Below are 144,179 nucleotides of genomic sequence, written 5' to 3' on the forward strand. Positions count from 1 at the left end.
GGGTTTTGTGATTTACACATGAAAGAAGTGAAACTATCACTGTATTCTAACAGATGAAAGGCTTAACAGACAATCAATTCTTAAATGAATAATTTCAGTTACATCACACTGCAAATTTTTGCTATAAATTCTGTGTTACGATCAAGCCCTCCACAATCACCTGATGAAGGAGCGTCGCTCCGAAAGCTAGTGTGCTTCCAATTAAACCTGTTGGACTATAACCTGGTGTTGTGTGATTTTTAACTTTGTACACCCCAGTCCAACACCGGCATTTCCGAATCAATTTTAACCCTATATTCTACATTCAAATTCACCCTTCCAAAATGAATGACTTCACACTTTTCCAGGTTGAACTCCATCTACCACTTCTCAGCCCAGCACTGCATCCTGCCAACATCCTGCTGCAAGCTACAACAGCCCTCCACACTATCCACAACTCCAACAAGCTTTGTGTTATCGGCAAACTTAGGAACCCACTCTTACACTTTCTCATTGAAGTCGTTTATAAAAAATCACAAAGAGCAAAGGTCCCAGATCCCTGCGGCACACCACTGATCACTGAGCTCCAGGCTGAATACTTTCCATCTACTACCACTCTCTGTCTTTAATGGCCAGTCAATTGTGTATCCACACAGCTAAATTTCTCTGTATCCCATACCTCCTTAATTTCTGAATAAGTCTACCATGGGGAATCTTATCAAATGTCTTGCTAAAATCTATTTACACCATATTCACTGTTCAACCTTCATCAATGTGTTTTGTCACATCCTCAAAGAGTTCAATAAGGCTTGTGAGGCATGACTTGCCCCTACTTATTGCTATTCATCTGCCCCAGTGACATTTGCCTGAAAAAAATAACATTCTTTCCACATACTGAGCTCAGTCTGAGACGGAAGAATTGAACAAGTCAAGCTTTCCCATGATGCCGAAAATTCTTACCCCAACTCATCTACTATTAGAATAGAGAATATTACAGAACAGTACAGGCCCTTCAGCCCTCGATGTTGCTCCAGCCTGTGGAACCAATCTGAAGCCTATCTATCCTATATTCCATTTCATCCATATGTTTATCCAATGACTATTTAAACGCCCAAAAAGGTTGGCGAGTCTACTATTATTGCGGGCAGAGTGTTCCACTCTCCTACTTCTCTCTGAGTAAAGAAACTACCTCTGACACCTGTCCTATATCTATCACGCCTTAATCTAAACCTATGTCTCCTCATGCTAGCCATCACGATCCAAGGAAAAAGGCTCTCCCTGTCCACTCTATCTAACCTTCTGTTTATCTTATATGTCTCTATTAAGTCACCTCTCAACCTTCTTCTCTCTAACGAAAACAGCCTAAAGCCCCTCAGTCTTTCCTCATAAGACTTTCCCTCCATACCAGGCAACATCCTAGTAAATCTCCTCTGAACCCTTTCCAAAGCTTCCACATCCTTCTTATAATGCAGTGACCAGAACTGTACACAGTACTGCAAGTGCGGCTGCACCAGAGTTTTGTACAGCTGTAGCATAACTTCATGGTTCTGGAACTCAATCCCTCTATTAATAAAAGCTAAGTTGTGAGTCTTTGGAATTCCTTGCAAGAGAAAATGGGCAGAGTCGTTGCATATATTTAAGTTAAAAAAATCACACCCGACCAGGTTATAAAGTTAAAAATCACACAACACCAGGTTATAGTCCAACAGGTTTAATTGGAAGCACTAGCTTTCGGAGTGACGCTCCTTCATCAGGTGATCACCTGATGAAGGAGAGTCACTCCGAAAGTTAGAATGTGCTTCCAATTAAACCTGTTGGACTATAACCTGGTGTTGTGTGATTTTTAACTTTGTACACTCCAGTCCAACACCGGCATCTCCGAATCATGACCAGGTTGTAGTCCAACAGGTTTATTTGGAAACATTAGCTTTCAGACCATCGCTCCTTCATCAGGCCGCACGTGATGAAGGAGTGGTGCTCCAAAAGCTAGTGCTTCCAAACAAACCTGGTGGACTATAACCTAGTGTTTTGTGATTTTTAACTTTGTCCACCCCCGTGCAACACCGGCACCTCCAAGTCATGGCATATATATTTAAGGCTGAGATTGATAGATTCTTAATCAGTAGGGGAAATCAATGTTATGGGGAAATGGCAGGAAAGTGGATGGGAGGAATGTCAGATCGACCATGATCCTATCAAATGATGGAGCAGTCTCAAGGTGCCAAACAGCCTACTCCTTGTTCCTCTTTTATGATGTTATGAGAGATTAATGAGGGAAAGGGGTGGGTAACAAGGGATAGGGGGAGGGTTTCGGGGAAAAGGATGGTAATGATAGGGGAGTGTTATGAAGGTAGAGGTGTGTACTGTACCTTTAAGAGAGAGAGTAATAGCTGGCAAGGACTGATTGGAGGCACAGAATGTGCTGAACAATTTAAAAATGTAACACTTGGCTGTGAAACAAATAGCTGGAAGTGAGTTGCCATGGTACACAACAAATTCAAATCCAGCCAATCAGTTTAAATTATGCCCCAAGGACAGGAATGGTTGCTAGATGTTCCAGGGTTTAGAATGTTTAAAAAGAACAGGGAGGGTGGAAAAAGAGGAGGGGGTGTAGCATTGCTAATCAGAGAGTGCATCACAGCTACAGAAACAAAGGTTGTTGAGGAAGGTTTGTCTACTGAGTCAATATGAGTGGATGTTAGGAACAGTAAGGGAATAGCCACCTCATTGGGGGTTTTCTACAGACCTCATAATAGCAGTAGAGAGACTGAAGAAATGATAGGCTGGTAGATGTAGCAGGGTTGTTTTTATGGGTGATTTCAACTTTCCCAATATTGACTGGAAACTCCTTAATGCAGACGGTTTGGATGGAGCCATTTTTGTCAGGTGTGTTCAGGAAAGTTTCCTTACTCAGTATGTAGACAGATGGCGAGGGACAGGTCATTTTGGATTTGGTGCTCGGCAATGAGCCAGGACAGGAGTCAGATCACGTGGTGGAAGAACACTTTGGTGACATTGACCACAATTGCCTTACATTCACCATAGCCTTGGAGAGGGAAAGGAACAGTTACCGATGGAAGATATTTAATTGGGGAAAAGGAAATTATGACACTAACAGACAGGAGTTGGGAAGTACAGATTGGGAGCAATTGTTCCACAGAAAGGGCACAGCAGACATGTGGAGACTGTTTAAGGAGCAGTTGTTGCGAGTGATGCACAAATTTGTTCCTCTGAGACAGGTAAGAAGGGGTAAGAGTAAGGAGCCTTGGATGACAAGAACAGAGGAGCTTCTCATCAAAAGGAAGAAGGCAGCTTACGTAAGGTGGAGGAAGCAAGGATCTAGCACAGCTCTAGAGGATTATAGGCTTGCTAGAAAGGAGCTCAGAAATGGACTGAGGAGAGCCAGGACCGGGCACGAAAAAGGCTAGGCAGAAGGATTAGGGAGAACCCAAAAGCATTTTACTCATACGTGAGGAATAAGAGAATGACCAGGGAGAAGGTAGGGATGATCAGGGATAGAGAAAGGAACTTGTGCGTGGAGTCTGAGCAGATAGGGGAGACCTAAATGAGTTTTTTGCTTCGGTTTTCACTAAGGAAAGGGACCTTGTTGTGAATGAGAACTTTGAGGAGCTAGGAAATAGGCTTGAACAGATTAAGTTTGATGAAGTTGATGTGCTGGAAATTTTGGAAAGTCCCTCGGGCCAGACCAGATTTATCCTAGGCTGCTCCTTGAAGCGAGAAAGGAGTTTTACTAAGTTGCTGGTGAAGATCTTTGCTTCCTCACTCTCCACAGGAGTTATACTGGAGGATTGGAAGCGGGTGAATGTTGTTCCTCTTTTCAAGAAAGGTAATAGGGAAATCCCTGGCAATTACAGACCAGTTAGTCTTATGTCTGTGGTCAGCAAGGTTTTGGAAAGAATTCTAAAGGGTATGATTTATATTGGAAAAGCTGCAGCATGATTAAAGGCAGTCAGCATGGCTTTGTGAGGGGCAGGTCGTGCCTCAAAAAATTTAATGAGTTCTTTGAGGAAGTGACAAGACGGGTCGACGAAGATCATGGTGTATATGGATTTCAGCAAGACGTTTGATAAGGTTCCCCATGGCAGGCTCATTCATAAAGTCAGGAAGTATGGGATACAGGGAGATTTGGCTATCTGGATTCAGAATTGTTTGGCTGACAGAAGGCAGAGACTGGTTGTAGATGGAAAGTATTCTGCCTGGAGGTCAGTGTTGCGTGGGGTCCCACAGGGCTCTGTTCTTGGGCCTCTGCTCTTTGTACTTTTTATAAATGACATGGAGGAGGAGTTTGAGGGGTGGGTTAGTAAATTTGCAGATGACACAAAGGTTGGAGGTGCCATTGATAGAATCGAGGGCTATTGCAGGCTGCAGCGCGACATAGACAGGATGCAGAGCTAGGCTGAGAAATGGCAGATGGAATTCAGCCTGGATAAATGCGGAGTGATGCATTCTGGAAGGTCGAACTTGAATGCTAAATATAGGGTTAAAGACAGGATTCTTGGCAATGTGGAGGAACAGGGGATCTTGGTGTTCAAGTACATAGATCCCTCAAAGTTGCCACCCCAAGTGGATAGGGTTGTTAAGAAAGCATATGGTGTTTTGGCTTTCATTAACAGGGATATCGAGTTTAAGAGCTGTGAAGTTTTGCTACAGCTCTACAAATCCCTCATGAGACCACACTTGGAATATTGTGTCCAGTTCTGGTCGCTCCTACGATAGGCAAGATACAGAGGCTTTGGAGAGGGTGCAAAGAAGGTTTACCAGGATGCTGCCTGGATTGGAGGGCTTGTCTTATGAAGAGCAGTTGACTAAGCTCAGACTTTTCTCTCTGGAGAGAAGGAGGATGAGTGGTGACCAGATCGAGGTATACAAGGTAATGAGAGACATGGATAGAGTCAATAGCCAGAGACATTTCCCCAGGGCAGGTCTGACCGGAATGAGATGTAATAGTTTTTAGCTATTAGGAGGAAGGTATAGATGAGACGTCAGAGGAAGGTTCTTTATGCAGAGAGTTGTGAATGCATGGAATGCCAGCTGAGGTGTTGAAAGCAGAGTCATTGGGGACATTTAAGCGACTGCTGGACATGCACATGGACAGCAGTGAATTGAGGGGTGTGTAGATTAGGTTATTTCATTTTACATTAGGATTAATCCTTGGCACAACATCGTGGGCAAAGGGCCTGTTCTGTGCTGTATTTTTCTATGTTCTATACCAAAATCCAATCAAATTTGAGTTTTAATGTTTTGATGACATTAAACCAATGAGACGATCCAATGTTTTGGGGTATATAAAATCAGGTATTTTGAACAGTTAGCCAGAGTGGCAAAGAGCACCAACACACTATGCCTGTAAAACCACTCTCAGAAAGGTACCTGTTCATATGAAATGCGAGAATCTCACAACTGAAGTATAGAAGACAGGAAAATACAGAGGAAAATCGACACTGCTGACTGGTTTTGAAATTTGAATTTTTTCTTCAACTTAATCGGGGGGTTTATCGGATCAGTATGGAGAGTGGGAGGTTGATAAATTTCAACACTTGCCAGTTAGTGTCCTAGATCTGTTTCAAATGGTGAGACAATTTTAAAAAAAGTTTGGTTACTTGTGGTTGGTCAATTACAAGTAAGAGAAATGGCTCTTAAAATTGCTAAAGAAGCTCTGCGGTTTCTCAAATTGCCAAGAAAGTTGAGAAGGAAAGAAAAATACCTTACTTGAAGAATTCGCAAAGTGGTTAGAATGGCTTTAACCAAGAACAAAGGTAAAGCTGAAATTGTAAGGGAATTACTAAAACACTTAGGTGTGCCAGACAAGTTAGAAAACTTAAGTTACAATTCAGGAAAATTGAGTTAGAAGATAGGGAAAGAGAGAGAGAAGATTTTTAGCTGAGCAAAGAGAGAGAGAAAGAGAAAAAGGAGAAAAAGAGAGAGAAAAAGACAGAATTTGAACTTGAGAAATTGTGATTTAGTCAGCAAAGTTAACAGGATGGAGATTAAAAGAGAAGGTACTGATGTATACAAATCTGTCAAAACCCTTCCACATCTTGATGAGAAAGATGTTGAAGCCTTCTTTATTTCATTTGAAAAATTAGCTAGGCAGATGGCGTGTTCCAAGAATTTATTGATAATGCTTGTTCAGACTAAACTGGTAGGCAGAGCTAATGAGATATTTGCAGCGCTGTCAAATGAGGGGTCAAGAGATTATGAAGAGGTCAAACAGGCTATTTTAAGTGTTTATGAATTAGAAACAGAAACATATAGACAGCGGTTCAGAATCATTAAGGAGGAACCAGGTCAGACTTATGTTGAGTTTGAAAGAATATAGTCATTTTGATCGATGGGGCCAGGCCTTTAAAATAGATGAGACCTATGAGGCTCAAAGAGAGATTATTCTGCTGGAGGAGTTTAAAAACTCACTTCCAGAGATGGTAAGAATTCACATGGATGAACATAAAATTCAGAAAGTGAGAAGAGCAGCAGAATTAGCAGATGAATACACGTTAGTGCATATGGCAAGCTTCCGGCAAGAATTTGATCCTATGAGGAATAGAAGTTGGAGAAGGGAGGTCCTACACTATGAAACAAAGAGTAGAGAACATTGTTAAGTATTTACCACAGGTTTAAAAAAAGTCCAAGAGGGTGAAAAAGAGGTGAAAGGCCTCAGGTGTTTCCACTGTGGGACATGTAAAGGCACAGTGCTGATCATTAAAGAAAGGCACTGTAGGAAAAGATGTGGTAAAAGAAGCTAAGCCAGTGACATTAGTGAAAGTAGTAAAGGAAACCCCAAGAAAAGTTGAGGAGGTGCAGGAGAGTGCACAGCCAAGGCAGGGGCTGAGGATGGAGTTAATGTCTGATCTCTACAAAGAATTGGCCTCTATGGGTAAAGTTTACTCAGAAAGAACAGGGGGAGAAGGGCAAGAAGTTATAAATTTGAGAGATCCAGGATCTAATCATTTCCTAATAGTAAGAGATGAATGAATTTGTACTGTTTCTGACCTGTTACCCGAGAGTGGTACTTAATGGGATAGATGGACAGAAATTTAGCGTTCCTCTATGTAAGATCAGGTTGGAGTGCCAACTCAAGACTGGGGAAGTTACTGTGAGAGTGATTGACAGAGTGTCAGTTCTAGGAATCCAGTTTGTTCTTGGGAATGATTTAGCAAGGTCCAAGATGGGAGTGACACCCCTTGTTGTGGAGAAGCCCAAGGAAGATCAGGAAACTGAGGAATTAAAAGAAACATATCCTGGTATTTTCCCAGATTGTGTAGTAACAAGATCCACAGCATGAAGTAAAAACTGAAGAGAAAGATGAAGGAGTTGAGGTTCATTTAGCGGACACCCTGTTTGACGTAATGGTGCAGGAAAAACCTGAACAGGCAAAGGTGTAGTCCTGAAAGGCTAATGGATTTGCAACAGAAAGACAAGTCAATAAAAGATGCACATGTTGATGCATACTCCAAAAAGGAGGCAGAGAATATTCCTGAGGGTTATTATCTGAACAAACTGGAGAAACAGGTATGAGTTACTGCCCCGCAGAGTGAGGAATAAAATTCAGATGTTATGGAATTTGATGTGCCTCAAAATATACTAAACAATGAGGAAGTCCTTGAGGAGTGGGAGAGGGTAGTAAATTATCTATCTCAGGAGCAAAGAAAGGTTTGTTACAGCAGTATGAGGACATATGTAGGAATAAGATGGGGAGGACTAATGCTATTGTACATGAAGTAGATGTAGGGAATGCTGTTCTGATAAAACAATACCCCCTTCGGTTTAATCCTTTCAAAGTCAGACAGGTCCAGAAGGAAGTGGAGGCCATGCTCAATGAAGATTTCATTGAACTGAGTCGAGCGAATGGAGTTCACTGATCGTCTTAGTTCCCAAACCTGATGGGACTCAAACAATTTTGTGTGGATTATCTGAAGTTCAATGCCGTAACGAAATCGGACTCATACCCAATACCGAGATTGGAGGACTGTATCGAGAAAGTTGGACAAGCCAGTTAAATCACAAAGTCGGACTTACTGTATGGTTATTGACGAGTACCTTTATCAGAGAAGAAGAAAGGAATTTCTGTGTTTGTAACCCCAAATGGACTATATCAATTCAAAGTGATGCTCTTTGAAATGAAAAACTCACCAGCCACATTCCAAAGAATCATGAACAGAGTTGTGGCTGGATTAACAAACTGTGCAGTGTCAAGAGCATCGTGCTGGAAAAGCACAGCAGGTCAGGCAGGTTCTGAGGGGCAGGGGAATCAAAGTTTTGGGCAAAAGTCCTTCATCAGGAATGAGGCTTGTGAACCAGGGGCTGAGAGATAAATGTGTAGGGGTGGGGTCGTGGTGCTTGAGCAAGGGAAAAGGTAACTGAGAATACAATAAGTAGATGGAGGTGGGGGAGATCGTGATAGGTTGGAAAGGAGGGTGGAGTGGATAGATGGGAAAGACGATGGACAGGTCAAGAGGGCAGTGCCGAGTTGGAGGTTTGGGACTGGGATAAGGTGGGGTGAAAGGAAATGAGGACATTCGTGAAATTCACATTAATCCCCTGTGGTTGCAGTGTCCCAAGGCAGAAGATGAGGCGTTCCTCTTCCAGGTGGTGACATCGCTGACATCATGCCTTACATCACTTCCGCCTCCACAGGCACCGCTGGAGGCCCCTCTTCTGCCCCCATGGTGAGCGTCACTTCCATTAGTGACATCACTCCTGAACCCATAACCACCTACTCAAGTGGCAATCTCTACCTCCACACTCAGCTCCAGCCCACCTCAGGTACTAGCTCCCAACCCGGCCGTGTTCTTACTATTCCCCCAGACTTTTCCCTTACTGAGGATGAACATTCAGTCCTCAGCAAAGGCCTCACCTTCATCCCTTTATGCTCCCAGATTAATGAGATGGGCACACGTTACGATGTTGAATATTTATTCCGCTGCCTCCAGCTCCGGGCCCACTTTTTCAATCAAGACTGAGGACCCCTTCTCTCACCTCCAACATACCCCATCCATCTATACACCCTGTGCTGGCCTGTTGCCCACTTTTGAGCTCTTCATTTATAACTGCTGCCGTGACACAGACAGCCTCAACCTGTCCACCCTCCTCACCCACTCCAACCTCGCAACGTGCAGCCCTCCACTCCCTTTCTTCCAACCCCAACATCAACATCAAAAGAGTAGACAAGGGGGTTGCTGTGGTAGTTTGGCGCACCAACCTCTACACCACCAAGCCAGGCGTCAACTCGCAGACACCTCCTCCTGCTGCTCCCTCGACCACAACCCATCACCAAACCATCATCTCCCAGACTATCCACAACCTCATCACCTCTGGGGGCTTCCCATCCACAGCCTCCAACCTCATCGTCCGTGAACCCCGCACCGACCGATACTATCTCTTAAAAAAGATTCACAAACCTAGTTTCCCTGGTCGACCCATTGTCTCAGCCTGCTCCTGTCTCACTGAACTCATCTCTGCATACCTTGACAACGTCTTGTCCCTCTTAGTCCAGGAACTGCCCACCTACATTCAGGACACCATCTATGCCCTTCACCTCCTCCAAGACTTTTGTTTCCGTGGACCACAATGCCTTATCTGCACCATGGTCATCCAGTCACTTTTGCCCAGTCCCTCTACACATCTGGATTAGAGGGGTGCTGGAAGAGCACAGCAGTTCAGGCAGCATCCGAGGAGCAGTAAAATCGACGTTTCGGGCAAAAGCCCTTCATCAGGAATAAAGGCAGAGAGCTTGAAGCGTGGAGAGATAAGCTAGAGGAGGGTGGGGGTGGGGAGAAAGTAGCATAGAGTACAATGGGTGAGTGGGGGAGGGGATGAAGGTGACAGGTCGGGGGGAGGAGGGTGAAGTGGACAGGTGGAAAAGGAGATAGGCAGGTAGGACAGGTCATGGAGACAGTGCTGAGCTGGAAGATTGGAACTAGGATGAGGTGGGGGAAGGGGAAATGAGGAAACTGTTGAAGTCCACATTGATGCCCTGGGGTTGAAGTGTTCCGAGGCGGAAGATGAGGCGTTCTTCCTCCAGGCGTCTGGTGGTGAGGGAGCGGCGGTGAAGGAGGCCCAGGACCTCCATATCCTTGGCAGAGTGGGAGGGGGAGTTGAAATGTTGGGCCACGGGGCGGTGTGGTTAATTGGTGCAGGTGTCCCAGAGATGTTCCCTAAAGCGCTCTGCTAGGAGGCGTCCAGTCTCCCCAATGTAGAGGAGACCGCATCGGGAGCAACGGATACAATAAATGATATTAGTGGATGTGCAGGTAAAACTTTGATGGATGTGGAAGGCTCCTTTAGGGCCTTGGATGGAGGTGAAGGAGGAGGTGTGGGCGCAGGTTTTACAGTTCCTGCGGTTAGGGGAAGGTGCCAGGATGGGAGGGTGGATTGTAGGGGGCGTGGTCCTGACCAGGTAGTCACAGAGGGAACGGTCTTTGCGGAAGGCGGAAAGGGGTGGGGAGGGAAATATATCCTTCATGGTGGGGTCTTCTTGGAGGTGGCGGAAATGTCGGTGGATGATTTGGTTTATGTGAAGGTTGGTAGGGTGGAAGGTGAGCACCAGGGACGTACACATCTGTCTGCCATGACGAAGGCCTCCAAGGCCTCTGTTCCTTCCTCTCATGCAGTCCCAACCAGTACCCTTCCACCGAACTGGTCCCTTAACAACTTCTCCTTCCAATCCTCCCACTTCCTCCAAACCAAAGGGGGTAGCCATGGGCACCCGCATGGGCCCCAGCTATGCCTGCCTCTTTGTCAGGTATGTGGAACAGTCCATCTTTTGCAGCTACACCAGCACTAATCCCCACCTTTTCCTCCGCTACATTGATGACTGGATCGGCGCAACCTCATGCTCCCACGAGGACGCTGAACAGTTCATCCATTTCACTAACACCTTTCACCCCGACCCAAAACTCACCAGCACAATTTTGGATACCTGCCTTCCCTTCCTGGACCTCTCTACTTCCACCTCCGGTGACTGACTTACCATGGACATCTACTATAAACCCACGGACCCCACAGCCACCTGGACTATAGCATCTCCCAACCTGCGTCCTGTAAAAATACCATTACTTATTCCCAATTACTCCACCTCCACAGCATCTGTTCCCAGGATGACCAATTCCATCACAGACAATCCCAGATAGTCTCCTTCTTCAAAGACCGCAATTTCACCTCCCATGTGGTCGACAATGCCCTCCAGACCTCAATTTCTGCACCTCTGCCCTTGAACCCCATCCCTCCCAACACAACAACGACAGAACCTCCCGGTCCTCACCTTCCACCCCACCAACCTCCGGAAACATTGCATCATCCTCTGCCACTTATGTCACCTACAAACAGACCCCATCACGAGGGATATACTTCCCTCCTCACCTCTATCAGTGTTCTCGAGAGACCATTCCCTCTGCGACTCCCTTATCAGATCCATGCCCTCCCCACAGCCCTCAACCCACTCCTGGCACCTTCCCCTGCCAGCGCAGGAAGTGCAAAACTCTTCCACAAATGTCATCTACTATATTTGTTGCACCCGATGTGGTCTCCTCTAAATCAGGGAGACAGGACGCCAACTTGCAATTGTTTCAGGGAATATCACCAACCAACCCCACTGCCCCGTGGCTGAGCACTTCAACTCCCCCTCCCACTCCACCAAGAACATGCAGGTCCTGGGCCGCCTCCACCACCAAATCCTAACCAGGCAGCACCTGGAGAAAGAATGTCTCATCTTCTGCTTTGGGACCCTGCAACCATATTGAATTAATGTGGATCACATCAGTTTGCTCTTTTCCCCTCCCCCCACCTTACCTCATTCCCAAGCCTCCAGCTTGTCACCGCCCTCTTGACCTGTCCATCGTCTTTCCCATCTATCCAATCTACCCTCTTCTCTAATCTATCATCTTCTCCCCCAATTCATCTACCTATTACATTCCCAGCAACTTGCCCCCATTCATCTCTCAACCCCCCGGCCCACAAGACTCATTCCTGATGAAGGGCTGATGCCTGAAACATCGATTCTCCTGCTCCTTGGATGCTGCCTGACATGCTGTGCCTTTCCAGCACCTCACTCTCGACTCTGATCTCCAGCATCTGCAGTCCTCACTTTCTCCCTTAACAAACTGTGCAGTCTATTTGGACGATGTAGTGATCTGTAGTGAGTCCTGAAAAGATCACATGGTACAGTTGGCAGAGCTGTTTGACCGATTAAGAGAAGCAAAACTGGTGATAAACTCAAACAAACCTGGATTTGCGAAAGCAGAGATTACATCAGTTATGGAAGGTTGACCCCAAGGAATCAAAGACAGAGGTGCTTCAATTCTTGGGACTAAGTGGATTCTGTCAGAAGTTTGTTCCAAACATCAGCAGCATAGCGGCACCGTTAACAGATATGCTGAAGAAGGACAGAACAATGCCAGGAGGCATTTGACAATTTAAACCACCACACCAGTTTTAGCTATGCCAAACATTTTGAAACCCTTCAAAATTGCCATTGATGCTAGTGACATAGAAGTTGTAGCTGTAATGCTACAGAACATGATGATTGAATTGAACTGCCAGTTGGTTACTTTTCAAAGAAACTCAACACCGACCAGAGGAAATACTCTATGATCGAAAAAGAACTATTGAGTTAGGTGCTGGCTTTACAACATTTTAATGTTTATGTCACGAACAATGTGTCGGAGACTGTTGTGCACACAGCTCACAATCCTCTTACATTCTTGGAACGCTTTAAAGACAAGAATATGAGACCATTTTGCTTGAGTCTTATGTTACAGACTTTTAATTTACAAATCATACAATGTTGCAGGTTGTAAAATGTAATAGCAGATGCGTTATTGCGGATTTAACTGATAAAGCATAGAGGAGATTGATATCTATTCAATGTTATATGTGTGGGAAGACGTTCATATGAACTTAGATTAAAGTCATATGTATGACATGGTAATGTGGTTAAGGAATGGTAAAAAATGAAGCCATCTTTTCATTATGATGGTTCATTTTTTCTGAAGGGAAAGGTGTTATGAAGTTGTAGGTGTACTGTAACTTTAAGAAAGAGTGAAAACTGGCAAGGACTGACTGCAAGCACAGAATGTGCTGAACAATTTAAAAATGTAACATTTGGCTGTGAAACAAATAGCTGGAGGTGAGTTGCCATGGTATACAACAAATTCAAATCTGGCCAATCAGTTTATGCCCCAAGATACAAAAATCCAATCGAATTTGAATTTTAATGTTTTTACGACATCAAACTAATGAGACAATCTGACGTTTTGGGGTATAAATATCAGGTATTTTGAAAAGTTAGCCAGAGCGGCAAAGAGCAGTGACAGACTGTGCCCACAGAACCCCTTTCTGAAAGATACCTGTTCATATGAAATCTGTGAAGCACAAGACCGAAGAAAAGAAGACAGGAAAATCTACAGAATAAAATCGACACATCTGACTGGATTTGAAACTTGAATTTTTTGTTAAAATTCGTTGGGAGGTTTCATCAAATCAGTATATTGTTGTAGAGTGGGATGTGGATACATCGATCAGACAAAAGGAGTTTACAGTGTTGTTTAATTTTATTTTACTTGGAGTCAAAGAATAATTTTTTTTTTCTTCATTTAGAGATTGGGATTTGGGTAGTTCTTTGTTACTCAGACTTCAACAAACTATGAGACGAGGTGAGCCATTCTGTGTGTCTGGTTTAAATTAGGAGAAGGCTTTACCCTGTGTCGTAACAGTAGTCTAAACTGGAAGATAGAGTCATAGAGTCCTACAGCATGGAGACAGGCCAATTGGCCCTAACTGGTCCTTGCTGGTCAAAATGTCTGTCCACACTAACGCCATTTCTTTGCACTTGGCCCATATCCTCCTCAGAGGTAAAAACAATGACTGCAGATGCTGGAAACCAGATTCTGGATCAGTGGTGCTGGAAGAGCACAGCTGTGCTCTCCAGCACCACTGATCCAGAATCCATATCCTCCTCATCCTTTCCAATCCATCTATTTATCCAAATGCCTTTTAAATGTTGTTAACAGATCCACCTTAACCACTTTTTCTGGCAGCTCATTTCAGATGCATACCACCCTCTGTGTAAAAACATTGCCCCTCAGCTTCCCTTTTATTCTTCCCCCAAACTTAAACTGATGCCCTTGATTCCCAAACCCTTGGAAAAATACTGAGCGCATTCACCGTATCCATGCTTCTCAAGATCTTATACACCTCTATCAGGTCCCCCACCCTCAGTCTTCTATCTTCTACAGAAACAAGTCTGAGCTTTTTTATTGTTTCAGCAGCAAGAAGAGCGGGAGTGTCGACAAGGGGGCTGACGGGCAGGTGAATCACTGATTTAAAAACTTACCTCGTGAATAGGTGGAGCACTGCTGAGCAGGAGTGAACACGGGACTGCTGGGTAAGTGAAGTAATATATTTGGGTAGTTGCGTTACCAAAACACTAATTAGGTAGTGTCTCTCTCCCATCTCCTCCTCTAACCAAAAAAAAAGGTTCTGTGAGCCAGATTGGTAAGGTAACTAGCTTTTTAAAAACTCTCTTATTTTTCTAGTCTCTTTGGGAATTTAGAGTAGTGGGAATGGTGGTTATGGCAGTTGAATGTTCCTTCTGCAGAATGTGGGAGGTAAGGTCACTACTAGTGTCCCTGCTGACTTCATTTGCATGAAGTGCATGCAACTCAGCTCCTCAAACTGGAGATGGAGCTGGATGAACTTTGGATCATTTGGGAAGCGGAGGGGGTTATTGAGAGGAGTTACAGGGAGGTAGTCACTCCTCAGGTAAAAGAAAAACGCAGATGGGTTACAGTCAAGGGGCGGAAAGGGAACCCGCAGGCAGTGCAGGGATCCCCTGTGACCGTTCCCTTCAATAATAAGTATATAGTTTTGAATACTGTTGGGGGAATGACTTACCAGGGGTGAACTATGGGGTACAGGTCTCTGGCAAAGAGGCTGTCCCTGTTACTCAGAAGGGATGTGCGGGAGGGGAGGAACAGAGCGTTAGTCATTGGGAACTCCATAGTTAGGGGGACAGATAGGAGATTCTGTGGGAACGAGAGAGATGCACGGTTGGTTTGTTGCCTCCCAGGTGCCAGGGTTTGTGATGTTTTGGATCGTGTTTTCGTGATCCTTGAGGGGGAGGGGGCGCAGCCCCAAGTCAAATACATTAAGGACAAAGGGTAACTAGGGAGAGAATAGGGCCCCTCAAAGATCAGCAAGGCGCCCTTTGTGTGGAGCCGCAGAAAATGGGGGAGATACTAAATGAGTATTTTGCATCGGTATTTACCGTGGAAAAGGATATGGAAGATATAGACTGTAGGGAAATAGATGGTGACATCTTGCAAAATGTCCATATTACAGAGGAGGAAGTGCTGGATATCTTGAAACGCATAAAAGTGGATAAATCCCCAGGACCTGATCAGGTGTACCCGAGAACTCTGTGGGAAGCAAAGAAGTGATTGCTGGGCCTCTTGCTGAGATATTTGTATCATCGATAGTCACAAGTGAGGTGCCGGAAGACTGGAGGTTGGCAAACGTGGTGCCACTGTTTAAGAAGGGTGGTAAGGACAAGCCAGGGAACTATAGACCGGTGAGCCTGACCTCGGTGGTGGGCAAGTTGTTGGAGTGAATCCTGAGGGACAGGATGTACATATATTTGGAAAGGCAAGGACTGATTAGGGATAGTCAACATGGCTGTGTGCGTGGGAAATCATGTCTCACAAACTTGATGGATTTTTTTGAAGAAGTAACAAAGAGGATTGATGAGGGCAGAGCAGTAGATGTGATCTATATGGATTTCAATAAGGCGTTCGACAAGGTTCCCCATGGGCGACTGATTAGCAAGGTTAGATCTCACTGAATACAGGGAGAACTAGCCATTTGGATACAGAACTGGCTCAAAGGTAGAAGACAGAGAGTGGTGGTGGGTTGTTTTTCAGACTGGAGGCCTGTGACCAGTGGAGTGCCACAAGGATCGGTGCTGGGTCCTTTACTTTTTGTCATTTACATAAATGATTTGGATGCGAGCATAAGAGGTACAGTTCGTAAGTTTGCAGATAATACCAAAATTGGAGATGTAGTGGACAGCAAAGAAGGTTACCTCAGATTACAACAGGATCTTGACCAGATGGACCAATGGGCTGAGAAGTGGCAGATGGAATTTAATTCAGATAAATGCGAGGTGCTGAATTTTGGGAAAGCAAATCTTAGCAGGACTTATACACTCAATGGTAAGGTCCTAGGGAGTGTTGCTGAACAAAGAGACTTTGGCATGCAGGTTTATAGCTCCTTGAAAGTGGAGTCGCAGGTAGATAGGATAGTGAAGAAGGCGTTTGGTATGCTTTCCTTTATTGGTCAGAATATTGAGTCCAGGAGTTGGGAGGTCATTGTTGTACAGGACATTGGTTAGGCCACTGTTGGAATATTACGTGCAAGTCTGGTCTCCTTCCTATCGGAAAGATGTTGTGAAACTTGAAAGGGTTCAGAAAAGATTTACAAAGATATTGCCAGAGTTGGAGGATTTGAGCTATGGGGAGAGGCTGAACAGGCTGGAACTGTTTTCCCTGGAGCGTGACAGTCTGAGGGGTGACCTTATAGAGGTTTACAAAATTATGAGGGGCATGGATAGGGTAAATAGGCAAAGTTTTTTCTCTAGGGTCGGGGAGTCCAGAACTAGAGGGCATAGGTTTAGGGTGAGAGGGGAAAGATATAAAAGAGGCCTATGGGGCAACTTTTTCATGGAGTGGGTGGTACGTGTATGGAATGAGCTGCCAGAGGAAGTGGTGGAAGCCGGTACAATTGTGACATTTAAGAGGACTTTGGATTGATTTATGAATAGGAAGGGTTTGGTGGGATATGGGCCAGGTGCTGGCAGGTGGGACTAGATTGGATTGGGATATCTGGTCTGCATGGACGGGCTGGACCAAAGGATCTGTTTCCATGCTGTATACCTCTATGACTTTAAGTCATGGTCCACATAGACACCAACAACATAGGTAGGAAGAGAGATGAGGATTTAAAGCAGAAATTCAGGGAGATAGGTTGGAAGCATAGTGCAAGAACGACAGAGTTGTTTTCTCTGGTTTGTTGCCCATGCCACATGCTAGCGAGGCAAGGAATAAGGAGAGAGAGGAGTTGAACACATGGCTACAAGGATGGTGCAGGAGGGAAGGTTTCGGATTCCTGGATAATCGGGCTCCCTCTGGGGTAGGTGAGATCTCTACAAACAGGATGGTCTACATCTGAACCAGAGGGGTACCAATATCCTGGGGAGGAATATTGCTAATGCTCTTCGGGAGGGTGTAAACTAATTCAGCAGGGGGATGGGAACCTCAATTGTAGTTCCAGTGTCTCAGAGGTTGAGAGCAGTGAGCTCAGAAATTAGGTTTCAAGGTTGCAAGAGTTCACTGGCAAGCAGGAAGGTGGTTTGAAGTGTGTCTACCTCAACGCCAGGAGCATCTGGAATAAGGTGTGTGAACTTGCAGCATGGGTTGTTACCTGGGATTTTGTTGTTGTGGCCATTTAGTAGACATGGTATAGCAGGGACAGGAATGGTTTTTGCAGGTTCCGGGGTTTAGATGTTTCAGTAAGAACAGAGAAGATGGCAAGAGAGGGGGAGGTGTGGCATTGTTAGGTCAGTGTGGACATTAGAACATAGAACAATACAGCGCAGGCAGGCCCTTTAGCCCTCGATGTTGCACCCACCTGTGAACTATTCTCAGCTCATCCCCCTACACTATCCCAAAATCATCCATGTGCTTATCTAAGGATTGTTTAAATCCCTCTAATGTGGCTGAGTTATTATGGTGGCAGAAAGGATGTTTTCAGGACTTGTCTACTGAGGTAGTATGAACTGAGGTTAGAAACAGGAAAGGAGAGGTCACCCTGTTGGGAGTTTTTTTTGGGTCTCAGAATAGTTCTAGAAATGTAGAGGAAAGGATAGTAAGGATAATTCTGGATAGGAGCGTGAGTAACAGGGTATTTATTATGGGGTCTTTAACTTTCCAAATATTGACTGGAAATACTATAGTTCGAGTACTTTAGATGGGTCAGTTTTTGTCCAATGTATGCAGGAGAGTTTACTGACACAGTATATCAACAAGCCAACAAGGGGTGAGGCCATATTGGATTTGGTACTGGGTAATGAATCAGGCTAGGTGTTAGATTTGGAGGTAGGTGAGGACTTTGGTGATAGTGACCACAATTCTTACTTTGGTTTTGAGTATGCTTCTTACCTTCAAGCCAATTAGGTATCCAATTTGGCAGCTTGACCTGGATTCCATGCAATCTAACCTTTCAGAGCACCCTACCATTTGGAATCTTAACAAAGCTGAAAATGTGTTGCTGGAAAAGCGCAGCAGGTCAGGCAGCATCCAGGGAACAGGAGAATCGACGTTTCGGGCATAAGCCCTTCTTCAGGAATGAGGAAAGTTTGTCCAGCAGGCTAAGATAAAAGGTAGGGAGGAGGGACTTGGTGGAGGGGCGTCCGACACCCCTCCCCCAAGTCTCTCCTCCCTACCTTTTATCTTAGCCTGCTGGACAAACTTTCCTCATTCCTGAAGAAGGGCTTATGCCCGAAACGTCGATTCTCCTGTTCCCTGGATGCTGCCTGACCTGCTGCGCTTTTCCAGCAACACATTTTCAGTCTGATCTCCAGCATCTGCTGACCTCACTTTCTCCTCAAAAATCTTAACAAAGGCCTTACTGAAATCCATATAAGACTATGTCTACCGCCCTACCCTCATCAACCTTCCTGGTCACTTAGAGTCACTGAGTCATAGGGATATACAGCACAGAAACAGGCCCTTCAGTGCACCTTCTCCATGCCGACCAGATATCCTAACCTAATCTATTCCCATTTGCCAGCACTTGGCCCATATCCCTCTAAACCCTTCCTATTCATATACCCATTTAAATGCCAAAATGGTACCAACCTCCACCCCTTCCTCTGGCAGCTCATTCTTACCTGCACCACTCGCTGCGAGAAAACATTGCCCCTTAGGTCCTTTTTATATCTTTCCTCTCTCACCCTGAACCTATGCTCTTTAGTTCTGGACTCCCCCACCCCAAGGAAAAGGCTTTGTCTGTTTATCCTATCCATGATTTTATAAATCTCTATAAGGTCACCCCACAGCCTCTGACGTTCGAGGGAAAACAGCCCCAGCCTCTCCCGCTAGCTCAAATCCTTCAACCCTGGCAAAATCCTTGTCAATCATTTCTGAACCCTTTCAAGTTTCACAACATCCTTCTGATAGGAAGGATTGGCCTAACCAATGTCCTGTACAACTGCAATGTGACCTACCAACTCCTGTACTCAATACGCTGACCGATAAAGGAAAGCTTACCAAACGCCTTCTTCACTATCCTATCCATCTGCAACTCTACTTTCAAGGAGCTATGAACTCCAAGGTCTCTTTGTTCAGAAACACTCCCTAGGACCTTACCATTAAGTATATAAGTCCTGCTAAGATTTGCTTTCCCAAAATTCAGCACCTCGCATTTATCTGAATTAAACTCCATCTGCCACTTCTCAGCCCATTGGTCCATCTGGTCAAGATCCTGTTGTAATCTGAAGTAACCCTCTTTGCTGTCCACTACACCTCCAATTTTGGTGTCATCTGCAACTTACTAACTATACCTCCTATGTTCACATCCAAATCATTTATATAAATGACAAAAAATAGTGGACCCAGAGAGGATGTGGGCATCTGGGAGGTAGGACAAATGCTGAAGGAGCTGCACAAAATGGCTTCTGTATTGCTAAATTAGATTGCACTGAGGATTTTAAAAAAGAAGGGAATCAGGGACTCTCCTTACATGTCCAAAAGAGATGGTCAAGTATGTCACTTGGAAAAAGGAAGTTGTAGTTAAAGAGAAAATGACATGTTCATGTATGAGACAGAAGTTTGGTTTAAAGACCTTGGGATCTATATAAAATAGATGAGTGGGGTTCTGAAATGGAAGAACAATGGGACACCGGTCGGATGTTTGGGTTCCTAAACAGAATACTGATGGGACACTGACTCTGTGATAAATTGAGACGAGAGAAAATAGGTGGTTTGGGTTCTGAAATGGAAGTCTGATGGGAACCGGTCGGTGGTTTAGGTTCTGAAGTAGAATACTGATGGGACAATGACTCTGTGATCAATTGGTCAAAATGGAAATGGTAGAGAAGTTGTGAATTTTGTTTATTAAAGGCAGATTGCCGAGAGAAACACTTGTAGGGATTGAGATACTTGGACTAATAGAAATATAAGGTAAAAGTTATAGGACCTGAGGATATACATACGTAATTGAAGAAAAAGTGAATCAATATAAATTTGGGAAGAAAATCTTGTGTTTGAGGATAAAGTTAAAATAAATTCCAATTGTATATTTTCCTGTGTTGCAAACTAATGAAATGGCATAAAAAGGTTGTCCTGAATTAAATAGTAAAAAAGGAAAAATTTAGAAAATGTGTGTGTGTGTGTGAGAGAGAGAGAGAGCAGTTTGTTTCCTTTCAGCCTGTACAAACTTTAACGCACTGTTGTCTGGTTTGAATGCAGATTTGTTTATTTGTGTTTGAATGTTTGTGTCTTGTTTTCTGAAGCTCCAAATGTAAAATAATTGTCTTGATTAAAGAAATTGTGATTTAGACATTTAAATTTGATTTGAAAATTTTATTTTAAATTCACTTTAAAGAGTTTTAATATTGTTTTGTCATATATGTTGAAATATTCATCTATTTGAAATTGTTTTGAAATAAGAACTTATGGAAATAATAGATTCAACCATTGAGAAAGATTGTCCTTTGATAAATATCTGGAAAAAGCCCAAAGTCTTAGACACTTGTCTGGTGACCCAACCAAAAATAGGGCAATGACAATGGCAATTGGGAGGTCTGAAGAATTTAGACATGGTAAAGTCAGCCCAACAGCAAATTTGGCGAACAAAATATGGTCTCAAAAAATAAAAAATTAATTGGACTTTGGCATCAATATTGTCAGGAACTTAAAGATAATTCTTTACTAGCCTCTTGGTTTGAAAATGCTATTAAATTTGGTATCAAACCGTGTTCTTAAACCTGTTGAAGCTCTTAAAAAGGAATGTGCACATGAGAAAAGGTTACAATCTGAGAGATCTCTCTGTAAATGTAATGACAATACTAAAGGACTGCGCAGTTCAATGATTGGCCTTAAATTAATGAGGGAGACTTTGATTACGTGGATCTTAATTATTGGACATCAATACTTCTGGCTGGCTGACAGAAGGCAGAGAGTAGTTGTAGATGGAAAGTATTCTGCCTGGAGGTCAGTGTTGAGTGGGGTCCTGCAGGGCTCTGTTCTTGGGCCTCTGCTCTTTGTAGTTTTTATAAATGACTTGGATGAGGAGGTTGAGGGGTGGGTTAGTAAATTAGCAGATGACACAAAGGTTGGAGGTGTCGTCAATAGTATAGAGGGCTACTGCAGGCTGCAGCGCGACATAGACAGGATGCAGAGCTGGGCTGAGAAATGGCAGATGGAGTTCAACCTAGATGAATGCGAAGTGATGCATTTTGGAAGGTCGTACTCGAATGCTGAATATTGGATTAAATACAGGATTCTTTGCAGAGTGGAGGAACAGAGGGATCTGGGTGTGCAAATACATAGATCCCTCAAAGTTGTCACCCAAGTGGATAGGGTTGTTCAGAAAGCATATGGTGCTTTGGCTTTCATTAACAGGGGTATCGAGTTTAAGAGCCGCGAGGTTTTGCTACAGCTCTACAAGTCCCTGGTGAGACCACACTTGGAATATTGTGTCCAGTTCTGGTCACCCTACTATAGGAAAGATACAGAGGCTTTGGAGAGGGTGCAAAGAAGGTTTACCAGGATTCTGCCTGGACTGGAGGGCTTGCCTAATGAAGAGAGGTTGAATAAGCTCAGACTTTTCTCTCTGGAGAGAAGGAGGACGAGAGGAGACCTGATCGAGGTACAAAATAATGAGAGGAATAGATAGAGTCTATCGCCAGAGATCTTTCCCCAGGGCAGGATTGACTGGTACGACGAGCCATAGTTTGAAGATATTAGGAGGAAAGAATAAAACAAACATCAGAGGTAGGTTCTTTACGCAGAGAGTTGTGAGTGCATGGAATGCGTTGCCAGCTGAGGTGGTGGAAGCAGAGTCTTTGGGGACATTTAAGCGACTGCTGGACATGCACATGGAGAGCAGTGAGTTGAGGTGTGCTTGGGTTAAGTTACTATATTTTACATTAGATTTAAGTCTTGACACAACATCATGGGCCTAAAGGCCTGTTCTGTGCTGTACTTTGCTATGTTCTATAATTCGAAAAGGGGAAAGTGAATCTCCCTGGAAGGTCCCATCAAATTCCATTTAAGTTAAAAGACAACGTTCCTCAGTGGGGATACTGTTGACAGTCAACTAGGACTCACTGCTGAGGTGACCCCATATCTGGAAAAGCATCAAAACAGTCAAGTCTGCAAGTGACAAAGGTGTAATGTACAGTAGTTTCAGTGACAAATTATTGAGAAAGAGGTAGAGGTGCAACAACCTCTGATAGAAAGAATGTGAAGTTGGGACTTCAGTTCAAAATCCAACAAGTACCAAGATAAAAACTGCAGCCTGACAGTGGATGATGGCTTAAAATTTCCCAAGTTTGATTTGAAGAAATTCTGGGTCACTCAACACTGAATTTTGGAATAGTAATCTTGCAATGGAGTGGATGAGTTAGGAGGCTTTGGGAGGAGACAGAATTGGACATCAGTTGACATGGGAGACATTAGAGAATTGTCTGTGAAGTTAGAATGGGGTTCAAGGAGCAGAGGGTGAATCCAATGGATGAATAAAGTGAGGATAATAGTAATAGATTTGATGACATTACAGATCAAATAAGTAAACACATGGCAAAGAATATTCAATGGCAGAAGTGTGAAAGGATGCAAATTGGAATTCAGATTGAGGAGGAGCAAAATAGAATGTTACAAAATAAAAAGGGAAAAGCAAGGCAGATCAAGAGGTTCTCATAAACAAATTTCACAGCTGATAAATTTATCAAATGTACTGCCCATAGTAATGGCAAAGGTTCTGTTGACATTGGCAACCGTTTTGCAGATGCAGCAACAAAAGCAGCCTCTAAAGGCGATCTTATGTTCTGTCTAGAATGATGAGGCAGCCAACAAATTCTAACAAGAACCAGTCTACTTCAGATGAATTAATGCCAACCATCCATGATGTTGTTAAACTTCAGGGGGTGGGCCCTGACACTGATAAGTTGTTATGGTCTGAGTTGGGCTGTTTGTATGACCCTGACGCTCAACTCTGGACAACTCCCGTGGGTCAAACTTGCATGGCTGATGATCTTGATCTATGTGTTATTGAATGTGCTCATTGTGCAACTCATTATGGTGCCACAGCGGTTAGTGACTTACTTCTGAGCACCTGGTGGCATCCCCGCCTGCAGTTTGTTAGCTCAGAGGGTTAGTGACCGTTGCTTCATCTATCTGGAGCATAACCCTGGCAAGGCTGTTCCCTGTGATCAGGGGAAGATACCCTTTGCCTGGCAGCCCTTTTGAGGTACTCCAACTGGATTACATTGAGTTGAGGAAATGCTAATGTTATAAATATGTTTGGTTATTGTTGATGTCTTTTCTATTACTAACACGACTGCTGAGACTGTGGTGAAGATTTTGCTTAAGGAAATTATTCCCCACTTCAGTATACCTGCATGCATTAGCTCGGACAATGGACCGCACTTTGTTGGTAATATTAATGAAGAACTGTGTTCCCAGCTTTCTATTCATCGGCAACTGCATTGCGCTTATAGTCCTCAGGCTGCCAGCCTTGTTGAACGCTTTAACCAGACTCTTAAGACTAAACTTGCCAAAGTATGGCTGATACTGTCCTCTACTGAAAATGTGTTGCTGGAAAAGCGCAGCAGGTCAGGCAGCATCCAGGGAACAGGAGAATCGATGTTTCGGGCATAAGCCCTTCTTCAGGAATGAGGAAAGTTTGTCCAGCAGGCTAAGATAAAAGGTAGGGAGGAGGGACTTGGGGGAGGGGCATCGGAAATGTGATAGGTGGAAAGAGGTCAAGGTGAGGGTGATAGGTCAGACTGGGGTGGGGGCGGAGAGGTCAGGAAGAAGATTGAAGGTTAGGAAGGCGGCGCTGAATTCGATGGATTTGAGTGAGACAAGGTGGGGGTAGGGGGAATGAGGAAACTGGTGAAATCTGAGTTCATCCCTTGTGGTTGGAGGGTTCCTAGGCAGAAGATGAGGCGTTCTTCCTCCAGCCGTCGTTTTGTTGTGGTCTGGCGATGGAGGAGTCCAAAGACCTGCATATCCTTGGAGGAGTGGGAGGGGGAGTTGAAGTGTTGAGCCACAGGGTGGTTGGGTTGGTTGGTCCGGGTGTCCCAGAGGTGTTCTCTGAAACGCTCCGCAAGTAGCTGGCCTGTCTCCCCAATACAGAGGAGGCCACATCGGGTGCAGAGGATGCAATAGATGATGTGTGTGGAGGTGTAGGTGAATCTGTGGTGGATATGGAAGTTTCCTTTGGGGCCTTGGAGGGAGGTGAGGGGGGAGGTGTGGGCGCAAGTCTTGCACCTCCTGCGGTTGCAGGGGAAGGTGCTGGGAGTGGAGGTTGGGTTGGTGGGGGGTGTGGATCTGACGAGGGAGTCACGGAGGGAGTGGTCTTTACGGAATGCTGATAGGGGAGGGGAGGGAAATATATCCTTGGTGGTGGGGTCCGTTTGGAGGTGGCGGAAATGACGGCGGATGATGCGCTGTACATGGAGATTGGTGGGGTGGTAGGTGAGGACCAGTGTGGTTCTGTCCTGGTGGCGGTTGAAGGGGCGGGGCTCAAGGGTGGAGGAGCGGGAAGTGGAAGAGATGCAGTGGAGGGGATCGTCGACCACGTCGGGGGGGAAATTGCGGTCCTTGAAGAAGGAGGCCATCTGGGTTGTACGTTTTTGGAAATGGTCCTCCTGGGAGCAGATGCGGCGGAGTCGAAGGAATTGGGAGAATGGGATGGCGTTTTTACAGGGGGCAGGGATATTGTCCTCTCCTGGGTTATGCTACTCCCTGCAGCCTTATTCCAGGTGTGGTCCACACCTGCGGGCAAGACACGACTGTCTTCAACTGAGATTTTCTACGGTTACTCACTCCGTACTCCTTGGAATGATTCGGCTCCCACCTCAGTCCATTTCCACCACATGACCGAAGAAATGATTGGTTATGTTCTTCCTCTGACTAACGTTATGTGTGCCTTTCACTCCCAAGTGTGTGCGGCCTACGCCAATGTTTCCTCTCTTTCAGCTTCGCCACGGGTGGAGCCTGGTTTGTTTGCGCTTGTCAAGAACTGAACTCACAAGGGTCTCCAACCTCGTTGGGATGGGCCCTTCCAGGTTTTACTTCCTACCCCTATGGTGGTCAACATTGCTGGTCGCTTGGCTTGGGTCCACCTGCACCATTGTGAATTGGTTGGACGCGCCAATCAAAAGGAGGGAGAGGAGGAGAGAATACTGGAATCCTCGGAAACCGTGATCCTGTCCATTTGTGTTTTTGATTTTTGCTGTTGTTTTAGTGCTATTCTTATTAAAGATACTTGAACTAAGAGGAGAGAGATGTGGGGGGGGATTGCTTACTTACTGATTTGTTTGATCACATGCGACATCCTGATGGGGAAAGCCGCTGAACATCGATGCGATCCGGAATGATCTGAGATTATTTACCATCTGTGCTGAGGAGATGTCGTCAGTGCACCGGACCAGATGCCTTCAACATGTGGAGCATGTCTAAGATTAATTATCCAATGGGCCTTTACATCAGAAACACCATATGGTCCGTCTGGACAGTAGAAATCAGTGGAAATTACCATGTCGGGACCAAACCTGTATTTTTGATTTTACCTGCCGACGTAAGTCTAGTGAGGATAGAAATTGTCAACCCTGTTACTATGGTAAATGTTTTAGGGAGGACCGGGAGCACAATCTCTTTTTGCAGGACAAGCCGACTCGAGAAAAGAGAAGCCTGATAGGGGAAACTCCTCAATCCACAAGCAACTTATTTATACTGGCCCACAAGACACTCTTCACCCCAGAGTCAGCAGTATGTTATTCCCTTCTATTGTCCCCAGTCCCCTATTCCAATCTGTTCGTCAGGCTCCCTACTGCCGAGAAATATCACTTTCCAATTCTGAATTAGCCCTCTTGCCTCCTGTTTGCTGACATTTTTTAACTCTACTGCAGGGTCGTATGAGAATTAATGAAACCAGTTATGGGTGTGGAGTAACATCTCCTGTCTATTTGAGACTTGTCTCACCCACTTGTGAGACAAAGGAGCCTTATACCTCCTGCCTGTGTATACAAACAGCTTGCATTCAACTGGCTGTGCGACAACAGGCTTTATGCAGCACAAATCAAGATTAGAGTGGTGCTGGAAAAGCACAGCATGTCAGGCAGCATCCAAGGAGCAGGAAAATCAACATTTCGGGCAAAAGGCCTTCATCAGGAATAGAGGCAGAGTGCCTGCAGGGTGAAGAGGTAAATGAAGGGGGGTCTCTGTCCACTCTGCAGGCACCCTGCCTCTATTCCTGATGAAGGGCTTTTGCCCGAAATGTCGATTTTCCTGCTCCTCGGATGCTGCCTGACCTGCTGTGCTTTTCCAGCACCACTCTAATCCAGACTCTGGTTTCCAGCATCTGCAGTCCTTGTTTTTACCTTTATGCGGCAATTATACCCATCTCCATGTATGGACCCTGAATGGAACGCTTCCCTTGCGCATTTCTGGGTCTTTTCTCAGAATCTAATACTGTTGCCTGGACCATGTGCAATAGAGCCAAGGGAGAGTCTAATGGGAGCAGCATTCTGCACACCATTGTCCTGTGTGAGCACTCAACAGTCACTTTGCCCACCTCTTATGGTGATCAAATGACGCCTCTTGCAAAATGTCAGCCCTTTACTCCGATAGACCCGACCAGAACTCCTGCTGTAACACTTCAGTAAGCTGTTTTAACAAGCCCTCCCTCATATACAACGACCCAGGCTATTATTTCTTCAGCCAAGGTAAAGCTACCAATTTCCTTGTCCTTGATGGCAAAGATGTTCCTCATAAGGTCACTATTGGATCCCTTGTTCCCACAACAGTACCTTGTCCTGGCCAGTGAACAAGTCGATGGAACCTTCCTCTGAAGAGGATGCAGTGGTTGGTGTCAGCCGACTTGTGCTCCAAGTGGAAGGATCCCAAGGAACTAGGGGACAATTCAGGACACTCGATAGGCTGGGGAATGCTGAGTACCCTGAGTTTGGGAGGATCGACAGGGATAATAAGTCCAGGAAATAAGACCAGAGAGGCTCTGGAACAGATTAAACTGGGATTCTCAGATCTGCATCTTTACTCTATGCAGAATCGGTATGCCTTAGACTATATACTAGCCTGGGAAGGTGGGGTCTGTACAATTGGCCAAGATAAATGCATTATGGGCAATCCTAATCGCACTAGCAATATTACTAAGATACAGTACGAGATCCAGGTGTTCCTTGATGGGATAACTGAAGGGACCAGTTGGGGAAACTGAGGATTGGGCTCTTGATACAATTGGCTTATCAATTTAGCTATGTATATCAGAATCATTCTCCTCTGTCTGTTTGTCGGTATTGCTATTGTTAAGTGTTTAATTGCTAAACTTATGAACTCCCTTAGTGATATAGATTTTCCACAGAAGATGCTCCTTTTGCGATCTGATGCATCACCCGCATGTGTTGATGGCAATGATAAATGTGACCAGGTGAGTGGCGAAGGTGGTGATGCTGCTCTAGAGGATGTTGATGGCTAGAATGCCTTGAAGGGCATTCATTTGGATGAGCCTTCCCTTTTAGTGATTGCAGTGCGATCAAAGTGGGGGAATGAGGTTGTGGGCATCTGAAGGTAGGACAAAATGGCAGAAGGAGCTGCACAAAATGGCATCTGCATTGCATCTGCATTAGATTGCACTGAACCAGACAGAAACAAGAAACCGCAGACTGATGTAGATTTGATAAAATACAGAAGTAATGGTTTAACCCTAACCACAAGGCAGGACAAAGATGATTCTTAGAACAATGAAACAACAGTCTTCCAGGACCTCACCCATGGCTAACGATGATGCAAAATATCAGCTGGGGCCCCCACAATTTCTTCTCTAGCCTCTTACAGTGTTCTTGGATATATTTTGTATATTCCCGATGAAGGGCCACTGCCCAAAAGGCTGATTCTCCTGCTTCTTGGATGCTGCTTGACCTGCTGTCCTTTTCCAGTACCACCCTTTTTGACTCTGATCTCCAGAGTCATGTTCTCCTATACCTGGTAAGGACCAGGAAACTTATCCACATTCTCGTACAACCAACACCTCCTCTACTCTAATATGAACTGTCCCCAAGGCATCACCACTAACTTCCCCAAGTTTCCAAGTCTTCATGTCTTTCTTCATGAGGAACACAGTGAAGAAATATTCATGGAGAACCTCACACATTTCCTGCAGTTCTGCACATACATGTCCACTTTGGTCCTTGAGGGGCCCTATTCTCTCTCGAGTTATTCTTTTTCCTTTAATATACTTTAAGAACCTCTTCTCAGCCAAGGCTATCTTGTGGCCCTTTTTTCCCTCCTGATTTCCTTCTTCAGTAAACTCCTTTATTCCCTGTATACCTCCAGGGATTCCCTTGATCCCAGCTGCCTATACCAGAGCCACATCTCCTTTCTTCTGGTTAAAACCTCAATATGTCTTGTCATGCAGGGTTCCCTATTCCTGCCAACCTTGCCCTTCACCCTCACATCGTATCATCCGTCGTCATTTCCGCCAAACGGACCCCACCACCAGGGATATATTTCCCTCCCCTCCCCTGTCAGCCTTCCGAAAAGACCACTCCCTCCGTGACTCCCTCGTCAGGTCCACACCCCCCACCAACCCAACCTCCACTCCCGGCACCTTCCCCTGCAACCGCAAGAAATGCAAAACTTGCGCCCACACCTCCCCCCTCACTTCCCTTCATGGCCCCAAGGGATCCTTCCATATCTGCCACAAATTCACCTGCACCTCCACACACATCATTTATTGCATCCGCTGCACCCGATGTGGCCTCCTCTATATTGGAGAGACAGGCCGCCTACTTACGGAACGTTTCAGAGAACACCTCTGGGACATCCGGACCAACCAACCCAACCACCCCTTGGCTCAACACTTCAACTCCCCCTCCCACTCCACCAAGGACATGCAGGTCCTTGGACTCCTCCATCGGCAGACCATAGCAACACGACGGCTGGAGGAAGAGCGCCTCATCTTCCGCCTAGGAACCCTCCAATAACAAGAGATGAACGTAGATTTCTCCAGTTTCCTCATTTCCCCTCCCCCCACCTTGTCTCAGTCCCAACCCTCAAACTCAGCACCGCCTTCCTAACCTGCAATCTTCTTCCTGACCTCTCCGCCCCCACCCCCACCCCCACTCCGGCCTATCACCCTCACCTTGACCTCCTTCCACCTATCGCATTTCCAACGCCCCTCCCCCAAGTCCCTCCTCCCTACCTTTTACCTTAGCCTGCTGGACACACTTTCCTCATTCCTGAAGAAGGGCTCATGCCCGAAACGTTGATTCTCCTTGGATGCTGCCTAACCTGCTGCACTTTTCGAGCAACACATTTTCAGCTCTTCACCCTCACAGGAACCTATACACCTTGAATTCTCGGTATCTGACTTTTAAAGGCCTCCCACTTGCCAGGTGTTCCCTTTACCTGCAAACAAACTACTCCAGTCAACCCCTGCAAGCTCCTGTCGACTTCCGACAAAAATCACCTTGCACCAGTTGAGAACTTGAACCTGTGGACCAGTTTTGTCCCTCTCAATAACAATTTTAAAATTAATAGAATTATGGCCACTAGTCCCAAAGTACTCATGCAATGTCCCACAGCCAAGGGGATGTCAAGACAAAGTGTAGTGAATTGAGGGAGAGGGGAGGGTCATGTTGAAGAGGAGATTCCAAAGGGAGAAGAGAGTGTAGCGATGGAGAGAGGAGAGAAATGAGGAAGAGGGGAGGCAAATAAGGGGGAAGTGAAATGAGGAGGAGGGTAATGATGAAGCGGAGAAGCTAATGAAGGAGAGAGGGGTGTAATGCAGGAGAGGTTAATGAGGAACAGGGAGAGATAGAGGGAAATGGGAGAGAAATGAAGGAGCAAGGAGCATAATAAGAGAGACAAGAGGCTAATGAGGGAGAGAGTAATGAAAAAAGGGGCTAATGAGGGAACGGGAGAAAGTAATGAGCAATAAGGAGTTAAAAATATCACACAACACCAGGTTATAGACCAACAGGTTTATTTGTAAGCAGTAGCTTTTGAAGCGCTGCTTCTTCATCAGGTGGTTGTGAAGCAGGGCCATGAGACACAGAATTTATAGCAAAAGATTACAATGATATATTGGACAAACCTAGATTAAGTCTTTCATCTTTTAGAATGGGTTGCAGCTTTCGGTCATTAGTACGTAAATCCCAGAACTTCTTTTAAGTCACATTGTCAAGATAACTTAAGGTTTGTAACAAAAGGTGCCATCTCAGCTCAGACAATGCATTTAAAGGTGTGAGGTTAAAGTCTGTCTGTATCCCAATTTTGAGTCAGACTGGTTCTATTTAGATTACTTTAGATTACTTTACAGTGTGGAAACAGGCCCTTCGGCCCAACAAGTCCACACCGACCCGCCGAAGTGGGAGGAAACCGGAGCACCCAGAGGAAACCCACGCAGACACGGGGAGAATGTGCAAACTCCACACAGTCAGTCGCCTGAGGCGGGAATTGAACCCGGGTCTCTGGCGCTGTGAGGCAGCAGTGCTAACCACTGTGCCACCGTGCCGCCCACATAAAATGGAATTCATAAAATGTTACAGTCGAACCTTGGTTATCCGAACGAGACGGGCAGGGAGTATTTTGTTTGGATAATTGATCTGATCGTAAACAAACAGTAATTTATTAGTCGAGAGTGTTTTGCTGGGAAAGCACAGCAGATCAGGCAGCATCCGAGGAGCAGGAGAATCGACATTTTGGGTATAAGCCCTTCATCAGGAATGAGGCTTGTGGGTAGGGCTGAGAGATAAATTGGTCATCCTGGGAACAGATGCCGAGGAGGCGCAGGAGTTGGGAATAAGGGACGGTGTTTTTACAGGAGGTAGAGTGGGAGGAGGTTTAGTCTAGGTAGCTGTGGGAGTTGATGGGCTTGTAGTAGATGTCCCAGGATGATTAATTCCACCTCAGAAAGTCCCAGATGGCCTCTTCCATCTTCCTTGATCGCAACTTGCCTTCCCACGTGGTTGACGATGCCCTCCAGCACATCTCCTCCACTTCACACACCTCCACCCTTGAACCTCATCCCTCCCAACGCAACAAGGACAGAACCCCCCGGTCCTCACCTTCCATCCCACCAACCTCCGCATACATCGCATCATCCTCCACCACTTCCGCCTCCTCCAAATGGACCTCACTACTTCCCTCCCTACCCCTATCAGCATTCCAAAAAGACCATTCCCTCCATCGTCACGTCCACGCACCCCCCACCAGCCCACACCCCACTCCTGGCATCTTTCCCTGCCACCACAGGAAGTGTAAAACCTGTGCCCACATCACTTCCCGCACCTCTGTCCAAGGCCCAAAGGGATTGCTCCACATCTGTCAGAAATTTACCTGTACCTCTTCCAATGTCATCTGCTGCATCCCTTGCACCCGGTGTAGTCTCCTCTACATCGGGGAGACAGGACACCTTCTTGCAGATTGTTTCAGAGAACATCTCTTGGATACCTGCACCCACTAACCCCACCGCCCTGTGGTTGAACACTTCAATTCCCCCTCCCACTCTGTCAAGGACATGCAGGTCCTGGACCTCCTCCACTGCCAAATCATTACGACCTGCCACCTTGAGGAAGAACGCCTCATATTCCACCTTGGGACCCTGCAACCACACGGGATAAATGTGGATTTCACTAGCTTCCTCATTTCCCCTCCCCCACATTATCCCAGTCCCAAGCCTCCAACTTGGCACTGCTCTCTGGACCTGTCCATTACTGCACCCTCTGCCCTATCACCTTTATCCACCTATCGCTTCTCAGCTACCTTACCCCCAACCACACCCCCCTCCCATTTATCTCTCAGCTGCAGTCCACTAGCCTCATTCCTGATGAAGGGCTTATGCCTAAATTGTCGATTCTCCTGCTCCTCAGATGCTGCTTGACCTACTGTGCTTTACCAGCACCATAGTCTGACCTCCAGCATCTGCAGTCCTCACTTTCTCCTAGGTAAACATTTCTCGGTTATCCAGCAATTCATGCCATAATGCCATTTAACTAATAACTGAATGCTGAGTTGCCTAATGCTGTTTTTATGGGACCTTGAAATCTTATTAGGATAATCCAAAATTTGAATAATTGATGTTTGATAATCGAGGTTGTACTGTACATGGATTGACTGCCTGTAGGTTATGCATTTTTTGAGCAAAATAGAATGATCTGTAAATATAATTCCGCAAATACATGTTCACCCCATAAACGTACGTGTGTGTGTGCATGAGAGAGAGACAGAGTGAGTGTGCATGTGTGTGTATGTGAGAGAGTGTGTGTTTATGTGTGTGCAAGCTTGGTAAAGTTTGTGTGTGAGTGTGATGGGGTATAAACCTGTGAGAGGGTGTGTGCATGGGTGTGGGAGGTGTATATGTGTGCATATGAGAGAGGGTTTGCGTGAGTGTGTGAGTATGTAAGAGTGTGTGTAGTGCAGTGGGGTCACCTGTAGTGTGACATGAACCCAAGGTCCCAGTTGAGGCCACCCTCATGGGTACCGAACTTGGCTATCAGCCTCTGCTCAGCCACTTTGCGTTGTTGCCTGTCCCGCAGTCCGCCTTAGAGGATGGTCACCTGAAGGTCCGAGGCTAAATGCCCCTGACCGCTGAAGTGTTCCCCAACTGGGAATGAACACCCCTGTCTGGTGATTGTTGTGCAGTGACCATTCATCTGTTGTAACGTCTGCTTGGTCTCTCCAATGTACCATGCCTTGGGGCATCCTTGCCTGCAGCATATGAGATAGTCAACGTTGGCTGAGTCACATGAGTACCTGCGGCATACATGGCCTCCAAGGTGGACTTCGGGACAGGCAACAACACAAAGGCACCAAGCAGAGCCGATAGCTAAGTCTGGTACACATGAAGATGGCCTTAACTGGGTCCTTGGGTTCATATCACAGTGTAGGTGACCCCACTGCAATATATACACACAAACTTTACCAAGCTTGTACACATGCAACACACACTCTCTCACATGCCCTCACACACACACACTCACTCTGTCTCTCTCTCTCCTGCATGCACACAAACCTGTGCCACGTGATAGAGATTCGAGGAATAGGGAGAGAGAACAATTAAATGCGTGGCTTCAGGGATGGTGCAGGAGGGAGGGGTTCCAGTTTTTGGATAACTGGGGTTCTTTCTGGGGACGGTGGGACCTCTATAAACAGGATGGTCTACACCTGAACCTGAGGGGAACCAGTATCCTTGGGGGGAGGTTTGCTAGTGCTCTTGGGGGGGGTTTAAACTAACTCGGCAGGGGCATGGGAACCCAGATTGTAGCTTCAGGGTGCAGGGCCTGGAGTGTAGGGAGGTGAGGAACATGGCATCAATTTCCAAGGAGGGTGCCTGTAAACAGGGAAGTGGCTTGAAGTGTGTACACTTCAATGCAAGAAGTATACGAAATAAGGTAGGTGAACTTGCAGCGTTGGTTGGTACCTGGGACTTCGATGTTGTGGCTATTACGGAGACATGGCTAGAACAGGGACAGGATTGGCTGTTGCAGGTTCCGGGATTTAAATGTTTTAGTAGGGTCAGAGGTGGGGGTAAAAGAGGGGGAGGTGTGGCATTGCTTGTCAAAGATAGTATTACAGCGGTGGAAAGGACAATGGATGAGGACTTGCCATCTGAGGTAGTCTGGGCTGAGGTTAGGAATAGGAAAGGTGAGGTCACCCTGTTAGGAGTCTTTTACAGGCCTCCTAATAGTCCTAGAATCATTGAAGAAAGGATTGGGAAGGTGATTCAGGAGATGAGTGACAGTAATAGGGTGGTTGTTATGGGGGACTTTAACTTTCCTGATATTGATTGGGAAAGCTATAGCTCAAGTTCGTTAGATGGGTCAGTGTTTGTTCAATGTGTGCAGGAGAGTTTCCTGACACAATATGTAGACAGGCCAACAAGAGGTGAGGCCATACTGGATTTGGTTCTGGGTAACGAACCAGGCCAGGTGTTAGAATTAGAGGTAGGTGAGCACTTTGGGGATAGTGACCATAATTCGGTGATTTTTACACTCGTGATGGAGAGGGATAAGTGTGTACTACAGGGCAAGAATTATAGCTGGGGTAAGGGAAATTATGATGCGGTGAGGCATGACTTAGGATGTGTGGCTTGGAAAAGTAGACTCCAAGGCAAGAGTGTAAATGATATGTGGAACTTGTTCAAGGGGCAACTATTGAGTGTCCTTGATAATTATGTACCTGTCAGGCAGGAAGGAAAGGGTCGTGCGAGGGAGCCGTGGTTTAATAAGGAATTGGAATCCCTTGTTAAATGGAAGAGGGCGGCCTATCTCAAGATGAGATGTGAAGGTTCAATTGGGGCGATTGAGAGTTATAGGGTAGCCAGGAAGGACCTGAAGAGAGAGCTAAAAGCAGCAAGGAGGGGACATGAAAGGTCCTTAGTCGATAGGATTAGGGAAAACCCTAAGGCTTTCTATAGGTATGTTAGGAATAAAAGAATGACTAGGGTAGGAATAGGTCCAGTCAAGGATAGTAGGGGGAAGTTGCGTGTGGAGGCGGAAGAGATTGGGGAGACACTGAATGAATACTTTTCTTCAGTATTTACTCAGGAACAGGGCATTGTTGTCGATGAGAATACTGAGTCACAAATAAGTAGAATGGATGGCTTTGAGGTATGTAGAGAAGAGGTGTTGGAAATCCTGGAAAAGGTGAAAATAGATAAGTCCCCTGGGCCTGATGGCATTTATCCTAGGATTCTCTGGGAAGCAAGGGAGGAGATTGCAGAGCCATTGGCCTTGATTTTTATGTCCTCTTTGTCTACAGGAGTAGTCCCAGAAGACTGGAGGATAGCAAATGTGGTTCCCTTGTTCAAAAAGGGGAGTAGGGATAGCCCTAGTAACTATAGGCCGGTGAGTCTCACTTCTGTTGTGGGCAAAGTCTTAGAGAGAATTGTAAGGGATAGGATTTATGCACATCTGGATAGGAATAATGTGATCAAGGATAGTCAGCATGGTTTTGTGAAGGGCAAGTCGTGCCTCACAAACCTTATTGAATTCTTTGAAAAGGTGACGAAGGAGGTTGATGAGGGGAAAGCGGTAGATGTGGTATATATGGATTTTAGTAAGGCGTTTGATAAGGTTCCCCATGGTAGGCTACTGCAGAAAATACGGAGATATGGCATTGAGGGTGAGTTGGAGGTTTGGATTAGGAATTGGCTGGATGGAAGAAGACAGAGGGTAGTAGTTGATGGCAAAGTTTCTTCATGGAGTGCCGTCACTAGCGGTGTTCCGCAAGGATCTGTTTTGGGACCATTGCTGTTTGTCATTTTTATAAATGACCTGGAAGAGGGGTTAGAAGGTTGGGTGAGCAAGTTTGCGGATGATACGAAAGTCGGAGGAGTTGTTGACAGTGAGGAAGCATGTGGCAGGTTACAGCAGGATATAGAGAAGCTGCAGAGCTGGGCAGAAAGGTGGCAGATGGAATTCAATGTAGCTAAGTGCGAGGTGATTCACTTTGGGAAGAATAACAAAAAGATGGGGTACTGGGCTAATGGTCGGATACTTGGTAGTGTGGATGAGCAGAGGGATCTTGGTGTCCATGTACACAGATCTCTGAAAGTTGCCACCCAGGTAAATAGTGCGGTGAGGAAGGCATATGGCGTACTGGCTTTTATTGGTAGAGGAATTGAGTTCCGGAGTCCTGAGGTCATGATGCAGTTGTATAGGACTCTGGTACGGCCGCATCTGGAATATTGTGTGCAGTTTTGGTCGCCATACTATAGGAAGGATGTGGAGGCATTGGAACGGGTGCAGAGGAGGTTTACCAGGATGTTGCCTGGTATGGAAGGAAAATCGTATGAGGAAAGACTGAGGCACTTGGGGCTGTTTTCACTAGAGAAAAGAAGGTTTAGGGGTGACTTGATTGAGGTGTACAAGATGATTAGGGGGTTAGATAGGGTCGACAGTATGAACCTTTTCCCGCGTATTGAGTCGGGTATTACAAGGGGGCATAGCTTTAAATTAAGGGGGGGTAGATATAGGACTGATGTTAGGGGTAGGTTCTTCACTCAGCGAGTCGTTAGTTCATGGAATGCCCTGCCAGTAACAGTGGTGGACTCTCCCTCTTTATGGGCATTTAAGAGGGCATTGGATAGGTATATGGAGGATAGTGGGTTAGTGTAGTTTAGGTGGGCTTGGATCGGCGCAACATCGAGGGCCCAAGGGCCTGTACTGCGCTGTATTCTTCTATGTTCTATGTTCTATGTTCTATGTAGATCAGTTTATGGATGTCTGAGTTGAGATGGCATCTTTTGTTATTGATCTTAAGTTATCTTAAGAACGTGACTGAAAAGAAGTTCTGGGATTTACATATTAAAGAACCAAAACCAGCAAACCCATTCTAAAAGGTGAAAGACTTAATCAAGGTTTCATTATTTCATTTCACCTGCATGGCACTGTGATCTTTTGCTCTAAATTCTGTGTGTCGTGGTGCAGCTTCCTAACCACGTGATGAAGGAGCAGCACTTTGAAAGGTAGTGTTTCCAAATAAACCTGTTGGACTATAAACTAGTGTTGTGTGATTTTAAACTTCGTCCACCCCAGTCCAATACCGGCTCTTCAAAATCAGAGCAATAAAGAGAGGGGAGAGAGTGCAATAAATGATCAGGTGAAGATAATGAGAAAGAAGGGATGGTAATATGGGAAATGGAAGGCAAATGGCGATAGATTAACAAGGGAGAGGGGAGGATAATGAGAGTAAAGGAAAAGGGAAAGTAATGAGGGAACAAGGAAAGAAATGAGAGAGAGGTGGAAGGTAATGAAACCACAGTGAAAGGATAATAAAGGAGAGGGGAGGCTAATGTGGGAAAGGAGAAGATTATGAGAGGGAGGAAGAGGCTGATGAAGGAGGGGAGGATGTAATGAGGATTGTTTTGAAGGAAGTAAGGGAGATGGGAAGGTAATGAGGGAGAGGAAAAGGTAAGTTGAAGGAGGGAAAGGGTAAATGAGGGAGTGAGGAGTGTAATGAAGGCCAGGAATGAAAGTAAAACAATTATTTAGAAATACAATTAGAGTATTACATAGCAAGTTTTGAGAAGATTTGTAGCTCAGGTTGAGGTTCTGGAAGCTCAGCGAGCAAATCGACATCTAGAGCATTAGATCTTCGGGAGAGCCATACAAATAGGACAGAGAGACAACAGACCTGAGGAGTAGAAGAAGTTTAGATGTCAACAATGAAGGACAACAGGATTTATTAAGGAAAGGAAAGTAAAGAACGAGAATAAGCTTGCAGGGAACGTGAAATCTGACAGACACTAAAAGTTTCTATTGCTATGTGAAGAGAAAAAAGATTGATGAAGACAAATAGTCAAAACAAATGGTGTTGGGGAATTGATGTGGTTAAAGGTCAACAACTCTCCAGACGTGATTATCGATATCCAAGAGTACTTAAGGAAGTGGCCCTATAAATATGAGGAGAGTTTGAATTGGTTACAATTATATTTGCTGAAGTTCCAAAGAATGAGGGGGAATATCATAGAAGCCTATAAAATTCTAACAGGTCTATACAGGTAGCTGTAAGAAGGACATTCGAGATGAAGGGGGAGTTTAGATCCAGGGTCACAGTCTAAGGTCTATATGAGGTGAACCATATAGAACTGAGATGAGGAAAACATTTCTTCACCCAGAGAACGGCAACCTTGTGGAACTGGCGACAACAGAAAGCAGTTAAGGCCAAAATATTGTATTATTTCTAAAAGGATTTGGATATAGCACTTAGGGCTAAAGGGATAAAAGGATATGGGGGAATGCAAGCTGAATATTATTTAAATAGATAAGCACTACAGTAAATCACCTCTATGATTCTAAGCATTAAAACCAAGGGATATGGGAGTCAACATGCATGAACTGCAAAAAAGCTAGCATCCAGAATCAGCAAATTAAATTATATAATCACAATTATTATGGTGCAGAAGGAGGCTATTTGGCATGTGACACTTGTTCCCTAGTGCCAATCTCCTGCTTTTTTCCATCACCCTTCATACCATTTCTATCCAAATAATCATCCAATTCCCTCTTGAATGGCTCAGTTCAACCTGCCTCCACCAGATTTTGAGGATGTGTATTAATATTATAACTTTTTTCTCACATCATATTAAATTTATGCCTCCTCATTCTTTTTTCTTGACAAACAGAAATAGCTTCTCCCCACCTACTCTGTCAAGCCCACTCCTAACTTTGATCTTATCAGCCAAATTTCCTGTCAGCCTACTTCTCTCCAATGAGAACTGTCCAAACTTCTTCAATCTAACTTCATAATTGAAATTTCTCAGTCTGGAACCATTCTCATAAATTGCTTCCACACTCTCTCCAACACATTTGCATCTTTCCCCTAATGAACACAATACACTTGGCTGAGGTCAAAATAGTGTCTTGTACCAGTTCACATCACTTCTTTGCTCTTATACTCTGCCTCGATTAGTAAAGCTGAGAACATTGTATACTGCAAAGGACCTACCTGAGCCCTTACAACATTCCAGCAATAGTACTGAGGACTTGTGCTCTAGAACTTGCTGCACCCCTGGCCAAGCTGTTCCAGAACAGATAGAATACTGGCATCTACCAAAAGTGTGGAAATTGCCCAGGTATGCCCTGTTCACAAAAAGCAGGAGAAATCTAATCTGACCAATTATTGCCCCGACAATCTACTGTTGATCATCAGTAAAGTTATGGAATGTGTCATGAACAGTGCTATTAAGTAGGACCTGCTCAGCAATAATCTGCTCAGTGAGCCCAGTTTGGGTTCTGCCAGGGCCACTCAGCTCCCGACCTCATTACAGTCTTGGTTCAAACATGGACAAAAGAGTTGAATTCCAGTGGAGAAGGGAGAGCGACAGTCCTTGACATCAGGCTGCAGTTGACCACGTGTGGCATTAAGGAGCCCTTGCAAAACTGGAATCAACAGGTATCCGGGGGCGAATTCTCCAATAGATGGAGTCATACTTGGCACACAGGAAGATGGATGTGGTTGTTGGAGGTCAGTCATCTCAGCTCCAGGACATCACTGCAGGGGTTTCCTCAGGATAATATTCTAGGCCCAACCATCTTCAGCTGCTTCATCAATGACCTTCCCTTCATGATAAATAGGTAAAAACAATGACTGCAGATGCTGGAAACCAGATTCTGGATTAGTGGTGCTGGAAGAGCACAGTAGTTCAGGCAGCATCCAAGGAGCTTAGAAATCGACGTTTCGAGCAAAAGCCCTTCATCAGGAATAAATGATGAAGGGCTTTTGCCCGAAACGTCGATTTCGAAGCTCCTTGGATGCTGCCTGAACTGCTGTGCTCTTCCAGCACCACTAATCCAGAATTCCCTTCATGATAAGGTCAGAGTGGCAATTTCCCTCCCACCCACCTCCTCTGACCTTACTAAGAGTTTGTAAACTAGGTATGTTTTTGGTTTCTCTTTTTTTTTCCTTCTCTTCCCTTATTTAGTTCTGTGCAGGCTTTCAGAGTAGCAGGATATGGATGTTAGGGCAGTTGCATGTTCCTCCTGCAGAATGTGGCAGGCGAGAGACACTTCACATTCTTCTGTGGGAAGTGCATCCAACTCCAGCTCCTCGAAAACCGAGTTAGGGAAATGGAGCTGGAGCTGGATGAACTACGGATCATTTGGGAGGCTGAGGGGGAAATTGAGAGGATGTACAAGGAGATGGTCACTCCCCAGACACAGGATAAGGACAGCTGGGCTACAATTGGGGAGGAAAGGGAAACGACCAGAGCAGGGATCCCCTGTAGCCGTTCCCCTCAGCAATAAGTATAACATTTTGGATACTGCTGGTAGGGATGGCCTACCAGAGGAAAGCCATAGTTGTCAGGTCTCTGGCACTGAGCCTGGCACTGAGGCTCAGAAAGGAAGCAGGGAGAATAGAAAAGCGCTAGTGGTAGGGGACTCAATAGTTATAAAGTCTGACAGGAGATTTTGTGGTCAGGAATGGGACTCCTGGAAGGTACGTTGCCTCCCTGGTGCCAGGGTCCAGGATGTCGCCGATTGGGTTTACATGATTCTGAAGGGGGAAGGTGAGCAGCCAGAAATCGTGGTAGATATTGGCACCAATGATACAGCCGGGAAAGGGATTGAGGATCTGAAAAGTGACTACAGTGAGTTAAGTTGGAAGCTGAAGAGCAGGACAAGTAGAGTAGTGATCTCTGGTTTGCTACCGGTGTCACGAGATAGTGAGGTGAGGAACAGTCAGCGAAGGCAGCTTAACATGTGGCTGCGAGGCTGGTGCAGGAGGGAGGGCTTCAGATACCTAGACCATTGGGATACCCTCTGGGGAAGGTGGGACCTACACAAGAAGGATGGATTGCACCTGAACTGGAAAAGCACAAATGTCCTGGGTGGGAGATTTTCTCGTGTGATTCGGGAGGGCTTAAACTAGTTGGGCAGGGATGTGGGAATCAGAGCCACATGTCTGAGAAGGGATCATTTGCAGACGGGACAGTGACAGGTTATATTGAATCTATCAGGAAGGTTTCTCATGTGATGAAACAAAGGGATCGCTTAAAGTGTATCTGCTTTAATGCAAGGAGTGTCCGAAATAAGAGTGACAAACTTAGGATCAATACTTGGGGTGGGTTCCACAGGGGCAGGAATGGTTGCTAGATGTTCCAGGGTTTAGAATGTTTAAAAAGAACAGGGAGGGTGGAAAAAGAGGAGGGGATACAGTCAGTATGGGTGGAAGTTAGGAACAGCAAGAGAGCAGCCACCGCATTGAGGGTTTTCTATAGACACCACCTAATAGCAGTAGGGAGATGGAAGATCACATGGGTGGGCAGATTCGGAAAAATGCAAAAGTGGCAGGGTCGTTGTTATGGGTGATTTCAACTTTCCCAATATCGACTGGAACCTCCTAAGTGCAGATGGTTTGGATGGAGCTGTTTTTGTCAGGTGTGTTCAGGAGGGTTTCCTTACTCAGTATGTAGACAGACCGGCGAGGGGAGAGGCCATTTTGGATTTGGTGCTCCGCAATGAGCCAGGACAGGTGTCAGATCTCGCAGTGGGAGAACACTTTGGTGACAGTAACCACAGCTGCCTTACATTTACCATAGCCTTGGAGAGTGAAAGGAGCAGGTACCAAGGGAAGATATTTAATTGTGGAAAAGGAAATTATGACACTATCAGACAGGAGTTGGGAAGTACAGCCTGGGAGCAATTGTTCCACAGAAAGGGCACAGCAGACACGTGGAGACTGTTTAAGGAGCAGTTGTTGCAAGTGATGCACGAATTTGTTCCTCTGAGACAGGTAAGAAGGGATAAGATTAAGGAACCTTGGATGATGAGAACAGAGGAACTTCTCGTCAAAAGGAAGAAGGCAGCTTACGTAACATGGAGGAAGCAAGGATCTAGCACAGCTTTAGAGGATTACAGGCTTGCTGGAAAGGAGCTCAGAAATGGACTGAAGAGTGTCAGGAGGGGACACGCAAAAGGCTTGGCAAGAAGGATTAAGGAGAACCCAAAGGCATTTTACTCATATGTGAGGAATAAGAGAATGATCAGGGAGAAAGTAGGGCCAATCATAGATAGCGGAGGGAACTTGTGCATGGAGTCTGATCAGATGGGGAAGCCCGAAATGAGTTTTTTATTTTGGTTTTCACCAAGGACAGGGAACATGTTGTAAATGAAAACTTTGAGGAGCTGGGATACAATCTTGACCAGATCAAGATGGATGAAGTTGATGTGCTGGAAATTTTGGAAAACATTGAGATTAATAAGTGTCCAGGGCCAGACCAGATTTATCCTAGGCTGCTCCGGAAAGCGAGAAAGGAAGTTGCTAAGCCACTGGCGAGGATATTTACCTCCTCATTCTCCACGGGAGTTGTACTGGAGGACTGGAAGGAGGCGAATGTTGTTCCACTTTTCAAGAAGGGGAATAGGGAATTCCTTGGCAATTACAGACCAGTCACTCTTATATCTGTGGTCAGCAAAGTTTTGGAAAGAATTCTGAGGGATAGGATTTGTGACTATTTGGCAAAGTATAGTGGGATTAAAGGCAGTCAGCATGTCTTTGTGAGGGCCAGGTCATGCCTCACAATCTTATTCAGTTCTTTGAGGAGGTGTCAAGACAGGTTGACGAAGGTTGAGCAGAGGATGTGGTGTAAATGGACTTCAGCAATGCATATGATAAGGTTCCCCATGGTAGGTTCATTCATAAAGTCAGGAAGTATGGGATACAGGGAGATTTGGCTATCTGGATTCAGAATTTGCTGGCTGACAGAAGGCAGAGAGTGGCAGTAGATGGAAAGTATTCTGCCTGGAGGTCAGTGTTGAGTGGGGTCCTGCAGGGCATCTGCTCTTTATAGTTTTTATCAATGACTTAGATGAAGAGGTTGAGGGGTGGGTTAGTAAATTTGCAGATGACACAAAGGTTGGAGGTGTTGTCGATAGAATCGAGGGCTACTGCAGGCTGCAGCATGACATAGACAGGATGCAGAGCTGGAGAAAGTGAGGTCTGCAGATGCTGGAGATCAGAGCTGAAAATGTGTTGCTGGTAAAGCACAGCAGGTCAGGCAGCATCCAAGGAACAGGAGAATCGACGTTTCGGGCATAAGCCCTTCATCAGGATGCAGAGCTGGGCTGAGAAATGGCAGATGGAGTTCAACCTGGATAAATGCGAAGTGATGCATTTTGGAAGATCGAACTCAAATGATGAATATAGGATTAAAGACAGGATTCTTGGCAGTGTGGAGGAACAGAGGGATCTGGGTGTGCAAGTACATAGATCCCTCAAAGTTGCCACCCAAGTGGACAGGGTTGTTAAGAAAGCATATGGTGTTTTGGCTTTCATTAACCAGGGGATCGGGTTTAAGAGCCGCGAGATTTTGCTGCAGCTCTACAAGTCCCTGGTAAGACCACACATGGAATATTGTGTCCAGTTCTGGTCGCCCTACTATAGGAAAGATACAGAGGGAGCAAAGAAGGTTTACCAGGATGCTGCCTGGACTGGAGGGCTTGCCTTATGAAGAAAGGTTGAATAAACTTGGACTTTTCTCTCTGGAGAGAAGGAGGAAGAGAGGAGACCTGATCGAGGTGTACAAAATAATGAGAGGAATAGATAGAGTCAATCACCAGAGACTTTTCCCCAGGGCAGGGCTGACTGGTATGAGAAGTCATAGTTTGAAGATATTAGGAGGAAGGTATAAAGGAGATGTCAGAGGTAGGTTCTTTACACAGTGAGTTGTGAATACATGGAATGCGTTGTGGTGGTGGAAGCAGAGTCATGAAGGACATTTCAGCGACTGCTGGACATGCACATGGATAGCAGTGAGTTGTCTATGTTCTATGTTCGAATTCAAAATTCATCATCTTCTATTGTGGGATTTGAAGCTGGGTCCCCGGAACATTAGCCGAGTTTCTCAATTAATAGTCTAGTGATAATACTGCTGACATACTCCATATCCAATTGCGACAAAGTCTGGATAATATCCAGTCTTGGGATACAAGTGGCAAGTAATATTTGCACCACAGAAATGCCAGGCAATGACCATATCCAATAAGAGACAATCTAACCACCACCCCTTGATATTCTGAACAAGAGTCATTGGACACAAAACGTTAACCCTGCTTTCTCTCCACAGATGCCACCAGACCTGCTGAATTGTTCCAGCAAATTTCTAATTTTCTTTCTGATTTCCAGTATCTGCATTTTTTTGCCCTTTGACATTCATGGTGTTACCATCACTGAATCCCCCACTATCAACATTCTGAGAGTTACCATTGGCTAAAAACTCAACTAATCTCACCACATAAACACAGTGACTACAAAAGCATGCCAGAACACTGCAGCAAATAACTCAGCCCTTACCTGAAAAGTCTGTCCATCATCTACAAGGCACAAGTCAGGAGTGTAAAGGAATACTCCCCACTTCTTGGATGGGTACAACAACATAAGCATGATGCCATCCAGAACAAAGCAGCCAGCTTGATTGGCACCGTATCCAATAATATCCCCTCCCTTCCCCACTAATGCTCAGTAGCAGCAATATGTACTAGCCAGAAGATGCATTGCAGAAGTTCACCAAAGATCTTTAGATAGCAGCTTCTAAATGCATAACCACTTGCGCCTAGAAGGACAAAGTCAGCAAATGCATGGGGGGAACACTACCTCCAAGTTCGCTTCTAAGTCATTCACCATCCTGACTTGGAAATATTTCGTTGTTCCTTCACTGTCATTGGGTCAAAATTCTGGTATTCCCTCCCGAAGGTCATTGTGGGTCACATGGACTGCAGCTATTCAAACGAGCAGCTCACCACCTTCTCAAGGGCAAACACAGATGGGTATTAAATGTTGGCCAGCCAGTGATGCCCTCAACCCATGAGTGAATAGACAAGGGGTCTTGAGGCCTCTGCTAATAACTCCTCTGTTCGGCCTGTTCAGAAACTGAACAGTTCCTGGGGCCTATCATTGGTCGTTGAGAACTGAACAAGGTTACCCCATTCACTGCACCCATGGTGAAACTAGTTACAAGACGATGATGAAATAAGAGCTAGAAGTGAGGTGTTTCTCAATCACTAATACTAGTAATGGATTCTGTTTGTACCGTTGGCTCATCATTGCCAATATAAATTTGTGTTTACCTTCTAGGGGCAGTAGTACACATGGACTTGTTTGCCCCGGGGTTCCATGGTTCCCCATTTATCTTCCATCGCAGGTTATTGAAGGAATTGAAACCATTCTTGTGCCCCAAGTGCCTGGTACATTATGTTGACGACCTGCTGTTGCAGATGGTGACAAGGAATGATTACTTAGCCCTTCTGGAGAAACTGTTCACCATTTTGTCAAAACCAAGTCTGAACATAAATCCAAAGGAAGTCTTAATGAGGCCAAGGATCTCATCCATGTGTTACGATCACCCAAAGAAGAGAGATCAACAGTTTAATGTGGCTATCTCTTCCTTGAGAAGTCAAAGCTTTAAGATCATTTTTGGGATTGGTTGAGTTCTTATGCTGAATTATACTGATGGTTTTGCTACAAAGACATGCTCTTTTAAACAAAAAAGAACCATTGGAAAGAATGGAACAACAAATGTAAATAGTTGCAGTTCCAAAAAAAAAATTCATGGTAGTGGCTGCTTTGCGAGTGTCTGATGCTAGCTTTTGCTCTGGAAGTAGAAGCCACAGGAAGCACAGGCATGGTTGTGCTGTTACAAACAAAATGGTACACTTGATTCTGTGACATACACATCTGGCTCCTTACACCAGTGGAACAGAGATTTTCAGTGTAGGAAAGGTATCTCCGAGCAGTCTTTTGGGTATACAACACGACTTGTATAAATCGGACTCAATCTTCTCAAAAGTGTGACTGAACATACCCCTATCCAATTGCTGTTGGATGCCATATCAAGGAACTCACAGTCAGTCAAACCGCATTGTGTGATATTACAGGGAGGGGATATAGTGGAGAAGCTACTAAAGTCCCCAAGTTCCAGCAGATTAATCCACATTTAGTGGAGAATCCCATGAATGCTAGGTCGCTAATATGAATGTACTAAAACAATACAAATTGTTTGACAAGAAGACTGAGCGAGTGTTAAAATATTTTTAGATGGCTCTTTCGTGGTGGAAGTTGGGAAACAGGGTGTGGCATTTATATGGAAGACCAGCAAGAAAAGCCTGTAATAGAACTAGCATTAAAATTCCCAAGTAACATGAGCACATGGGTTGCAGAACTAGCAGATATGGTGTGTGTAGTAAGTCACCCTGAGGCGTTCCCTATTCTAGTGGATGTATATTCAGATAGCATGTATATGCGTAATAGCCTGATATATTTCCCACAATGGGAGGAAATCTAAGGATTAGTCTGCTGACGGGAAACCATTGCTGTCTGCCCTGCCTCATGGGGTTCTTCACTAAAAGTAAGACTATCACTTAGGAATGTGGGGACTTCAATACACTTCACCATTACCAAAAAGTATGGAGTTTGAACAGGGTACATGTTTTACTGGCCAGATGAGGCAGATGTAATGATGGTGTTGGAGATAAATCAAAAGTTCCATATAGTTATTGATCCCAATCTGATGGGATAGTGGGACAAATGATCATGAAATGGGATGATCATGAAAATGATCCAGACCACAACAGAAGCTGAGATGTAGTTCTACAATTTGCCCTAATGGTCATGTGGAACACCATTTTGAGTTCCACAGGATTTACCCACATGTCCTTTATGATAGGGCATCTCATGAGGGGAACTAAAATCTTTTTGGGTTAGACCTCACAAAGCTAAATGTACTGGCCCTAACATATGAACAACTGCACAGACGAACCTATAAAATATCCAGGTGGCTGAGAGAGCTGCCACTGGTTGGGGAAAGGAAAACCCGGAGTAAGGCTTATTTTGGTGGAAAGGTGGAATTGACAGAATATGAGATAGGGCAACGAATGATGCTTCAACACTTCCAGCCTGGGAGCTCCTGGCCTCAAGGAATGCAGGACCCTATTCAGTTACAGATAAAGCCAGTCCCTCAGTATACAAACCCTATTTGATATGGGAAGAATGGAATGGTATAATGTAAACCAACTAAGGTCCTATGGGGCACAGAATAATTGTCACCAATACCACATGCCAGAAGATAAGAAGCCTGTCCAAACTCTGGCCTTGGTTGAACCTAAACAGGACAAGATGCTTCTTCAGGACATGTGCCTTCAAGTGAACAAACCACACCAGAAGGGAGGTCACTAAGGAAAAGGAGAAAGTGGGCGAGAAACAACAATCCCTATGGTGGGAAAGGAGAGACACTCCTTGTTGAGAAGAAGCTGCTCACTCAGTCAAAAGGCAGAGGAATTGGAAAATCGGAATATTTTCAATTACTAACACACATCAAATTTGTAAATTATACAGGAGAAATTACATTGAAATTATCTTTGTTGTAGATTTTATAAAATGGGAAAGTTGATCATTTGGATTGTTATGGGGAGGCAATGGCTTAGTAGTATTATTGCTGGTTCTGTTAATCCAGAAGCGAGACTGTGGTGCTGGTTCTGTTAATCCAGAAGCGAGAGTGTGGTGCTGGTTCTGTTAATCCAGAAGCGAGACTGTGGTGCTGGTTCTGTTAATCCAGAAGCGAGACTGTGGTGCTGGTTCTGTTAATCCAGAAGCGAGAGTGTGGTGCTGGTTCTGTTAATCCAGAAGCGAGACTGTGGTGCTGGTTCTGTTAATCCAGAAGCGAGAGTGTGGTGCTGGTTCTGTTAATCCAGAAGCCTAAGTAATGTTCTGGATACTCGGGTTTGAATTCTGTCATGGCAGGTGGTGGAATTTGGCTTCAATTAAAATCTGGAATTAGGAGTCTAATGATAACCGTGAATTCATTGTCGATTGTTGTAAAAACCTATCTGGTTCACTAATATTCTTGAAGGAAGGAAACCTGCCAACCTTTACTTGGTCTTAGCCTACATGTGACTCCAGACCCACAGCAATGTTGTTGATTCTTAACTGTCTTCTGGAAATTAGGGGTGTGAAACAACTACTAACTCATCCAAATTATGTTGGCTCTCATGAATGAAGTATGCAGCATGGTGATACAGATACAATGAACAAAAGCAAATGGTCAAGGGTCCAACTATAACCGCGAGCCATTGTATGATGAGTACAATAATTATGGGGTGCTGAGACTGGACTGGACCTGAAGTAACTCCAGAGGCTGGTATCCCATCACCACATCACCCTTTATTTACACGTGGAAAGTCCTTGACATTGATGCAGCTCCCTCAGAGGCACTTCTGACATTCTTTTTCAATCTGTCAGCAATGGCTTCATGACTGAACCAGATTAACAGCCCAGATTAGGAACGCATATACCATGAGGTCCACCTGGCTGTCCTCATTACAATCACTACATCCCTCCCACTCTGAGTCCGAGGATATAGGCTGGTTTGTTTGGAGATCCTCAGGGGTGTATTAGCACTGGGTCAGGTTCTTCCAATAAGTTTCTGATATGGGTGGCGTGTATGGTACATTAGCTTGCCTCTTGCACCTGAAATGTTTTGAAAAAAATTCATTCTCTTCTTCAAGTGGCAAAGGCTTTTATGTCTGTCAGATTCCAAGGTGTCTTTAATGCCTCTTGGACATAGAGAAACCATGAATTCCGGAGCAGTCAGAAAGGTTGTGGGGGAACCAGGCACATTTTGCTCCAGCACTGTTTGTGAGTTTGCAGATTTCATATGATCCACTTGCTTGTTCAGAACCATCGCACCTGTCCAAACTTTATTCATCATTAGACCTGACAATGCGTCTTACCCATGCAGAGCCATTCCCGTAGTTCCTTTACCAAACTTCATCCCCTAAAGTAAACTGTCTCTCTCACTTATAAGAGTCTTGAGTCCAGCACAAGATGCCATTTCACCCTCCCTCCCAGATCTGGCAATATCAGATTTAACCTGGTGCAGAGCCTTCTACTCATTAGCAATTCTGCTGGAGCTATCCTTGTAGTTTCATGAGAGTGGATCAAATAGGAACAAGGACGGTTCAGCATCTATCAAGGCGTGAAGAATGTGGTGCTGGAAAAGCACAGCCCGTCAGGCAGCATCTGGGGCACAGGAGTGTTGACGTTTTTGAGCATAAACTCTTCATCGCCTCCCCTGCTCCTCAGATGCTGCCTAACCAGCCGTGCTTTTCCAACACCATACACTTCGACTCTGATCTCCAGCATCTGCAGTCTTCCAAAGCTGTGGGCTATTTCTTTAAGCCAGTCTTCAAAGTTTGGACGACTCTTCCTGCCATTGGATGAGGGGTGCTGTGGAGTTGTCCTTATATGTCGAATAATATTCAAAATTTGGGTGAAGATTTGTAGCTCGGGTGCTCGTTGTTGGACTTTATTGGAATAATATTGGACTTTAGGAAATACTGAAATTCCCTGGATAGGTAAACAATGGCCTTTTATCTGTGACCAACACTTCTGGGAGTCCACGTATTGCAAAAAATCGCATGCAGTTCTTCTATCGTTGATTCCTATGTTTGATGAATGAACTCTATGCATGCCCAGTCCCTTTGAGTTGGTGTCTACAATGGTTAAGAACATTGACTATTCAGGTCCTTTCATGGGCTCAATGTGTAACCACGTCTAGGGTTTATCCGACATTCCCAAGAATGTGGGGGAGCTGCTAGTGATAATTTTTATTTTTCTTGGCACTCTGGGCACTGCCTCACCAATGCAGCGATGTCTGCATCCAGGCCTGGCCACCAGATATAACTTCTTATCAACATATTCATTTTGGAAACCCCTGGATGACCTTGTTGGAGTTGAGCTAGTATTTGATGGCAACTTTTGCTCAGAACAATCACTCTTGCTCCCCATAATAGTATGTAGACAGGCAGGAGGCTGGAAGAACACAGCAAGCCAGGCAGCATCAGAAGGTGGAGAAGTCACCTTCAGGGTGGCATGGTGGCTCAACAGTTAGCACTGCTGTCTTACAGCGCCAGGGACCCAGGTTTGATTCTAGCCTCGGGCGACTGTCTGTGTGGAATTTGCACATTCCCTCATGTTTTGTGGGTTTTCTCTGGGTGCTCCGCTTTCCTCCCACAATCCAGAGATACGCAGGTTAGGTGAATTGGCCATGCTTAATTGTCCATAGTGTTCATGGATGTGTAGATTAGGTGCATTAGTCAGGGGTAAATGTAGAGAGTACTAAGGCAGGAGAATGAGTCTGGGTGGGTCACTCTTTGGAGGGTAGGTGTGGACTTGTTGGGCCAAAATGGTCTGTTTCCACATTATAGGGATTGTAAGTCGACGTTTCAGATGTAACCCTTCTTCAGGAGTGGGGTGCTCAGTCAGGCCGTAATTGTGTGCAAACTTGAGTGTTGGAGTTCAGAACGAATCTTGTTGAAGACTGGTTCTGCAATCACTGAAATGGCCGCGCTGCTATCGGCCTCTATTGGAACAAGTGACTTTTTAATCAGACATTTATTTTGACTGGTTCTGATTTGGATGTTGATTAGCAAGTTAACTGTTCCAAACCAAATGCAAAATACACAAACAGGATGCTGGAAGAACATTGAAAGCCAGGCAGCATCAGGAGGTGGAGAAGTTGATGTTTCGGGTGTAACCTTTCTTCAGGACTGGGGGTGGGAGTGGGTGGAACTGCAGAGAAAGGGGGTGGCTGGGGCAGGGTGGTGAAGTGAGGATAGGTGATGACAGCTAGAGGGTACAACTTGGTTGGTCAATTGGGAGGAATGAATCCGGTTGGTGGCAGGGAAGAGTGAAAGGGAGGGGGAGGGGCTGAGAAGGGACTTGGGGGATGGGAATGGAAACTGTTTGAAATTGGAGAACTCAATGTTGTATCCTCCGGGCTGAAGATGAGGTTGTTCCTCCAATTTGCACTGTGGTTCATTGTGACAATGGAGGAGGCCCAGGATGTTCATGTCAGAAAGGGAGTGGAAAGGGGAATTGAAATCGTCGGTGACTGGGAGTTCCGGTTGGCCCCGCAGACCCGGTTGTGATACTCGAACCATTCCCTAAGTTTACGTTCAGTCTCCCCGATGTAGAGAAGACCACACCGGGAGCACCCGATGCAGTAAACTAGGTTGGAAGAGTTGAGAGTGTGTTGTTACCCCTATCTACTTGCGACTCCACTTTCAAGGAGCTATGAACCTGCACTCCAAAGTCTCTTTGTTCAGCAACACTCCCTAGGACCTTATCATTAAGTGTATAAGTCCTGCTAAGATTTACTTTCCCAAAATGCAGCTCCTCACATTTATCTGAAAAAAACTCCATCTGCCACTTCTCAGCCCATTGGCCCATCTGACCAAGATCCTGTTGTAATCTGAGGTAACCTTCTTCGCTGTCCACTGCACCTCCAATTTTGGTGTCATCTGCAAACTTTATTACTGTATTTCTTATGCTCGTATCCAAATCATTTATGTAAATGACAAAAAGTAGAGGACCCAGCACAATCCTTGTGGCACTCCGTTGGTCACAGGCCTCCAGTCTGAAAAACAACCCTCCACCACCACCCTCTGTCTTCTACCTTTGAGCCAGTTCTGTATCCAAATGGCGAGTTCTCCCTGTATTCCATGAGATATAACCTTGCTAATCAGTCTCCCATGGGGAACTTTGTCGAATGCCTTACTGAAATCCATACTGATCACACCTACCACTCTGCCCTCATCAATCCTCTTTGTTACTTCCTCAAAAAACTCAAATCAAGTTTGTGAGACATGATTTCCCACGCATAAAGCCATGTTGACTATCCCTAATCAGTCCTTGCTTTTCCAAATACATGTACATCCTGTCCCTCAGGATTCCCTCCAACAACTTGCCTAACACCGACGTCAGGCTCACTGGTCTATAGTTCACTGGCTTGTCCTTACCACACTTCTTAAACAGCGGCACCACATTAGCCAACCTCCAGTCTTCCGGTACCTCGCCTGTGACAATCGATGATACAAATATCTCAGCAAGAGGCCCAGCAATCACTTCCCTATATTGTCACAGAGTTCTAGGGTACACCTGATGAGGTCCTGGGGATTTATCCATCTTTACCTAATTTGTCTAAGGTTTCACTCGATCTATCCTGTCTATACCTTAATTATACTTGCTTCTTTTGCTTAATCAAACCCTCAATTTCCTTAGTCATCCAGCATTCCCTATACCTACCAGCCTTTCCTTTCACCCTAACAGGTTTCCGATTAGTAAATGGTGGCCTGAGTGAAGTCCTAATTACAGGGACCCAGTAGATGTGGTGTAACTAAATTTCCAAAATGCCTTCAGAAAGGTGCTGCACAAGAGGTTGCTTGCTAAGGTAAAGATGCATGGTGTTGCGGGTAAAGTATTAGCATAGATAGTGGATTGGTAGACTAACAGGATGCAAAGAGTGGGGATAAATGAGTGCTGTTCTGATTGGCAATCAGTACTTGGTTGTGTGCCTCAGGGATCAGTGTTGGGACCGCAATTATTCACAATTTATATAGATGATTTGGAATTGAGGACCACGTGTAGTGTGTCAAAGTTTGCAGATGACACTAAGCTGAGTTGTAGAGCAAAGTGTGCAGAGGACTGTGAAGCTTGGCAGAGGAACATAGATAGTTTAAGTGAGTGAGCAAATGTCTGCAGATGGAACAGAATGTAAACAAATGAGAAGTCATCCATTTTGGTAGGAGTAACAGTAAAAAGGATTATTATTTGAATGGTAAAATGCTGCAGCAAGCTGCTATGCAGAGGGACCTGGTTGACCTTGTGCATGAATCACAGAAGGTTGGTCTATAGATATAACAAGCAATTAGGAAGGCAAATGGAATTTTGTCCTTCATTGCGAAAGGGATTGAGTTATATTGCAACTGTACAGGGTGCTGGTGAGACCACACCTGGAGTACTACATGCAGTTTTGGTCTTATTTGAGAAAGGATGTACAGGACCAAGGGGGGTGCAGAAGAGGTTCACTAGGTTGAGTCCAGAGTTGAGAGGGTTGGCTTATGAGGAGAGACTGAGTAGACTGGGATTTCATTCACTGGAATTTAGAAAAATGAGAGGGGACCTTATAGAAACATCTAAAATTACAAAGGGAATAGATAAGATACAAGTATAGAGGGTGCTTCCAATGGCAGGTGAAACTAGGTCAAGAAGGCATAGCCTCAAGATTAGGGGGAGCAGATTTAGGACTGAATTGAGAAGGACCTTCTTCATCCAGAGGGTTGTAAATCTATGGAATTCCCTGCTACGGGAAGTAGTTGACGCTATTTCAGTAAGTGTTTTTAAAGCTAAGAAAGATACCTTTTTGAACAATAAGGGAAGTAAGGGATACGGTGAGAGGATGGATAAGTGGAGCCGAGTCCACAAAAAGATCATCCATGATCTTATTGAATGGTGGAGCAGGCTCAAAGGGCCAGACGGCCTACTCCTGCTCTGTGTCCTTATGTAGGCGGACTGACCAGGTTGTGCACTTTCCTGGATATTGGCCTATCAGTTCTCTTACTCAACTTCGGCCTCATGAGACTCTTGCTGTCTCAAGCCAGCAGAAACTGCAATGGTCTGCTGGCTTGGTATCTGAAGAAACTTTAACCACTTTAACCACGTGGCTTTGGTTTGGGGTTTTGCAATGGGCTGACCTAGAGTCTCTCTGTTCAAGTTATGTCCTGACTGAGGCTATGCAATTTCCTGTACTCAAACGAGGGTGTACGTAGAACAGTACAGGCTTTTCGGCCCTCAATGTTGTGCTGGCTTCTATTCTACTCTAAAATCAGACCAACCTACATACCCTTCATTGTACTAATTTCCATGATCCTATTCAAGAGTCACTTAAATGTCCACTTCCATCGGAATTCATTGGTCCACTTGCTGTATTTGTTTTTCTTTATTCATTCATGGGATGAGGACATTATTGGTTAGGCAACATTCATTGCCATTCCCTAATTGCCCAGAGGGCAGTTACGAGTGAACCACATTGCTGTGGGTCTGCAGTCACAGGAAGACCAAACCAGGTAAGGATGGCAGATTGGAGTGCTGCTGGAAAAGCACAGCAGGTCAGGCAGCATCTGAGGAACAGGAAAATCAATGTTTCGGGCAAAAGCCCTTCTGGTTTCCAACATCTGCAGGCCTCACTTTTGCCCAGGTAAGGATGACAGTTTCCTTCCCTTAAGGGCATTATTGAGCCAGATGGGTTTTTCTCAACAATCGACAATGGATCATGGTAATCATTAGACTCCTAATTTCAGAGTTTTATTGAATTTAAATTCCACCATTTGCCTTTGTGGGATTTGAACTGGGGTACTGAGAAGGTCACTGGATTACCATTCCAGCAATAATACCACAAGGCCATCTGCCTCTTCTATTTTCCAATGATAAAGCCAGTTGTAGTGCCTGTTTGAACGCAGTTGGGTTTGAGCTTGTAGGTGCTTTCATTAATTCCACATAACAAATGCGGAGTTTCAAAATCCCATTAAGGATTAAAACAAAGTCACATGCTTCAGACAGTCATCTTAACCTTGTCAAAAATCCTGATACAGATTTCTCTGGCTCTTGAGTTCCTGATTAAAAATGATAGCATCTCAGAATAAGAGGACGTTTGGGATTATGATATTCCTTAACTAAATCCATCAACTCTTGAAAAGCTTGAAAGATTTTAGTCGCTGGTGCCTCAGGGAAGGTTAGGTTCTTAACAACCGAGAAAGCTGTGGAGAATTACTGGTTGCTTTTCGTCTGCCCCAATATCATTTGCCCGGAAAAAATAACACATTCTTTCCAGATATTGTGTCCAGTCTTCAACATTGAGCGAGTCAAGTTTCCCACATCGTGGCTTGATGCCAGAAGTGCTTACCTTATTCAAAGATGACTGTCGCAATCAAACTTCTTCAGGAATGTGCTTTCCTCTTGTACCACTGAAATAACTCCAGGGAGACTGGTATCCATCACCAAATCACCCTTTATTTTTGCACGTGAGAAGTCTTGGCACTGGTCAAGCTCCCTCAAAGCCAGCTCTCAGAGTGAATAGCATGTCTGACACTCCTGATTATTATTTTTTTCTTCTTTGAATAGAACCCCTAAACACTAATCTCCTGCTTTTTTTTTGCACACACACATTCAGCTCCCTCAAAGCCAGCTCTCAGAGTGAACAGGATGTCTGACACTCCTGATTATTTTTGCCAGCCAAGGCTCCCTGATTGGAGCAGATTAACGGCCCCAATCAGAGAAACTCAAATTCTTTGTGGTTCACCTGGCTGACCTTGTTACAACCACTACAAGATCTTTTGGAAAAGGACTTTGTCCTACAATAACTACGGTTACTGGGTATGATAAGACTCAAGGACCTATACAGCACCCTATGGAAAAAGAAGACTCCAAAGGAGGAATAGTTGTGAGGGGAGGGATATTGATAGTGTTAATAGAATGTCCATTATGAATTGGTACAGGTAATTTTGGATCTTAGTAGTACCTAGATCCCCAAAGGGTTTCCAGATCCTTTGCAGAATATATTTAGAGAATTAATTGATGGATATTTAAACAAAAAAGATTACAGAAGATCAAAGGGACCCAGAGGGAAATGGAGCATATTTGGGGGACATAACAGTAATCTATGGCGCTGCAGTGTCAACAATAAATTCACTGATGTAAATGAAAGAGGAATTAACAACCCAAATAAAAGGAATTTTGAGAGAAATGAATGACAATACCAGTATGGGAGCACGAGCTAGGGACATAATCAATAATGTTTATTTGGTGAATGCATTGGAATAACATGCAGGAGCTATCAATAAACGAACAGAGGCACAGAAAAATGGACAGATTTAAATTTAACTTCAATATAAAAGCTTACTTCAGCAGTTCAGCATTCTTCATTTTACTTTGGCGGCCGTTGGATTGGGAGGAGCAACAGCGAGGACCAGAGGCCCGACAGGAAGGTAAATTTTAAAAGATATAAAAGGTTTGCCTCGTGTATAGGTGGAGCACGGACTGGGCAGGAGCAGACACTGGACTGCTGGGTAAGTGAGGCTTCATATTTGGGTGGTTGTTTAACCCGAAATACTACTCCAGCAGTGTCTCCCACCTATCCTCCTTCTCTAACCAAAAAAAAAGTTCTGCGCGCCAATTTCTTTTTTTTAGTTTTTCAGCAGTCACGTTACAAATTTAGAATAGTGGGACTGGAGGTTAGGGAAGTTGAATGTTCTTCCTGCAAAACGTGGGAGGTAAGGGTCACACCACTGTCCCTGCTGACTGTATCTGTGGGAACTGCACCCAGCTCCAGCTCCTCGAAAACCACGTATGGGAACTGGAGCTGGAGCTGGATGAACTTTGGATCATTCGGGAGGCGGAGAGGGTTATTGAGAGGAGTTACAGGGAGGTAGTCACACCTCAGGTAAAAGAAGAAAGTAGATGGGTTACAATCAGGGGACGGAAAGGGAACCAGCAGGCAGTGCAAGGATCCCCTGTGGCAATTCCCCTCAACAACAAGTATGCCATTTTGGATACTGTGTGGGGTGGGGGCGCAGATTTACCAGGGCTAAGCAATGGGGAACAGGTCTTTGGCACAGAGTCTGCCCCTGTTGCTCAGAAGGAAAGCGGGAAGAGGAGTAGAGCATGGGTCATGGGACTCCATAGTTAGGGGGACAGATAGGAGGTTCTGTGGGCATGAGAGAGACACATGGTTGATGTGTTGCCTCCCATTTTCCAGGGTTCGTGATGTCTCTGATCGTGTTTTCGGGATCCTTGAGGGGGAGGGGAAGCAGCCCCAAGTCGTGGTCCACATAGGCACCAATGAAGTTCGGAAGAGAGATGGGGATTTAAAATAGAAATTCAGGGAACTAAGGTAGAAGTTTAGAGCCAGAACAAACAGTTGTTATCTCTGGTTTGTTGCCTGTGCCATGTGCTAGTGCGGCGAGGAAGAGGGAGAGAGAGGAGTTGAACAAGTGGCTACAGGGATGGTGTAGGTGGGAGATTTTTGGGTTCCTGGATAATTGGGGCTCATTCTGGGGTTGTTGGGACCTCTACAAACAGGATGGTCTTCACCTGAACCAGAGGTATATCAATATCCTGGGGGACATTTGCTAATGCTCTTCACATCGATTTAAACTAATTCATCAGGGGGATTGGAACCTAAATTGTAGTTCGAGTATACAGGAAGATGAGCGTAGTGAAGTCAGAACTAAGAGTTCAAGATCGCAAGAAAGCACTGGCAGGCAAGAAATTGGTTTGAAGTGCATCTACTTCAAAGCCAGGATCTACCGGAATAAGGTGGGTGAACTTGCAGCAGAGATTGGTACCTGGGACTTCGATATTGTGGCCATTCTGGAGGCATGGATAGAGCAGGGACAGGAATGGTATTTGCAGGTTCCGAGATTTAGATGTTTCAGTAAAAACAGAGAAAATGGTAAGAGAGGGGGTGGTGTGGCACTGTTAGCTAAGGACAGTATTATGGTGGCAGAAAGGACATTTGAGGACATTGTCTACTGAGGTAGCATGGGCTGAGATTATAAACATGAATGGAGAGGATACCCTGTTGGGAGTTGTCTATTGGCCTCCAAATAGTTCCAGAGATGTAGAGGAAAGGATTGAAAAGATGATCCTTGATAGGAGCGAGAGTGACGGGGTAGTTGTTATGGGGACTTTAACTTTCCAAATATTGACGGGAAATACTATAGTTCAAGTACTTCAGATGATTAATTTTTTGCTCAATGTGTGCAGGAGGGTTTCCTGACCGCCCCCTCGATGGTGACCCCACCACCCCCATCACCAAACCATCATCTCCCACACCATTCAGAATCGCCAACTCGAGGACACCTCCTCCTACAGCCCCCTCGACTATGGCCCCATCCCCCATCATCAAACCATCATCTCCCAGACCATACAGAACCTCATCACCTCAGGAGATCTCCCACCCACAGATTCCAACCTCATAGTCCGGGAACCCTGCACTGCCCGGTTCTACCTCCTTCCCAAGATCCACAAGCCTGACCACCCTGGCCGACCCATTGTCTCAGCATGGTCCTGCCCCACTGAACTCATCTCTACCTACCTCGACACTGTCCTATCCTCCCTAGTCCAGGAACTCCCCACATACGTTCAAGACACCACCCATGCCCTACACCTCCTCCAAGACTTCCGTTTCCCCGGTCCCCAATGCCTCATCTTCACCATGGATATCCAATCCCTCTACACCTCCATCCACCATGACCAAGGCCTCCAAGCCCTCTGTTTCTTCCTCTCCCGACATCCCCAACAGTACCCTTCCACCGACACTATCATTCGTTTGGCCGAACTGGTCCTCACCCTGAACAATTTCTCCTTCGAATCCTCTCACTTCCTCCAGACCAAAGGGGTAGCCATGTGCACCTGTATGGGCCTAAGCTTTGCCTGTCTCTTTGCTGGCTACGTAGAACAGTCCATCTTCCGTAATTACACCGGCACCACTCCCCACCTCTTCCTCCGCTACATTAATGACTACATTCGCGCCACCTCGTGCTCCTGCGAGGATGTTGAGCAATTCATCAACTTCACCAACACATTCCACCTGACCTTAAATTTACCTGGACCATCTCTGACATCTCCCTCCCCTTCCTGGACCTCTCCATCTCCATTAATGATGACTGACTTGGCACCAATATTTTTTACAAACCCGACTCCCACAGCTACCTGGATTACACCTCTTCCCACGCTACCTCCTGCAAAAATGTCATCCTGTGTTCCCAATTCCTCTGCCTCCGCTGTATCTGCTCCCAGGAGGACCAGTTCCACCACAGAACACACCAGATGGCCTCCTTCTTTAGAGATCACAATTTCCCTTCCCACGTGGTTAATGATGCCCTCCAACACATCTTGTCCACATCCCGCACCTCCGCCCTCAGACCCCACCCCTCCAACCGTAACAAGGACAGAACCTCCCTGGTGCTCACCTTCCACCCTACCAACCTTCGCATAAACCAAATCATCCGCCGACATTTCCGCCACCTCCAAACAGACCCCACCACCAGGGATATATTTCCCTCCCCACCCCTTTCCACCTTCCGCAAAGACCATTCCCTCCATGACTACCTGGTCAGGTCCACGCCCCCCACCCTCCCGTCCTGGCACCTTCCCCTGCCACCACAGGAATTGCAAAACCTGTGCCCACACCTCCTCCCTCACCTCCATCCAAGGCCCTAAAGGAGCCTTCCACATCCAAAGTTTTACCTGCACATCCACCAATATCATTTATTGTATCCGTTGCTCCCAATGCGGTCTCTTCTACATTGGGGAGTCTGGACACCTAGCAGAGCGCTTTAGGGAACATCTCTGGGACACCTGCACCAATCAACCCCACCGCCCAGTGGCCCAGCATTTCAACTCCCCCTGCCACTTTGCCGAGGAGATGGAGATCCTGGGCCTCCTTCACCACCGCTCCCTCACCACCCGACGCCTGGAGGAAGAGTGCCTCATCTTCTGCCTTGGGACACTTCAACCCCAGGATATCAACAGTTTCCTCATTTCTCCTTCCCCCACCTCACCCCAGTTCCAAACTTTCAGCTCAGCACTATCCCCATGCCTTGTCCTAACTGCCTATCTTCTTTTCCACCTATCCACTCCATCCTCCTCCCTGACCTATCACCTTCATCCCCACCCCCACTTATCTATTGTACTCTCTGCTACTTTCTCCCCAACCCCATCCCCACCTTCCTCTCATTTATCTCTCCACCCTTCAGGCACTCTGCCTGTATTCCTGATGAAGGGCTTTTGCCCGAAACGTCAATTTTCCTGCTCCTCGGATGCTGCCTGAACTGCTGTGTTTTTCCAGCACCACTAATCCAGACAAGGTGTGCAGACACGAGCTGAAAATGTGTTGCTGGAAAAGCGCAGCAGGTCAGGCAGCATCCAAGGAACAGGAGAATCAATGTTTCGGGCATAAGCCCTTCTTCAGGATTGAGGAAAGTTGCAGTATGCAGACAGGCCAACAAGGGGCAAGGCAACATTAGATTTGGTATTGGGTAATGAACTTGGCCAGGTGTTTAGTTTGGAGGTAGGTGAGCACTTTGGTGACAGTGACCACAATTCGGTTATGTTTACTTTAGTGATGGAAAGGGATAGGTATATACCGTAGGGCAAGAGTTATAGCTCGGCAATTACAATGCAATTAGGCAATATTTAGGATGCATAGGATGGGGAAGGAAACTGCAAGGGATGGGCACAATTGAAATGTGGAGCTTATTCAAGGACCAGCTACTGTGGGTCCTTGATAAGTATGTACCAGTCAGGCAGGGAGGAGATTGGTGAGCACAAGAGCTGTGGTTTACTAAGGAAGTTGAATCTCTCGCCAAGAGGAAGAAGAAGGCTTATGTTAGGATGAGATGTGATGGCTCAGTTAGGGCAATTGAGAGTTACAAGTCAGCTAGGAAAGACCTAAAGAGAGAGCTAAGAAGAGCCAGGAGGGGTCATGAGAAGTCACTGGCAGATAGGATCAAGGAGAACCTTAAGGCATTTGATAGATATATCAGGAATTTTTAAAAAATGACTAGAGTAAGATTAGAGCCAATCAAACATAGTAATGGGAAGTTGTGTGTGGAATCAGAGGAGATAGGAGAAGCGCTAAATGAATACTTTTTTGTCAGTATTCACATTGGGAAAAAAATCAACGTTGTCGAAGAGAATACTGAGACACAGGCTACATACAGATGGGATTGAGCTACATAAAATGGAGGTGTTAGCAATTCTGGAAAGTGTAAAAATAGATAAGTCCCCTGGGCCGGATGGGATTTATCCTAGCATTCTCTGGGAAACCTGGGAGGAGATTACAGAGCCTTTGGCTTTGATCTTTATGTCATCACTGTCTATAGCAATAGTGCCAGAAGACTGGAGGATAGCAAATGTTGTCCCCTTGTTCAAGAAGGGAGTAGAGACAACCCTGGTAATTATAGACCTATGCGCCTTATTTCGGTTATGGGTAAAGTGTTGGAAACGGTTATAAGAGACGGGATTTATAATCATCTGGAGAGAAACAAGTTGATTAGGGATAGTCAACATGGTTTTGTGAAGAGTAGGTCGTGCCTCACAAACCTTATTGAGTTATAGAGTCATAGAGATGTACAGCATGGAAACAGACCTTCAGTTCAACTTGTCCATGCCGACCAGATATCCCAATCCAATCTAGTCCCACCTGCCAGCATCTGGCCCATATCCCTCCAAAACCTTCCTATTCATATACCCATCCAGAAGCCTTTTAAATGTTGCAATTATACCAGCCTTCACCACATCCTCTGGCAGCTCATTCCATACACGTACCACCCTCTGCGTGAAAAAGTTGCCCTTTAGGTCTCTTTTATATCTTTCCCCTCTCACCCTAAACCTATGCCCTCTAGTTCTGGACTCCCCCACCCCAGGGAAAAGACTTTGTCCATTTATCCTATCCATGCCCCTCATTATTTTATAGACCTCTATATGGTCACCTCTCAGCCTCCAAAGCTCCAGGGAAAACAGGCTCTTTGAGAAGATGACCAAATAGGTGGATAAGGGTAAAGCGTTTGATGTGGTGCATATGGATTTCAGTAAAGGTTTTGATAAGGTTTCCCCACAGTAGCTATTGCACAAAATACAGAGGCAAGGGATTGAGGGTGATTTAGCAGTTTGGTTCAGAAATTGGCAAGCTGAAAGAAGAAAGAGAGTGGTGCTTGATGGGAAGCATTCATTCTGGAGTTCAATTTCGAGTGGGGTACCACAAGGATCTGTTTTGGGTCCACTGTTGTTTGTCATTTATATAAATGACCTGGATGAGGGCATAGAAGGATGGGTTAGTAAATTTACGGATAACACTAAGGTCAGTAGAGTTGTAGATCATGACGAAGGATGTTGTAGGTTACAGAGAGACATAGAAAAGCTGCAGACCTGGGCTGAGAGGTGGTAAATGGAGTTTAATGCAGAAAAGTGTGAGGTAAATAACTTTGGAAGGAGCAACAGGAATGCAGAGGACTGGGCTAATGGTAAGATTCTTGGTAGTGTGGATGAGTAGAGAGATCTTGGTGTCCATGTACAGAAAGTTGCCACCCAGGTTGATAGTGTTGTTAGGAAGTCATACGGTATATTAGCTTTTATTGATTGAGGGACTGAGTTTTGGAACCATGAGGTCAAGCTGGAGCTGTACAAAACTCTGGTGCAGCCACATTTGGAGTATTGCATACAGTTCTGGTCACCGCATTATAGGAAGGATGTGGAAGCTTTGGAAAGGGTTCAGAGGAAATTTACTAGAATGTTCCGTGGTATGGAGGGAAGGTTACGAAGAAAAGCTGAGAGACTTCAGGCTGTTTTTGTTAGAGAGAAGAAGTTTGAGAGGCGACTTAATTGAGACATAAGATAATCAGAGGATTATATAGGTTGGACAGTGAAAGCATTTTTCCTTGGATAGTGATGGCTGGCATGAGGGGTCAAAGTTTTAAATTGAGGGGTGATGGATATAGACAGATGTCAGAGGTAGTTTCTTTACTCAGAGTAGTAGGGGGTGTGGAACACACTGCCTGCAACAGTAGTAGACTCACCAACTTTAAGGGCATTTAATTGGTCATTGGATAGGCATATGGACAAGAATGGAATAGTGTAGGTTAGATGGGCTTCAGATTGATTCCACAGGTCGGCGTAACATCGAGGACCGAAGGGCCTGTGCTGCATTGTAATGTTCCATGTTCATGTAGTATCTATAGAAATTGGATGATAGAACAACTGTTTGAGAAGATACAACAAATGCAGAGGGGCAAGGCACTACCTTTGATAAACAGCATCCAGTTCAATGCACTGGTTAAGAAGAATAATACTAAGAGCTATGTGAGCTATGGAAGTTATCAAGGGTCATGGGTCAATAAGTCCTGTACTGCAGGTAAAAAGAAAGGACTAGGATTCAAAACAAGGATTCTGATAATTCCTGACGATGATTAAGGGCTTAATGTGTCAGAGGTTGAAAATATCAAGGGAAAGTCTGAAAAAGAATAATCTGCCATTTGGAGGAGAAAAGGTGGTAGAATTTCAGGTGAAAGAGGACTGCAGATGCTGGAGATCAGAGTCAAGATTAGAGTGATGCTGGAAAAGCACAACAGGTCAGGCAGCATCCGAAGAGCAGGAAAATCAACTGATGAAGGGCTTTTGCCCGAAACGTCAATTTTCCTGCCTCTATCACAAGAATATCAGAAAATCGATATTTGTACCCTGTAAATGTCACTGAAGCAGCTTTATGTGGATTTACTATGGGGGTAAATCACTGTATAAACTGCATAGCTGAAATAGAGGACACAGCCAAGGGAAAAGTGTCCAGTATGGCCAAGGAAGGCCAAGGGAGATATTGTGTCACTATGTCACTGAAAGAATATCACAATGGCAGTCTAATGCTGTTAGATGGATGGAAATAGTTAGCATTTGAAGTCAGAAAAGGATTAAAATAAAGGTTGGGGAAAGGGTAAGATAGGACATTTGGGTCTTGCTGGAAAACATGAGTGGGTGTGGAGAAGGTGAATGACAATGGTATTTTTCCTCAGTTGGAGAATATATTTTTCAGGAGACAGGAGAAAGATTTAGAAAGGACATGAGGGATAACTTTTTTACACAGATGGTTTGTGTGTGGAATGAACTGCCAGAGGAAGTGGTGGACATAGATACAGTTGCAACATTTAAAAGACATTTGGATAAGTGCATGAATAGGAAAGATTTGGAAGGATAGGGTAAGTGCAGTCAACTGTGACTAGTTTAATTTGGGAACATGGTTGACGTGGATCAAAGGGTTTGTTTCAGTGCTGTATGACTATGATTTTATAAATTCAGAAATCCTTAGAAAAGAAATATTTGAGTAAGATAAAAGAGGTTTTAACAAAGATTCACAAGGTTATATCAAGGTTATATCATTCCTGAAGAAGGGCCTGTGCCCGAAGCGTCGAATCTCCTGTTCCCTGGATGCTGCCTGACCTGCTGTGCTGTTCCAGCAATAAAGTTTCAACTTTGATCTCCAGCATCTGCAGACCTCACTTTCTCCTCCTATATCAAGGTAGGACAACCAAGCGAAGAAATAAAAATGGATATTGAGAAAATAAGGGAACATAATTGTTGGAAGGACATTTAAAATTGAGGAAACAATATGCACAATGCTACTTGGGTAGGAATCCTGTCACAGGATTATAATTGTACTTGGACATATCTTACTGATATAACTTAGGTATTAATCTTTGGATTATTATCTGAACCATGAGCAAATTGGTACAGGGTCAACAAAATTGAAGAGGTAAATGTGTAGCTCAAAGCATGTTGTGGGACAAATGCGTTTGAAATCATAGCTCAATGGCATCAGTACTGAGGGAGGAAGGAGCTTTCTAATGAGAGACTCCACGTGAACCATGTTGCAACCAGAGTCCTTGTGAATCGCATAAATAAGGTTGTGGATAGAAATTTGAACTAAATAGTGGGGGAGTGGGTTCAGTTGCATGGAAAGTTATGGGAAGAGTTAAAGTGGGAGAGGGCTCAGCAGAATTAAAGTTTCCAGAACAAGCAATCCCTATAACTCTTTGGGAAGCTCAGGAAGTGATTGCTGAGCCCCTTGCTGAGACATTAGTATCATTGATAGTCACAGGTGAGATGCCAGAAGACTAGAGGTTGGCCAATGTGGTGCCACTATTTAAGAAAGGTGGTAAGGAAAAGCAGAGAACTATAGACCAGTGAGCCTGACATTGGTGGTGGGAAAGTTGTTGCAGGGAATCCAGAGTGACAGGATTTGCATGCATTTGGAAAGGCAAGGACAGATTCGGGATAGTCAACATGGCTTTGTGCGTGGGAAATCATGTCTCACAAACTTGATTGAGTTTTTAGAAGAAGAAGCAAAGAAGATTGATGAGGGCAGAGCAATGGACATGATCTATATGGACTTCAGTAAGGCTCCCCATGGGAGACTGCTTAGCAAGGTTAGATCTCATGGAATACAGGGAGAATGAGACATTTGGATACAGACTGGCTTGAAGATAGAAGACAGATGATGGTGGTGGAGGGCTGTTTCTTGGACTGGAGGCCTGTGACCAGTGGAGAGCCACAAGGATCAGTGCTGGATCCACTACTTTTTGTCATTTATATCAATGATTTGGATGTAAGCATAAGAGGTATAGTTAGTAAGTTTGCAGATGACACCAAAACTAGAGATGTAGTGGACAGCGTGGACAGCAATGGGATTTTGATGAGATGGGTCAGTGGGCTGAGGAGTGGCAGATGCAGTTTAAATTAGATAAATGCTTGCTGCACTTTGGAAAAGTAGATCATAGCAGGACTTATACACTTAATGGTAAAGTCCTAGGGAGTGTTGCTGAACAGAGACATTGGAGTGCAGGTTCATAGTTCTTTTAAAGAAGCGTTGCAGGTAGATAGGATAGTGAAGAAGGCGTTTGGTTTGCTTTCCTTTATTGGTCAGAGTATTGAGTGCAGGAGTTGGAGGTCATGTTGTGGCTGTACAGGACATTGATTAGGCCATTGTTGGAATATTGTGTGCAATTCTGGTCTCCTTCCTATTCGAAAGATGTTGCGAAACTTGTTAGGGTTCAGAAAAGATTTATAAGGATGTTGCTAGGGTTGGAGGATCTGAGCTATAGGGAGAGGTTGAATAGGTGGAGGCTGTTTTCCCTGGAGTGTCAGAGGCTGAGGGGTGACCTTATACAGGTTTGTAAAATGATGAGGGGCATGGATAGGATAAATAGACAAAGTGGGGGAGTCCAGAACTCGAGGGCATAGGTCTAGGGTGAAAGGGGAAAGATATAAAAGAAACCTAAGGGGCAACATTTTCAAGCAGAGGGTGATGAGTGTATGGAATAAGTTTCCAGAGGAAGTAGTGGAGGCTGGTACAATTACTCTACTCTTGATCCTCAGTAAAGAGGTAGAAGATGGAAGATTAACAGTGCTATCAAGCCCACCTGCTCAGCAATAACCTGCTCACAATTAACACAGTTTGGGTATCAGGGCCACTCAGCTCCTGACCTCATTAGAGCCTTGGTTCAAACATGGACATGAGAGTTGAATTCCAGAGGTGAGTTGAGATTGACAACTCTTGACATCAAGGCCACATTTGACCTAGTGTGGCATCAAGGAGCTCAAGCAAAATTGGAATCAATGGCTATTAGGGGCAAACCCTCTGCTTGTTGGAATCATACCTGGCACAATGAAAGATGGTCAGAATTCTGTGGCATTAAGGAGTCCGAGCGAAACTGTAATAAGAGTGTGTTAGGAAGAAACCTCGCCACTGGACTAGTGTCATACGTGGCACATGGAAGATGGCTGTGGTTGTGGTTCTCAGCTCCGGGATATTGTGGGGTTGTTTTCATTGGAGAAAAGAAGGTTTAGGGGTGACTTCATAGAGGTGTACAAGATGATTAGGGGTTTAGATAGGGTCGACAGTGAGAATCTTTTTCCACGTATGGAGTCAGCTATTACAAGGAGGCATAGCTTTAAATTAAGGGGGGGGGTAGATATAGAACAGATGTTAGGGGTAGGTTCTTTACTCAGCGAGTCGTGAGTTCATGGAATGCCCTGCCAGTAGCAGTGGTGGACTCTCCCTCATTATGGGCATTTAAGCGGGCATTGGATAGGCATATGGAGGATAGTGGGCTAGTGTAGGTTAGGTGGGCTTGGATCGGCGCAACATCAAGGGCCGAAGGGCCTGTACTGCGCTGTATTCTTCTATGTTCTATGTTCTATCTCTGCAGAAGCTCCGCAGGGTAGTGTCCGTGACCCACCTATCTTCAGCTGCTTCATCAATGAACTTTCCTCCATCTTAAGGTGAGAAGTATAAATGTTCGCCAATGACTGCACAACATTCAAAACCATTTGCAACTCCTCAGATCGAGTCAAAGAGTCACACAGCACAGTAGTAGTCTCTTTGGTTCAACTCGCTCATACTGACTAAGTTTCCCAAACTAAACTGGTCCCAGTTGCCTGCATTTGGTTCACATCCATCTAAACCATACCAATTCATGTACCTATCCACATATCTTTTAAATGTTGCAACTGTATCTTAATTTGCCACTCCTGGCAGTTCATTCCACATATGAACCACCCTCTTTGTGAAACATTGGTCTTCAGTTCCTTTTAAACCTTTCTCCTCTCACCTTAAAAATATGTCCACTAGTTTTGAACTCCTCCACCCTCGGGAAAAGACCTTTGCTATTCACCTTAGTTATACCCGTCATGGTTTTACAAACTTCAATTGAAGGTCACCTCTCAACCTCCTACACTCCAATGAAAAAGGTTCCAGCCTATCCAGTTGATCCTTATCCGTCCAGTCTCAGCGACACCTTGGTAAATCTTTTTTGAACCCTCTCTAATTGAATAATATATTTTCGATAGCAGGGTGACCAGAACTGTACAGAATACACCAAAAGTGGCCTCACTAACATCCTGTATAACCTCAAAATAACATCTGTGGATAATTTGAGTTTGTTTCCCTTGGAGCAGAGGAAGTTGGGGGGAGATCTGATTGAGATACACAAAATTATGAGAGACATAGAAAGAGCAGATTGTGACAATCTTTCTCCCATGGCAGACATGTCTAAGACCAGAGTGCACAAGTTTAAGGTAAGGAGCAAGTAGTTTAGAGGAGATCAGAAAAAAATTAATTTTCACCCAAAAGGTGGTAGAAGTATGGAATGTGCAGCCTGAGGGGATCGTGGAGGCAGGTACTTTCAGACCAATTTAAGTAGCACGTAGAATATCCTTTTGTTGTCACGTTGTGATGATACTGCTCATTTAACAAGGTTGTGTTGTCCTTGGTATTTTTCAAAAGTGTTTTACGACCCAAGTTCCGAAATGTCTGGCTTGATCCACTTGAAAAGATTTTCAAGTTGTAAAAGAAAACACTTGCACAATGAAAGGGGAGTGGACAGTTCTCCCAGCTCAGCTTTTCTCTGGTTTGGTTTTGTTTGATTTGGGAATCTTTTTAGCAGTCTGGCTGTTCAGAGCAAGCAGTCAGGCAGTTTTGAGGCTGCTAGTCAAAGAAACAGCTACATGGAAGAAGGTATTCCATGCTAAATCTCTCTGCCATTTCTCTCTCTCTCTTTCTGGCATCTCTTCCTGTAAGATCTGTGTTTGATTTTTCTTTTTTTTGCCAAGGGGTGTTAAAGGGATTGTTGCAAGTAGTTGAAACAGCTTCATTAAGTTGGGATAATCTGTTGGGTTTTCAGATAGGTCACATTATTCAACATTCTGTCCTCTTATGTTTGTGTTTCATTCAGTAATCTTGCAAATAAATTCTGTTTTGTTTAAAACTAAGTGGTTGGGCCAGCTGCATCACTCCTGGAATTTCATCGACACCTGCCCAAAACAACTAGCAAAGTTAGGGTCAGGGCTATTTTCTTGAAATGTTTTGAGGGGGTCTGGCCTTGTCCATAACAGATTGGGGACACTTAGAGTCATAGAGATGTACAGCATGGAAACAGACTCTTCAGTCCAACCCATCCATGCCAACCAGATATCCCAACCCAATCTAATCCCACCTGCCAGCACCCGGCCCATAACCCTCCAAACCCTTCCTATTCATATACCCATCCAAATGACTCTTAAATGTTGCAATTGTACCAGCCCCCACCACATCCTCTGGCAGCTCATTCCATACCCATACCACCCTCTGTGTGAAAAAGTTACCCTTAGGTCTCTTTTATATCTTCTCCCTCTCACCCTAAACCTATGCCCTCTAATTCTAGACTCCCCGACCCCAGGGAAAAGACTTTGCCTATTTACCCTATCCATGCCCCTCATAATTTTGTAAAACTCTATAAGGTCACCCCTCAGCTTCCGATGCTCCAGGGAAAACAGCCCCAGCCTGTTCAGCCTCTCCCTGTAGCTCAAACCCTCCAACCCTGGCAACATCCTTGTAAATCTTTCCTGAACCCTTTCAAGTTTCACAACATCTTTCCAATAGGAAGGAGACCAGAATTGCACGCAATATTCCAACAGTGGCCTAACCAATGTCCTGTACAGCCGCAACATCACCTCCCAACTCCTGTACTCAATACTCTGACCGATAAAGGAAAGTATACCAAACGCCTTCTTCACTGTCCTATCTACCTGCGACTCCACTTTCAAGGAGGTATGAACCTGCACTCCAAGGTCTCTTTGGTCAGCAACACTCCCTAGGACCTTACCATTAAGTGTATAAGTCCTGCTAAGATTTGCTTTCCCAAAATGCAGCACCTCGCATTTATCTGAATTAAACTCCATCTGCCACTTCTCAGCTCATTGGCCCATCTGGTCAAGATCCTGTTGTAATCTGAGGTAACCTTCTTCGCTGTCCATTGCACCTCCAATTTTGGTGTCATCTACAAACGTACTAACTGGGCTTGTATATGCTTGAGTTTAGAAGGTTGAGAGGGGATCTGATTGAGACGTATAAGATAATTAAAGGATTGGACACTCTGGAGGCAGGAAGCATATTTCCGCTGACGGGTGAGTCCCGAACCAGAGGACACAGTTTAAAAATAAGGGGTAGGCCACTTAGAACACGGGTGGCATGGTGGCACAGTGGTTAGCACTGCTGCCTCACAGCGCCAGAGACCCGGGTTCAATTCCCGCCTCAGGTGACTGACTGTGTGGAGATTGCATGTTCTCTCCGTGTCTGCGTGGGTTTCCTCCGGGTGCTCCGGTTTCCTCCCACAGTCCAAAGGTGTGCAGGCCAGGTGAATTGGCCATGCTAAATTGCCCGTAGTGTTAGGTAAGGGGTAAATGTAGGGGTATGGGTGGGTTGCGCTTCGGCGGGGCGGTGTGGACTTGTTGGGCCGAAGGGTCTGTTTCCACACTAAGTAATCTAATCTAATCTAATAACAGAGTTAAGGAAAAACGTCTTTGCCCAGAGAGTGGTGGGTGTATGGAATGCTCTGCCCCAGAAGGCTGTGGAGGCCAAGTCTCTGGATACTTTCAAGAAAGAGTTGGATAGAGCTCTTAAGGATAGTGGAATCAAGGGATATGGGGATAAGGCAGGAATAGGATACTGACTGAGGATGATCAGCCATGATCATAATGAATGGTGGTGCTGGCTCGAAGGGCAGAATGGCCTACTCCTACACCTATTGTCTATAACTGTACCTCTTATGCTCGCATCCAAATCATTTATGTAAATGGCAAATAGTTGAGGACCCAGCACCGGTCACAGGCCTCCAGTCTGAAAAACAACCCTCCACCACCACCACCCTCTGTCTTCTACCTTTGAGCCAGTTCTGTATCCAAATGGCTAGTTCTCCCTGTATTTCGATTTGGCATTAGGGTTGCTGGACTCAAAGACAGTGAATGGTAGGTATTAGTGTCTTTTCTTCCAGATGTTGAATTTGATTGGTTTAAACAGTGCTTTGGTGTTGTAATGTCTTTTTCAGTCACCAAGAATCTTACGGGGGTGGAAGAAGTGACTTTGGGGCCTTGAAACGGTGATTAAGGCCAAGCTGCTGGAATTAGCATACAAACTGGAATCGGAGCTGCCTCCTTCCGTGAGACAATTATAGTAATAGCTCAGCATTTAAATTTGCTGGAAACACCATCAGACCCTTTGGAGATGGCTGAAATTCAATATAAAATGAAACAGTTTAAGTTAGAGGCAAAAGATGAGGAAAGGGCACAGAAATGAAATGATTTAAAAACAGAGATAAGAAAGAAAAAAGGAGAGAGGGGAAAGGAAGAAAGAGAGGGAGTATGAACTTCAGAAATTGGCACTTACACAGGGAAATCAGCTTAAAAGGATGGTGATGAAGGCTGAAGGTGAACTTAGTGAAGAAGAGAGTGTGGATGAGCAAACTAATGGTAGTGGAAATGTGTTGCTGGAGAAGCGCAGCAGGTCAGGCAGCATCTAGGGAACAGGAGAATCGACGTTTCGGGCATTAGCCCTTCCTGAAGAAGGGCTAATGCCCGAAACGTCGATTCTCCTGTTCCCTAGATGCTGCCTGACCTGCTGCGCTTCTCCAGCAACACATTTCCATCTCTGATCTCCAGCATCTGCAGACCTCATTTTCTCTTCAAACTAATGGTAGTCAAAGGCCTGGTGAGGATCTGTTTAAATATATTCACGCATTGCCTAAATTTGATGAGAATGATGTGGAAGCCTTTTTCAGCTCATTTGCAAAGGTGGCTAGACAAATGAAGTGGCCAATGACCATGTTGGTTTTGTTGATCCAAACAAAATTTGTTGGCAAAGCTACTGAGGCATTTGCATCACTATCAGAGGAGGGATCTAGGGCATATGAGGCGGTGAAGAAAGTTGCCTTAAGTGGAAGTGAGCTTGTGCCAGAAGCCTACAGACATTTCAGGATTCCAAGGAAGGACCCTGGTCAAACCTACACTGAGTTTGAAGGGATCAACAAAGTAATTTTGTTAGGTGGATAAAGGCATTAAAAATAGAACAAACCTATGAGGCTCTTAGAGAGGCGATTACTTTGGAGGTGTTCAATAATTCACTTTCTGAAATAGTGAGAACTCATGTGGAAGGACAGAGAGTTAAAACGGCAAGGTTATCAGCTGAAATGGCTGATGGTAATGAGTTGGTCCATAAATTAAAGTTTGGCTTCGAAAATCAATTTCAGTCCATGAGTGATAGAAACTGGGCAAAATAGAAATCCTCATGTAGAAAGGGATAGGCAGATCTCCGTTAAAATCATAACGGTAACTTAACACAGGGTAAAAATGAAACCCTTGAAGGGGAAAGAGAAGTTGGAAAACTCCGGCATTTTCACTGCAAAAAAGTAGGCCACGTGATATCACAGTGTTTGTGTGTGTTATGAAAGTGTCGAGGTGTACTGTAACTTTAAGAGAGACTGGAAGCTGGCATGGACTTAGATAGGCACAGAGTTCTGAACAAGGTTACAATGTAACACTTGCTCAAAACAAATACCAGCAGATGGGTTGCCATGAAACCAAAACAAATTCAAATTCGGCCACTCAGTTTAAATTATGCCCCAAAATACCAAAATCCAAACAAATTTGAATTTAATATTTTGATAATACTAAAACCAACGAAACAATCTGATGTTTTGGGGTATAAAACCGGGCATTTTGAACAGATAGGGAGAGAACTGCCAAGCCACCAACAAGTACAGCTCTCTGAAAGGTACCTGTCTATAAGGAATTTGCACAGCAGAACATTGAAAAAAAATGACATAGGAAAATCTGCAGAGGAAGATACAAGAGAAGATTCGACAGCTGGCTGGTTTTGCAAGTTGATTTTTTTTGTACATCTGAATAGAGATTTTTTATCAGACCAGTATTGTAGAGTGGGAGGTAGAAGATCAGTTTAAGAGAAAGGAATTGTAAATAGTTATTGGTATTAACATTCCCTGTTGAATTTAAAGAATAAAGTTGTTAATTTTTCCTTTAAATAGTGACCTTTGGGATAGTTCTTTGCCTCTCAAATTTTAACAGATTACAGCACAAGGTGAATCTTTTCTGTGTGGCTGGTTTAAATTAGCAGAGGGGTTTACCCTGTGTCGTAACGGTTTGGAAGCTTTCGTCAGCGATGAACCATTTAGACAGCTCCAGTCTGAGATTCGGACAGATTTGAATAGATTTGGAGTACAAAAAAGCCCAGTAGATTTAAGCACTTGCAGGTTAGTGTCCGAGATCTTTAAATAAAGCATTGGGTGAAACGATGTGTTTAATTTTGGTGACTTGTGGTTGGTTAAATTAAAAGTGAGAGAAATGCTTCTTAAAATCGCTAAAGAGGTTCTGGAATTTGAAGACTATTCTCAAATTTGCCAAGAAAGTTTAGAAGGAAAGAAAAAGGCCATACTTTTAGAATTAGCAAAGAAGTTAGATTTGAGTTTGATCAAGGACAAAACTAAAGCTGAAATTCTGAGGGAGATACTCAAACAGTTAAGTGTGTCAGAGAAACAGACAAGTGCAGTAGAGGTAGAAAAACTTAAATTACAATTCAGAAAAATGGGAGTTAGAAGATAAACAAAGAGAGAAGAACAGTAAGAGAGAGGGAAAGAGAGAGAGAGGAAAAAGAGAGAGAAGGTTCTTAGCTGAGCAAAGAAAGAGAAGAAAGAGAGAGACAAAAAGAGAGAGAATTTGTACTTGAGAAGTTGTGACTTACTCAGCAAAGTCAAGTTAACAGGATGGAGATTCAAAGAGGAGTGATATATACAAATATGTTAAAACTCTTCCACATTTTGATGAGAAAGGTGTTGAAGTTTTCTTTATTTCATTTGAAAAATTAGCTCGGCAGATGGAGTGGTCCGAGGATTTATTGGTAATGCTAGTTCAGACTAAACTGGGAAGGTAGAGTTAATGAGGTATTTGCAGCGCTGTCAGATGAGGGGTCAAGAGATTATGAAGAGGTTAAACAGGCTATTTTAAGTGTTTATGAACTGGAACCAGAAGCAGTTCAGAATCATTAAGGAGGAACCAGGTCAGACTTATGTTGAGTTCAAAAGAATTAAACATAGTCATTTTGATCGACGGGGCCGTGCTTTAAAGATAGATAGGAACTCTGAGGCTGTAAGAGAGATTATTCTGCTGAAGGTTTTTAAAAACTCACTTCCAGAGATGATAAGAGTTCATGTGGAGGTGACAGAAAGTTCAGGAAGTGACGAGGGGAGCAGAATTAGTAGATGAGTACATGTTGGTGCATAAGACAAGCTTCCAGCCAGAATTTTGTCCTCTTGAGGGACAGAAGTTGGGAGCAGGGGAGATCCTACACTATGAAGAGAACACTGGTAATAGTTTACCACAGGCTAAAAGAGAAGCCAAGGAGGGTGGAAAGAGGTGAAAGGTCTCAGGTGTTTCCACTGTGGTAAAATGGGACACATAAGGTCACAGTGCTGGCCTTTAAAAACACTGTGGAAAAAGATGTGGTAAAAGAAGCTAAGCCAGTGGCATTAGTGAAAGTAGTAAAGGAAACCCCAAGAAGAGCCGAGGAGCTGCAGGAGAGTGTACAGCCTCAGCAGGGGCTGGGTATGGAGTTAGTACCTGATCTCTATAAAGAATTCATCTCTGTGGGTAAAGTTTATTCAGAAGGAACAGGAGGAGAAGGACAAGAAGTTATAATGTTGAGAGATACAGGATCTAACTAGTCGCTGATAGTAACAGATGAGCAAATTTACATTCTTTCTGATCTGTGACCTGAGAGTGTGATAGTTTGTGGGATAGATGGATAGGAATTTAGTGTTCCCCAATCAGGTTGAAGTGCCAACTCAAGACTGGGGAAGTAACAATGGGAGGGGTTGACAGAGTGTTAGTTCCAGGAATCCAGTTTGTTCCTGGGAATGATTTGGCAGGATCCAAGATGGGAGTGACACCCCTTGTTGTCAGGAAGTCCAAGAAACTGAGGAGTTAAAACAGAAGAATCCTGGTATTTTCTCAGACTGTGTGATAATCAGATCCCACTATCATAAGTCACAACACAAAGCAAAACCTAAAGAGAAAAATGGAATTGAGGTTCAGTTAGCGGACACCCTGTTGAAGTAATGGTGTAGGAAAAACCTGAACAGACAAAGGGTCAGACAAAAGTGTTTACTCCTGGAAGGCTAAGGGACTTGCAAAAGAAAGATAAGGAATAATATATATGTGGATGCATACTCTGAAAAGGAGGTGGAGAATAATCCTGAGGGTTATTATCTGAAAGATAGAATCCTATGATGGAAATGGAGACCACGGCAGGTTAATGCAGAGGAGAAATGGACTGAAGTGCACCAGATTGTGTTGTCAGTAGCATAAAGACAGCAAGTGTTAGGGGTATCACATGAACTACCTGGAGGATGTCACCTAGGGATACGAAGACTCTGGCTAAGGGACAAAAACATTTGTATTGGCCTGGAATACAGAAGGATGTGGTTAACTTTTGCCGTATGTGTCATACATACCAAATGGTAGGTAAGCCACAGGCGGTAATAAACCCAGCACTTTTGTTGCCAATTCCCATATTTGAAAAACCTTTTATGTGGGTTATAATTGATTTTGTTGGTCCCCTCCCGATCAAATTAAGAAAAGGTTGAGTTAGGTGGGAACCAGTACTTGTTAACCATAATGGATGTGTCACCCAGATTTCCGGAGGCAATTCCATCACGGAGTATCAAGGCAAAAAGGGTGGTAGAGGAGTTAGTAGCTTTCTTCACACAGTATGGGCTACCCAGAAAGATTCAGTCGGACCAAGGGTAAGATTTTACTGCTAGGCCGTTTGAGGTGGTTATGGATAGCTTAGATATACATCACTTTAAATCCAGTGTGTATCATCCTGAATCCCAGGGAGCTTTAGAAAGGTGGCTTCAGTCCTTGAAAACCATGCTGAGAGCATACTGTCAGGATTATCCGAATGAAGGGATGAAGGTATCCCACTTATATTGTTTGCCATTAGAGATGCCCCAAATGAATCTACTCAGTTCACTCCCTTCGAGTTAATATTCAGGCATGAAGTGAGAAACCCTTTAAAATAAAGAAAAATCGACAGGACCAAAGTTGGAGATCTCACACTCAGATTATGTATCGGAGGTGAGGGAGAGATTAAATCGAGTAGGTGAGTTAGCTAAACAGCACCTAAAAAGGGCACAGTGTAGAATGAAGCAGGTGACAGACAAAAACTCTGAGACTCGGACATTTTCTCGAGGGGATAACATGTTAGTACTATTACCAATGATAGGAGATCCCTTCAAAGCCAGGTTTAGCGGTCCGTATCAAATTAAGAAAAGGTTGAGTTAGGTGGACTATCTAGTAAAGATGCCAGATGGGAAAAACCTTTACGGGTATGTCTTGTGAACATGTTGAAACCATGTTATACGAGAGAGGAAGAACTGGAGAAACAGGTGCTAGATACTGCCCTGCGGAGTGAGGAATAAATTCCAGATGATGTGGATTTTGATTTGCCTCAAAATAGATTTTAAAAAATGAAGAGGTCCTTGAGGAGTGGGATAGGTTAGTAAGTTATCTGTCTCAGGAGCATGGAACGGAGTTGAAAGGTTTGTTACTGCAGTACAAGGACATATGTAAGAATCAGATGGGGAGGACAAATGCCATTGTTCATGAAGTACACATAGGGAATACTGCTCCAATAAAACAAAACCCCTGTCGGCTTAGTCCTTTCAAAGCCAGACAGGTCCACATGGAGGTGGAGGCCATGCTCGACGAGGACATCATTGAACCAAGCCAGAGTCAGTGGAGTTCGCCGATCATCTTAGTTCCCAAACCAGACGGGACTCAACAGTTTTGCGTGGATTATCGGAAGGTCAACCCCATCACAAAATCGGATTCATATCCAATTCCTAGATTGGAGGACTGTATCGAGAAACTCGGACAAGCCAGTTATATCACCAAGTTGGACTTACTGCATAGTTACTGACAGGTACCATTATCACTGACAGCAAAAAAGAGATTTCTGCGTTTGTAACCCCAAATGGGCTATATCAATTTAAAGTGATGCCCTTTGGAATGAAGAACACAACCGCAACATTCCAAAGACTCATGAACAGAGCTGTGGCTGGGTTAACAAACTGTGCAGTCTGTTTGGACAATGTAGTGATCTTTAGTGAGTCTTGGAAAGATCACATGGTACAGTTGGCAGAGTTCTTTGAATAGGCAAAAATGAGTATTGCAGATGCTGGAGATTACAGTCAAGATAAGAGTGGTGCTGGAAAAGCACAGCAGGTAATGCAGCATTCGAGGAGCAGGAAAATCAATGTTTGGGGCAAAAGCCCTTCATCAGGAACCATCATTTCTGATGAAGGGCTATTGCCAAAACGTCGAATTTCCTGCCCCTCAGATGCTGCCTGATCTGCTGTGCTTTTTCAACACCACTCTAATCTTGACAGAGCTCTTTGAAAGACTACGAGAAAAAAAACTGGTAATAAACTTGAATAAAACTAAATTCATGAAAGCAAAGGTGACATTCTTGGGACATAACTTCGGTCAGGTTGACCCAAGGAACACAAAGATGGAGGCCATCGAGGTATTTCCACGACCAACCTCGAAGAAAGAGGTACTTCATAGAACATAGAAAAGTACAGCACAGAACAGGCCCTTCGGCCCACAATGTTGTGCCGAGGTTTAATCCTAATGTAAAACTGCATGTCCAGCAGTCGCTTAAATGTCCCTAATGACTCTGCTTCCACCACCACCGCTGGCAACGTATTCCATGCATTCACAACTCTCTGCGTAAAGAACCTTCCTCTGACGTCTCCTCTATACCTTTCTCCTAATATCTTAAATCTATGGCCCCTCGTACCAGTCAGTCCTGCCCTGGGGAAAAGTCTCTGGCTATTGACTCTATCTATTCCTCTCATTATCTTGTACACCTCGATCAGGTCACCTCCCTTCCTCCTTCTCTCCAGAGAGAAAAGTCTGAGCTTAGTCAACCTCTCTAGTTGACTAAGCCCTCTGGATAAGAGAAGCCCTCTAGTCCAGGTAGCATCCTGGTAAACCTTCTTTGCACCCTCTCCAAAGCCTCTGTATCTTTCCTATAGTAGAGTGACCAGAACTGGACATAATATTCCAAATGTGTTCTCACCAGGGACTTGTAGAGCTGCAGCAAAACCTCGTGGCTCTTAAACCCGATCCCCATGCTAGTGAAAGCCAAAACACCATATGCTTTCTTAACAACGCTATCCACTTGGGTGGGAACTTTGAACACCAAGATGCCTCGGTTCCACCACACTGTCAACAATCCTGTCTTTAATCTTATATTCAGCATTCGAGTTTGACCTTCCAAAATGCATCAATTCGCATCTATCCAGGTTGAACTCCATCTGCCATTTCTCAGCCCCAGCTCTGCATCCTGTCTATGTCGCACTGCAGCCTGCAATAGGTAAAAACAATGACTGCAGATGCTGGAAACCAGATTCTGGATGAGAGTGGTGCGGGAAAAGCACAGCAGTTCACGGCTGTGCTTTTCCAGTCGATTTTCCTGCTCCTCGGATGCTGCCTGAACTGCTGTGCTTTTCCAGCACCACTGTGATCCAGAGCCTGCAATAGCCCTCGAAACTATCGACGGCACCTCCAACCTTTACTTAACGACCTCTAAACCTCCTCATCCAAGTCATTTATAAAAACTACAAAGGACAGAAACCCAAGAACAGAGCCCTGCGGGATCCCACTCAACACTGTCCTCCAGGCAGAATACTTTCCATCTACAACCACTCTCTGCCTTCTGTCAGCCAACCAATTCTGAATTCAGATACCAAATCTCCCTGTATCTCATACCTCCTGACTTTATGAATGAGACTACCATGGGGAAACTTATCAAATGCCTTGCTGAAATCCATATACACTACATCCACTGCTCGACCTTCGTCGACCTGTCTTGTCACCTCCTCAAAGAACTCAATAAGGTTAGGTAGGCACGACCTACCCCACCACAAAGCCACGCTGACTGCCTTTAATCACACTATGCTTTTCCAAATACTCATAGATCCTATCCCTCAGAATTCTTTCGAAAACCTTGCTGACTACAGACGTAAGACTGACTGGTTTGTAATTGCCAGGGATTTCCCTATTACCCTTCTTGAAAAGAGGAACAACATTCGCCTCCTTCCAATCCTCCAGTACGACTCCTGTGGAGAGTGAGGAAGCGAGGATCTTCACCATCGGCTTAGCAACTTCCTTTCTCGAATCCCAGAGCCAATGTTTGCCAAGATTTCCAGCACATCAACTTCATCAATTTTGATCTGCTCAATGCTGTATCCCAGCTCCTCAAAGTTCTCATTCACAACAAGGTCCCTTTCCTTAGTGAAAATCAAGGCAAAAAACTAATTTAGGGCTTTCCCTATTTGCTCAGACACCACGCACATGTTCCTTACGCTATCCCTGATTGGACCTACCTTCTCCCTGATCATTGTCTTATTGCTCATGTATGAATAAAATGCCTTTGGGTTCTCCCTAATCCTTCTACCAAGCCTTTATCACCCTTCTGACACTCCTCAGTCCATTTCTGAGCTCCTTTCCAGCAAGCCTGTTATCCTCTAAAGCTGTGCTAGATCCTTGCCTCCTCCATGTTACGTAAGCTGCCTTCTTCCTTTTGACAAAAACTCCTGTGTTCTCACCATCCAAGGCTCCTTGATCTTATCCCTTCTTCCCTGTCTCAAAGGGACAGATTTGTGCATCACTCACAACTGCTCCTTAAACAGTCTCCACATGTCTGCTGTGCCCGTTTCTGTGGAATAATTGCTCCCAGTCAGTACTTCCCAACTCCTGTCTGATAGCATCATAATTTCCTTTGCCCCAATTAAATATCTTCTCTTGGTAACTGCTCCTTTCCCTCTCCAAGGCTATGGTAAATGTGAGGCAGCTGTGATCACTGTCACCAAAGTGTTCTCCCACCGTGAAATCTGACACCTGTCCTTGCTCATTGTGTCTCCCCTTGTCGGCCTGTCTACATACTGAGTAAGGAAACCCTCCTGAACACACCTGACAAAACGGCTTCATCCATACCATATGCATTAAGGAGGTTCCAGTCAATATTGGGAAAATTGAAATCATCCATAACAACAATCCTGCTACATCTGCATTTTTCCAAAATCTGCTGGCCAATCAGTTCTTCAATCTCCCTACTGCTACTAGAGGGTCTGTAGAAAACCTCCAAATGAGGTGGCAGCTCCCTTGCTGTTCCTAACATCCACCCATACTGACTCATTAGACAAACCTTCCTCAACAACCTTTGTTTCCGTAGCTGTGATGCACTCTCTGATTAGCAAAGCTATACCCCCTCCTCTTTTTTCACCCTCCCTGTTCTTTTTAAAAGTTCTAAACCCTGGAACATCTTGCAATCATCCTGTCCCTGTTATGGCGACAACGTCATAGAGCATGGATCAGTACTTGGGGCTAAGTTCATCACTCTTATTTCTGACACTCCTTGCCTTAAAGCAGACACATTTTAGCCAATCCCTTTGTTTCATCACATGAGAAACCGCCCTGATAGATTCACTACATCCTGTCACTGCCCCATCTACAACTGCCGCCCTCTCAGATATGTAGCTGCGGTTCCCACCCCCCTTGCCAAACTAGTTTAAACCCTCCCGAACCACACGAGCAAATCTCCCACCCAGGATATTTGTGCCCCTCCAGTTCAGGTGCAACCCATCCTTCTTGTCCAGGTCCTATCTTCCCCAGAAGGCATCCCAATGGTCTAGGTATCTGAAGCCACCCCCCTCCTGCACCAGCCTTGCAGCCATGTGTTAAGCTGATTTGCTCGCTGATCCTCACCTCACTGGTAGCAAACTCACAATCACTATTCTGCTCATCCTGCTCTTCAGTTTCCAACCTAGCTCTCTGTAGTCACTTTTCAGATCCTCAATCCCTTTCCTGTCTGTAACATTGGTGCCAATATGTACCACGATTTCTGGCTGCTCCCCCTCCCCCTTCAGAATCCTTTAAACCCCATTGGCGATATCCAGGATCCTGGCACCAGGGAGGCAACATACCTTCCGGGAGTCCCATTCCTGACCACAAAATCTCCTGTCAATCCGTCTACCTACTGAGTCCCCTACCACTAGTGCTTTTCTATTCTCCCCCTTTGTAGAGAGAAGAACTCCCCACCTACGTTCGTGACACCACCCACGCCCTCCACCTCCTCCAGGATTTCCGCTTCCCCGGTCCCCAACGCCTCATCTTCACCATGGACATCCAGTCCCTGTACACCTCCATCCCCCATCACGAAGGACTCAAAGCACTCCGCTTCTTCCTTTCCCGCCGTACCACCCAGTACCCTTCCACCGACACCCTCCTTCGACTGACCGAACTGGTCCTCACCCTGAACAACTTTTCTTTCCAATCCTCCCACTTTCTCCAAACAAAAGGAGTAGCCATGGGCACCCGCATGGGCCCCAGCTATGCCTGCCTCTTCGTAGGGTATGTGGAACAATCCATCTTCCGCAACTACACTGGCCCCACCCCCCATCTTTTTCTTCGCTACATTGATGACTGTATCGGCGCTACCTCGTGCTCCCACGAGGAGGTTGAACAGTTCATCCACTACACTAACACCTTCCACCCCGACCTCAAATTCACCTGGACAGTCTCGGACTCCTCCCTCCCCTTCCTAGACCTTTCTGTTTCTATCTCAGGCGACCGAATCAACACGGACATCTACTACAAACCAACCGACTCCCACAGCTACCTGGACTACACCTCCTCCCATCCTGCCCCCTGTAAAAACGCCATCCCATTCTCCCAATTCCTTCGTCTCCGCCGCATCTGCTCCCAGGAGGACCAGTTCAAAATACATACAACACAGATGGCCTCCTTCTTCAAGGACCGCAATTTCCCCCCCGACGTGGTCGACGGTGCCCTCCACCGCATCTCCTCCACTTCCCGCTCCTCCGCCCTTGAGCCCCGCCCCTCCAACCGCCACCAGGACAGAACCCCACTGGTCCTCACCTACCACCCCATCAATCTCCATGTACAGCGCATCATCCGCCGTCACTTCCGCCACCTCCAAACAGACCCCAGCACCAAGGATATATTTCCCTCCCCTCCCCTATCAGCTTTCCGTAGAGACCACTCCCTCCGCGACTCCCTTGTCAGATCCACACCCCCCACCGACCCAACCTCCACTCCCGGCACCTTCCCTTGCAACCGCAGGAGGTGCAACACTTGCGCCCACACCTCCCCCCTCACTTCTCTCCAAGGCCCCAAGGGAAACTTCCATATCCGCCACAGATTCACCTGCACCTCCACCCACATCATCTACTGCATCCGCTGCAGCCGGTGTGGCCTCCTCTATATTGGGGAGACAGGCCGCCTACTTGAGGAGCGATTCAGAGAGCACCTCTGGGCCACCCGGACGAACCAACCCAACCAACCTGTGGCACAGCATTTCAACTCCCCCTCCCACTCCACCGAGGATATGCAGGTCATTGGACTCATCCACCGCCAAACCACAACAACCCGACGGTCGGAGGAGGAGCGTCTTATCTTCCGACTGGGAACCCTCCAACCGCAGGGGATGAACTTGGACTTCACCAGTTTCTTCATCCCCCCTCCCCCCACCTTGTCTCAGCCGGATCCCTCCAGCCCGGCACCGCCTTCCTGACCTGCAGTCTTCTTCTTGACCTCTCCGCCTCCATCCTACTCCGACCTATCACCCTCACCTTGACCTCTTTCCACCTATCACATTTCCAACTCCCCTCCTCCAAGTCCCTCCTCCCTACCTTTTATCTTCTCCTGCTGAACACTCTCTGCTCATTCCTGAAGAAGGGCCTGTGCCCGAAACGTCGAATCTCCTGTTCCCTGGATGCTGCCTGACCTGCTGTGCTGTTCCAGCAATAAAGTTTCAACTATTCTCCCCCTTTCCCTTCTGAGCCACAGTGCCAGGCTCAGTGCCAGAGACCTGACAACTATGGCTTCCCCCTGGTAGGCCATCCCCACCAGCAATATCCAAAACAGTATACCTTTTGCTGTGAGGAACGGCCACAGGGGATCCCTGCTCTGGTCGGTTCCCTTTCCTCCCCCTGACAGTAACCCAGCTGTCCTTATCCTGTGTCTGAGGAGTGACCACCTTCCTGTACATCCTCTCAATTTCTCCCTCAGCCTCCCGGATGATCCGCAGTTCATCCGGCTCCAGCTCCAGCTCCAGTTCCCTCACTTGGTTTTCGAGGAGCTGGAGTTGGGTGCACTTCCCCCCAGATGTGGTTGGCAGAGACATGTATAGTGTCTCTCACCTGCCACATTCTGTAGGAGGAACATGCAACTGCCCTATCAGCCATACCCCGATAATCTAAAAGCCCACACAGGACTAAACAAAGGAAGAGAAGAAAAGAAAAACAATTAGAAACCTGACAATGTACCGAGTTTACCTTAGTAAGGTGAGAGGTGGTGTATGGGAGGAAGGCCCTATGGTGCAGGGTCTTGGGTTGAGATCTCACCCACTTAAAAACTTCCCGGCAGCCCTTGTTACTCTCTGCCCTCTCTCCTTGCCGCTGTGTTCAAAAAATTTTGTTTCAATTCTTGGAACTCAACAGATTCTCTCGCAAGTTTGTTCCAAAATTCAGCAGTGTAGGGGCACTGTTAACCGATTTGCTGAAGAAGCACACAAACTTTCGGTGGACAGAACAATGCCAGGAGGCATTTGACCATTTGAAAGCAATATTAACCACCACATCAGTTTTAGCTGCACCAAACTTTTCAAAAACGTTTCAAAGTTGCCATCAGTGTTCGTGACATAGGAGTTGGCGCTGTACTGCTACAGGAAGATGTTGATGGGATTGAACTGCCAGTTGGTTACTTTTCAAAGAAACTCAACATCCAACAGAGGAAATACTCCTTGATCGAAAAGGAACGATTGAGTTTGGTACAGGCTTTACAACATTTTAATGTGTACGTCATGCACAATGTGTCGGAGACTGTTGTGTACATGGATCACAATCCTCTTACATTCCTGGAACGCTTTAAAGATAAGAATATGTGACTATTTTGTTAGAGTCCTATATTCCAGACTTTTAATTTACATATCATACATGTTGTGGGTCGTAAGAATGTAATCGCAGATGTGTTATCGCGGATTTAATTGATAAAGTATAGATAAGATTGGTATCTATTCAATGGTACATTTACTTAGGAAGAAGTTAATATGAACTTAGATTAAAGTCATGTGTATGATATTGTGATTAAGATATAGAGACACAAAAAAGAAGCCATCTTTTCATTATGATGGTTCATTTTTTCTTGAGCGGGGAGGTGTTATGAAGGTGTAGAGGTCTACTGTAACTTTAAGAGAGACTGGAAGCTGGCATGGACTTAGAGAAGCACAGAGAGTTCTGAACAAGGTAACAATATAACACTTGGTCAAAACAAATAGCAGCTGATCTTCTTAAACCATATACCTGCTAAGGTAAAAGTTACTCGCATACGTCTGGAGCAGCAGGTAAAGAGGTTACAATGTTAAGGGATACAGAATCCTCTCAATTTGTGATATTGAAAGATGGGGAGATGTGTACCTCTGAAGGACTAGTGCCAGAAAGGTTGCTAGTAACGGGAATTCACAGTGAAACAAAAAGTGCTCAATTATGTAGAGTGAGGTTAGAGTGTCCATTGAAGAGTGGAGAAGTTGTGGTAGGAGTGCTGAACAAACTCTTAGCTCCAGGAATACAGTTTATCCTTGCAAACAATATAGCTGGTTCACAGGTAGGAGTGCTGCCCACTGTGGTTAAAAAGCCAGTGGAAACTCAGGCAACTGAACTATTGCAGGACATGTATCCTGGGATTTTTCCCAACTGTGTGGTAACAAGGTCACAAAGTCACCAGTTAAAACAGGAGAGATCAAAGAGTACAGATAAGGAAGTTGAAGTGTTTGACCAGACGGTTGACATAAACCAGGAGCAGATAGAAGACGAAGCAGACATCTTTAGCTGAGATAAATTAACTAAGTTACAGCAGAAAGATGACAATTTAAAGCGATTGTATCAAAAAGCACACATTAAAAAAGACTCCTAATGTATCCTTGAGTGCTACTATCTTAAAAATGACGTCTTAATGAGAAAATGGAAACAATCACATATTCAGGCAGTTGAGAAATGGGCAGAAGTTCATTAAGTCATGTTGTCAGTGGGTTATAGAAAGGACGTGTTGTGAGTGGCACATGAAGTACCAGCAGGGGGTCATTCGGGGTAATAAAAACTCAAGTTAAAATACAAAAATGTTTTTACTAGCCTCGATTGCACAAGGATATAGTTGAATTTTGCCAGACATGTCATACATGTCAGGGAATTGGAAAACCAAAAGTAGTAATAAAACCCACACTTTTAATACCTATTCCTGCATTTGAGGTACCTTTTACAAGAGTCTTAATTGATTGTGTAGTACCCCTACCTATAACAAAAAGTGGGAATCAGTATTTGTTAACAATAATGGATGTGTCTATTAGATTTCCAGAGATTGTTCTATTGTGCAATATTACAGCTAAAAGAATTGTGGAGGAATTACTCAATTCTTTCACGAGATAATGATTACCTACAGAGGTACAATCAGATCAAGGGTTAAACTTCACACCAAAATTATTCAAGGAAGTTATGAACAGCTCAGGAATAAAACAATTCTAATCTACCGCATACCACAGGGAGTGCTAGAACAAAGAAAATTACAGGCCCTACAAGCCTGCGCCGATCCAGATCCTCTATCTAAACCTGTCGCTTATTTTTTAAATATCTGCATCACTTTGCTCCCTGCCCATTCATGTATCTGTCTCGATACATTTTAAATGACGTGATCATTCCTGCCTCTACCACCTCTGCTGGCAACTTGTTCCAGGCCCCCACCGCCCTCTGCATGAAGAACTTTCCACACGTATTTCTCCTAAACCTTTCCCCTCTCAGTTTAAACTCGTGACCCCCAGTAATTGAGTTCTGCACTCTGGGAAAAAGCTTCTTTCCATCCACCCTGTCTATACCTCTCATTATTTTGTAAACCACAATCAGGTTTCCCCCCAACTTCTTTCTAATGAAAATAATCCTCATCTATTCAACCTCTCTTCATAGTTAGCACCCTCCATACTAGGCAACATCCTGGTGAACCTCCTCTGCACCCTCTCCAAAGCATCCACATCCTTTTGGCAATGTGGCGGCCAGAACTGTACGCAGTATTCCAAATGCGGCCGAACCAAAGTCCTATACAACTGTCACATAACCTGCCAACTCTTGTACCCAATACCCCGTCCGATGAAGGAAAGCGTGCCATATGCTTTCTTGTCCACTTTACTGAACCGCGTTGCCACCTTCCGGGAACAAAGGATCTGAACACCCAGATCTCTCTGTACATCAGTTTTCCTCATGACTTTTCCATTTACTGGATAATTTGCTCTTGAATTGGATCTTCCAAAATGCATCACCTCGCATTCGCCTGGATTGAATTCCATCTACCCAACTCTCCAATCTATCTATATTCTGCTGTATTCTCTGACGGTCCCCTTCACTATCTGCTACTCTACCAATCTTGGTGTCATCTGCAAACTTGCTAATCAGCAACCGATACCTTCCTCCAAATCATTTATATATATCACAAGCAACAGTGGTCCCAGCACGGAGCCCTGTGGAATGCCACTGGTCACAGGTCTCCATTTTGAGAAACTCCCTTCCACTACTATTCTGCCTCCTGTTGCCTAGACAGTTTTCTATCCACCTAGCTACTACACCCCGCACCACATGCGATTTCACCTTCTTCATCAGCATGGGGAACCTTATCAAATGCCTTACTAAAGTCTATGTATGTGACATCTATAGCCCTTCCCCCATCAATCAACTCTGTCATGTCCTCAAAGCATTCTATTAGGTTTGTAAGACATGACATTCCCCACACAAAACCACGCTGTCCATTACCAAAAAGGCCATTTTCTTCCAAATGGGAATAGATCCTATCCCTCAGCATCCTCTCCAACAGCGTCTCTAATACTTACATCAGGCTCACCGGTCGATAATTATATCTGTTACCCTTCTTAAACAAGGGGACAACATTAGCAATTCTCCAGTCCTCCGGGACCTCACCTGTGTTCAAGGATGCTGCAAATACATCTGTTAAAGCCCCAGCTATTTCCTCTCTCGCTTCCCTCAATAACCTGGGATAAATCTGGACCTGGGGACTTGTCTACTTCAATGCCTTTTTGAATACCCAACTCTTCCTCCCTCCTTATGCCGACTTGATCTGGAGTCCTCAAAGATCTATCCCGAACCTCAGCATCTATCATGTTCCACTCCTCGGTGAATACCGATGCAAAGTACTCATTACTCCCACCCATTTTCTTTGACTCCACACATAACTTTCCTCCTTTGTCCTTGAGAGGGCCAACCCTTTCCCTAGTTACTCTCTTGCTCCTTAAATATGAATAAAAGGCTTTGGGATTATCCTTAACCCTGTTTGCTAAAGATATCTTATGACCCCTTTTAGCCCTCTTAATTCCTTGTTTCAGATTGGTCTGACATTCCTGATATTCTTCCAAAGCTTTGTCTGTCTTCAGTAGCCTAGACCTTATGTAAGCATCCTTTTTCCTCTTAGCTAGTCTCACAATTTCACCTGTCATCCATGGTTCCCTAATCTCACCATTTCGATCCTTCATTTTCACAGGAACATATCTCTCCTGAACTCTAATCAACCTCTCTTTAACAGCCTCCCACATTTTGAATATAGATTTACCTTCAAATAGCTGCTCCCAATCTTCATTCCCCAGCTCCTGCCAAATTTTGATATAGTAGGCCTTTCCCCAGTTTAGCACTCTTCCTTTACGAAGGGTCTGTTTCCGTGCTGTACATCTCTATGACTATGACTCTGACCAGTCGTGTTTGTCCATGAGTATTCTAAAATTTACAGACTTTTGATCACTATTTCCAAAGTGATCCCCTACTGAAACATCAACTACCTGGCTGGGCTTATTCCCCAACATCAGGTCCAGTATGGCCCCTTCCAGAGTTGGAATATTTACATACTGCTCTAGAAAACCCTCTAGATGCTCCTTACAAATCCTGTTCCAAATAGAACTCTAATACTAAGTGAATCCCAGTCAATGTTGGGAAAATAAAAATCTCCTTTCACCAGCACCCTGTTGCTCCTACATTTTTCCATGATCTGTTTACATATTTGCACCTCTATCTCAAGTTTGCTGTTGGGAGGCCTGTAGTAAGCCCCAACATTGTTTTACTGAACCCTTCTTACTTCTGACCTCTGCCCATATTGCCTCACCGCTTGAGTCTTCCATAGTGCCCTCCTTCAGCACAGTAATGCAACTCCTCCACCACTTTTACCTCCCACTTTGTCCCGTCTGAAGCATCGATATCCTGGGATGTTTAGCTGCCAATCAAGCCCTTCCTTCAACCAAGTCTCAGTAATAGCAATAACATCATGCTCCCAGGTACTAATCCATCCGCCTTACCTACTATACTTCTTACATTAAAATAAATGCGCCTCAGACCACTTTGCAGTCATCATCTGCTCCTTGCCTCCTCTTCCCCTTAGTGCCATCAGACATTAGAGACCATGCTGAGGGCTTATAGTTAAGACAATCCAGATGATTGGGATAAGGGAATTCTGTTTCTACTTTTTTTATTCAGAGATGCACCAAATGAATCAACCAAATTCAGTCATTTGAATTAGTTTCTCTGCATGAAGTCAGAGGACTGCTGAAATTCATTAAGGAGACATTGGTAAGTCATAATGCAGAGACCACATAGAGTCATAGAGATGTACAGCATGGAAACAGACGTTTCGGTCCAACCCGTCCATGCCGACCAGATATCCCAACCCAATCTAGTCCCACCTGCCAGCAACCGACCCATATCCCTCCAAACCCTTCCTATTCATATACCCATCCAAATGACTCTTAAATGTTGCAATTGTACCAGCCTCCAACACTTCCTGTGGCAGCTCATTCCATACACGTACCACCCTCTTTGTGAAAAAGTTGCCCCGTAGGCCTCTTTTATATCTTTCCCCTCTCACCCTAATCCTCTACCCTCTAGTTCTGGACTCCCCGACCCCAGGGAAAAGATTTCCCAACATTTTCCCAACCCTTTCCATGCCCCTCATAATTTTGTAAACCACTATAAGGTCACCCCTCAGCCTCCGATGCTCCAGGGAAAACAGCCCCAGCCTGTTCCGCCGCCTTATAGCTCAAATCCTCCAATCCTGGCAACATCCTTGTAAATCTTTTCTGAACCCTTTCAAGTTTCACAACATCTTTTCAATAGGAAGGAGACCAGAATTGCACGCAATATTCCAACAGTGGCCGAACCAATGTCCTGTACAGCCGCAACATGACCTCCCAACTCCTGTACTTAATACTCTGACCGATAAAGGAAAGTATACCAAACGCCTTCTTCACTATCCCATCTATCTGCGACTCTACCTTCAAGGAGGTATGAACCTGCACTCCAAGGTCTCTTTGTTTAGCAACACTCCCTAGGACCTTATAAGTATATACGTCCTGCTAAGATTTGCTTTCCCAAAATGCAGCACCTCGCATTTATCCGAATTAAACTCCATCTGCCACTTCTCAGCCCATTGGCCTGTATAATTTTTTTTATTCATTCATGGGATGAGGGTGTCACTGTGTAGGCGAGCATTTATTGCCATCTCTAATTGCCCAGCGGGGAGTTGAGAGTGAACCACATTGCTATGGGTCTGAAACCACATGTAGGCCAGACCAGGTAAGGATTACAGACAAAACATCTGCAGATGCTGAAATTCAAGGTAGACAAGCAAGAGGTTGGAAGAATACAGCATTAGGACGTGGAGAAGTCAACATTTCAGAAGTAACCCTTCTTCGCGACTGGGTGTGGGTGTAAGGGAGCTGCATAAAAAGGAAGTAGGGAGAGGTAGGTAATGGTGAACACAGGAAGAGGGCTCGACCTGTTAGGTCGATGAGAGGAATGTTTCTCGTTGGTAGCTGGAAGGAAAGGTTGATCAGAGGAATGGAAGGGAGAGGGAGGGGCTAGAAATAGAGTTAGGGGCTGGACTGGGAGGTTATTTGAAATTGGAGAACTCAACTTGAATCGAGATCTGCTAGCCCTTCTAAGACTACGACCTCTTGTTCTAGATTTTATCTACACATCTTCTCTACGTCGACTTTGTCAATCTCCTTCAATATCTTATACACCTAAATTAAATTTCCCCTCATTCTTCTGAACTCCAGAGATTAGTGGGCGGCACGGTGGCACAGTGGTTAGCACTGCTGCCTCACAGCGCCTGAGACCCGGGTTCAATTCCCGCCTCAGGCGACTGACTGTGTGGAGTTTGCACGTTCTCCCCGTGTCTGCGTGGGTTTCCTCCGGGTGCTCCGGTTTCCTCCCACAGTCCAAAAAGATGTGCAGGGTCAGGTGAATTGGCCATGCTAAATTGCCCGTAGTGTTAGGTAAGGGGTAAATGTAGGGGTATGGGTCGGTTTCGCTTCGGCGGGTCGGTGTGGACTTGCTGGGCCGAAGGGCCTGTTTCCACACTGTAATGTAATCTAATCTAATCTAATTATGGAGCTATGAGGGAGGAGCTGGCTAAATGGTGCAATACCTTAACAGGGATGACAGTGGAGGAACAATGGCGGATATTTCTGTGTGTAATGCAAAGGTTGCAGGATCAGTTCATTCCAAAAAGGAATAAAGATCCTATGAGGAGGCAGCGGTGGCCGTGGCTGACGAGGGAAGTTAAGAAACATATAAAGTTAAAAGAGAAAAAGTATAACGTAGCAAAGATAAGTGGGAAAACGGAGGACTGGGAAGCTTTTAAAAGAACAGAGGATTACTAAGAAGGAAATACGCAGAGAAAAAATGAGGTACGAAGGTAAACTGGCCAATAATATAAAGGAGGATAGTAAAAGTTTTTTTAGGTATGTGAAAGGCAAAAAAATGGTTAAGACTAAAATTGGGCCCTTGAAGACAGAAACAGGGGAATATATTACGGGGAACAAAGAAATGGCAGAAGAATTGAATTGGTACTTCATATCTGTGTTCACGGGGGAAGACACAAGCGATCTCCCTGAGGTAACAGTGGCTGAAGGACCTGAACTTAAGCAAATTTATATTTGCCAGGAATTGGTGTTGGAGGGACTGTTAGGTCTGAAGGTTGCTAAGTCCCCGGGGCCTGATGGTCTACATTCCAGGGTACTGACGGAGGTGGCTCGAGAAATCGTGGATGCATTGGTGATTATTTTCCAGAGTTTGATAAATTCGGGATCAGTTCCTGTGGATTGGAGGGTGGCTAATGTTGTACCACTTTTTAAGAAAGGTGGGAGAGAGAAAGCAGGAAATTTAGACCAGTTATTCTGACCTCAGTGGTGGGAAAGATGCTGGAGTCTATTATAATGGATGAAAATACGACACATCTGGATAGTAGTAACAAGATAGGTCAGAGTCAGCATGGAGTTATGAAGGGGAAATCATGCTTGACTAATCTTCTGGAATTTTTTGAGGATGTAACTCTGAAGATGGACGAGGGAGATCCAGTACATGTAGTGTACCTGGACTTTCAGAAAGCTTTTGATAAAGTCCCACATAGGAGGTTAGTGTGCAAAAGTAGGGCGCATGGTATTGGGAGCGAAGTACTAACTTGGATTGAAAGTTGGTTGGCTGATAGGAAACAAATTCTGGATTAGTGTTGCTAGAAGAGCACAGCAGTTCAGGCAGCATCCAAGGAGCTTCGAAATCAACGTTTCGGGCAAAAGCCCTTCATCAGGAATTGAGTAATGATAAACGGCTCCATTTCGGAATGGCAGGCAGTGACCAGTGGGGTACCGCAGGGATCAGTACTGGGACCACCATCTTTTACAATATATGTTAGTAATATAGAAGATGGTATTAGCAATAACATTAGCAAATTTGCTGATAACACTAAGCTGGGTGGCAGGGTGAAATGTGATGAGGATGTTAGGGGATTGCAGGGTGACCTGGACAAGTTAGGTGAGTGATCAGATGCATGGCAGATGCAGTTTAATGTGGATAAATGTATGGTTATCCACTTTGGTGGCAAGAACAGGAAGGCAGATTACTACCTAAATGGAATCAATTTAGGTAAAGGGGCAGTACCGAGAGATCTGGGTGTTCTTGTACACCAGTCAATGAAGGTAAGCATGCAGGTACAACAGGTAGTGATGCTGGCCTTCATAACAAGAGGGATTGAGTATAGAAGCAAAAAGGTGCTTCTGCAGCTGTACAGGGCCCTGGTGAGACCACACCTGGAGTACTGTGTGCAGTTCTGGTCTCCAAATTTGAGGAAAGACATCTGGCTATTGAGGGAGTGCAGCGTAGGTTCACGAGGCCAATTCCTGGAATGGCAGGATTACCTTACACTGAAAGACTGGAGCGACTGGGCTTGTATACCCTTGAGTTTAGAAGACTGAGAGGGGATCTGATTGAGATGTATAAGATTATTAAAGGATTGGACACTCTGGAGGCAGGAAACATGTTTCCGCTGATGGGTGAGTGCCGAACCAGAGGACACAGCTTAAAAATAAGGAGTAGGCCATTTAGGACAGAGATGAGGAGAAACTTCTTCACCCAGAGAGTGGTGGCTGTGTGGAATGCTCTGCCCCAGAGGGCAGTGGAGGCCGAGTCTCTGGATTCATTTAAGAAAGAGTTGGATAGAGCTCTCAAGGATTGTGGAATCAAGGGTTATGGAGATAAGGCAGGAACAGGATACTGATTAAGGATGATCAGCCATGATCATATGAAATGGTGGTGCAGGCTCGAAGGGCAGAATGGCCTACTCCTGCACCTATTGTCTATTACAGTTCTAAACTGCTCAATCTCCCATAAGAAGGCAAATCTCAACATTGAGCTCTCCAATTTCAAATAACCTCCCAGCCCATCCCCTGACTCCCTTTCCAGCCCTTCCCCCTCCCTTCCATTCCTCTGATCGACCCTTCCTTCCAGCTACCAACCGATTCATTCCTCCCATCGACCTACCATTGACCTGACCTGCATTCACCTATCCCTACCTCATCACCCTGCCCCTTTCCCCACCCAAAACCTCTCCCCTTACCCCTTTTTCTGCAGTTCCTCTTACACCCAACCGCCAGTCCTGAAGACTGGTTACACCTGAAATGTTGACTTCTCCACCTCCTGATGTTGCCCTGGCTTGCTGTGTTCTTCCAGTCTCTTGCTTGTAGACCAGGATGGCAGTTTCTTTCCCTAATGGACATTAATGAACCAGATGGGCTTTTCTGACAATAAATAATGGTTTTCAATACTCACGTAATTCCAAAATTCTCTTCATTAAATTCACAATCCACCATCTGTCACAGCAGGATTTGAATCCAGGGCCACAGAACATTACCTAGGTCTCTGGATTAACAGTGATGATATTGTTAGGCCAATAGGAACATTAGAACTAGGAGCAGGAATAGGCCATCTAGCCCTTTACCCTTTTCTGCCATTCAATAAGATCATGGCTGACCTTTTCGTGGCCTCAGCTCCACTCACTCTCCCTCGCACCATAACCCTTAATCCCTTTATCTCTCCTCTATAAGGAGGATAGATCAGGTCGACAGAAAGAAACTTTTCCTCTTAATGGAAGGATCAATGATCGGGGTGTAAGAGGCTGGAGGCTTAAAGGGGACACAAGGAAATAATTTATTTGCGCAGAGGAGCGGGATTCTGGAGCTTACTCCATGTAAGGATGGTAAAGATAGAAACCTTCATAAATTATTTAGATGTACACTTGCCAAGGCACAAAAGACTATGGGCAGAGTGCTGGGAAATGGGATTACAGTAGTTAGATGGCTTTTTTGACTAGGGTGGATGCAATGCACTGAAGGGTCTTTTCTACGCTGTCGATCTCTGATGTTATGAGTTGGGAAGGGTGCTTAACGTTGTGCATTCATCAACGAAAATCCCCATTTCTGATCTTGTGGTGGTCATTGTTCCAATCTTAAAAACTAGTTTTTATACCCATATCTGTTCTCAGTACAAACAACTGAAAATCCCAAACTACAATCGTATTGTCACATTTTAAGGTACAAAGCACATGCATCTAGCGTGAAAGGAGAGTAAGTTAAATAAATTTGAATAAATTGATATAAATTTTACAATAACTCCCACTTACTGTGTTATTCTAGAAGCTAGAAGTTAGTGCTGCTTGTGAAAATGTTCTACGCCACTTCTTGCACACAAAAAATGTCAAAGTAGCATCCACAACAAGCAGGAGCAGGACTACACCAAGGAGGATTAGGAGCCAAACAGGAGCACCTAGAGAAAAGGGAAAATGAACAGAATAAACTAATTGTGACAAGGCGGCACAACAGACACTTCCAAGAGTGTGATAGAATTTGCCACAACACTCAGGAAACATGACATCGTCCAGGACAAAGCAGCCTGACGGCACAGTGCAAACAATTGTTCCCTTCGAAGTTTGGAATTCTTGCTGTCTTGATAAATTCAGGATGTAAAACTTCAACAGCATCTCTCTTTTTCAGCTATACTCAAGTTTTCTGACAAATGATAAAATTTGAAAGAGAATGCAGAAACATAAGTACCTGGGGGTTATGCATACAAGTGTTTTAAGTTGATCAGATATATTACAACAGAATATCAGCTCCTGAATTTCATAAATGAGGGTTTAAAGTACAAGTGGAAGGAAATTATATTAAGTGTTTCTGAAACAGTTGTTCGACCTAAGCAGCAGTATTGTGTCCTATTCTGGACACCACATCTTAGAAAGAACATGAAGGCTTCAGAGAAGTAGCAAAGCAAATTTTAAAGACTCATACCATAGATGACAAATAGATTGGAGATACTGGGATTATTTGCTTTAGAGTTGACAGGAGCCAGATGTTCAAATTGTGAAGGATATTTACAAAATAAATAAGGGCACTACTTAAAGATAAAAGAACTGGAGTGGAGATCAGAATTATTTTTAAAGTAATTTACAAGCTGAAATGTAGTGTCTAAAGATTTGGAAGAACTTAACATTCAGCCGGTAATTCGAAGTGTAGAAATTGGAAGTCTTGGGCTCTGGATTAGTAAGGAGTTCTACACCACCCACGCCCTCCACCTCCTCCAAGACTTCCGTTTCCCCGGCCCCCAACACCTCATCTTCACCATGGATATCCAATCCCTCTACACCTCCATCCGCCATGACCAGGGCCTCCAAGCCCTCCGTTTTTTCCTCTCCAGACGTTCCCAACAGTACCCCTCCACCGACACTCTCATTCGTTTGGCCGAACTGGTCCTCACCCTTAACAATTTCTCCTTTGAATCCTCCCACTTCCTCCAGACCAAAGGGGTAGCCATGGGCACACGTATGGGCCCCAGCTATGCCTGTCTCTTTGTTGGCTACGTAGAGCAGTTGATCTTCCGTAATTACACCGGCACCACTCCCCACCTCTTCCTCCGCTACATTGATGACTGCATTGGCGCCACCTCGTGCTACCGCGAGGAGGTTGAGCAATTCATCAACTTCACCAACACATTCCACCTGACCTTAAATTTACCTGGACCATCTCTGACACCTCCCTCCCCTTCCTGGACCTCTCCATCTCCATCAGTGACGACCGACTTGACACTGACATCTTCTACAAACCCACCGACTCCCACAGCTACCTGGATTACACCTCTTCCCACCCTACCTCTTGCAAATATGCCATCCCGTATTCCCAATTCCTCCGCCTCCGCCGTATCTGCTCCCAGGAGGAGCGGTTCCACCATAGAACACACCAGATGGCCTCCTTCTTTAGAGACCGCAATTTCCCTTCCCACGTGGTTAAAGATGCCCTCCAACGCATCTCATCCACATCCCGCACCTCCGCCCTCAGACCCAACCCCTCCAACCGCAACAAGGACAGAACGCCCCTGGTGCTCACCTTCCACCCTACCAACCTTCGCATAAACCAAATCATCCGCCGACATTTCCGCCACCTCCAAACAGACCCCACCACCAGGGATATATTTCCCTCCCCACCCCTTTCCACCTTCCGCAAAGACCGTTCCCTCCGTGACTACCTGGTCAGGTCCACGCCCCCCTACGACCCACCCTCCCATCCTGGCACTTTCCCCTGCCACCGCAGGAACTGTAAAACCTGCGCCCACACCTCCTCCCTCACCTCTATCCAAGGCCCTAAAGGAGCTTTCCACATCCATCAAAGTTTTACCTGCACATCCACTAATATCATCTATTGTATCCGTTGCTCCCGATGCGGTCTCCTCTACATTGGGGAGACTGGACGCCTCCTAGCAGAGCGCTTTAGGGAACATCTCCGAGACACCCGCACCAATCAACCACATTGCCCAGTGGCTCAACATTTCAACTCCCCCTCCCACTCTGCCGAGGATATGGAGGTGCTGGGCCTCCTCCACCACCGCTCCCTCACCACCAGACGCCTGGAGGAAGAACGCCTCATCTTCCGCCTCGGAACACTTCAACCCCAGGGCATCAATGTGGATTTCAACAGTTTCCTCATTTCCCCTTCCCCCACCTCATTCTAGCTTCTAACCTCCAGAAACTCGATCCCCTGACCTGTCCGGACTTGTCCGACCTGCCCAGCTCCTTTTCCACCTATCCACTCCACCCTCTCCTCCCTGACCTATCACCTTCATCTCCTTCCCCACTGACCTATTGTACTCTATGCCACTCTCTCCCCACCCCCACCCTCCTCTAGCTTATCTCTCCACGCTTCAGGCTCTCTGCCTTTATTCCTGATGAAGGGCTTTTGCCCGAAACGTCGATTTTGCCTGTCCTCGGATGCTGCCTGAATTGCTGTGCTCTTCCAGCACCACTAATCCAGAATCTGGTTTCCAGCATCTGCAGTCATTGTTTTTACCACCCCCCCAACCCACCACCATCACAATAGTTGTCCTCTTATCTGCTATGCCTGAAGTTAGTTTAATAAATCCTTTCATAACTTATGTCCAATGACTTGTACTGGAAACCTTTAAAACTTCTGCTGAGCCCACCTCACCTTTAAATGTTTTCCATAATTTTCTGTGCAACTGAACCATCTAATTTGCTTCACCATTCAATCAAGGCTGATATGTTCCAACTGTGCTCTCCTGCCTTCTCTTGGATTTGGCAGGACTTACATGTCCTTGGTGGAGTGGGAGGGGGAGTTGAAGTTGGCAGTGGGGTTGTTTGGTGCATGTGTCCCAGAGATGTTCCCTGAAATGTTCCTCAAGTTGGTGTCCTGTCTCCCCAATGTAGAGGAGACCGCATTGAGAGCAATGGACACAGTAGATGAGGTGTTTAGATGTGCAGGAAAATTTCTGCCAGATGTGGAAGGATCCTTTAGGGCCTTGCACAGAGGTGAGGAGAAAGCTGTGTGCGCAGGCTTTACACCTCTTGTGGCGGCAAGGTGACGGGAGTGGAGGGTGGGTTGGTGGGGGTGTGGACCTAATGAGGGAGTCGGACAGGGAATGGTCTCTATGCAATACTGATACAAATGGGGACGGAAATATATCTCAGGTGGTGGGGTTTGATTGTAGATGGCGGAAATGGCAGAAGATAAAGCACCATTGCTGAGGGGAGTATGGAGGCTTTGATGGTAATCTCTCAGAAATCACTGCAGTTATGGAGTGTCCCAAACGACTGGAAAATGGCCAAAGTAACACCTATGTTTAAAAGGGAGGAAGACAGAAGACAGTAAACTATAGGCCAATTAGCCTGACTGTGACCGTTGGAAAAATTTTAGAGTCCATTATTTAGCATGAGATTGCATGAAACTTGGAAGTGCATGGTAAAATAGGGTGGAGCCAGCATCGTTTTGTCAAGAGAAGGTTATGCCTGACAAATCTGTGAGAATTCCTATAGAAAGTAACAAGCAAGTTAGATAAAGGAGAGCCAGTGGAAATGATAAATTTGGATTTCCAGAAGGCCTTTGATAAGGTGCCGCACAGAAGACTGCTAAATAAGATAAGAGTCCATGGTGTTAGGGACAAGCTCCCAGCATGGATTGAAGATTGGCAGAAAGCAGAGAGTAGGGATAAAGGAGTCTTTTCAAGATGGCAGCTCTTGACTAGTCGAGTTCCACAAGGGTGCAATTTAGGACCACAACTGTTCATGTTATACATTACTGAACTGGACAAAGTAACTTTTTTGTACTCATTCATGGGATGGGGCTGCCACTGGCTCGGCCAGCATTTATTGTCTATCTCTAATTGCTCAGAGGGTAGCTAAGAACCAACCACATTGCAGTTGGCCTGGAGTCACATGTAGGCCAGACCAGGTAAGGACAGCAGTTACCTTCTCTACTGGACATTAGTACTCCCCAAGGGTTTTCCGGACAATCGACAATGGTTCCATGACCGTGATTAGACTCTTAATTCCAGCTTTTGTTTAAACTGAATTCAAATTCAACCATCTGCTATTGCAGGATTTAGACCTAGGCCCCCAGAACGTTACCTGGGTCTTTGGATTAACAGTCCAGTGGTAATACCATGAAGTCATTGCCTTCCAACTGAGGGCATTATTGCTAAGTTTGTAGATGACATAAAGATAGGTAGAGGTACAGGTAGTGTGGAGGAAACAGGGAGGCTAAAGAAGGACTTGGACATGTCATGAGAATGGGCAAAAAATTGGCAGCTGGAATATATTATGGGAGAGTGTAAGCTTATACATTTTAGATGGAACAACAGAGACAGAGACAAACTTCAATACAGGAAAAGGCTTACAAATCTGAAGCACAGAAGGACTAGGTGTTCCAGTTCAGGATTCTCTTAAGATTAACATGCAGGTAGATTAACAATACCATTAAGGGAGGTAATTCCAGGATTCTGACCCAGTGACAGTGAAGGGATGGCGATCTATTTCCAAGGCAGAGTGATGAGGTGAACATGCAGGTGTAGTGTTCCCATGTTTTTGACGCTCCTATCCTCCTAGTGAGAAGTGGTCATGAATTTGGAAGGTGTTGCATAAGGAACCTTGATAAATTTCTGCAGTACAGCTTGTTTATAGTACATAGTGCCGCTGCTGAGAGTAGATGGTGAAAGAAGTGTTACTTGCCACGTTTTGGACCAAGCCTGTATATTATTCAGATCATGTTGCATTTGAACATGTTGCTTCAGTACCGGAGGACTCAAATAGTTCTAAACATTATGCAATCATCGGCGAGTATCCCCACTCTGATCTTACAGAAGTCATAGAATCTCTACATTGTGGAAACAGGTCATTTGGCCCAACCAGTCCACACTGACCCTCCGAAGAATATCCCACCCAGACCTATTGCCCTACCCTATTAATCTTCCTTTCCCACAACAAATGCACATAACATATACATCCCTGAACTCGATGGGCACTTTAGCATGGCCAATTCAACTAACCTGCACATTTTTGGACTGTGGGACGGAACCAAAGCGCCCAGAGGCAACCCATGCAGACACAAGGAGAACGTGCAAACTCCACACAGTCACCAGAGGCTGGAATCGAACCCAGGGCCCTGGTGCTGTGAGGCAGCAGTGCTGACCACTGAGCCACTGTGTCACCCACAATGGAGTGAAGGTCAATGATGAAGCAGCTGAAGACGATTGGTTTGAGCACACTGCACAGAGGAACTCCTACAGAGATGTCCTGGAGCTGAGATGGTTCCATTGACTACAGCTTTGTTTGACCTCCTTGGTGCCACACCCAGTCAAACGTGTCACTTTCACCTCATCTCAATTTTGTAACTATGCTGCTGCTACTATGCTTTTTATTCTGTGACATCTCAATTTGCTCTCAAGAGTCAGTTATATGGTGCCTGATAAAATGCCATTTGGAAGTCCACAATGCATCAACAATATTATCTTCATATATCCAAATTTATTTTCTAATAAAGACTCCAGCAAGTTAGTAGCAGATTAGTTGCCGTTAACAAATATTTGCTGATTTTCCTTAATTAATTCATATATGTCCAGGTCAATTTGTTAATTTTGTCAGGAATTATTGTTTCAAAATGTTTCCCACCATCCAAGTTAAACTGACAAGCATAAGGTTAATTGGGTTTCTTCTAAAACTGCTCCTTGATCATAAAAGTGTTTTACTTTGTTTGATAATACCTTCATGAAGCATTCTTAATGTTCCACTGCTATAAATCTAAATGCAGGAGATTATTATTTCTGTGTTAGTGCTGCTTAAAAACAACTCCTACCATCACTTTGCCAATGATTGAGAAAACACTACTGGAGCTGTCTTTGATCTCAGAGCATGATAAAACTATAATACTGTAAGAAATAGGCAGAGGAAGTGGTGGTTCAGTCCCTTGGGCCTGTTTCGCTGTTCAATTGGGTTATGCCTTCTTATGTTCAACTTCATGCCCTTGCCCCATTACCCTTTATTTCCCTGCTGATCAAGAGTATATCTAACAGTCTGAAATAAACCCTCCCATTGGGTGCTATTAACTGCCTGTCTTGACATCTTCCTCTTGCCTAATCTGCGAGCTTTACCTGACAACTGTTTTAGAATTTAGAATCCCTACAGTGTGGAACAGGCTCTTCGGCCCAACAAGTCCACACCAAACCTCTGAAGAGTCACCCACCCCTGACCTATTCCCCTACCCTACATTTGCCCCTGACTAATGCACATCCCTATGGGCAATTTAGCATGGCAAATTGACCTAACCTGCACATCTTTGGTCTGTGGGAGGAAACCCAAGCAGACACAGGGAGAATGTGCAAACACCACTCTCTCAGTCGCCTAAGGCTGGAATCAAACCCAGGTCCCTGGCACTGTGAGGCAGCAGTGCTAACCACTGAGCCATCGTGCTGCCTCTTCCACTTTCTCGGGAATCACTGGATACCTGTCTCATGGTCTTGCTCTTTCCTACACCTCTCGAGGCTGCTGAATGCCTATCTTAAGACATTCCTTGTGAAACAAAACAGATGAATTCCTTCACAAATAGAAACAAATATGCACGATCTGATAAATATTTAATTTTTCAAAGATGCCTGGAAGATCAGTTTATTGGACAGAATATAAAGGACATGAGAGAAAGCCAAGATGGTGGCAATGGAGTAGGCAGCGACAGGTCTGGATCTTCATACCAGATCTCATCCGTTCCACTCGTTTCCCTTTTGTCCTCTGCTTTCCTTCTTCTTTTTGCAGTTTTCTTTTAGTTTCTAGTGTTTCACACTGACCTTTTGGAAGTCACGGAGAGAGAATGGCAGCAATTGGTTTGCAGCACAAACGTGGATAGTGGCAAGGTGGCATTTGGTGGCCAGTGGTGGGGCATGGCATTGGATGGCCAGTGGTGGGGCATGGCATTGGTCAACAACAAGCTGCAGTAAAGGATGGTGGTCACCAATGAGGTGGCGGCGTCAAAGGATGGTGGAAGTGGCAGTCAACCGTAAGAGATGGTGATCAGTAGCAATGCAGCAGTCAGGGCCAAAGTCCTGCGTGCCCAGGCAGGTCTTAACCCAGCATGGTCTTAGAAAAAGACTGTAATATTCGATTTTTTTTAAACTTTATTTCTCTGTTTTTCTACTTTTATGCGAAGACGGCTATAGGGCTGAACCTTGAAAGTTATTTTTTATTTTCCTATTTCTGTAACTAAGATTTTGTACCTAAGAGCATATACTTTTTACTATACTCTTATACCTCATTCTTGAGTATGCAACAATAAAAATCTAAATTTAAAATCAATCGGGGAGAAAATAAAATGACAAGATAAGATGAAATGTGAAAATGGATAAGAAGAGTTTATATAGGTATTTATAAAGGAAGAAAATAAACAAGTGTTGGGCCTTTAGATAATAAGAATAGGGATCAAACAGATAATAAGCAAATGGCAGAAGACATGAACAAATATTTAGATTCTTCACCAAACAGGAGACAATTTTTTTTAATTCATTCACAAGATGAGGACATTGCTGGCAAGGCTAGCATTTATTGCCCATCCCTAATTGCCCAGTGGGCAGTTAAGAATCAAACACATTGCTGTGGGTCTGGAATTACATGTAGGCCAGAGCAGGTAAGGATGGGAAGAATATTCCTTCCCTAAAGAACATTAGTGAACTAGACAGGTTTTTATTATCAATTATTATCAACAATAATTTCATGGCCATCATCAGACTCTTAATTCTCGATTTTTATTGCATTCAAATTCCATCATCTGCTATGGTAGGATTCAAACCAGAACAATACCTGGGTCTCTGGATTAACAATTCAACAATAATACCACCAGGCCATCGCTTCCCCTAAAGGAGAACAATCCAGTAATTAGGAAATTGGGGAGAGAGAGGAATTTAGTGAAATTACATTCAATCATGGTCTCTGGTCTTCTCCCTGTATCCCTTGATCCCCCGACAAATCAAGAATCTATTTATCTTTGTCTTAAATATACTTGATCTCCACAGCCTTCAGTGGAAATGAATTCCACAGATTCAGCAACCTTTGGCTGAAGAAATTCATCCTTGCCCCTGGTCTTGGTCTCTCAGTCTCTCCTACAGTGGAATCACCTTCTCCATATTTACTCTATCCAGTCTCTCAATACTCTGTATGTTTCAATAAATTCCCACTTCATCCTTCTAAGCTCCATCAAGTACAGGGTGTCCTCAACTACTCTTCATATGACAAGCCACAGATGACTTCGATAGATGAAGGGAGTTAAGGTATGGCAGTGAAATTCGCAGACAACAGAAAGACAGGTAGAAAGGTATGTTGTGAAGAAGACATAAGAAAGTTGTTGATGAGTATGGATAAGTTGAGTGAGGGGGCAAAAAGTCTTCCCTTTCCGCTAAGCCTTTGAGAAGCCTTAAATAGCTGGTGGTGAGCTACCTTAGAGTCATAGAGATGTACAGCACAGAAACAGACCCTTTGGTCCAACACGTCCATGCTGACCAGATATCCTCACCTTAGTCCCATTTGCCAGTACTTGGCCCATATCCCTCTAAATCCTTCCTATTCATACACCCATCCAGATACCTTTTATATGTTGTATTTGGACCAGCCTCCACCACTTCCTCTGGCAGCTCATTCCACACACGCACCACCTTCTGCATGAAAAAGTTGCCCCTTAAATCCCCTTTAGATTTTTCACCTTTCACCCTCAACCTAATGCCTGTAGTTCCAGATTCCGCCACCTCAGGGAAAAGACCTGGTCTCTTTACCCGAACTGTGCTCCTTCTTGAACCATGGCAACCCATGTGCTGTACATAGACTTGCGAGGGAAGGATTGCCAGGAGTTTGACCCAGTGACTGTGTCCAGTTATGATCTCCCTGTTATATGAAGGATATCATTAAGCTGGAGAGGGTTCAGAAAAGATTAACCAAGATGTTGCTGGGAATGGAGGGTTTGAGTTATAGGGAGTGGCTGGTTCGGTTGGGACATTTTCACTGGAATATAGGAGGTTGAGAGGTGACCTTATAGAGGTTTATAAAATTATGAGGGTATAAATAAGATTAATGGCAGATGTCCTTTCCCTGGATTGGGAGATTTCAAGACTGGACAGCGTACTTTTAAGGTGAGAGGAGAAAAATCTAAACCGTAGTTCATGCATAGAATGAACGTCCACAGGAAGTAGTGGATCTGGGTACAGTTGCAACATTTAATATTTAGATAGGTGCATGAATAAGAAATGGTTGAAGGGATATGGGCTAAATTCAGGCAGATTGGACTAGTTTAGTTTGGGATTACAGTCGGCCTGGACTGGTTGGACCAGAAGGTTTGTTTCAGTGCTGTATGACTATTACACTGAAGGAATGGTGATATATTTCCAAGTCAGGAAGGTGAGTGGCTTTGTGGGGAAATTGAAGATAGCAGTACTTCCAATATCTGCTGTTCTTGACCTTCTAGTTGAAAGTGGTCTTGGATTTGGAAGTGCTAAGAGTGTTGGTGAATTTCAGTAGTGCATCTTGTAGATAGCCTACACTGCTGCTACTGGGTGTCAATGGTGGAAGGAATAAATATTTGCAGATGCGGTGTCAATCAGGTGGCCTGCTTTGTCCTGGATGGTGTCAAGTTATGTGAGTGTTGTTGGAGGTAAGTGGGAAGCATTCCTTAAATGCTCAGCGGTGTAAAACTTAAACACTTTTTAAAGGGGACTAGAAATTGAAGTTTTTCATGTTTTGGGGAGTATTCTATCGCAAAGTTACTTGCTGCTTGGTTTTTAGTCTCTGACCTGCTCTTGGAATTGTTGTATTCATATGCATTTCGAGGCTTGTCATCAGGAAAAAGTGGAAAGCCAGGCAAACACAATGCAAGGAGCACACTGCCACACCAATTCCCCACCCATCCCTTCTCATGGCCATCACCTGCTCCAAGTGTAATAGAGCCTGCGGTAAGCCAAATTGGTCTGTACAACTACCTACAGACAGTGGAAGAGGGTCATCCTCACCTGCCAGAGACTGCTGATGATGATAATTCATATATCTATCCAGTTTAGTTTCTGGTCAATAGCCAGTCCCAGGATATTTATTGTGGTAGAGTCAGCAATGGTAATGTCATTTAACGTCAAGAGGTGATGGCTACATTCTCTAGCTGACGTTGGTCCTGTCTGGCATTTGTGCAGTTGAAATGTTACCTGCCACTTTTCAGCCCAAACCTGGATATTAGAGTCATAGAGATGTACAGCATGGAAACAGACCCTTCGGTGCAACCTGTCCACGCCGACCAGATATCCCAACCCAATCCAGACCCACCTGCCAACACCTGGCCCATATCCCTCCAAACCCTTCCTATTCATATACCCATCTAAGTGCCTCTTAAAAGTTGCAATTCTACCAGCCTCCACAACTTCCTCTGGCAGCTCATTCTATACCCATACCATCCTCTGTGTGAAAAAGTTGCCCTGTAGGCCACTTTTATATCTTTCCCCTCTCACCCTAAACCTATGCCCTCTATTCTGGACTCCCCAACCCCAGGGAAAAGACTTTGCCTATTTATCCTATCCATGCCCCTCATAATTTTGTAAATCTCTATAAGGTCGCCCCTCAGCCTCTGATGCTCCAGGGAAAACAGCCCCAGCCTGTTCAGTCTCTCCATATAGCTCAGATCCTCCAACCCTGGCAACATCCTTGTAAATCTTTTCTGAACCCTCTCAGGTTTCACAACATCTTTCCGATAGGAAGGAGACCAGAATTGCATGCAATATTCCAACAGTGGCCTAACCAATATCCTGTACAGCCGCAACATGACCTCCCAACTCCTGTACTCAATATTCTGATCAATAAAGGAAAGCATACCAAAGGCCTTCTTCACTATCCTATCTACCTGCGACTCCACTTTCAAGGAATTATGAACCTGCACTCCAAGGTCTCTTTGTTCAGCAACACTCCCTAGGACCTTACCATTAAGTGTATAAGTCCTGCTAAGATTTGCTTTCCCAAAATTCAGCACCTCGCATTTATCTGAATGAAACTCCATCTGCCACTTCTCATCCCATTGGCCCATCTGGTCCAGATCCTGTTGTAATCTGAGGTAACCTTCTTCGCTGTCCACCTCCAATTTTGGTGTCATCTGCAAACTTACTAACTGTACCACTTATGCTCGCATCCAAATCATTTATGTAAATGACAAAAAGTAGAGGGCCCAGCACCGATCCTTGTGGCACTCCACTGGTCACAGGCCTCCAGTCTGAAAAACAACCCTCCACCACGGCATGTGGACGGCATGGTGGCACAGCAGTTAGCACTGCTGCCTCACAGCGCCAGAGACCCAGGTTCAATTCCCACCTCAGGCGACTGACTGTGTGGAGTTTGCACGTTCTCCCCATGTCTGTGTGGATTTTCTCTGGGTGCTCCGGTTTCCTCCCACAGTCCAGATATGTGCAGGTCAGGTGAATTGGTTATGCTAAATTGCCCGTAGTGTTAGGTAAGGGGTAAATATAGGGGTATGGGTGGGTTGCGATACGGCGGGGCGGTGTGGACTTGTTGGGCCGAAGGGTCTGTTTCCACACTAAGTAATCTAAATCTAAACCACCACCCTCTGTCTTCTACCTTTGAGCCAGTTCTGTATCCAATGGCTAGTTCTCCCTTTTTCCGTGAAATCTAACCTTGCAAATTGTCCAGGTCTTCTTGCATTTGGACATGGACTGCTACAGTATCTGAGGAGTGCCATCCATCACCCTCTGCGTGAAATATTTTGTTCGCACCTTTCCCCGAAACATTCCCATTCTCACCTTGAATCTATGACCTCTTGTAATTGATCTTGTCACCCTGGGAAAAAGCCTCTGACTGTCCATCCTATCTATGACTCTAACAATTTTACAGACCTCTATCAGCTCACCCTTCAGCCTCATACTTTATAGTGAAAGCAATTTGATATTATCCAACATTACCTCATAACTAAAACCCTCCAGACCAAGCAACATGCTGGTAAACCTTCTCTGCACCCTCTCTGCATCCACATCCTTCTGGGAATGTAGCAACTAGAACTGCACAAAATTTTCCAAATGTAGCCTCACTAAAGTTTTGTACAGCTGTGATATAACTTGCCAACTTTTATATTCAAAACCAGAGCCAATGAAGGCAAGCGTGCTGTATACCTTCTTGACTACCTGAGTTGCCATTTTTAGGGATCTGTGGACCTGTATGTAGAGATCCCTCTATACGTCAATGCTCCTAAGGTCTTGGCCATTTATTGTACAGTCTGATCTTCCAAAGTGCATCACCTTGCATTGTCTAGATTAAACTCCATTGGCCATTTCTCTGCCCAAATCTACAATCTAACTATACCTCTCCTCAATCTGGGACTCTGCCAGTTTTGGTGTTATCTACAAACTTACTAATCAGACCACCTACATTTTCCTGCAGATCATTTATATCTATTACAAACAACAAAGTTACCAGGACTGATCCCTATGGAACACTGCTAGTTACTGATCTACATTCCAAATGGCACCCTCCCACTGCTATTCTCGGTCTTCTATGACCAAGCCAGTTTTGTATCCAACTAGCCAGCTCACCCCAGATCCCATGAGACTTACCTTCTGTGCCAGCCCACCATAAGATACCTTACTTAATGCCTTACTAAAGTCCATGTCGACAAAATGTGCTGCCCTTCCATTCTTACTCATATTCTTACAAAGTCGAAGGAATCTCTTGTCACTTTAAGAGACAGGGTGCATTTCTGAGCTGAGAGATTTTGATAGCACGTATCTGTGACAAACTGACATATTAATAATATGTAACCATCGGCTTAGGGTTGTGTTTTGATGTTAAGGCAACCAGATTTGAATTTAATTGATTAATTTTAATTGTGCACAGGATACCAAAAACCAATTGAATTTGAATTTGATTGTATTGACAACATCGGACCAATGTGAAGGTACGAGTTTTGGGGTTAAAAAGGAAAGACATTCTGAAGGTTGGTCAGAACCAACTGCCATCCAAAGAAATAAACATCTTGCTCTCAAAAGAAATCTCTAAGAAGGCACCATCTATTTAAGGTACTTGATTGCTAAAACTAATTGCAGTAAAAAAGTAAGACGACAACACAGGGAGACACTGTGCCTCAGTACACAATAAATTCAGTACAATTCAATTCAATTCAGAAGACAGCAGAATCGGAAGGATGGAAGGAAGCAACTGTATGAACTTTGAGAGATTAAGTAAATTTAATGTTTAATAATTGTGTTATTGGAGCAGCATTTTTACAGAGTTGGGGTCAGATAGTGGTTAGTCAAGAAAAAGGGGGTTGCATTTGTTAATAGTTTTGTTTAGTATTCACTGTTAGATTTAGGATGATAAATTTTTTTTAAGCAGTGGAAATCAGGGGTTTTCTTTCACTCACTCACACTCACATTATGAGGCGAAGTGAGCTTTTCTGAGTGATTTAATTTTAATTAGCAGAGGGTTTTGACTTGCACTTTGTCACAATATTGACATTATTAAAAATCAGCCAGCTGGACCTCAGAATATGAGTTCCTTGGTTGGGGCTGTTAACCTGGTCCAATTAGGGAGGCTTGACTAACAGATATAAACAGGAGTGTCAGGGATTTTGGTCACTCTGGGAGCCAGCTGAAAGCTAGCTGGGTCAATGTTATGTACTATGCATGTGTAAAGAAAACATGAGTTGGTGACGGGTGACCGGCCTTCGTGCAGTTATTTCAGTGGTGAAAAGAGCGGGATTAATGATTTGACCATGCAAAAGCATCTACCAGCTGAAGCCCAATCAAACTTCAAACAGGCACTACAACTGGCTTTGTCATTAGGAAATCCAGCAAGTGAAGCATATTAGTTACAGGGTATTCTGATGGAGGTGGACACCCTCAAGTCCGATTGAGCTTGGGGAACACCAGTTGAGTGAAAGCAATCGCAAAGCCTCCCTCAGGACATATCCTGAAATATGGGACTCAACGTCAGTCCATAGCAAAACAAAGCGGTAAAAACAATGACTGCAGATGCTGGAAACCAGATTCTGGAACAGTGGTGCTGAAAGAGCACAGCAGTTCAGGCAGCATCTAAGGAGCTTCGAAATTGACGTTTCGGGCAAAAGCCCTTCATCAGGAATAAAGGCAGTGAGCCTGAAGCGTGGAGAGATAAGCTAGAGGAGGGTGGGGGTGGGGGTGGGGAGAAAGTAGCATAGAGTACAATGGGTGAGTGGGGGAGGGGATGAAGGTGATAGATCAGGGAGGAGAGGGTGGAGTGGATAGGTGGAAAAGGAGATAGGCAGGTAGGACAAATCCGGACAAGTCATGGGGACAGTGCTGAGCTAGAAGTTTGGAACTCGGGTGAGGTGGGGGAAGGGGAAATGAGGAAACTGTTGACCTGGGAGTTGCAGTGGGTGGGAGACTCCCTGAGATTCTTGTAGAGAGAGGAGGAAAACTTCTTCAAGGCAGGCATCCTTGCAAGAGGATTCGCAGTAGGGTTAAAATCAACGAGGTAAAAACTATGACTGCAGATGCTGGAAACCAGATTCTGGATTAGTGGGGCTGGAAGAGCACAGCAGTTCAGGCAGCATCCAAAGAACTTCAAAATCGACGTTTCGGGCAAAAGCCCTTCATCAGTGATAAAGGCAGTGAGCCTGAATCGTGGAGAGATAAGCTAGAGGAGGGTAGCCAAGCCTCGGCCAAACGGTTACGATTTTCTCATGGATTCGGGCTAACAGGCCACTGTAATTGCTGCAGGTATATGTCTCAATTAAATCACCTCTCAACCTTCTTCTCTCCAACAAAAACAGCTTCAAGTCCCTCAGCCTTTCCTCATAAGACCTTCCATGCCAGCAACACCCTGTTAAATCTCTTCTGCACCCTTTCCAATGCTTCCACATCCTTCCTATAATGCATACAATATTCCAAGTGCGGCCATACCAGAGCTTTGTACAGCTGAAGCATGACCTCATACTCCAAAACTCAATCCTTCTATCAATAAAAGCAAACATACTATACGCCTTCTTAATAAGGGGGGTGGGGGGGGGGCACGGTGACTCAGTGGTTAGCACTGCTGCCTCATAGCACCAGGGTCCCAGGTTCGATTCCAGCCTCAGGTGACTGTCTGTGTGGAGTTTGCACATTCTCCCAGTGTTTGCACAGGTTTCCTCCGGGTGCTCCAGTTTCCTCCCACAGTGCAAAGATGTGCAGGTCAGGTGATTTGGCCATGCTAAATTGCCTATAGTGTTAGGTGCATTAGTCAGAGGGAAAATGGGTCTGGGTGGGTTACTCTTCAGAGGGTCGGTGTGGACTGGTTGGGCCGAAGGGCCTGTTTCCACGCTTTCAGAGATCTATGCACATGGACACCGAGATCTCTCTGCTCATCCACACTACAAAGACTCTTACCATTAGCCCAGTAATCTATATTACTGTTACTCCTTCCAAAGTGAATCACTTCTCACATTTCCACATTAAAGTCCATTTGCCACCTCTCAGCAGATTTCTGCAGCTTATCTATGTCCCTCTGTAACACGCAACATCCTTCCGCACTGTCCACAACTCCACCGACTTTAGTGTCATCCGCAAATGTACTAACCTACCCTTCTATGTCCTCATCCAGATCATTTATAAAAATGACAAACAGCAGTGGCCCCAAAACAGATCCTTGCAGTCCACCACTAGTAACTGAGCTCCAGGATGAACATTTCCCATCAACCACCACCCTCTGTCTTCTTTCAGCTCACCAATTTCTGATCCAAACCACGAAATCACCCTCAACTCCATGTCTCCGTATTTTCTGCATTAGCCGACCATGGGGAACCTTATCAAATGCTTTACTGAAATCCATATACATCACATCAACCGCTTTACCCTTATCCATCTGTTTGGTCACCTTCTTAAAGAGCACAGTAAAGTTTGTGAGGCATGACCTACCCTTCACAAAACTGTGTTGATTGTCCTTAATCAAATTATTCCTTCCTAGATGATTATAAATCCTATCTCTTATAATCCTTTCCAACATTTTACCCACAACCAAAGTAAGGCTCACTGGTCTATAATTACTAGGGTTGTCTCTATTCCCCTTCTTGAACAAGGGGACATTTGCTATTTTCCAGTCTTCTGGCATTATTCCTGTAGACAATGACAACATAAAGATCAAAGCCAAATCTCTTCCATAGCTTCCCAGCGAATCCTAGGATAAATCCCATTCAACCCATGGGATTTATCTAATTTAACACCTTATGAACCTCAATTCCGTCTCATCTAGTAGCCTGTATCTCAGTATTCTCTTCGACAATGTTGTCTTTTTCCTGTGTGAATATTGACAAAAAAATATTCATTTAACGCCTCTCCTAGCTCTTCGGACTCCACGTACAACTTCCCATTACTGTTCTTGACAGGCCCTCATCTTATTCTAGTCATTCTTTTATTCCTGATATATCCATAGAAAGCTTTCGGGTTTTCCTTGATCCTACCTGTCAAAGATTTTTCATGTCCACTCCTGATTCTTCTTAGCTCTCTCTTTAGGTCCTTCCTGGCTAACTTGTAATACTCAAGCTCCCTGAGCCCTCCTGTCTCAATTGTGCTTATCTTCAGTTTCTTTCCCCATCTTATGTATCGTAAATCTTGCCTCATCACACCATAATTGCCTTTCCCCCAGCTATACCTCTGGTATATACCTGTCCCTTTTCATTGGTAAAGTAAATGTAACCGAATTGTGGTCACTATCACCAAAGTGCTCACCTTCCTCCAAATCTAAAACTTGGCCAGGTTCATTAACCAGTACCAAATCCAACGTGGTCTTGCCTCTTGTTGGCCTATCTACATACTGTATTAGGAAACCCTCCTGCACACATTGTTAAAAACCAACCCGTATAAGGTACTCAAACTATCGTGTTTCCAGTCAATATTTGGAAAGTTAAGGTCATCCATAACAACTACCCTATTACTTTCACTCGTATCCAGAATCATCCTTTCCTCTACATCTCTGGAATTCTTCAGAGGCCAATAGAAAACTCCCAAAAGTGCGACCTCTCCTTTACTGTTTCTAACCTCAGCCCATACTACCTTAGTAGATGGGTCCTCATCAAACGTCCATTCTGCCACTGTAATACTGACCTTGACTAACAATACCACGCCTCCCCCTGTTTTACCACCTTCCAGGTTCTTATTGAAATATCTAAACCCGGTACCTGCAACAACCATCCTTGCTCTGTCCATGTCTCTGAAATGGCCACAACATCAAAGTCTCAAGTAAGAATTCTATGATTCTGATTGTATTTCTTCCCACTGTATGCTGGGATAGATTCTACCTGGCCCTGGGTTCTTGTCCATTTTATTGTATTTCAAGAAACTAACATTTCCTCCTTCATTACGTTGACCTGCCCGAGAGTTGTTACACTTCTTTCGCCAACCTCAACATCCCTCTCTTTGATGAATGTCAATGTAAAGTATTCATTAAGGAGTTCCTCTGGCTCCACATAAAACATCCCTCCTTAAAGCTCAAGTGGCCCAACTCTTTCCCAAGATACCCTCCTAATATATGATTAAAATGCCTTGGGATTCTTCTTAACCCTTTGGCCAAGGACATTTCAAAGCCCCTTTTAGCTCTCCTAATTCTCTATCTGAGCTCTTTCCTACATTTTCCATATTCTTCAAGGACTCCCGCAGATTTTAGTTGCCTCAACTGTAAGTATGCCTTGTTTTGTTTTGACTGCGTTAATAATTACCTCTGTCATCCAAGGTTCTTGAATTTTGCCATTCCTATCCTTCATTTTTACAGGAACATGCCTTTCTTGCACTTTAAAAGACTCCCACATGTCAGATGTGGACTTACCCTCAAACAGCAGCTCCCAAACCACATTCTCCAATTCTTGCCTAATTTGGTTACAGTTAGCCTCCATCCGAGATCCGTTCTTGTCCTTATCCATAAATATCTGGAAACCTACTGATTTTTGGTCACGATTCACAAAATACTCCCCCAGTGAAACAGTGATTACCCGTTGGGCTTATTTCCTAAAACCTAGTCCAGTATAGCCCTCTCCCTCATTGGACTATCCATGTGCTATTTCAAAAAACTCTTCTGGACACATCACATTGCTCTCCATCCAAACCCCTGGCACTAAGGGAGTCCCAGTCAATACGAGGGAAGTTAAAATCATCACTACAATAATTTCAACATTTTGCTGAAATAGATAAATTTGGAGAGGACTCAGTTTAACAATAAGAGTTGCCCGACTAGATGGAGATGCTAAGAGAATTTTACAGACCAATCACACTCTGAGAATAAATATTTTTTTCAAGGCTGTGTTAGATAAGTTTTGCTAAGGGAGTCAAAGGTTTTTGGAGTATGTGGTGTTTAGGTGACAACTAAATCAAACATAAACCTCTTGAATGTAAGAGCATGCTTGGGGATAAAAGTGGTTTATTCGTAAAATCTCTACAGTGCAGAAAGAGACCATTCGGTCCAGCATGTCTGCACCTACCCTCTGAAGAGCATCCCACCCAGAACCAGACTGCCATCCTATCCCCACATTTACCATGGCTAATCCACCTAGGATAAAATGAGACTGCAGATGCTGGAGATCAGAGTCAAAACGTGTGGTGCTGGAAGAGCACAGCTAGTCAGGCAGCATCCGAAGAGTAGAACAGTCAATGTTTCGAGCAGGACCCCATTCAAATCTACCAAGCCTCACAGAAAACTACAGGGTAATTTAGCACCACCAATCCACCTAAATTTGGACTGTTAGAGGAAACCTATGCAGACGCAGAGAGAATGTGCAAATTCTACACCGTTAACCTTGAATGGAATCAAAGCTGGGGCCCTGGCGCTGTGAGACAGCAGTGCTAACCACTGAGCCATCATGCCACCCCCTGCTCCTCATTCATGTTTCACTGCAGATTCAAACACACATGATTCTTCACCTTATCTCCATCATGACTGATTGTAAATGGAAGCTTCCCTGCTGTCTTTGAAGATATTTATATAGAAGCAATTGCTTTGAAAGACAAATCGTTAACTGGTGAAACATCTTACCTGGTGCGCATCTGGATGTTAAACTGTTGTTGTTTCCTTCAATAGCTGTTATTGTAAAAAATTAAAACACACCTGGTTAGAAACAGCCAAGTGATAAGGCCCTAAGAATAAGAGAATGGTGGTGAACATTTACAATACCCGTGCCATTTCTTCGAAGAAGCAAATTATTTCCACACCTATACACTCTGTCTATTACCCTGCAAATGATCACATCACATTGTTTATTCAGGGTAAATTGTAAGAAATGGAGGAATCAACGACAGATTTAAGGTAAGGTGCAGGAAATTGTTTCCATTCAGAAGGTGGTAGGAAACTGGAACTCACTGCCTGTAAGGCTGGTTTGAGGCACAAACTCTCATAACAAAGAACATAATTGTTCATACAGCCCACGGAGCCTGTTCCACCATTCAATTAGATCATGGCTGATCAACACCCTAACTCCATAAACCTGCCCTCCCTGTACAGCCTGCTGCTTGTCTACCTTAGATTCCAGCATCTGCAGTTTTGTTTGTCTCTATGTAAGATAAAGGAGCAGCCCTTTTCTGTGCAGGAGACCTATATGACTATGTGGTCTCAATGTGGTCTCACCAATGCTCCCTATCGCCAATACATGGCAGAAACCTTTCTGTTCAATTACTCTTGTAAATAGGGTTAGAATTCAATTTGTCTCCATGATAACTTGCTGTGACATTTTGTATCTCATGCACCAAAATACATAAATCCATCTGCACTTCAGAATTCTGGAGTTGTTCATCAATTAAATAAACTCAGGTTTTATATTCTTCCTGCCTCAGTTAACAATATCACATTTTCCCACATTATACTCCAACTGCAAAATATTTTGCTCACTCATTCAGTCGATGTACTTCTATCTGCAATTTCATCTTCTTTAGCAACCATGCCTTCACCTCCCTCAACTAAGTAATGGCATCAGTCGTAACCAATTGAGGCCCCAGAAAAGCCCATAAATGGGTCCATACTTTGCAAATCTGGCCAGTTAGGAAAAATGGGCTGAGTGGCAGGTAGAGTTTAATTCAAATAAATGCAAGGTGCTGCATTTTGGGAAAGCAAATCTCAGCAGGACTTATACACTTTATGGTAAGGTCCTAGGGAGTGTTGCTGAACAAAGAGACCTTGAAGTGCAGGTTCATAGTTCCTTGAAAGTGGAGTCGCAGGTAGATACGACAGTGAAGAAGGTGTTTGGTATGCTTTCCTTTATTGGTCAGAGTATTGAGTACAGGAGTTGGGAGGTCATGTTGCGGCTGTATAGGACATTGGTTAGGCCACTGTTGGAATATTGTGTACAATTCTGGTCTCCTTCCTATTGGAAAGATGCTGTGAAACTGAAAGGGTTCAGAAAAGATTTACAAGGATGTTGCCAGAGTTGGAGGATCTGAGCTTCAGGGAGAGGCTGAACAGATTGGGGTTGTTTTCCCAGGAGCGTCGGAGACTGAGGGGTGACCTTATAGAGGTTTACAAAATTATGAGGGGCTTGAATAGGATAAATAGACAAAGTCTTCTCCTTGGGGTCGGGGAGTCCAGAATGAGAGGGAATAGGTTTAGGTTGAGAGGGGAAAGATGTAAAAGAGACCTAAGGGGCAACATTTTCACACAGAGGATGGTATGGATATAGAATGAGCTGCCAGAGGATGTGGTGGAGGCTGGTAGAATTGCAACATTTAAGAGGCATTTGGATGGGTATATGAATAGGAAGGGTTTGGAGGGATATGGGCCGGGTGCTGGCAGGTGGGATTAGATTGGGTTGGGATATCTGGTTGGCGTGGACGGGTTAGACCGAAAGGTCTGTATATCTCTATGACTTTGTGGCTCAATTTAGTTTAAACTCTTTCAACTTCCAATGTTATGTGTCTTGCATGATCATCACCTACCCCAGTTCAGGTTTGGAGCGTGCAAAAAGTAAAGCAACCACTTTCCTCAGCACCAGTGCCATTGGCCCAAAAAGAAGAACCCACTTCTGTCACACATTTATCTCTCACTTTGTACACCCTTTGTCAATTTGCATACATCGGAGATTATCAGCTAGAGATTTTGACCTTTAAAAGGTAACTATAGGCCGGTGAGTCTCACTTCTGTTGTGGGCAAAGTCTTAGAGAGAATTGTAAGGGATAGGATTTATGCACATCTGGATAGGAATAATGTGATCAAGGATAGTCAGCATGGTTTTGTGAAGGGTAGGTCGTGTCTCACAAACCTTATTGAATTCTTTGAAAAGGTGACGAAGGAGGTTGATGAGGGGAAAGCGGTAGATGTGGTATATATGGATTTTAGTAAGGCGTTTGATAAGGTTCCCCATGGTAGGCTACTGCAGAAAATACGGAGATATGGCATTGAGGGTGAGTTGGAGGTTTGGATTAGGAATTGGCTGGATGGAAGAAGACAGAGGGTAGTAGTTGATGGCAAAGTTTCTTCATGGAGTGCCGTCACTAGCGGTGTTCCGCAAGGATCTGTTTTGGGACCATTGCTGTTTGTCATTTTTATAAATGACCTGGAAGAGGGGTTAGAAGGTTGGGTGAGCAAGTTTGCGGATGATACGAAAGTCGGAGGAGTTGTTGACAGTGAGGAAGGATGTGGCAGGTTACAGCAGGATATAGAGAAGCTGCAGAGCTGGGCAGAAAGGTGGCAAATGGAATTCAATGTAGCTAAGTGTGAGGTGATTCACTTTGGGAAGAATAACAAAAAGATGGGGTACTGGGCTAATGGTCGGATACTTGGTAGTGTGGATGAGCAGAGGGATCTTGGTGTCCATGTACACAGATCTCTGAAAGTTGCCACCCAGGTAAATAGTGCGGTGAAGAAGGCATATGGCGTACTGGCTTTTATTGGTAGAGGAATTGAGTTCCGGAGTCCTGAGGTCATGATGCAGTTGTATAAGACTCTGGTGCGGCCGCATCTGGAATATTGTGTGCAGTTTTGGTCGCCATACTATAGGAAGGATGTGGAGGCACTGGAACGGGTGCAGAGGAGGTTTACCAGGATGTTGCCTGGTATGGAAGGAAGATCGTATGAGGAAAGACTGAGACACTTGGGGCTGTTTTCATTAGAGAAAAGAAGGTTTAGGGGTGACTTGATTGAGGTGTACAAGATGATTAGGGGGTTAGATAGGGTTGACAGTGTGAACCTTTTCCCGCGTATGGAGTCGGGTATTACAAGGGGGCATAGCTTTAAATTAAGGGGGGGTAGATATAGGACTGAAGTTAGGGGTAGGTTCTTCACTCAGCGAGTTGTAAGTTCATGGAATGCCCTGCCAGTAGCAGTGGTGGACTCTCCCTCTTTATGGGCATTTAAGCGGGCATTGGATAGGTATATGGAGGATAGTGGGTTAGTATAGGTTAGGTGGGCTTGGATCGGTGCAACATCGAAGGCCAAAGGGCCTGTACTGCGCTGTATTGTTCTATGTTCTATGTCCTTGTTTCTAATTTCGCACCTAGCTCCTCATAATCATAGAGTCTTTGAGTTATACAGCACAGAAGCAGATCCTTTGGTCTAACACATGCACACTGACCAGGTATCTTAAATTGATCTTGTACCGTATTTGGCCCATATCCCTCTGAACCCTTCCTTTTCTTATACCTATCATTACTGTCTATGTAGAACACCTTTTCCACTTCTGCTTTTTTATTGGTACTTTATGTTTGTCTTGATTTATGTTCCTGTAAACAACACACAGAAGATAGATTCTTGCAACATGAAACTGTTTGGAATGAACATCAATAAAAACTGCCACAACTCTGTCCAGATCTTCTTTGCAAATGCACATTGCACAAGGAGTTGGATAATCATGTCATCCCTATTATGCCCTCTTAAGAACAACTTGCAGAGGTGGTGAGACTCTCAACTAGTTGGAACAATCTGGTGGGAAGGATCTTCCTCACTAAATACGAATGTACAAAATAGGAGCAGAAGTAGGGCATTCAGCCTATTAAATCTGGTGTACTATTCAGTAAGATCATGGCTGCTCTGTCTGTATTCTGAATTTCACTTTCCCATTTACATTTGATAATCTTTGATTCCCTGTCTAACAAGAATCTCTCTATTTATGTATTAAAAAAAATTCAGTAATCCTATTTCCACTGACTTCTGAGGCAGACAATTCGCAAAACCCTCAGAGAAAATGTTACCAATATCACTTTCTTAAAATGTAATTGGTAATTTTAAAACTGGCCCCTCATTTTGAACTCCCCCATAAGTAAATATCTGTTGTCAGGAAAGTATTACAAGCTATTTATAGTACAGCACTTGGCTAAGTCCAAAATAATCAGGCAGAGCAAAAATGGCTGTTTTTACAGAATCCTTGCAGTGTGGAGGCAGGCCATTCAGCCCACTGAGTCCACACCGACCATCTGAAGGGCATTCTACATAGACCCATTCCCTTACCCCATACCTGAAACCCTTCATTTCTTGTGGTTAACCCAAACATGGCTAGCCTGCACACCCCTGGACAGTAGGCAATTCCTGCACATCTTTGGAATGTGGGTGGAAACTAGAGCACCCGGACGAAACCCACACAAGACACAGGGAGAATCTGCAAACCACACAGAGATTTGCTCAAGGTCTCTGGTGCTGTGAGGCAGCAGTACTAACCACTGAGCCAACATGGAGAAGTAACTTGTGCTGTAGTTAAAGGGGAACCCGTGGATGTATTTAGATTTCCAGAAGGCATTTGATGAGGTGCCACATCACATCAAAGATTATTGGGAAAAATACCAGCTCATGTTGTAAGGGCTTGACAGAAAACTGCCTGGTCAATGTGGAGCAGACAGTAGGTATAAATGTGTCTTTTTTAGGTTCCCTGAATGTCACAAGTGGTGGACCACAAGGATCGGTGCTGTGGCCTCAACTCTTTATAAACAATATAAATGATTTGGATGAAAAGACCAAAGGTGTAGTTGCTAAATTTGCTGATGATACAAGGATAGGGAGGAAAGTGACTTGTGAGGAGGAGATAAGAAGCCTATAAAGGGATATGTTAGGTTAAATGAGTGGACGAAGATCTGGCAAATGGAGTACAGTGTGGAAAATTATCCATAACTGGCAGAAAGAATAAAATATTTTCTAAATGGTGAGAGGTTGCAGAGAGGTATTGATGTCCCACTGCATAGAACCATAGAAGATTAGTCTACAGGAACTACAAGTAATCAGGAAAGCTGATAAATTTTATGTTTTATTGCAAGGAGAATTGAATGCAAGAGGTTATGCTTCATTTATATAAAACATTGGTGAGATCACACCTAAAGTACTGTGTGCAGTACTGAACACCATATTTACAGAAGAATGTTAATATGTTAGATGCAGTTCAGAGAAAGTTTACTGGACTAATGTCTGGAATGAGTGGATTGCCTTATGATAAAAGGCTAGACAGGCTAGGCATGTATCCACTGAAGTTTAGGAGTGTCAGAGGTGACTTTACTGAAACATAAGATCCTGAGGGGATTTGACCGGGACTCTTATAGGAAAATCTAGAACTAGAGGTCATAGTTTAAAAATAAGAGGTTGTCTATTTAAGACAAAGATGAGGAAGTATTATTTTCTCTCAGAGGATTGATTCCAGTAAGCCTCTTTTAAAATGCCACTGTTGCATTTACAGTCTTCATTAAGTAAGGACACTAAAATTTCACACAGTACTCAAGAGATGGTAGAGCACAAGTAAGTTCAGAGGAACAAAAGAATCTTGGGATGCTTGTTCAGAGATCCTTGAAGACAGCAGGTCAGGTTAATTGCCTAGTTAAGAAGGCAAACAAGATGCTTTGTTTTATCATTCATGGCATAGATTATAAGAGCAGGTAGATTATTTTGGAGCTATATAAAAGCTTGGTTAGGCCAAAGCTGGAGTATTTTATGTGGTTCTGGTTATATTATATAATGGAAGGGATTGCACTGAAGGAGGTGCAGATAAAATTCACCAGGTTGTTCCCAGGGATGCAGCACTTTAGCTAAGAAGAAAGACTGGATTAGCTAAAGTGGTTTTCTTTACAGCAGAGAAACTTGAGAAGCAACTTGATTGAGGCATAGAAAATTATAAGGAGCATTACCAAGGAGGATAGAAGGCTGTTGTTCCCCTTATTTGAAGGTCAATAACAAGTGAGCATAATTATAAGGGAAAAGGCAGGAGTCTTGGTTGTGGGTATGTTCGCTGAACTGGAAAGTTGATTCGCAGAAGTTTTGTCCCCTGTCTCGGTGACATCTTCATTGCTTTGAAGCCTCCTGTGAAGTGCTGCCTTACTGTGCCTTCTGGAATTTAATTGGTTCAGTTCCTGCTGAATCCGGTGGCCAGTTCTGGTTGTTTATTATAGTGGTTAGCGTATTGGGTCTAGGTCTATGCGCTTGTTGATGGAGTCAATGGATGAGTGCCATGCTTCTAGAAATTCTCTGGCTGTCCCCTGTTTGGCTTGTCCTATGATGGTTGTGTTTTCCCGGTCAAATTTGTAGTCCTTGTCATCTGTGTCTGCGGCTAGTAGGGACAGCTGGCCATAGCATGAGGTTCAGAGGAATTTGAGGAAACATTTTTTTTCATCTAGAGGGTGGTGGGAACCTGCAATGCACTGCCTGTGAGGGCAGATAAGGCAGAAAACATTATTAATTTTTTAAAAATTTGGTTGAGCACTTGAAATGTTATCAACATTCAAGGCTATGGGCCTAATATGGAAAAGTGGGATTAGTGTAAATTTAGAGTAGCTTTTGTTGGTGCGGACTCTGTAGACTAAAGGACCTCTTCTGCAATGTATAATTCTATAACTCAATCTATAACTCTACATGGTGACATCAATGCCCTAAATAATTGAACCATAACATTCTTACTTTTATAAAAGCAAGGTACTGCAGATGTTGGTGATCTGAAATACAAACAGAAATTGCTGGTGAAACTCAGCAGGACTGGCAGCATCCGTACAGAGGGATGACATGTGAATACTGATGGTCTACCAGTATCATGTGGTGATACTTACATTGCTTTCATAACATGAGATGTGGATCACGAATGACTGAAGAATTCAATTAATTTTTAGACTAGTACTTGGCATCTATAAATGTACACCACCATTATATGTATTTGCATTCTGGAGTAGAGTGGTGCTGGAAAAGCACAGCAGTTCAGGTAGCATCCAAGGAGCTCCGAGGAATTACTGTGCTTTTCCAGCACCACTCTACTCCAGAATCTGGTTTCCAGCATCTGCAGTCATTGCTTTTACCTACGTATTTGCATGTCTGGGCTCCAGCAAAGCAATTCATATGCACTATAGCATGTTTCACTCAGCATGTCACACTGCAAAAGGACCGAGTTCAGTTAATTAGAAAAGACAGACAAGAGTAAGTCAAAGAATGAAGTAACTCTGAAGAACTGAACTGCATTTATCTCAAAGTAAAAGGACTGATTGGGGAAGCCTGATGCACTAAGGACATGTTTGGGAACACTGGATAGGAACATCAAAGCTATTACAGAAACTTAGCTGAAAGATGGCAGCTCAATGTTTCGGTTTTGAATGCTATGGGAAAGATAGAAAGAAAGGCAAAAAAGGTGAAGGGGTGGCATTTTTGATTAAGGAAAACATTACTGCTGTCACAAGAGTCATAGCGTCCCACAGCAAGGAGACAGGCCCTTTGGACCAAACTGGTCTATGCCATCCAAAATGTCCAGTTTAAATTAAAGAAGATATTTCTAAAAAATTGTTCAGTAAAATATATAGTTGAAATTAATTTAAAAAAAAAGATCACCTTAGTGGGATTGTACTATAGTGCCCCTCAATAGTCAGAGTGAAATTGAGGAACAAATATGCAGATAGATCTGAGATATATGTAAGAATAATAAAGTTGTAATAATAGGTGATTTTAATTTTCCAAACATTGACTGGAACTGCCATAGTGTTAAAGGCTAGGACGGTGAAGAATTTATTAAATGCGTTCAAGAAAATTTTCTTTATCAATATGGAAATGTTACTACTAGAGAAGGAGCAAACCCTGACATTCTCTCGGGTAATAAGAGAGGGCAAGTGACTGAAGTGATAATAGGGGAACACTTTGGGTTTAGCAATCATAATTCTATTTGTTTTAAAATAGTCATGGAAAAGGATAAGCCTCCCATAAAAATTCAAGTTTTTAATTGGAGTAAGGCAAATTTAAATGGTATGAAACAACAACTTTCAAAAATTCATTAGAGTAGACTGGTGGCTTAAAACGCATAAATTGCCAGGACCTGATTAGGTGTATCCTATAACTCTGTGGGAAGCTACATAAGTGATTGCTGGGCCCTTGCTGAGATATTTGTATCATCAATAGTCACAGGTGAGGTGCTGGAAGACTGAAGGTTGGCAAATGTGGTCCCATTATTTTGAAAGGTGGTAAGGGAAAGCCAGGGAATTATAGATTGGTGAGCCTGACATCGCTGGTGGGCAAGTTGTTAGAGGGACAGGATTACATGTATTTGGAAAAGCAAGGATAGTCAACATGGCTGTGTTTGTGGGAAATCATGTCTCACTAACTTGATTGAGCTTTTTTGAAGATTTAACAAAGAGGATTGATGTGGGAGGATCGGTGGACGTGATCTATATCAGTAAGGGGTTTGACAAGGTTCCTCATGGTAGACTGGTTAGCAAGGTTAGATCACATGGAATACGGGGAAAACTAGCCAGTTGGATACAGAACTGGCTCAAAGATGGATGATGATGCAGGGTTGTTTTTCAGACTGGAGGCATGTGACCAGTGGACGATTTGGACCAAAGAGTCTGTTTCCATACTGTACATCTTGATGACTCTCGCCTGTTCGCAGGTAAAGGGATATCTGATAAACGCCATGCTTCTAGGAATCCTCGTGCATGTCTCTGTTTGACTTGTTCTCGGATGGATGCGCTGTCCCAGTCGAAGTGGTGTCCTTCCTCATCTGTATGTAAGGATACTGGTGAGAGTGGCTCATGTCTTTTGTGGCTAGCTGGTGTTCATGTATCCTGGTAGCTGGTTTTCTGCCTGTTTGTCTAATATATTGTTTGTTACAGTTATTGTACGGTATTTTGTAAATGACGTTCGCTTTGCTTGTTGTCTGTATAGAGTCTTTCAAGTTCATTAGCTGCTGTTTTAGTGTGTTGGTGGATTTGTGGGCCTCCCTGATGCCAGTGTCTGAATAGTCTGGCAGTCATTTCTGAGATGTCTTTGATTCAGAACCGTAACAAACACTACATTGGACAAACAAGCAAATAACTAGCCACCAGCATCAACTAGCCACAAAAAGTCATGACCCACTCTCACTAACATCCTTACATATTGATGAGGAAGGACACCACTTCGAATGGGACAACATATCCATTCTAGGACAAGCCAAACAGAGACACACACGAAAATTCCTAGAAGAATGGCATTCCAACCAGAACTCTATCAATAAACACATTGAATTGGACCCAATTTACCACCCTTTGAGAAAGAGCAGGAAATGACATCACCAACCCAAGGAAACCTAAACATATAAATAGAAAGCAGATCACTAACACCAGTGCTTTACTGGAGGCTCACTGATGATGTTACCTAGTATGTTGACGAAACATCTGAAAATGAACCTTCCAGCTCACCGAGCAAATTTACATCCATATTGTACATATATTAGAGGCAATGGCCTATTGGTATTATTGCTGGACTGTTAATCTAGGGACCCAGGTAATGTTCTGAGGACCTGGGTTCAAATCCTGCCACAGCAGATGGTAGAATTTGAATTCAATTAAAAAAGACTGGAATTAAGAGACGAATGATGACCATTACTCTATTGTCTATTATTGTAAAAGCTCATCTGGTTCAGTAATGTTCATTTGTGAAGGAAACTGCAATCCTTACCATGTCTGGCCTCCATGTGACTCCAGGCCTACAGCAACATGGTGGACTCTTAACTGCCCACTTAGCAATTAGGAATGGGCAATAAATGCTGGGCTAGCCAGCAATGCCCTCAGCCCATGAATGAATAAAGAATAAATTCACATGGATTGAAAAACGGACTGAGACTTCAAAAGAGTACAACAAAGAGGATTCTGGGGGACTCGGCAAGATGGTGGTGATTCTGTAGCACCGCTGTGGACAGCTCTGCCTAACAGCCAAGGCATACTGGTGTTTTTTGCCATCCCTGGCCAACTTATGTGATGGAATTATTAGTTTAAAGCCTTACAGAACACGTATTTGTTAATATTTGGGAGTGGGAAGGATGCCAAAGGGAAAAGGAACAAGCAAACAGCAGCAGGGAGGACACTCCCCTGAAGGACCTACAACACCAGAGACTGCAGCAGCAGCAGCCTCTCCTGACCTCCCTGGGGACCTGACAGATTCACAGGAATTGGCTGCGGCGATGGAGAGACTTACCTGAAAGGTTGGGGAGATTTGTGGGGAGATTTTTGCCCAGGTCCAATCCATCGCATTCATGCTGCAGAAGCATGAGCGGGAGATCCAGGGCTTCAGGAAGCGGCTGGAAGAGGTGGAGGGTCAAACCAAGGCCTTGGAACTGAGAATGGAGTCCTCATGCAGTCGGATCCAGGTGCTGGAGTGAGGGATGCGGGCCCTGCAAGAACATATCGACGACCTCGAAAATCGAGGTCAGAGGATAAATCTTCGAATTGTTGGGCTCTCGGAAGGTGAGCAGCCAAAGTTTCTGCCCTTCGTCTGGCTTTGTGAGCGCCCCTTATCAAACTTACTAAATTGCAGTTACCTCAAGGAGGGGGAGAAGTTGATTTCCCAGACATCAGGAGGTATCAATTGAGTTCCCTGCTGTCCTTTGTCTGTGATTGGGTAGGTAATGATCCGAACGCAACATGGCTGGATATCAAGGTCTCTCAGCCAAAGTGCCCTCTTTTTAACCTGCTGTTCATGGATAAGATGAGGACAGTTATGGACAACTGCTGAAACCCCATTGTCATTAGTACAGTCAGAGCATGGAGGGTGATGCATCAGAATCAGGGTTGTTTAGCCAAGACTTCGCCACTTACGCCTATAGTTGGCATGCCAGTGTTCCGACCAGGGATGATGGACTCAGGGTTCAAACTATGGGCAGGGAGAGGAGTTTCCAGTTTGAGAGACTTATTTGAGGGGGAGGTTATAATGTCTTGTGGGCAACTGAGCCACAAATATAGATTGCCCAGCAGAGATCTTTTCCGTTTTTTCAGGCTAGGGGTTTCATCCAGAAGAAGACTACACTTCTCGCTAAGCCCTATAATCCCGATACAGGGAGGTTGTTGCTACGTTCCACAACACCCTTTTGGTTAATGCCCTCTATCACCTACTGGGTGGCAGGACCTGGCAGGATATTACCTGGTTATGTGAGGTCTGGGAGTAAGAGCTGGGAGTGGAGATCTCTTCTGAAACATGGGAGAACATATGGGAGAATACTCGAAAGATCTCAAAGTTCATCTGGCACCGGACCGTCTGGCGAAGTTTAAAAAAGGGGCATCTGCAATCTGCCCAAATGTAAAATAAGTGTAGGTACTCTTACCCATTGCTTCTGGACATGCCACAACGCTCCATGTTTATTGGAGCGTTGTGGCAGGAGAGATAGGGAGGATATTGAGGACTGAAGTTAAAGTAGACCCAATATCTCTCCTCTTAGGTCTACTGAATTTACCAACTATAGACGGGCATGGGAAGAAACTATTTCATATTCCCGCATACTGTTCACGGAAGAATATTCTGATTAACTGGGTGTCTGAGAACCCACCGAGCTTGCTGGGATGATGGAAATTCCCTTGGATTATTTTTACCAACAGGGTGCACCACACAATGGACCATTTTTACAGACATGGCAGCCCTATTTGAGTTATTTGGATGTAGATTTGTCGGCTATCTTAACTAGGGCATTTATTTAACCAAGGTGGTTAGGTTTGTCGAGGGGGGACTCCTGAGTTAATCTGGGTATATATACAATGCTCCGGTTCTTTTGTTTGGGAGCTTTGCGCCAAGCATAGCTGCTTTGTATTTTGTGAGGTGTTTTGTGTTTTCTTTTGCTTTTCTTTCTTTTTTCTTTGATCTATTTGTTATTTACTTATTTATTGGTGTTGCTTTGCAAAGTGCTAAGGTTTGTTTTGTGTTTTAGGGTAGGTTAGTAGTTAGTAGACAGTAGTTGTATTGTAACTTGTGTTTTTTTCATTATACTGATGTTTGTTACTGATTGTACTTTTCAATAATTTTATATGCTTGTAAAGTTAAAAACATTTGCAATTTGCTAATAAATATATTTACAAAATAAAAAGAGGATTCTGAGTATACTTGAGCATAAAACACGGTACATTAACATGCAGGTTCAGCAAATAACTAAGATGGCAAACTGAATATTGGACTAACATTGTTTGGCAATAGGTATTTTAAAACAGGAAAGTGGGGTTCTTGTGGCAGTATCCTGACCTCGGAGCTGAGGGGCACAGATTCAAGTCCCACTTGCTCCAGAGGCGTGTAATAACATCTCTGAACAAGTAGGATTAGAAAAGTAGTTAAAAACAAGATAGTCTTGTTGTAACTGAACAGGATGTTGTTGAGGCCACACGTGGGGTAATGTCTACAGATTTAATGTGCATATTTAAGAAAGGATGTACTGGTACTGGAGACAGATAACGAAAAGAGATTCACTACGCTGGTTCCTGGGATTAGAGGATTGATTTATCAGAATGGCTAAACAGGTTAGGCCTTTATTAATTAGAATTTAGAAGAATAAAAATTAATGAGGTTAGGGAAATGGCCTGAGAAATAGTGGGATACATCCGTGGTCATCTTTCAAGATTTTAAATTCTGGAGCAGCTCCTATACACAAGACTGTAGCTAGTTTGTTTCTTTTAAGAATTCATTCACAGGATGAGGGCATTGCTGGTTAGGTCAGCATTTATTGCCCATCTACATTTACCCAGAGTGAAGTTAAGAGTCACCCACATTGCTGTGGGTCTGGAGTCACATCTAGCCCGGACCAGGTAAGGATGACAGATTCCTTCCCTCAAGGACTTCAGTGAACAGATGGACTTTTCTGACAATTGACAATTGTTTCATGGTCATCATTAGGTGCTTAAGTCCAGATTTTTATTGAATTCAAATTCCAACATCTGCCATAGCGGGATTCAAACCTTGGTCCCCAGATCATTACTCTGGTCTCGAAATTAACTGTGCAGTGATAATATCACTTGGTCATCACCTCCCCTTAATATGTACGAAAAGACACTAGATCCATTCAGACTGTATTCACTGGAGCTTTGAAAAATAAGGGTATCTTTAAAATTATAACAAGACCAGACAGGGCATGCACAGGAGAATGTTCTTGATCATCAGGGAGCCAAGAACCAGGGGTCACAATTTAATGATAGGGGTTAGGCCATTTTGGATTGAGATGAAGAGAAATATTCTTCACGCAGAGTGGCGAGCTTGTGTAATTCTCTGCTACAGAAAGTTGTTGAAGCAAAAACATTGAATGACCTGGCAGAAGTTCTTTGGGCTAAAGGGATCAAAGTGTAAGGGGAGAAAGCAGGAGTATAGAAAACTATGAGGAGGATAGTCAGCGGAGCAGATGTTTTCATTCATGGGGACATCTTGAACAGGGATAGATTAATGTAGAGTAAGATTACTTTCACTTAAAACTGTAATGCAAAGGAATTTCCTCTTACAGAGAGTTGTAAATGTATGGAATTCTCGATCCTAGAGAGTTGTGGACGCTCTATCACTGAAAATATTTAAAGAAATAGATATTTAAATATTGGTAAATTGAGGGATACAAAGAACTGGCATGAAAGAGGAGTTGAGGACTGGGCAGATCAGCCATGACTATGATGAACGACAAGTTAGGCTTGAGAAGCCAAATGTCCAACTCCTGCTTTGTATGTTCTTAATCTGAATTTTAAAAAGTCTCAGCATCACCTCTAGTTCTTGTATTCTAATCATCAAATCAGAAAGTAACAGGTTCTATAATGCCTTTTTCAAATTCTCAAAGTACCTTCAAAAATATCTATACATACAGCCCCTGTCTCTCTGTTGCTGTCGTCCTTTAACATTGTGACATCTTTGCTACGTAACTTGCTGGAAACACCTACCGAGCTGCTCTGGTACATCTACATGCTGGCATCCACCTGAATGTGGAGAATTGTCCTACACACAAAAAGCAGGACAGATGCAAACCAGCCAATTAACGCCCCATTAGTCTACTCTTGATCATCAGTAAAGTGAAGGAAGGTGTCATATCAAAGTACTGTCAAGCAGCATCTGCTCAGTGACGCTCAGTTTGGGGTCCACCAGGCCCACTCACATCTGCCAGGCATTTCCAACAAGACAATCTAAGCATTGTCACTTGACATTCAATGGTATTACCATTATTCACCTCCTACTATCCTGGGGGCTACCATTGACTAGAAACTCGACTAGATGAGTCATATAAGCACAGTAGCAAAAGGAGCAAGTCAGAGACTTGGAATCCTACAGCATGTAAGTCACCTCCTGACTCCCCAAAGCCTGTCCACCTTCTGCAAGACACAAGTCAGGACATAGAATTCTCCCCTCTTGTCTGGATAGGTGCAGCTCCAATAACACCCAAAATGCTTGACACCATTCAGGACAAAACAGCCCACTTTGTTTCCTCAAACAAACATCCTCAAACATCCATTGTCCCCACCACTGATGTTCAGTAGCAGCAGTGCATACTATCTACAAAGTACACTGCAGAAATTCAGCAAAGATCCTCAGACAGCACCTTCGATACTCACAACCACTGCCAGGGAGCAGCAGATGCCTCAGAACCACACCAGCTTTAGGCTTCCCCTCTCAGCCATTCACCATCCTGTTTTGGAAACAAATCATCATTCTTTCACTGTCGCTGAGTCAAAATCCCAGATTTCATCCTTAACAGCATTGCTTCTCCAACCATTTTGACTGATGATGGGGATAAAATAAGTTAATCTGCTATTTCCCAATAAAGTTAAAATGGGTAACATTGTTTCCTTTTACCTGGTGGTGTCTGATATCCATTTTGGATATTCTGAAGATCAGGAAATACCTCTGTCCCTGGGAATCTATTTGGTATTTTCAGATCGAATGCAGATTTAAACACTTTCTTTTGCCTTGGAATTGAATCTTCAGCAATGGTGTCTTTATTTAGAGGTGGTGAGATTACTACTTGGGACCAAATCCCTAAAATCACAATGATACCTCTAATAAACATTTGAAACTGTTAAGGTAACCCGAAGAACTTGAGTCTTCCCAGGTCATTAGTTGCTCTCTGTCCTACTTCCTTTTGTGAGATTTCCTTTTCCTACTCAGTTTGGTCTTGTTTCATCTTGCTTCTTCTTTGCTTTTTCCCAATTTAATATTGGTACCGTTCTCTTAATTCCTGGTTTCTTTTTTCATTTTTCATTCAGTCCTGTTCCCTTAACCCATCTGTTTTTAATCTCTCCTTCCAGTCACTATTCCTGTTTATTTCACTCTTCGATCTCTTTCTAGGTTCCTTTTTCTTTATTATATCAATATTCCCTTTGTTTTTTTTTATCTCTACATGCCTCTAATGATATCCCCTTGAATCTGCATCTTTCCCATCTTCCTGATGCTGTCTTCATAAACACCCTGTTTACATATGTCCCCTCCAGCTAGATCTTCTACTGCTCTTTAATCCCTGTATTGTTAATGTTCTCTATTGATCTCTTAGAATCCTCCACAAATTCTTTTCTCTCTGCTCACTATCCTTTAAACTATCACCCTTTTCCCCCGAAGTAGATTATATCTTTTTGGCTTTTTTCACTATATATATCCCTTTTGCTATCCCCATCTCCATCTTCCTTTCTAACACTGTGATTTACATTCCCCCATTCCTTTCATTCAGTCAGTGAAAGCTGTCATTCTCTTCCCCTTATACCCCCATCTATCTCTCACCTCTCTCAATCTTTCTCCCACCTCCCTCTATGTGTAGGTCACTCTCTCTTCCTCTGCTTTTATCAGTATCTCTCCTTTGCTCCACCTGTTTGTATCTCTTCTGTCTTTTTTTCTCTGGTTTGCCAGAGCCCTCTATCTTTCTTTCTAACTTCTATCTTGCTCTCCCTCTCTGTCCTTCCTTTACTCGAGTATCTCTCTTATTTCTAAACACATATCCAGCCCTCCCTATTTTAGCCTGTCTCTCTCTCTCTCGTTATGTAGATGTGTTATTTGATCTTCCTCTATCAGTTCCCTCTAGATTTCTCTTTCTGTCTCTACTTATTTGTCCTTTTTTTTCCTTTCTGTCCCTCTCTCTCTCTCTCTGACGTTCCTATCAATAACCGCCGGCTCTCGCGCGATGCCGTTTGAATCGGTTTTGCCGCCAATTCTGCTCCGCCCACTGTTGGGCCAAAGCTCTGCACGAGCAACCCGGCGACCGAACACGGTCACGTGATATGGGGAGCCGAACCAATCAATCCGAGCGGCCCAGCAACATCCTCGCCAACCAGCAACGGCCCGAAGTACAGCCCAGCCAATCAGCAACAGCTAATCCAGTCAATCGGCAATTAGCCAGAGTGTGTTGCTGGAAAAGCCAGCAGGTTAGGCAGCATCCCAGAGGCAGGAAAATCGACGTTTTGGTCATACGCCCTTCATTAGGAATGATGGTTCATTCAGAATTCCTGATGAAGGACTTTTTCCTGCTCCTTGGATGTTGTCTGACTTGCAGTGCTTTTCCAGCACCACACTCTGGACTCTAATCTCCAGCACCTGCAGTCCTCACTTTTGCCTAATTAGCTACTGTCCATCTAATCTTCTTTAAGGGACTGTGCCAGGCTCTGTACCATAGGAGAAAACAAAAGAAGGGCAGAAGTAGGCTATTCGACCATTCGGGCTCGCTTTGCTATTGAATAACATTATGATTGATCTCTGGACGATTCACTGGCCAGCTCAGCTCAGCATCTCGCTGATTTTTGACCCTTTTCAAAATCCCATGTCTCCTCAAAGATTCAAATATTTTCACAACCTACTCTTTGGGGATGATCACTATATTCTACACCATCCCATGTCAAACGAGCTACCCGACAAAAGGGGCTATCCTCCAAAAACTTGTACTTCTAAATAAACCTGTTGGACTATAACCTGATGTGGGATATAAATGAATTAATGTTATTTCTGCAAGTATAAATTCTGATACAGAACAGGAATGAGAAAATAGATATTCAGCAAAAAGAAAGGATATGTTAGCATGAGACGTGAATACAGAACAATGGTGGATATATGGGCAAACAGGAAAACATCTGTTCTCCTCGCTTGCACAGAGACACAGGAACAAACCCTAATTAAAGAGGTCAAAGTGGCCTCTGGATGGAAATAGATGCTGATAGAAGAAAAGATATGCCTAATCAATAATCTACAATAGACTGACGTCAAACACCCTTATGGGAGTCAGAGATAAGAGTTTGTCACGGACAAGACAGGATAAACAGAAGTTGTGGGATCAGTCTTAAGGAAATCTGTGACGTAAGTGAAGCAGGGAACAAACAATGGAATAAGGAAAAATATGGGGATTCAAACTGTATAAATTTCGAGAGTTTGTTGGATTTGGTGTGCATTTTGTCATTGCCTTACCTGGTAATTAGACAAAGCACCCACCTATAGGTGTACAAATAAACGGCTGATTCAGATATTCGTCTCGGACTGAAATTATTAAAGTGAGTGAGCTTTTGTTTCTCACACCTGATATTGTGTGATTTTTAACTTTGTCCACCCAATCTAACACCGGCACCTCCACATCATGTCTATTGTCTCACGCCCAATAAAATCTCATTGTTTTCACACACCAGTCTCCTTGATGACTCACTGTTTTCTGGTACTACAGTCTGCAAAGTCTCATGACTAAGGAAAAGTGGCAGGAGTTTAAGAACAAAGTTCATGGCTCACAGCAAAGGTATATCCCAGCAAAAGATGAATTTGAGAAAGACGATAAGTCAACAACGGTTGACCAGGGAAGTTAATGATAGCGCAGGATTGCAAGAAGAAACATACAATGTGGCAAAGATTAGTGACAAGTAAGAGATTGGGAGACAGGTTTGTAAAGTTAGATCACATGGGAGCCAGTGAGAGCTTGCCAATTGGATACAAAATTGGCTTGACTGGAGGAAACAGGGTTGTTTTTCAGACTGGGGGCTTGTGACCAGTGGTGTGCTGGGTTCACTGTTGTTTGTCATTGATATATTTGAATTATTTATTTATTGTCATGTGTATCTTGTTACTTAAATACAGTGAAAACTGTTGTATAGAGTCACCACTCTCTGGCACCATCCTATGACACAAAAAAAACCAAAACACAATATAAAGGCAGAAAACTTAGAAAATAAAGGACGTGTCCAACTTTACAATCCTTCTTGTTAAGTGCTCCATTATGGGCTATGGGCTCCATCATGGTGGCCAGGCACGAGTCCCCTTCAGCATACCACCATCACTGGAATGAAGGTTGCCCACTCTTTGGTGCCATCTTCCCTCCAACAATGCCCTCACCACCATGAGTCTCTGCTAGATCTTGTCAATGTAGACTTTACTGATGTTGGCAGGAACCAAACCAACCTAAACTCAATTCTGTCACCACCGAGTTCACTTTGGGCCCACCTCGCTGACGTAGGCCATTGTTGATGCCGCCAGGACTTGTACACACCTCCACCGCTGCCTCCATGAATCTGCACTGGATGTAGACACCACTGGGGAACCCAACTTTGCCTCCGTTGCAGCGGTCAGCCATAAGTCGGCACTAGGACTGCCTCAACAATGCAGAAGCCGCCGGGAACCCAAAGCCACCTCTGATGTTGCTGCCACAAATCCATACTGCTGGGCCCACTCACAACTGATGCTGTGTCCGCGCAACTAGGGTCTTCACCAAGAGATAAATAAAATAGAAGAGAGAACAAAAAAGCGAAAAGAAAAGCAGATGGAGTGCATCATTATATAAATGATTTGGAGACACAGTTATTGGTTTACAGTTGATGCCAAAATAGTTGGTGTGGTGGACAGTATAGAAAGTTATCTAAGATTACAAAATGATCTTGATCAATTGGGCAATGATTCAAGGAGTGGCAGGTGGAGTTTAATTTGGATAAATGCTGGATGTTGCATTTTGTAAAAATAAACAAATGCAGCACTTATACAATTAATGGCAGGGACCTGGATCGTGTTGTTAAACAGCGAAACATAGGAATGCAGGTACAAAATTCTGTATTGTTCTATGCTCTATGCTCTAAAATTCTTTGAAAATTGCATCACATGTAGTTAAGGCTGTTAAGAAGTGTTTAGCATGCTTGCCTTCATTGCTTAGACTATTGAGTACAGGAGTTGGATCGTCATGTTGCAGTTGTACAAATGTGAACTACTGTGTACAGTTCTGGTCACCCTGCTTCAAGAAAGATATTATTAAATTGGAGAGAATGCAAAAAATATTTACCAAGATGTTGCCAAGACTAGAAGGTCTGAGTTATAAGGAGAGACCAGATGGACTTTTTTCACTGGAGCACAGGAGTTTGAGGGGTGACCTTACAGAGATTTATACAATCACGAGGGGCATGGATAAGTAGCAAAGGTGCTTTCCCAAAGGTAGGTGAGTTCAAAATTAGCAGTTATATTTTAAGGTGAGAGGAGAAAGGTTTACAAAGGATATGAAGAGCAACTTCTTCAGAGAAAATGGTTCATCTGTGAAATGAACTGCCAAAGAAAATGCTGGGTGCAGGTGCAGTTACAATATTTACAAGATATTTGGACAAATATATGAACAGATCAGGTTCAGAGGGAAATGGACCAACTGCAGGCAAGTGGGTCCAGTTTAGTTTGGGAATCCTGGTTGGTGTGGATGAGTTGGACCAAAGCATTTGCTTCCACATTGTGACTTTATGACTTTAGACTGACAAAGTTTTAAAAACTTAAAAAACACACCCAAAAAAAAGAGAGAAAATAAACTTGGAGGGTAAGCTTGCAAGTAGTATCAAGAGAGATAGCAGGAACTTCTTTAAATACATAACCATGAAGAGAGAGACAAAAATATACATTGGCCCCTCAGAGAACGAAACTGGGGAAATAATAATGGGGAATGATGAAATGGCAGCTAAATTGAAATAAATAATTTGCATCAGTCTTCAGAGTAACAGACACTAACAGCATTCCAAGATGACTGGCAGCATGGTGGCTCAGTGGTTAGCACTGCTGCCTCATAGCGCCAGGTACCCGGGTTTGATTCCCACCTTGGGCGACTGTGTAGAGTTTGTACGTTCTCCCTCTGTCTGCATGGGTTTCCTCCCACAATCCAAAGATGTGCAGGCCGGGTGAATTGGCCATGCACATTTGCCCATAGTGTTGGATGCATTAGTCAGAGGGAAATATTGGGAATGGGTCTGGGTGGGTTGCTCTTCGGTGGGTTGGTGTGGACTTGTTGGGCCAAAGAGCCTGCTTCCATACTGTAGGGAATTTAATCTAATCATGACTAATTGATGGATAATAGGAGTCGAGGGAAGAAATACAACTATCAGAGGACAAAACATTTAAGAGAAAATAATGGGGTAAATGGTTTTTTGAGAGACTGAAGAAAGTGACAGAACAAAAGCTTTTGGGAGGAGTTATGAGATCATAATATAGTACAAGGAGGCCTTTCAGCCCATCAAATTGCTTATAGAACATACAGCATACAACATTACAGCGCAGTACAGGCCTTTCGGCCCTCGATATTGCACCAACCTGTAAAACCAATCTGAAGCCCATCCAACCAACACTATTCCATTATCAACCATAAATTTATCCAATGACATTTAAATATCCTTAACGTTGGCAAATCTACCACTGTTGCAGGCAGGACATTCCATGCCCTTACTACTCTCTGAGTAAAGAACCTACCTCTGCCATCTGTCCGATGTCTATCACCCCTCAATTTAAAGCTATGTCCCCTCGTGCTAGCCCCCATCACCCTCCGAGGAAAAAGGCTCTCACTGTCCACCCTATCTAACCCTCTGATTATCTTGTATGTCTCTATTAAGTCACCCTTTAACCTTCTCCTCTCCAACAAAAACAGCTTCAAGTCCATCAGCCTTTCCTCATAAGACCTTCCATACCAGCAACATTCTGTTAAATCTCCTCTGCATCCTTTCCATGCCTTCCACATCCTTCCTATAATGTGGCAACCAGAACTTTACGCAATATTTCAAATGCAGCTGCACCAGAGTTTGTACAACTGCAGCATGACCTCATGGCTCTGAAACTCAATCCCTCTACCGATAAAAGCTAACACACCATATTCCTTCTTAACAAACCTAGCAAACTGGCAACTTTCAGAGATCTATGCACATGAGCACTGAGATCTCTCTGCTTATCCACACTACCAAGAATCTTATCATTAACTCAGTAATCTGTATTCCTGTTTCTCCTTCCAAAGTGAATCACTTTACACTTTTCCACATGAAACTCCATTTGCCACCTCTCAGCCCATTTCTGCAGCTTATCTATGTCCCTCTGTAACCTGCAACGTCCTTCCGCACTGTCCACATCTCCACTGACTTTAGTGTCATCCGGAAATTTACTAACCCATCCTCCTACGTCCTCATCTAGGTCATATATAAAAATGACAAACAGCAGTGGCCCCAAAACAGATCCTTGCGGTACACCACTATTAACTGAATTCCAGGATGTGTCTTCTTTCAGCTAGGCAATTTCTGATTCAAACTGCGAAATCACCCTCAATCCCATTCCTCTGTATTTTCTGCAACAGCCTACCACGGGGAACCTTATCATTCACCTTACTGAAATCCATATACACCACATCAACCGCTTTACCCTCATCCATCTGTTTGGTCACCTTCTCAAATAACCCAATAACGTTTGTGAGGCACGACCTACCCTTCACAAAACCATGTTGACTATCCCTAATTAAATTATTCCTTTCTAGATGATTATAAATCCTATCTTTTATAATCCTTTCCAACACTTTATCCACAACCAAAGTAAGGCTCACTGGTCCATATTACCAGGGTTGTCTCTACCCACCTTCTTGAACAAGGGGATAACATTTGCTATCCTCCAGTCTTCTGGCACTATTCCTGTAGACAATGATGACATAAAGATCAAAGCCAAAGACTCTGCTATCTCCTCCCTGGCTTCCCAGGATAAGTCCCATCCAGCCCAGGGAACTTATCTATGTTCACACTTTCCAGAATTGCTAACCCCTCCTCCTTATGAACCTCAATCCTGTCGAGTCTAATAGCCTGTTATCTCAGTATTCTCCTCAACAACATTTTTTTTTCTCTGTGAATAGTGATGAACAATATTCATTTAGCTCCTCTCCTATCTCTTCAGACTCCATGCACAACTTCCCACTACTGTCCTTGACAGGCTCTCGTCATTTTTTTATTCCTAACAAACCTATAGAAAGCTTTAGGGTTTTCCTTGATCCTACCTAGCAAAGACTTCTCATGTCGCCTCCTGGCTCTTCTTAGCTCTCTCTTTAGGTCTTTCCTGGCTAAGTTGTAACACTTAAGTGCCTTAACTGAGCATTCACATCTCATTTTTACAGAAGCCTCCTTTCCTCTTGACAAGACATTCAACTTCTTCAGTAAACCACATCTCCCTCACAAGACCACTTCCTTCCTGCCTGACAGGTACATCCTTATCAAAGACACACAGTAGCTGTTTCTTGAACAAGCTCCACATTTCAATTGTGCCCATCCCCTGCAGTTTCCTTTTCCATCCAATGCAGCTTAAACCTTGCCTAATCGCATCACATTTGCCTTTTCCCCAACTATAACTGTTGCCCTGAGGTATATACCTATTTGTTCCTATCGCTAAAGTAAATGTAACCAAATTGTGGTCACTATCACCAAAGTGCTCATCTACATCCAAATCTAACACCTGGTTTGGTTCATTACCCAATACCAGATCCAATGTGGCCTCGCCTCTTGTGGCCGATCTACATACTGTTTCAGGAATCCATCCTGCACACGTTGGACAAAAACTGACCCATCTAAGGTCCTCAACGTTTCCAGTCAATATTAGGAAAGTTAAAATACCTCATAACAACTACCCTGTTATTTTCGTTCCTATCTAGAATCATCTTTGCAATCCTTTCCTCTACATCTCTGGAACGATTCAGAGGCCCATGGAAAACTCCCAATAGGGTGGCCTCTCCTTTCCAGTTTCTAACCTCAGCCCATATTACCTCAGTCGACTACTCCTCATCAAACGTCCTTTCTACCACCGTAACACTGTCCTTGACTATCAATGCCACACCTCCCCCTGTTTCCCCATCTCCCCTGTTTTTACTGAAACACCTAAACCCCGGATCCTGCAACAACCATTCCTGTCCCTGCTCTATCCATGTCTCTGAAATGGCCACAACATCAAAGTCCCAGGTACTGCTACCTACACGAGTCACACTTCCCTGCTCTAGTCCCACAGCCTAGTGCTCATCCAAATACATTTTATGTGAGGTATCCCACCTTAACTCCCCTTGCAGGCCATGCATTCCATCCCCTCACCATCCTCCAGATGGCAAAGTCTTTCCTCAATTTCCCTCTAAACATCCTGCCCTTCACTTTAAAATCTTGGCCTCTTATTATTGATTTAATTATTCATCTGAATCTTTGTGCATAAATCATAAAAAAATTAATAAACACGTTTGGTAGGTAAGAGGTAAGGCAAATGTTTCTTTTATTCACTTATATGATTTGGGTGTCACTGGCCTGCCAGTATTTATTGCCTGTCCCTAGCTACCCGGCTGACTCGGTAGGCCATTTCAGCATGCAGCAGTGAGCCAACCACATTACTGTGAGTCTGGAGTCACATGGAGGCCAGACCAGGTGAGGAAGGCAGATTTCCTTCCCTGTAGGACATTAATGGAACAAGTCTCTTTTGCCCTAAAAGTGATCCCAATCATGTAAAAGTTTAAATCCTTGCTCACTGCACCATCTCCTCAGCCTCTGATTTATTTGCCCAATCCTCCTGTTCCTACTCTCACCAGCACATGGTTAGATTGTTTAGCATTTGTGTGGTGTGAATGTTACTTGTCCTTTGTCAGCCCAAGTCCAGATATCGTCCAGATCTTGTTGCATTTCAACATTGACTGCTTCACTGTATGAAGAGTCATGAATGGTGCTGAAAATCAAACATGAAAGAATACAGCACAGGAATAGGCCCTTTGGCCCAAGATGTTTCACACTGACTATGATGCCACTTAAAACCAATCCCATATGCCCGGTTTGTATCCCTCTATTCTGTTTATATGTCTGACTTAATGTCTCTCAATCTTTACTAACATATCTGGTTTTAGATTAGATTAGATTAGATTAGATTAGATTAGATTAGATTACTTACAGTGTGGAAACAGGCCCTTCGGCCCAACAAGTCCACACTGACCCGCCGAATCGCAACCCACCCATACCCCTACATTTACCCCTTTTAACCTAACACTACGGGCAATTTAGCATGGCCAATTCACCTAACCTGCACATTTTTTTTGGATTGTGGGAGGAAACTGGAGCACCCGGAGGAAACCCACGCAGACACGGGGAGAACGTGCAAACTCCACACAGTCAGTCGCCTGAGGCAGGAATTGAACCCGGGTCTCTGGCGCTGTGAGGCAGCAGTGCTAACCACTGTGCCACCGTGCCACCCACCGTTCTACCACCTCTCCTTGCAGCACACTTCCACCGCCCTCTGTGTTAAAATCCCTCCTTGCACATCTCCCCCAAACAGTTACCCTCTCACCTCAAGCTCATGCCCCAGTACTCAACACTTACACCCTGGGAAAAAGATTCCAACTATCCACCCCATCCATGCCTCTCATAATTTTACACACTGCCATCAGGTCACCACCCAACCTCCAATGCTCTAGTTAATCCAAGAGTGTCCAACCTCTCCTTATAGTTAATGCACCCCAATTCAGGCAACATCCTGATTAATCTCTTTTGCATCCAAAGCCTCCACACCCCTCTCACAGTATGGTGATCAAAACTGCATACAATACTCCCAATATGGTCTGATGAATGTCTTATACAACTGCAATATGTCTTGTCAACTTTTATACTCAAACCCCGAACGATGAAGGCAAGCATGCCATGTACCCTTTTCCCCACCTCCTCCGTGTGTGTTGCCATCCCGAAGGAGCTCTGGATCTACACCCCAAGATCCCTCTGTATATCAATGCTCCTAAATATTCTGCCTTACTATATACTTTCCTCCTACATTTGACATTCCAATGTATCATCACTTCACATGGTTAATGGTAGGACCTTAAGGAGTGTAGTGGAGCAGAGGGACCATGGGGTTCAGGTGCATGGTTCTCTGAAAGCAAAGTCATAGGTAGATAGGGCAGTGAAAGCGGCTTTTGGCATACTGGCCTTCATTGGTCAGGGCATTGAGTATAGCGGTTGGGAAGTAATATTGCAGTTATACAGGATGTTGGTGAGGGCACTTGGATTATTGTGTTCAGTTTTGAACCTTGCTATAGGATGTTATTAAACTTGAAAGAGTACAGAAGAAAATTATAAGGATGTTGCCAGGATTCAAGGGCCTGAGTTATATGAAGAGGTTGGACTAGCTAGGAACATTTTTCTTTGGAGTTTAGGAGACTGAGGGGGAGTCTTATAGAAGTGTATAAGGTCATAAGAGGCATGCATAGGGTGAATGCACTCAGTCTTTTTCTCTGGATTGGGGAATCAAGGACTAGAGGGTATCAGGTTAAGGTTAGAGGGGAAAGAATAAAAGGGAACCTGGGGGGGCAACTTTTTCACACAGACAGTGGTACGTCAGCAGAAGTGGTTGAGACAGGGATATTAACAACATTTCAAAGGCATTTGGACAATTGCATGGATAGGAAAGGTTTAGAAAGATATGGACCAAGTGCTGGGAAAATACGGTTAGTATGGATGGATATTCTGGTCGGTATGGACCAGTTTGGGTCAAAGTGCCTGTGTCCATGCTGTCGGACTTCCTGATTCTATGACTCTAATCCCATGTACTGACCCAAGCTCTAAACTCACCTGCCTTACCTATAGGAGAAAGTGAGGACTATGCTGGAGATCATAGTCGAGAATGTGGTGCTGGAAAAGCACAGTAGGTCATGCAGCATCCGAGGAGCAGGAGAATCGACGTTTCGGGCATAAGCCCCTCATCAGGAATGAGGGTTGTGGCTTGGGGCTGAGAGATAAATGGGAGGGGTGTGTGGTTGGGGGAAGGTAGCTGAGAAAGTGCAGGATTTGCACTTCCTGCGGTGGCAGGGAATGGTGCCAGGAGAGATGTGTGGGCTGAAGGAGTGGGGGGGGCATGGACCTGACAAGGGAGTCGCAGACAGAATGGTCTCTCCGGAATGCTGATAGGGGTGGGGAGGGAAATATATCTCTGGTGGTGGGGTCCATTTGGAGGTGGCGGAAATGCAGAGGATGATGTGTTGTATGCAGAGGTGGAAGGTGAGGACGGGGGGGATTCTGTCCTTGTTGCTTTGGGAGGGGTGGGGTTCAAGGATGGTGGTGCATGAAGTGGAGGAGATGTGCCCGAGGGCCTCATCAACCACGTGGGAAGGCAAGTTGCGATCATAGAAGAAGGAAGCCATCTGGGACTTTCTGAGGTGGGATTGGTTATCCTGGGAACAGATGCGGTGGAGGCGGAGGAATGGGAATAAGGGATGGTGCTTTTACAGGAGGTAGGGTGGGAGGAAGTGTAGTCTAGGTAGCTGTGGGAGTCGGTGGGTTTGTAGTAGATGTCCGTGGTTAGTCGGTCGCCAGAGACTGCCTTACCTATGGTACTTATTTCATTGAAATAAACACACTTCAGCTCATCAGTTCTGTTGTATTCATTTACCTGTCACTGTCTGTCCTTCCTTTCTGACATATTGGTCCAAACATCTACCTTCCCCTCAATCCCTCCACTGGCTGACCTGCTGCTCTGATTCTCATCCTCCCTGCTACTCTAGTTTAAACCCTCCAGAGTAACACCATCAAACTTCCCTGTGAGGATATTGGTTCCCTCCAGTTTAACTGCAGCCCATCACTATCTTCTATGACTAAGCCGAATTTGTATCTAATGTGGTAACTCACTATGAATCCCATGTGACCGAACCTTCTGGACCAGCCTACCATGAGGGACTCTGTCAAATGCTCTTGTAAAGCCCATGTAGACAACATTGATCACCTCACCCTCATCAATCATCTTTTCCATTTCCTCAGAAATCCTAATCAAGTGTGTGAGACAAAACCTCACTGATATAAAACCATGCTGACCATCCCTAAGAAGCTTATTCTCTCAATGCGAGCAAATTCTGTCCCAAAGAATCTTCTCCAAAAATTTCCCTTCCACAATGCAAGGCTCACTGGTTTACAACTTCCCTGTTGCTACTGCTGTTGCGAGAGGGAAAGCAAGTGGCGAGGGAACAAGTGCAGGAAAGGGCTCTGACACTGCTGAGGACCCTATCAAACACAGTGGCTGGGAATTTTGGTTAAGAAAAAGATGGACATGCCTGAAGCCCCACTATGCAAAGTGGCACCGTCAGAATAAATGTGACAAAAAAACTGGGAAAGCAGAATTGAGTCCTTACAGGAAGCTTGATGTAAGGAAGCCCTTCATCAGGAATGTCGACTCCCCTGATCCTTGGATGCTGCTTGGCCTGCTGTGCTTTTCTAGGCCACACTTTTCACCTCTGACTCTCCAGCAGTCATCAGCAGTGCTTCGTCTGGAGGCTCACTGAAGATACTACCTACTATGGTGATGAAACATCTGAAAATGAACCTTCCAGCTCAGCGAGCAAACATACATCCAGAATTGGAGATGTATGTGAGAAGGGACAGGACAAGGAGAGAAAAAAAATCAAGTCCAGGGAGGATGTTATAAGCTCCATGGGGCAGCAGCAGGCAGAAAGAAGGGGACTGCCCAGGCAATCCTGTTTTTGGATTTTGGGAAGGAGATAGAAATGGGCTAAAAAAGTTTGAAGAACTCTGAGCTGGGAGGCTGTGGGAGGGGGAGATCCCCAGATGAAATGAGATTAGTGACTGTTGTGAAGACAAAAGCCTGCTGTTCCATAGTGGGGCGATAGTCATAGGGAGACCGGAGGAAGTATCTGAGAGCTGGTGCTCAGCCTCCACAACGTAGATGTCAGTCCGCCAGACAACAACAGCATGAGACTTGTCAGCAAGCTTAAATACAAAGTCAGGGTTGGATCTAAGAGCATGACTGAAGTCAGTGAATGCGGAAGATAGCTTGAAATGGGTGAGGGAAGCAGAAAAATTAAGGTGGTTGAGTCATGTCAACAGTTTGCAATGAGTAGGTTGAATGCACATAGGAGTCCTGAGGAGTCTGGATGAAAGGAGAGTGTTGGGACCAGGACAGGACACTTATCCAAAGAAATGGTTCGGTCGGGAGTCAAAGGCAATGGAAGAAGAGTTCAGCGGCGTGTCATGCCTGAAATTCATTAACATGGGGGTGTGGAGGGATAGAACAAGTCTTTACTGAGTACATAACATTCAGCATCAGATTGCAGTAGGTCAGAGGTACTGTAAATACCTGACAAGAAGTCAGGTTAGGACAGGAGATGCAGTCAGGAGAAAGGGAGGGAAGTAAGATTCCAAAAGTGTGTGTTATCTCTGACTTATTGAAACTTGCATTTATTAATGCCTGAAAGGAAGAGAAAAGGTTTCTTGTTAAAATGATGAATGAGTCGAAAAATGAAATGGGAGTAGGGCATCTCCGAGATAATGTGAGGCATTGCTGATGGTGAGTGTGCAAATGGCAGCACATGGCACTGAGGTTGGGTTGCAGATGAAGCAGGAAATTAAAAAGGTGCATGGAATATTGTACTTCATTGCAAGAGGGATGGAGTTTAAACATTGGGAGGTTATACTGCAGCTATATGCAGTGCTGGAGAGGCCACACCGGAGTGCTAGTCACCATTACATTATTACATGAGCAATCTGCAGATGTTTGTTCTCTGTAGTTCGGTTGTATTAAGCATATTTGCATTTGCCTTTTTGTCCCACCTCTGACATTGAGTGATGATATCTCGTATATGAAGAATTTTTCAAAACAAATACCTCAATGCAAGAAAAATGGTGGCTGAGTAAGAGGCTCCAGCTGGAGCTCCACAGCTCCGTCCATTATGTTATCATTATCTTTCTGATATTCTCTATTTTTAGCTCCTTTCTGCTTCTGGTTCAACTAATGACTTGGCAGAACCTGAGTGGAATGGGAGAGCTGAGGAGCCATAGAGGTGAATTCCGGAGCCATGGGAAAGCAGCTTGGAATGGAGGCCAGTGAGGGGAAGCAGTCCCGGGTGAGACAGGGAGGAAGCAGTCCCGGGTAAGACAGAGGGGAAGCAGTCCTGGGTGAGACAGAGGGGAAGCAGTCCCGGGTGAGACAGCGAGGGGAAGCAGTCCCGGGTGAGACAGAGAGGAAGCAGTCCCGGGTGAGACAGCGAGGGGAAGCAGTCCCGGGTGAGACAGTAAGAGGAAGCAGTCCTGGGTGAGACAATGAGGAGAAGCAGTCCCAGGTGAGACAGCGAGGGAAGCAGTCCCGGGTGAGACAGAGAGGGAAGCAGTCCCGGGTGAGACAGAGAGGAAGCAGTCCCGGGTGAGACAGAGGGGAAGCAGTCCCGGGTGAGACAGAGGGGAAGCAGTCCCGGGTGAGACAGAGGGGAAGCAGTCCCGGGTGAGACAGAGGGGAAGCAGTCCCGGGTGAGAAAGAGGGGAAGCAGTCCCGGGTGAGACAGAGGGGAAGCAGTCCCGGGTGAGAAAGAGGGGAAGCAGTCCTGGGTGAGACAGCGAGGGGAAGCAGTCCCGGGTGAGACAGAGGGGAAGCAGTCCCGGGTGAGAAAGAGGGGAAGCAGTCCTGGGTGAGACAGCGAGGGGAAGCAGTCCCGGGTGAGACAGAGGGGAAGCTGTCCCGGGTCAGACAGCGAGGGGAAGCAGTCCCGGGTGAGACAGAGGGGAAGCAGTCCCGGGTGAGACAGACGGGAAGCAGACTCGGGTGAGACAGCGAGGGGAAGCAGTCCCGGGTGAGACAGCGAGGGGAAGCAGTCCCGGGTGAGACAGCGAGGGGAAGCAGTCCCGGGTGACAAAGAGGGCAAGCAGTCCCTGGTGAGACAGAGGTTGAAGCAGTCCCGGGTGAGACGGTGAGGGGAAGCAGTCCCGAGTGAGACAGAGGGGAAGCAGTCCCGGGTGGAGAGCGAGGGGAAGCAGTCCCGGGTGAGACAGCGAGGGGAAGCAGTCCCGGGTGAGACAGCGAGGGGAAGCAGTCCCGGGTGAGAAAGAGGGCAAGCAGCCCCGGGTGAGACAGAGGTTGAAGCGGTCCCGGGTGAGAAAGAGGGGAAGCAGTCCCGGGTGAGAAAGTGGGGAAGCAGTCCCTGGTGAGACAGAGGTTGAAGCAGTCCCGGGTGAGACAGAGGGGAAGCAGTCCCGGGTGAGACAGTGAGGGGAAGCAGTCCCGGGTGAGACAGAGGGAAAGCAGTCCCGGGTGAGACAGTGAGGGGAAGCAGTCCCGGGTGAGGCAGCGAGGGGAAGCAGTCCCGGGTGAGACAGCGAGGGGAAGCAGTCCCGGGTGAGACAGCGAGGGGAAGCAGTCCCGGGTGAGACAGTGAGGGGAAGCAGTCCCGGGTGAGACAGTGAGGGAAGCAGACACGGGTGATACAGAGGGGAAGCAGTCCCGGGTGAGACAGCGAGGGGAAGCAGTCCCGGGTGAGACAGAGGGGAAGCAATCCCAGGTGAGACAGCGAGGGGAAGCAGTCCCGGGTGAGACAGCGAGGTGAAGCAGTCCCGGGTGAGACAGAGGAGAAGCTGTCCCGGGTGAGACAGGGAGGGGAAGCGGTCCCGGGTGAGACAGAGGGGTAGCAGTCCCGGGTGAGACAGAGGAGAAGCTGTCCCGGGTCAGACAGGGGGGAAGCTGTCCCGGGTGAGACAGAGGGGTAGCAGTCCCGGGTGAGACAGCGAGGGGAAGCAGTCCCGGGTGAGACAGCGAGGGGAAGCAGTCCCCGGTGAGACAGCGAGGGGAAGCAGTCCCGGGTGAGACAGCGAGGGGAAGCAGCCCCGGGTGAGACAGTGAGGGGAAGCAGTCCCGGGTGAGAGAGAGGGGAAGCAGTCCCGGGAGAGACAGTGAGGGGAAGCAGTCCCGGGTGAGACAGTGAGGGGAAGCAGTCCCGGGTGAGACAGTGAGGGGAAGCAGTCCCGGGTGAGACAGTGAGGGGAAGCAGTCCCGGGTGAGACAGTGAGGGGAAGCAGTCCCGGGTGAGACAGGGGGGAAGCAGTCCCGGGTGAGAAAGAGGGGAAGCAGTCCCGGGTGAGACAGCGAGGGGAAGCAGTCCCGGGTGAGAAAGAGGGGAAGCAGTCCCGGGTGAGACAGCGAGGGGAAGCAGTCCCGAGTGAGACAGAGGGGAAGCAGTCCCGAGTGAGAAAGAGGGGAAGCAGTCCCGGGTGAGACAGAGGGGAAGCAATCCTGGGTGAGACAGAGGGGAAGCTGTCCCGGGTGAGACAGAGGGGAAGGAGTCCCGGGTGAGACAGAGGGGAAGCAGTCCCCGGTGAGACAGAGGGGAAGCAGTCCCCGGTGAGACAGAGGGGAAGCAGTCTCGGGTGAGACAGAGGGGAAGCAGTCCCGGGTGAGACAGAGGGGAAGCAGTCCCAGGTGAGACAGCGAGGGGAAGCAGTCTCAGGTGAGACAGAGGGGAAGCAGTCCCCGGTGAGACAGAGGGGAAGCAGTCTCGGGTGAGACAGAGGGGAAGCAGTCCCGGGTGAGACAGAGGGGAAGCAGTTCCGGGTGAGAGAACGAGGGGAAGCAGTCCCGGGTGAGATAGTGAGGGGAAGCAGTCCCAGGTGAGACAACGAGGGAAGGCAGTCCCGGGTGAGACAGTGAGGGGAAGCAGTCCCGGGTGAGACAGACGGGAAGCAGTCTCGG

This window comes from Chiloscyllium plagiosum, unplaced genomic scaffold (assembly GCF_037043375.1).
Source record: "Chiloscyllium plagiosum isolate Xiang-an unplaced genomic scaffold, Cpla_swu_hap1 HiC_scaffold_1, whole genome shotgun sequence".
Classification (NCBI taxonomy): domain Eukaryota; kingdom Metazoa; phylum Chordata; class Chondrichthyes; order Orectolobiformes; family Hemiscylliidae; genus Chiloscyllium; species Chiloscyllium plagiosum.